The sequence below is a fragment of the Mauremys reevesii genome, linkage group 5 (assembly GCF_016161935.1).
Source record: "Mauremys reevesii isolate NIE-2019 linkage group 5, ASM1616193v1, whole genome shotgun sequence".
Lineage (NCBI taxonomy): Eukaryota > Metazoa > Chordata > Testudines > Geoemydidae > Mauremys > Mauremys reevesii.
The window spans coordinates 68,552,458-68,674,353 of record NC_052627.1 but is presented as its reverse complement, the minus strand read 5'-3'; the positions used below and the strand labels follow the sequence as shown (position 1 = coordinate 68,674,353).

General features: G+C 39.7%; 2 protein-coding genes and 1 long non-coding RNA gene across 4 annotated transcripts; 1 reads left to right on the top strand and 2 right to left on the bottom strand.

Moving 5' to 3' along the window:
* The first annotated feature begins 2,799 nt into the window (after positions 1 to 2,799).
* LOC120405907 lies at positions 2,800 to 13,343 on the top strand. The gene is made up of 5 exons (XR_005598979.1): positions 2,800 to 2,897; positions 4,966 to 5,110; positions 7,722 to 7,843; positions 9,179 to 9,232; positions 12,864 to 13,343. It is a non-coding gene; the product is annotated as an uncharacterized LOC120405907 (long non-coding RNA).
* Positions 9,996 to 42,542, bottom strand: LOC120405906. 2 transcript variants are annotated; one of them, XM_039539836.1, is made up of 9 exons: positions 41,907 to 42,542; positions 40,364 to 40,450; positions 37,996 to 38,226; positions 36,211 to 36,233; positions 32,096 to 32,241; positions 31,777 to 31,877; positions 31,560 to 31,661; positions 27,622 to 29,500; positions 9,996 to 10,339 (listed from the first exon to the last, which is right to left on the bottom strand). In XM_039539836.1, the coding sequence occupies exons 1-9, from the start codon at positions 42,363 to 42,365 to the stop codon at positions 10,011 to 10,013; spliced, it is 3,357 nt and encodes a 1,118-aa protein (XP_039395770.1). In that variant the 5' UTR covers positions 42,366 to 42,542; the 3' UTR covers positions 9,996 to 10,010. The 2 variants fall into 2 exon arrangements, with proteins under 2 accessions (XP_039395770.1, XP_039395771.1); XM_039539837.1 differs by lacking the exon at positions 9,996 to 10,339 and adding an exon at positions 23,233 to 24,321 and having other exon boundaries at positions 41,907 to 42,540.
* A 2,983-nt stretch (positions 42,543 to 45,525) lies between these two features.
* On the bottom strand, positions 45,526 to 91,690 carry ANXA10 (annexin A10). Its single transcript, XM_039541499.1, has 12 exons — positions 91,643 to 91,690; positions 76,678 to 76,762; positions 69,145 to 69,239; positions 63,253 to 63,366; positions 61,611 to 61,701; positions 60,661 to 60,740; positions 54,491 to 54,544; positions 54,314 to 54,407; positions 52,938 to 53,033; positions 51,348 to 51,406; positions 48,074 to 48,196; positions 45,526 to 45,698 (listed from the first exon to the last, which is right to left on the bottom strand). Exons 1-12 carry the CDS (start codon positions 91,658 to 91,660, stop codon positions 45,630 to 45,632), a joined length of 978 nt encoding a protein of 325 aa, XP_039397433.1. The 5' UTR covers positions 91,661 to 91,690; the 3' UTR covers positions 45,526 to 45,629.
* Positions 91,691 to 121,896: the final 30,206 nt, after the last annotated feature.

The following is a 121,896-nucleotide window of genomic DNA, read 5'->3' as shown; positions in this document are numbered from 1 at the left end:
AAGGAATCCTCATGGTAATCTGTGCAAGCAGTTTACTGCAACTGAAGAGTGTGAAAGTGATTTAATCAAGAAAGTTTTAGTTCCTAACAGCCAGAAATTTTCTGTTGTGAATGGATCCACTGACTTTCCTTTTGAAAGATCCAGTGTGGGCAGCTTTGAAAAGGTCTCAGATGAAGTAGAAGCTATTAAGAAAGTTGAGCAGCCATATAACCAGGTGGCTGTGTGTGGCCAGCGTGTTGGGAAGACAATGGTGTTGGAACAGGAATGTCTCCATGCTGAATCTGTGAGTGAGCAGTCTGTGCTTCAGGGTCTGAGGATAGATTGGGTTACTGGTGTTCCAGAGCAGAACAGTGTTATGGCTGAACTCTTAAAGATACAGGGGAGAACAAGACAGCTCTCACCCTCAGACCCTTTGAATTTGTGTGGTATCTCTGTAAGACAAAGTCCAGCATTGGAATCCATAGCAGCTAAGGAGTTAAAAGCTAGTGTTTGTGTTAATGCAAATTACTTGGCTGGCAGGGAGAAGAAAGACTTGCTAATAGCTGTTAGCAAACAGAGCCCACCCCATTAGCCAGTGAATTCTGTTAAGCAAGAGAAATCAGGGTTTAATCCTGCAGGACAAGGAGGAAAGAAAAAACTGAACTTTGCAAAGGGAAGCCACAAGTTAACCCTAAAATGCCCAAACCCCAATGGTATTGAGCCAAAGGTGTGGTGTGACAAACATGATTGTAGATGGACACTTGCAATAAATTTGTTGTTATTGCTAATGGTAATGTTTGTTACTAATGTGTTGCTATTACCAAGAAATGTAAAAATGTGCAATGTGCCTAATCTTGTGGAAAATCCCTTAAACATGCTGAGAGTAATGCATGAAGACATACTTTATGTTAAAAGGCCATGTTATACTAATGTTTCACTGTTAATGCCTGTAGACAATCTTGGAACTTTTCATAGAAGAAAAGACACTCCAGACCTAAAGTGCTGTATAAAAAGGGAAACTAAGGCACACTACCAAATTAATTTTATGGCTAAATGCCAAGATTCCTGTACTATAAACATTAATATCTATCTTAACTTGATGTTAATTGGGCTCCAAACATTTGCCAAAATTTGTATGGATAAAGTAGCTCTGTTCTTTAGCTCTTGGCAAGATCACATGAAACATACAGGAACCCTGCTGCAAAAGCAGATCCAATCCGTTGTTGTTCAGACCAGGTTTTACCTTAAGTTTGTAAAGAGATTCAATCATGTTATTGAACATGACTTTGATAAACCATTTCTGTTATACGCTGGTACGGCCTCTAGCCCAACACTAGCTGTAGTGAGACAGACCCAAGGAAAGGGGGCTCTTGGGATGCAGTCAGCGATGTTTGTGACATCCCTTCCTGCATCAATTTTGCGTTGGGGGTGTGACGTTATTGATATAAAGGGGGACCATATAGAACATGGGTTGCAACCAAGGTCCTGTAGTGGCACCAAATCTTAGGTAAAGGGGGTCATATAAGGTGTCTAAGACCAGGTTATGGGTTGCTGGTTATGATTATGCTGTCTGTGTGCATGTATCATTTTTAGTTGAAGTTATGTATATTGGCTCTATACTGTCTGTATTTCAAGTTGGTAATGTGCTTCTGGGTGATATCCCAGACAAGTTGGTGTTAGCTCTGCTTAGTCTGCTTGATGGCCCATTAAGGACCATCAGCTACACAATTGATCCATGGAGAGGAGGCAAACACGCCTTGTGACTCAGCGAAGTATGCAGGGACTGGCCCATGTGACTCCAGACTCCATTTTGCTGTAATTTTCCACAGTAAGGACAAAGAGGTTCTTATACCTGGAAAAGCCTATATAAGGCTGATGCATCGTCTCCATCTTGTCTTCAACCCTGCTTCTTACCTCTGGAGGGACTTTGCTACAAGCTGAAGCTCTGCACAAAGGACTGAGGTCCCATCCCAGCAGAGGATGTTCTCCAGAGACTTGATTTGAACCTGCAGTTTATTCCATCACTGCTGCAAGCCTGAACTAAGAACTTTGCCATTACTGTATGTAATTGATTCCACTTAACCAATTCTAGCTCTCATCTCTACCTTTTTCCCTTTGTAAATAAACCTTTAGATTTTAGATTCTAAAGGATTGGCAACAGCGTGATTTGTGGGTAAGATCTGATGTGTATATTGACCTGGATCTGGGGCTTGATTCTTTGGGATCGAGAGAACCTTTTACTTTTATTGGGGTGTTGGTTTTCATAACCATTCCTCCCCAGGACGAGTGCACTGGTGGTGATACTGGGAGACTGGAGTGTCTAAGGAAATTGCTTGTGTGACTTGTGGTTAGCCAGTAGGGTGAAACCAAAGTCCCTTTTGTCTGGCTGGTTTGGTTTGCCTTAGAGGTGGAAAAACCCCAGCCTAGGGCTGTGATTGCCCTGTTTGAGCAATTGGTCCTGAATTGGTACTCTCAGTTGGATCCCGCCAGAACCGCATCATCACAACATGCTAAACTTTTTAAGTATTTGAGTAATTCCATTGATGTCAATAGTACTAATCATATGTTTAATGTTAAGCATATGCTTAAGTGATTTGATTAATAGAGATAGGGACATATTTCTAATTTATAGAATTAACTGACAGATTACAAGACCTACTTGTGACTATTACTCTAACAGTATGACATAAGTACCTTGTTTAAAAACTGTATCTCTTTAACAATCAGCATTAACTAATCTTACTACAGTTTTTGTTAAGGTTTAACATTCATTCAGTAGAAAGAAGAGTCATGGATGCATTTTATAATTTGATGAAAAAACAAAGGCGTGAATGAGATCCAAATACTGAGAAAAAAATAAAAAGTTTAATAGACAAATTAAGAAAAATGAATAAAACTCTACGGAAATGTCTGGCTGTGTAAGTATTACTATATATTTATTATTTTATTCTGTTAGTGATCAGAGGCCTGAATCAGGATCAGGGCCTAATTGAGTTTGATGCTGTAAAAACACATAGCATGAGACAATTTGTGCTTCAGCGAGTTTATAATTTTAATACTGGGAATAACAAGTGGATGTAACAGACAAACAGATGAAATGGGCAAGGGAGGCATGATGGTTTCCACCATTTCCTTTGGCAGGCTACCTATATGGCCTAAAAAACCTTGTTATTTACATCCTTCAAATACTAATGCTATCCTGCTCCTTTATTATCATTTAGCCTAACTATACATAATCAACAGAGCAGAGTGATTTTTGTGATGTCCAAACAACTCCTGTCTGAGTCCCCCAAATCAAAATTGAACTTTTCAAATTCAGACATGGCAGATGTAACATTATGTAATTAAATATATAGTCATGACATCAGACTCAAGAAAAGTACATGCCAGATTTGAGATCCTCAGCCCTGCTTTGGCCCCTTTGCACCATGTAAAAAGGACAGACAGCATAAAGGGGCCATTAAAAGCTCCTTTATGAGGATTCTTCTAGAGCAGGCACTGTAGAAGACAGCCATAAGGCTGCTTTCCAAGTACCTGTTTGCAAACTCTAGCACAGAAGGTGCAGGAGGCAGTGCTACAACAAACAGCAATGTGGAGATTCCAAGTAGTGCTGCAGTCCATAGGGTAGTCTTAGGAGGCTTCCTTAACTTAGCCAGGCCCCCAGGGCTGTCAAAGTTATGCTGGAGGCCTCTTCAGCCCCCCAGGGCAGCCTAGGATTGGGAGGTGCTGTGAGTTTTGTGATGTTTAGAGTGCAGCACAGAATTTCACTTCAAACTATGGGCCAGGCATTTTGGCAGAAAAAATGCTTTTCTTTTCATAGCTGCTTTCCAATATAGCCAGCCTTCTCCTACAACCTGAGCTTAAAGGATGGACCCCTGGAGCATGGGCTCATGTGGACTGAGGTGGTGATTGTTCCATGAAGAGTATGTTACTTCAAAGTGAATGAATCTTAAGTGTAATTTAATTAATAATTGGAGATATACCAATCTCCTAGAACTGGAAGGGACCTTGAAAGGTCATCAAGTCCAGCCCCCCCTGCCTTCTCTAAGCATGACCAAGTACTGATTTTTGCCCCAAATCCATAAGTGACTCCCTCAAGGATTGAACTCACAACTCTGGGTTTAGCAGGCCAATGCACAAACCACTGAGCTATCCCTACCCCCCCAATTCCCTTCCTGCATTGAATGTGTCTACAGTTGAGAGCAGCTCATTCATTTCTGCTCCATTGTCTATCTGGAACTTGCTTATTTTTGTCAACCACTAAGACCCAGATTTTTAAAGGTATTTAGGCACCTAAAGATACATATAAGTGCCTAATGGGATTTTCAAAAGTGTCTAGGTGCCATCTCTGTAACCTTCTGGAGTGTACATTGGGGGTGGGGTCTGATGTCATGATGAAATTTAATTTATTTAAATGGGAGTTAGGCACCTAGGTGCTCTTGAAAATCATAGTAGATTCCTATCTTTAGGCACCTGAATACCTTTACATATCTGGCTCAATGTCACTCTTCCTTTTTCAAATTCATGACTTTAAATCTTCCAGTTCATGTTAGCATATAACTAATATAAAACCCCTTTCACCTTTCTCTTCCCACACTACTGTAGCATTCTTTCATTCTTTCTCTTACTTTACAATAGAGTACTTATCCTTAATTTGCAAGAATATTGTATTTTTTGCACTTTTACATTTCTGCTTTCTTTTCAGTTTCCTCCATTTTTGTATATCATTATCCTTTTTGCCTGTATAAGTCACTTTATATTCTGCCTTATCCTTTAAAATGTTTCTGTTGCTTTGTATGAAGGTGATGATATAAAATTCAATTGATATATATTTAATGATTTGTGAATTTACATTAGTTTTGAGATCTTAATTTATGAGTCACTTGAAAAGGAAATGCATATTTAAAAGTTGAAAAGTCAAAAGAGTACTTTGTAATCAATTTTAATTACAAAAAATACTTTTTAAAAATTGTATGTTTTATACAGTAACCTAAAAAAGAAGTCTTCCATTAAACTTGAGAGAGTGATCTTTAATTTGAATGAAAAACAACATTTAAAGAAAAGACTTGAAAAGCTTACTAAAGTCCCGCCAGACAATACTTATGCTAATTCTAAAGCTGTGGATAAAGAAGTGAGTCATTCATTATTGATAAACATAACTTTTGCTTTTGTTTTTAAACATTTAAATATAGGATTAGTATGCGTGATATCGCTGTACTTTGTAATTCTGTGCTTAATCTGTCATGAAACTTGTCTAAATTGAAAGCCTGGTTCTGCAAGATACAGAGCACCTCTAAAGAGATGCTGAGTGCCTTCACCTCCCTTTGATTTTTATTTTTAAGATGGATCCAGATTCATTCACCCTCCCACTGAGTTTACTGAGATCCAGGCAGGAGAGTTACTCCAGCATTAGAGCTTCTTGTAATTCCTGCAGACTCTATGGCCTGAGGGGAGAGGATGATTTACCCATCCATTGGGAATTATGGAGTGTAGAAGGCAAGGAATTCATTCCCGTGACCTCTCCTCATTGCACAGCTCTATCAGTTGCTGATCTGGGACTTGTATTTTTTTTGATTAATTGATTAACTCACTTTGGAGCTAGCGTGACTTTCCCAGTCTTGTATGCATCACAAAATAGCCATATGGTGTCATTTCAGGAAAGTGTATCTATGTAGGAAAGCGTTTAGCACATACTCAACTTTATGTAACAATGACTGCCATGTTAAATTTAATATTGATTAAGTTCCACTGATACATGACAAGGCACATGCTTAAGTGCTTTCTTGAATAGGAATGAATTTAAGCATGGGTTCAAGTGCCTTATAGCAATAATTCTGTATTTGGCTTTTTGATAAGATAGATTCTGTCTTCAAACTATCAGACTAGAGAATAAGACATTCTGATGAATAAATATTTGTTTTACACAATGGAGTTCATCAGGATAAAACCACAAATATTGTATATGCTAAATTTCAGTAAATTAGCCAATCATTCATATTTAAATGCTTTCCAGAATCAGAGTATTAATGCATATTTCCTGTGTGTGTGTGTTTATTTAAATTTCTTCAAATCATGTACATCAGCCTGTAGGTATGTATACATTATTTTTGGAAGAAATACATCCATTACCGTTACATTGGATCAAAGTACAAAAAAGTCCCAGTTTACAACAAAGAAATAAATGTTTTCCTCTCAATACACTTGTACCCTCGTAAACCCGCTCCCTGAGAAAATACAGAGGCCTTGCAGCATGCCATGAAGTCAACAAAGGCAGACTCTGTCAAACGACACAATAGGGAGAGTGGTTAGGAAAGGCATATTCCAGAATTGTAGATTGTAAGGATGTTTTCTCTATAACTATATTAGGTTAATTCAAGAGAAGGCTGTCTGGGAAAAACAGGCAAAAAGGAAGAGAATGGCTCAAGATAGCCACCTCTCAGAAAACAGTTCTGGAATTGTCCCTTAACAACTCTTAACTACTAGTTTTTATTTTACCTCCTCTCCAGCCAAACTATAAAACTGGTTTGGAATAGGACAGGAAAAGGAACAGACAGGACCAGGACAAAGGAACTCTGGCAAGGGCATAGGCCTGGAAGTGACATCCTGGGTCACTGCAAGCAACCCTGTCGTAAAATCCCATTCATACATTTATCAAGCTCCGTTTTAAAACTGTTTAGGTTGTTGCCCCCACAACTCCAGTTGGGAGGCTCTTCCAGAACCTCGCTCCTCTGAAGTTAGAAAGTCTCTTCTAATTTCCAGCCTAAATTTATTCATGGCTAATTTATACTCATTTGTTTTTGTGCCAATATTATCCTTAGCTTAAATAGCTCTTCTTCCTCCCTGGTGTTTGCCCCCACCACATTCTGAATGTATTGATAGACAGCAATTATATCAAGAAACGAAGATCCTTTTTAAATTGTGCCAGAGGTGCAGCTATTCCTGTAACCATGACACTTTCTTAAAGCCTTCAGTACCACTTCAGTCTTATACAGGTTCAGACTTAGCCAGCTAGCTTTTATCCAAACCCCAGCCTTTGATAGATACTGGTAAGCTAATCAATATTGCACTTGAAACAGTGAAAGCTGTTTTTGAAAATATAAGCCTTTAACTTTACCTTCAAGATAAGGAAATATTAACTGGTGTGCATGTTTCTTTCTTTCCTCATTCTTCACTAATGGGTAATGCCTGTCACTTGTGGGATTCAGAACTGGTCTGGTGTTGATGCTGGAAACTCCAGGACTAAACCCCACTCTTCAATTCAGGACACCAGATTTTCTGCCTCTGGTGGCAGAACAAGTTGGTGGTTGTTTCTTCTGAGCATTTTGTTCTATAACTATAATTTTGATTTTGTTTTTGTGCAGTGGCAGCCTCATTTCAATTTCTATCACCTCTTTTGTGGTGAGGCATTACTACAGTATTGAAGCTCTAACCCTCTGCCTTCTCCAGTACAGCACCTTTAATGTAGCTTTTTGTATGTAACAGTAAATGAGTTGGCCAGTTTCCCTTGTTGTTTGTGTGGGTCTTTCACACAGCAACATGAAGAGAAAAACAATTTTTAAAATCAGGAAAAGTGACTGTAAAAATTACTACAATTAGTACAGAAGCTCATGGACAGGTATAGAACATGAAACTACATTGAATTAATTTTTAAAATGACTAGACTTCAAGTTAGAAGTGTGTGTTTAAAGGTTAAAGAGAGTGTTCTTATTTTGCATATTTATTGTACTTTCTGTCTGAAATAGGCTCGACTGTTTTTTCTGATGATGTGATGGAACAACTAATGCTAGTGCTAGCAAACTTATTTGGAAGGAGATATCTACCAGCCTGTGCTACGAAATTTAGAAGAACATCTCACCAGTGAAATGTAAAGAAAAAACATTTATTATTTCATTTAATTAATAATTTATTATTTGCATTGTGGTAATGCTTACAAGCCCCAATTAGGGATCATGGTCCATTATTCTAAAGACTGTACATACATATAGTGAAAAGACAATTCCTTTTTGAAATATCTAATTACTAAGGACTATAAAGCCATAGTAATTAACCAAGAAAGGGCCAGTAGATCCTGGCTTATGTGAATAATATCAAACTATCTAAGTATTTCAGAGATGACACAGCTGCCTACACAGTTCTTGTCATGCTGGTAATTTATCTTTTAAGTGTGTTGATTAAATCGTTCTTTACTAAAAATTCCAAACACTGTTCATGTATCTCTTTCCCCACATTCTAATTTTGACCTCCAGTCTAAAGTGCTATCATCTGTGAAATTTACAAATTGACTAGCAGCGCATTGGCTATAGAGGTTTTAACCTTTTCTTTGATACACCTAGATCCAAACTTAGGGTCAAACCTTTTAGAAGTGTGATAATGTGATAAGATGGGCAATAATGTTGATTATGCACAGGGGGAGGGCAGAAAAGGGGAGCCTATATAGAATGTAGTTACTGGTACTCTTCCACACAAACAATTCGGGACTCCAAGTGATTTTGGATTAAACCAGATGGGGATGGGATAAAAGGACAGAACTGGTGAGCAGCGAGTGTATGTGGAGCTACTCCTCTAGCCAATTTTTTAATATCCAAGCAGGAAAAGAACATTTTTAATTTTCAGTTTATAGCTTCTAACCTCATAGATGGTATTGGACAGTTGTGACCAGTGGCAGCAAAGCAGCAGAAACATTCATGTTGCTAGGGTGCCTGTGGAAGGTCAGGCACTGAGATGTGCAGCGCTGGCAAAAACCTGTGGGTTCTTGAGCTATGTGCAATCACCGCCCCATACCCCCACGCCATTTGCACCAGCATGAATCCCTCATATCAAATTGAATTATATGTTGAGCTCTCTGTGAGTAGAAGCGCAGGAAATTCCATACATTGTTGCGTGAAAGCCATGTTCAGCTTTAAGTTCTGTCCATTGTAGACCAACTCTAGGTGTCTAAAGTTGGGCATTTTGAAGATTTGGGCCAAGGTATTTGGCACTATAGTCTTTCCAGTGTGTGCTTGTAATCTTCACAAATGTTGTGTGTATGCATCAAGGTAGGACTAATGCTCCTCAGATACACAGAAATAGTTTACCTAAATAAGGTAATAAGCTATATGTTATTTTAGGTGTTTCTATAAGACCCCAGAAGAGTTTGCTGCTCCTGTTCATTAATACAACTGCAAAATAAAGAAGAATTTTGGTTGTTTTCTTCTAACAGTAGCCAAGCTGGCTGACATGGAACAAGAATACCAACTTCCTTTATCAAGGATAGGTAGGCACTGGAAACACATATGCATATTAATGTGGATACAAACTATATTGTGAATGTCTGATAGTTTTGATAATGGGGACTTAGGTGAGTGTAATGTTATGCAACTAAAGGCTGGTGAATTAAGCCAAGCTAATACAGAGATATAAATTGCATTGCTTCTTTCATTCTATAGTAGGGACTATAGCTGTGGATTATATTGAGATATTGGAGGTGTTATGGGGTGCAGGGATGTGGCACATAGGTTAGCTGCTATCCTTTCAGGATTCAGGGAGTAAGAATTAAATGAAAGGTACTCCTTTATGAAAGGAAAAAAAGTGCCAGAACCCCTAATTTGCCTTGACTTGTGTTGAAAAGAGCTAAACAGGCAATTATCTGTCAGCTTAAAAATCCAGTCAGAACTTCTGAGGTATGTTATGATACAATAATGGTTTTCAGGGTGTACTACAAACATTAATCCTCACATCGTCCTAATGAAATAGATAGGTAACCCATTATAGATGAGCATTGTATCAGGAGTAAAACAATTGAATTCCTCATAAGCCAATAAGCAATCTTTGGCAATCAGAAAGCAATATGAAAAGACATTGTAAGATTACAAAGCACTAGATTTCCACCTAGTCAAATTGCTTGACTGGCATATTATATTATCATATGGCTTCCTGGAAAGAAAGATGTTAAGTGGACTAATTAAATGTTGCCTTGTTTGACAAGGATGGATATTTTACCTTATAACCCCCCCCCTAAAAATTTAGTATTTTAGGGTGTTGCCTGACCCTTTTTAAAGATTCAGAATATTTGTATTAATTGTCAATTGATCAGAAGGTTTTGGTCCAAGAATCAGGCTACACAGAACTAAAACCAATGAGTTCCATATCTTGCAGGAACCCTCAGGGTGTATGGCAAGGACCCTCCATGCCAAAGAGAAAGATAGGAGTAATACTGTATTGGGGATTTTTGTGGTATCATTCTTTGCATAATCTCTTAGTTTTGCATACTTACAGTGTTCCTTGATGAGCGGTGGTAAGAGACAAAGTACCAGCCCTGTCTCTCGCATGCCAAATGAGTCAGATGGTCCAGGTTCATCAATGCCCCAGATTGATGGTAGAGCTAAAGAGTCAAATGATCGAAAAAGCTAACAATGATGGAGAAGCCAAGCTAACTGTACTTGGTGGTTTGTCCTCTTATAGGGCCTGAGCACCATCATGAATATTCATGATAGTGCTCAACCTTCCATGCCCAAATCTAACTTTCTCACCCACATAATACTGAGGTGTACTTATTCTATAAATTAACATATTAATACATATGAATGTCATTTAGCTCATTATCAAATCCGTTGCTTCTTGCTTAAGCTGGTTTACAGTTATTACTTCCAATTCTTATAGTGTTCCTGTGGTTGCCGTTTACCATTAAGTTCCAACTCCGACCATTACATAAGCTATCTAAGAGTAACTGTCAAACCATTTATCTCTACCAAATGTCACAGGCCTACTATACTTATGCTAACTTGCTTAAGCTAATGTCTTACAGGATATAGGCCTGTAGGTTCCTTGCATTAAAGCTGAATATAATAAAGGCTAAGATAGCCCTACTGGGTACAAGTCGAGATTTTTTTTTTAGATGAGGCAGCACATGAATTGTAGATTTAACTGTATTCATTCCATATGTCTAATCCCTTTTCACATTAGTGTAATGGTTCTCAGCTTCTTTTGATCTGTTACAAACAAAATGGTCAACAAAATCATCCTACAGCCCATCATATCCCATGATATGGGTACAAAGGTGTGACTGGGTGCCTCCATGGGCCACACTGCGGATGCTATACTCAGGGCAGACTGCAAAGAATAGGGTAGACAACCCCCAAAACTGGTGATTTATTCTATAGTTAGATTCACCAAGCCAATAAGAAAACGGCTTCTGTAATACCACACTGGTTACCAAGAAGCCAAATACAGTTACCTTTAAGCATTCCAGCCCTTGATGCCCCCTCCCCCATCCCATCTAGACAGCAGTTTAATTTAGTGAGAGGTAATAGAAAATCTGATTCACCATATGTGAGGTTCATCAATCCCAAAGGACTGGACACTGATCCCCAGGTTAATATGAGTCTCAGATCTTACCCAATAATCACTCAGATGCCAGTAATTAAAACTAAAGGTTTTAATAATAAAAGGAAAAAGAAGGAAAAGTGTTGCAGTGGTTAAGAGATCAGTATATGTACAGAGATGTGAAAAGTCCTCATGTTCGTTTCATAGCAGAGATGCTGAGGCTGGTGATTTGTAAAAGTCTATCTGGAATCAATTAAAAAAGTTATAGTGCAATAGGCAGTCCAGGTGTAGAGTTTGTTTAGATTTTTTATGAGCATTCCAGGGTAAATCCAGAATAAACCTGGAGACCTTAGTGTTGTGGCTTAGACCTTCCCTGTTAAAGTTTAAGCAGACCTGAGATAAAAAGGATCAGTCCCGAAGCTTACTTTATAGTCCTCTACAAGCTGATAAGCGTCTTGACAGCAATTGTCACAGCAGGACCTTCCCCAAATGAAGAATAGCTGTGCATGTTGTTGCTTTGAAGCTAATCTTCTATTTCCTGTGCATACACAGGCAGACTAGTTGCATTCATTAACATAGGGCAATTAGCCATTCAAACTATCAAGACAGTTCATTATAGCATAGATAATTAAGCTGAAAATAATGTAAATAATAATTTTAGTTCTACAGTATCTTATATCTTTAATTTTAAGGGTGACTGAATCATCCACCTCCATAATAGGGCCATTAAGACATGAAAGGGAATTAGCATCTACAAGCTGATCTTATTACATTTGTTAAACTTCTAACAAGCTATAGATAAACACAGACAAATACACTTAGCATCTACCCTTGATTTCTATTACTACAAATAAATGGGTTCATGATTGCTGGTCTGGGACATATCTTTGAAATCCATAGACAAGTATTTTGTCTTGGTTACATTTCAATGACTCTTGTTTAATTGTTATGGGTCATATCCAAGTTGACCAGTCTGTTAGTGTCACAAAAATTTTGATCATGGGGTAGGTTTTTTTCTGCCATTTTGTGGATTGCAAACCAAAAAAGGTGGGGGTGAGGCTTCTGGGAGAGTGTGTTGATGCTTTTGAGGATGGGGAGAAGAGAATGATGTTTCTGAGTTGGGAGAGTCATCTAGGTGAGGGGGGCTGGTGGTCTTGATGTGAGAGGCTGTAAGAGGAGGGAGCTGGTATTGCTGGGCAGGGCTCAAATTGGGGAGAAAAAAATAGTAGGTACTCTTCCAGGTTCCACCTACAAACCACTCTTCCGATCTGAGATGTTCAAATGAGATGTCACTCACAATACACTGTGCTAATGTTCAAAATGTGATCACATGCACTGATAGGCTCCTAGTGGCACCTGAGCTTTGCCTCCTTCTCAGTAGGATTCCAACAAAGCTCTGAGCAGGGCAAGTTTAAGGCAAATACATAATGCCCACATCCCTTGGGCATAGCTGTCAGCCATGTGTTGACATCAGAACCTCAGCTTTCATTTAAAGAAAGGGTCTAGGCCTAATGATAGGAAAGATAAGGCTGAAAATGTGACCCAAATGTCATTGATCCAGTGATGACTACCTTATTCTGCAGACAACTCCCACAGAGGGATGACAAGCAGTCACTAGAGCTGGCGGAAAGCTGACTGGCCTCACCACCATCATCAGGTCCATGCTCCTCTAGATGGATAGCAGGATCTCAACAGACTTCCAGTGTGATCGGGTCACAGACTTAAGTAAGAGGCAAAGCAGGGAGAAGATGGCAGCAGCAGCAGGAACCACCGTTCAACTCTAGATGGGCTACTCCTTCCTTTCCATCTAGGCTCCTACTGATTCCTAACAACCATGGAATGTTGCAGCTCTCAGGCAGTTGGGTGTGACCCACTGAGCTTTCCAAAGTCATGCTCAGTTATGAAGTGTGGCATTAGTGTTAATAATTAAGGAACTGCTTTGCACTGTTGGAGAAATCCCAATACTGATTAATTGGAAAATATTTATTTAGTTGTGGCACAAGTAATTGTAAATTAATAATAATTGGAGATATACCAATCTCCTGGAACGGACCCTGAAAGGTCATCAAGTCCAGCCCCCTGCCTTCACTAGCAGGACCAAGTACTGATTTTTGCCCCAGATCCCTAAGTGGCCCCCTCAAGGATTGAACTCACAACCCTGGGTTTAGCAGGCCAATGCTCTAACCACTGAGCTATCCCTGTCACAAACCAGGAAAATGAAGCTTGGACTGGTTTGTGTGTGCAACAAAACACAAAGAGAAAATTGTGGCTTTATAAAACAGCCTCTTTCATAATACACTGGGCATTTACATTAGGGATTATTTTTGATGTGCAAGGAATGCAGGATCACACCCATGGATCAGTGCCTCAGTACCACCCTCTGCAGGTTCCATTCCTCCAGTCCCCCCGTCTTTGTTGTTCCTGACCCTCTCCTCCCTTTTTGCTGTTGCTGTCCTCTCCTTGACACTTGTAGTTGATACCTTCACCAGGCTTCTCTTTAATCATCTCAGGAACAGCTGTTCCTTTGTTACTTGGGATCCACTTTTCACTATAGGAACTGCAATCATATCTCTTTAAAGATATTTCAGTGACCCTGTAGTACAACCATTTTCTCAATATTTCAGTGTGTTTAATGTCCACTATTATTTTGACCCTAGTTTAAAGGTTTTTTTTTAAGGTAGCAGGAAAAAATATTTAAGTTGAGGTGGCTAATTTTAGTTTTAAAAATATCAACTATATGATAAGTCTTAATCAGTTTTAGCAAGACACAGGATACCTTAGGTTTAATTTTTGAAGCATTAGGGAGATTTATACTTTGCACACAATTCCACACTAATTGAGATGTTTATGAAAAAAATTAACTGCTTTTAAAATGCACTGATTATTAAAGGGCACTTGAGCTTGTGAAGGTATTACATTCACATTTTAAAATTTGTTCTTATTAGATTTTACACATACAGAATGTGATAATTCTGAACTGACATCTCATTTGATGAATAGCACCAAAAGCATAGCTTCTGTGTCACCTTTCACATGCCTGTCTGGAACCGTTGACCAGGATTTATTTGATGCTGAGAATGTTAATGAAGTAATTTTTATTTATTTTTTTTTGTAGAGAGGGTCTCAAAAATCAGAAGGGGATGGATCACTTGATGATTACCTGTTCTGTTCATTCCCTCTGAAGCACCTGAGATTGGCCACTGTTGGAAGACAGGATACTTGGCTAGATGGACCTTTAGTCTGATGCAGTAGGGCCGTTCTTATGTTCTGCATCTGAATTTCATTCTGGGGGAGTGGGAATTCTTAACTCTTCTATGGTCCCTTTGCACCAATTATGAAGTAGACATAAAGATGCTTAGTGAAGACCTCCACTAAAGAGGGAACTACAGAATAAGTTGGCGGTGGAAAAAGGCATTAGCTGGGGGTGTTCTTACATAAGCTATGAGGCTTATAGGCTATAGCAGTCATGGCATAAGTTAAGTCTACTGTCACAGCAACCCTACTCAATCCCAACATATAGGAAGTGCAAGCTGTCTCCCTTTAGTGTGCAGTCCAGTGCAAGGACCATCCCCAGGCTACATCAGGACCCCTATTTCTATAATAGACTAAAGTAAATCCCCACCTCCTAATGCTCCTAAAATTGGGAGCATGAAATACAAGCCCAACACCAAACTGTTCCATGTTTCAAGGTGTTTGAGTTTGGAATTCATATTCAGCCCATTTCAGACAGAGCTGAACACATTCTCTGTATGAGTCAAAAACCACCCCAAATTCAGAAACATCTCATGGATAAGGTAGTGCTGAATGTTGAGAGAGCAGTCTAGGGCAGACCAGAGTCACGCTGCCATGTATGCTACTGCAACAGCATGGGGCCTTTGTGGCCATCTATAGAGCTCAGAAGATATATCAGTTACAGGCCAAAACCCCAGCTACTTCAACATAGAAAATGAAAATTGAAACTCTGCAAGTGCAAAGGGTCTGCTACATCAACCCACAGACAACATGATCCTAAATTTTCAGAGTGGCACAGATTATAGTCATGCAACTCCTTTTAGCAATAGGTCTAAAATCCTAGATTGCATACAGTAATTAGTGACACACCAAAAGTATAAAAATACAAACATTTGAAAAACAATTGATGTACTGTATTTCTCAGGCTGTCTTGCATACAATTGGTGTTAATGTCAGAAATGCTCCTTTGTGTTGGTTGGAGAAATACTATAATCAAGGAAGAAGAATGCCACTGAATGCTTATTTCCTTGACTTTTTTAAACATGGCTCCTTGATTGCACTGACAACAGATAACTGGTACGTACTTCTTGTTTAATTTGAATACTTTGCTGCAAAGTCATAATGGCTGAATATCTTTTGAACATGGGATAAGTTAACTGCCTGCAATTGCACAGCCACAAAATATAGGACAGGATCCCTTGTCATGATTACCCAGTAGCATAGAATTTTTCCTTATTAAAATATTACATTTCTGGTATTTATAGTTACAAACTTCCAAATGAGAAGAGTGACTTGCTGCGGCTGCAGACAATGTCAGAAGTGTGAACAGCCCTCTTCATTTAAGTAGTGTTTTAGCTGTAAAACCTAAAAATGGCAATTTAAATGTCAACTGCTGATGACAACTTCAATTCCAATCATTGTGGCTACTGTACTTTGCCTACAAATGCACATCACCTCCCAGTGTGACCCAAGCACCAAATGCTCCTACTATCTTCATATCCTCTTAGACTGCTAAGATTTCCAGCTTCCCTTGACAACTGAGGCCTGATATACACTACAGAGTTATGTTGATGTAAGGCAGCTTACGTCAACTTAACAATGTTCGTTTCTATACTAGAGTGTTCCTCCCATCGATGTAAGTTGTCTGCTACGTCAATGTGTAGACACTGCATTGCTTACATCAACTTAACTGGTCTCCAGAAGCTGTCACACAATGCACATTGTGATCTCACTGGTCACTGTTTTCAACTCCGCTGCCCATAGCCAAATTTCTTTCAGGCCCTCGCTGTTTTCTTCCTCAGCTGCTGCTACACTCTTCTTTCTGGCCTACCAAACACACACTCAGCCCACATCAGTGCATTCAACACACATTTGCTAAACTCATCTACCTTACCTGTGAGTTTGATCAGATTACTCGCCTCTGAATATTTTTGAATCTCTCCACTGGCTCTGTCTGCTCTTTTATCACATTTAAGTTTCTTGTCATTGCCTTCAAAGTTTGGTTTACCTCTCTCAACTTATCCTCATTGGTCAAGCTTTGCAAAGTCTCCTGCCTGATCCATTCTCTGCCTTGTTCCCAGCTTCTCGTTCAGTCACTTCCATACTCTGTCATGCAGCCTCATAGATATAGTACAGCTATTCTAAGCTCATCTCCTTTCTCCATCTTTAAGGTCTACACAGAGTTAATGTGTTGTTAAGCCAAGGTGCGACGCTACAGCATGCTACCAGTAGTAACCTGTGTAGGCCCTGCTACGGCACACTGTACCAGGACCAACATGGGACTTGACTGCACAGCAAGCTAGCATGTTGTAGATTCACCCCCTGACTTGCCCCACACACTAACTTACCATGTCAACTAGTCTGCTCTGATAGGCTTATTTCTCCCCTGCTGCCTATAGTGAATCTAGTTAACTCGTACAAAAATTACCAGTTTTCCCCCTAAACTGTGTATACTTATCTGTCTTTTGATTGCTAGCTCCTTACAGATCATCCATCTTCAAATGTTTGACAATGCTTAGTACATTGTTTATGGTAGTGTTCACAATGTTTTCTATACAAAATTCTAAAACAATGAAAACGGAAATATGGGGCATTACAACTAGTTGAGTTTATATCAACAGAAATGAAGAAAGGTGTACTGAAACATCACAAATGTTAATTTACCTGCAGCTGCTACAAAATTTCCAGCCCCCTGCATGGAGTATTGCACTAATAACCTGAAGTCCTTTCTGCACAATTCAGTTTATTTGCCTATAGACAAATCAGCGAGTCTTTGATCTCTTTCTGTTCCCAATGCAGACAACATATTGGTCTGAATTCCACTTATTACAGTTTAGATTGCTTTGCTTTTGCATGCTGTTCCAATAGCTGTTTTCTATCCAATAAAGTTAGTTATTTAATGCATTTGTTACTTTCCCCAGACATATTTTTACTCTTTTCTAATGTGATTGTTTTGAATATTTTAATAGGCTAAGCATGATTATGTAAATATGTATAATCTTACTCAGTACAGCAACTTTGTTTTGCCTGAATTATGAGCTCTCAATTTTGAAATTAATTTTCTATTAATCAAAGTTAGACTTTGTTGATCTTTGTGGCCTGGAACAAGAGGTGTCTGTTTACTCTGGACTTTGCCTACCAGCTGGGAGCAATGAGAGGATTTGTAGCGTAGTGTAACAAGTTTCTTTTTAATAACCCTTTAAAATAATTTGAGATTTTTTTTTTCCTTTACTAGGTTAAATGAAGGAGATGCTTACAATCTACTCAAAGATTTTTCACTTATTAAAGCAATTGGTTATGGTATACATATGTACTGACAAAACAGAATTTTAATGTATATCTTTTTATATCTCTCAAGCAATTTTAACAAGGTAATTTTTTTTTTAAACTGAACATCCTTAGGTGAACTTTGTAACGATCCAAATGACAATGTTGTAGTTGCATTTCAACAACCGAGTGAAAGCTACAGTGCAAAACTGTAGTCTGAGCATCACATACTCTGTAAAGTTTGAAGAAATGACAGTAACATATAGTCTTCTGGACAGAAGACCTGGACAAAAAATAGTTTTAGCAGCTAATTTAACTTGAGTGTTTATGCTCTACTCGCTTTTCATTCTCAAACACACTTAGAATAAAAATTACAATAAATATATTAGGTTTTAGTCAGTAAAGAATTGGCCCATTTTCTTTTAATTATAAATATAAATTATTCATTTTATAGCTCATACTATACTTTGGATGTTTAATTTAAAACAGATGTGTTAAGCTTAAGATTTAACTTAGTGTTTTTGTAATAAAGGATGTAACTAGACAATTGTATCATTTTTCAAATTAAAATTTATGTTTTAACCAGAGTTTTCTGAAGCGTCTATTAAAAATAGAGTCAATTCCCTTTACACTTGAAAGTTTCTAGGGACAGCTACTTGTAGCTCACTCTCGGTCATTAACAGATGTCTACAAGGGACACAAGTCATTCTACATAACATGCTTTATTTAAACTCCTGTGTGAGAACATCCTCACAGCAGTTTAAGTGGCATGGCCTTTAATTTATGCATACTGACTTCATACTTATCTGATTTGCTTGCCTTATCTGACCTATGACCTTGTAGACACAACCCTAGGACAACGCTGGAGCATCCCTATTCTCCAAAAAGATCCTGCATGACAGCTGCAAGGTATCTTAAAAGTAGGCAGCACTAAAGCTAGTAGCAAATTGTTCACACAGGCTTGTGCTGTGTATCAGCAGGTAGACTTTGGCCATATCTACACACACACATATGCAAATAGTTGCAGCCACTTAAATGGTACATAGCCCTTTATGTAAATATTTAATTTCAGAATATCCAAGTATGTACGGGGAGACTTTAGCAAACCAGTAAAGTGCCTGAAACCACTATGGCTTATTGTTAAAGACGGCCTAGTCAGCAAGCTGTTAAAAGCAAGTCTCAGCTTGACCAAGGCAGGAGGGGAGGGGGGTTTGGGTGCCACCGAAAGCGCAGCTTGACCCCACGTCCTTTCTGATAAGAACTGTGTTGAAGTTGCTGATACATGTGTTTTAAAAGAGTAGGATATGCCCCAGGAATGCCTATTGAGGTCTCAAGGCTGCAAGTTCTGGAAAAACCCACACCTGGTTAATCAATAATCAGAAGGAACTTCTTGCTTTAAACTGTTTACTTAACAAGGTTTCTTTAAGGGACATGTCATTCTATTACTGATGTATAAATAAGGGGACTCATTTGGGGGACTCTTCAGGACTGGCCTCTCCCTCTGGATACATCTTGTGTTCCCCAGCAGCAGAGGGGCTGCTGCTGTATCACTCGAAAGCCACACTCAGCTTTGGTAATTATCAAGGGTTGGGGGTGTTTTACTAAACTTGTTGCAGACGTGTGTAAGTGCTTGAGACTAGTAAAGTTTAGCTTTAAGTGAAAGCACTCTTGTGTTGTCCTGTCTGTGCCAGCCATCTATCAGACGGCCGTGTCTCCCCTGATTTATTTCCTGACACCTCCTTGCACAGAGTAAAGTTACCAAGAGCTTTGGGTTGAAAGAACCCCAGGTAACAAGTACAGATTTATACCAGTTAACTAAACTGTAACCTGTCCTTTAAATTGGCTTCTGTACCCAATGACTGGAAGATAGCTAATGTAATACCAATATTTAAAAAGAGCTCTAGAGGTGATCCTGGCAATTACAGACCAGTAAGTCTAACATCAGTACCCAGCAAATTAGTTGAAACAATTGTAAAGAATACAATTGTCAGACACATAGAAGAACATAAATTGTTGGGCAAAAGTCAACATGGTTTCTATAAAGGGAAACCATGTCTTACTAATCTATTAGAGTTCTTTGAAGGGGTCAACAAACATGTGGACAAGGGGGATCCAGTGGACATAGAGTACTTAGATTTCTTACATAAATTAAGTTGTCATGGGATAAGAGGGAAGATCCTTTCATGGCTTGCGAACTGGTTAAAAGGGAACAAAGGGTATGAACAAATGGTAAATGATTTGGAGAAAGGGGTAAAAAGTGAGGTGGCAAAGTTTGCAGATGATAACTATCTCAAGCAGTTTAGTAAGACCAAACCAGACTGTGAAAAACTTCAAAAAGAGCTCACAAAACTAAGTGATTGGGCAACAAAATGGCAAATGAAATTTAATGTGGATAAATGTAAAGTAATGCACATTGGGAAAAATAACCCCAACTATACACAGAATATGATGGGGGCTACTTTAGCTACAATGAGTCAGGAAAAAGATCTCGGAGTCATCATGGATAGTTCTCTGAAGATGTCCACGCAGTGGCAGTCAAAAAAGCAAACAGGATGTTAGGAATCATTAAAAAGCAGATAGAGAATAAGACTGAGAATATCTTATTGTCCTTATATAAATCCATGGTACGCCCACATCTTGAATACTGCGTACAGACGTGGTCTCACTCATCTCAAAAAAGATATGCTAGCACTAGAAAAGGTTCAGAGAAGAGCAACTAAAATGATTAGGGGTTTGGAACAGATCCCATACGAGGAGAGATTAAAGAGGCTAGGACTTTTCAGCTTGGAAAAGAGGAGACTAAGGGGGGATATGATAGAAGTATATAAAATCATGAGTGATGTGGAAAAAGTGAATGTGGAAAAGTTATTTACTTGTTCTCATAATATAAGAACTAGGGGCCACCAAATGAAATTAACAGGTAGCAGGTTTAAAACAAATAAAAGGAAGTTCTTCAGACAGCGCAGTCAACTTGTGGAACTCCTTGCCTGAGGAGGTTGAGAAGGCTATGATTATAACAGGGTTTAAAAGAGAACTGGATAAATTCATGGAGGTTAAGTCCATTAATGGCTATTAGCCAGGATGGGTAAGGAATGGTGTCCCTAGCCTCTGTTTGTCAGAAGGTGGTGATGGACGGCAGGAGAGAGATCACTTGATCATTACCTGTTAGATTCACTCCCTCTAGGGTACCTGGCATTGGCCACCTTCGGTACACAGGATACTGGGCTGGATGGACCTTTGGTCTGACCCAGTATGGCCACTCATGTTTGTCTAAAGACAAGGCTAGATGGTGGGAGGGTCCCTCACAAGAATACATGGTTTTTTTTAAAGCTATTAGGATGATTTTGAGAAGTCCCATATTGTCTTAATCCAATGATTTTTTTAATACTTAAAGTTGGGGCCTATCAACCTTGGCAGTGGATCCTAAATAAGTTCTTGTCTGATTATGAATTATTAAAGCAAAGTGGAACCAAGCTTGTAACAAATTTCAGGGAAGGACAGTGAAACAAAGCTTTAGCTATCACTCTAGTAGTCTTGTGCTCTTTAAAATTACTAAAGAGAAACAGAGAATGGTTTGTAGCCTAGAGTCTGAGGAGGTGGAGATATTATTAAAGCTTTAGGCTGAGATTTTTAAAGGCATCTAGGAATGTGGATGCCTAGTGCTCATTAATAATTAATAGTGCTTTAGTGTGGGATTTTCAAAAGGGCTCAGTAACGGCCTGTTACTGCAACCACTGGAATAAATGATACAACCCCCATTGGCTGCAAGGGTAGCAGTTAGTTCAATCTTGACTGATTTGAAAAATCCACACTAGAGATGTGAACTGAAAAAAAGGAAGAAGACAGATACAGGCTAGCGCATGACCAATTACTGCTAATGTGCACAGTCTAGTAAGAGACAACTGGTGTTTGACTATGAAAATGGATGCTTGGCACTGGCTAACTTGTGCAAAGTTCAATTTATCTAGCTCATCCATACCAGATAAAGTACTTAATACCCCATTTAAGTCTGACAGAGTGGATGAAATCATACTTTCCCTAACTTAAAAATAAGCGCTAAGGGCTGGTCTACACTTGAAATGTTACAACAGCACAACGGCTGTAGTTCTTCAGTGTAGATACTACCTATGCCAGTGGCAGGGGTTCTCCTATCAACACAGGTAATCCACCTCTCTGCGAGTAACCAGGGTTAAGGTGAGTATAGCTATGTCTTTCAGGGGTGTGGATTTTTCTCAGCCCCAAGAGAAGTAGCTACGCCAAAATATGTTTTCAACATACACCAGCCCTAACAGAAGTCCAAATGCTACTGCTTCAATCCTGTAAGAATGACTTTTCTGAAGAGAATAGTATTTTACTAGTGAATTAGAATACACAGAGTGGATGGCCAACTGATCCTTTTATCATAGCATTCCATATGAACATTCAAATAGGTGGCTATCATATGAGCATGCTCTTCTGGTTTAGAGGAGAAATCACCAATGTAGCTCTTGACTAAAGACCAATGAAAAAGTTTCTCCAACACCACTACACAAATCTATTAGATCTGCAGAAAAGTTGTTAGTATTACATAATAAAAGGAGAAAGCATGGAAGAGGAATGCAGTATGTTGTCACCAATAAAATCATTCTATAGAATGAATGTTCAAGAGCTTCTGTGAAATTTCTCCTCTAGCATATTTAGGTTTTTGCTATGTTCTCAAAAAAGGATTACTTTTGTTTCAATAGTAGCATCCAGGCAGTGAGGGTTATTCATTTGAGAGAATGAAACGACGATTAAGACCTCGTGGAATAGTCTGAAGTCAGAGGCTCTGCTTGCGTAGAGTCCAATCCTGCAATTCATTCTCAGTGTGAGCCTATACCTCTGAAGTCAAAAAGAGCTGTCATTGACTTCAGATCAATGGCACCCAATTAGCTCCTAAGTCACAGAACAATTCAGAGTCGTTCTTTCTAGCACAGTATGGATGCTTCTCCCTATAATTAAGCTTCATTGTCTACCTGTATCTCACACTCAGAATACTTAAAAGGAAAAAGACCTATTGTCATGGCTGGAATGCTGTTCCAAGCACATTTAGGACTGCTTCAACTATACCTAACCATATACTTTCAGGAGCCATTCACATGGATCACGCTCCCTGCTGGGTCTCCGAGGCAGTTTGTTATAAGATGCTTTGCAACTCAGGGATCATTTCAGTTTAGAAGTGCACCTGCTGTCTACTAAATGTCTACTTTAACTTCCACTAGCATTACTGCAATGGCAAAAAAAAATAAATTCAAATTTCTAGAACTATCTTCACATACAAAAAAATCTTTGGTTTCATTAATGGGGACCCACACATATTGGCCTATATATAAACTAAATGAGCAATAGCATGTTACCGTTAAAGTTAGAAACTCAAATCAAACCACCTGAGTGTAATTAAATTACAAGACAAAACAGACTGGAACAATTTACTACTAATGGTTTTAAATATTTTAATATATTAGGTGGTGATATACTAAGCAACTGACACCGGTGCTAACAGATAAGCAAATAAATCCACAATGCTATAAAGATCAGATAGAAAATGATTTCCAGTGTTCTTTCCTATACACTGTGTACAAATTAAGCATAACACTAATAATTAAAGAACAATTCTGAATCCCAACCTCTAACAGCATCAACTGCTGGCATTAGAATTCTAATTATTGATGAAGGCAATGAGAACAGCATTATATTAGTATCAGGATGATGGATGAGCCAAGAACTCTGCCAAAGAAAAACCATGTCAGGTGGCACTGAAGACATTATTACAAAAGTCACTGCTTTGTTGGACCTAATTCAGCATAAAACTTGGATAAAAACAGTGGTGGTACAGAAGATATTACATATACCTATCGGGAAGAGTTTTGGTACCATTTTATACAGCAGAGAATATCAAAAGTTATGTTTCTTAATTAGTGACAACTACCATAACTAAAATTTTGCCTTTAACAATGCATTCAAATACTTGCTTCCTCTATAGAGGTCAGTAAAGATCAATAACTGAACCTGGGGAAACTGATCAAAAGATTAAATCACAAGAAGAAATGTCATCACTTCGGCCATTAACTATGTATTCTGATAAGACAGATTTGTTTAGATATCCTGTTTACTGTCTAAAATTTTGTAAGTATAAACATTTCATGCAAAGACACCACCTTCTTGTCACCTAGGAACTATTACAGAAAATAACTTGCTACACTTGATTATATTCAATATATCACTCAAGGTCAGAAAGGAAAGCCTTTCAAATCTAGATGTTTGTCTTTACTAAAAGGCATACATTATTTTAGCCCTATTTTAGCAGTTTGGTGGTTTTAGAATGTACCTTTTCAGAGAGCAAAAGCCACATTTCACTAATCTAAATATCTGGAGATGCATATACATACAGCATAGATTCAACAGAGCATGATAAATATGTTACTGTAAACTGAACAAGAGATTTTTCTAAGACCAATGTTTCTAGAAAATTCAATTACATTTCTGACCAACTGTTCTGTATGGATGTAGACTTAATTTCCTGTCCTGTGAAGAGAGACATACAATACATATTTAATTTTTTGAATGTATGTATTAACTCTTCAATATATTTTATCGCAGAAACATTCTGATCTACCTAGTAAATATTTAGGTCTATAAATCATATAGGTTGCAGTTATATGACGTTTTAGTGACATGGCCATTTCTATGATTTGAGGAGCCCTGAACCAAATAGGGGCCTCAGCCAGCACCCTCCATATATACATGACCCAGTCCATCCATGCTCTCAGTCCTTTAGCTCCATGATCAGCTCTTATCCTGTGGCAACTACAGACTATAGCTTTCCATAAACAAGGCCAGCAGATGAGTGTAATACTGGTCACCCCATCTCAAAAAAGGATATTGCAGAATTAGAGGGGATTCAGAGAAGGATGACAAGAATAATCCAGGGTTATGAGGTTTTTTTCCCATAGAGACAGAAAAGACTGGGATTTTATTTTAGAAAGATTAATAGAGGGCATGTGATAAATATATAAAATAATACATGGTATAGAAAAGATAGATCAGGAAATTCTATACTCTCCAGCTCAAAACACAAGGAGAGATTAAACGAAACTGAAAGGTGGCTAATTAAAACTTGATAAAAGGAAGTAATTTTTTATAACAACTTTGCCACAAGAAACGGCTGAGACCAAGAATTTGACAAGATTCAAAAAAGGAACTGGCCGTGTATAGGGATATCAAGAATATCCAGAATTATGATTTTGGAAGGGCTGTTAAGCCTCATACTATTTTACCATAGTTACAAGAGAGTAGTAATATTCTTTTGGAGGTGGCAGTATATCTCACAATAATTATCAAATGTAACTGTGGACTGATTTCTGGCCTTCTGTAATTCTCTAGTATGTATTATATTTCACAATCTGAAAATTCACCTGATTAATCCTTCCTCATTAGGCGATTTAATGCAGCATAGCCATTGTTACCATTTTTGCTGTCATAGTAACCTTTAAATTTATGTAGGTTTTTCTGTTTTCAGAATTTATTTTCCCCCATCACTTGATTTGCTCTATATATGGAAATCTCTGCCCATCATGCAAAGATTCACTATCACCAGCTCTCTCAAAATGACTGTTATTATTGATTTAGGATTGTATTTAATAAATTGTAAGCAATGCTCTCCAACATACACTAAAAGTAAGAACTGGTTTTGAATATTAATTCAGAGGTTTTATTTTTAAAAGCATGGAAGAAATCTAAATGTTCTATTACTGGAATAAAATGGCTTAGAACTGTATGTTTAATTTATGCTAAATAATATGGCATGGATAACAGTCAAGATGCAGCGAAAGATCATTCCATATCTTTATTGCCAATACAAGAAGGTTTTTATTAAGTTGCTCTGATCCTGTGTAGCAGCCTACTGCACACAGGACAGAGACAAACAGAAAAACAGCTAGGGAGGAGTTTAAAACATTTTAAAAATCACATCTCCAAATTAACCTACCAATGTGTGGTGACAGTATCACAATGCTTTAGCTTGCTTAAAACAGTAGTTCATTTCAGAATTAAAGGCTTTAGGCAAGTAATAGTTGATAGTTTAGAGCTAAAAAGATCCAAAATGGCAGCCACAATGATTTCCTATTAGAAACCTCAAAATGGAAGCAGATTTGACTGAGAGGCGATAAGGATTAGATAGTTCAATGGGGAATGATTCAGCATATTCCAAGAGAACTAAAGGGTGTGGCTAGGAGGAAAAGCTATGCTAATAGCAAAGAAGTCTCAGGAGGAGGATCAACCAGCTTGAATGACAGATGAAGCTGACTGGTTGCTTTCTCAAGTTCAGAAATTGGCATAGATCTTCCCTGCCTAATTATACTAGTTCAGCCAATTACAGAAGGCCAGAAACTGAATACAAGGCTGACAGTCAGCAGGCCGGTGTGTGTGAGAGAGAAGCGAGACGAATAAGAACAGACAAGACTGAAGAACAGTGAAGGCAGAAAAAGAAGGTTCTAGAGAGCAAGCAACTGCCTGAAGCAGGAGTCCAAGGCACCAACTGGAGGAGCAGCAGCAACAGCGCCAACAGGCTTTTTCAGACAGAGCAGAAGGAGCAAAGACAATACAGAGGGATTTTATAGCGAAGGAGTGTAAATCTGATTTTTATACTTTATCTTAAGGAATAACTAGGTGTGCCTGTAAATAAAGCTGGATGCCTGCATTTGTGAGAGCCACCACACCCATCCTGCAACCCTTTGGCCAATGCTGGTAGGATGTTAGTGTTAACTAGTAACTATTTCATTAATATGTAATACTGTGATGTTCTCTTATGTCTATATATAGAAGCTTTGTATGCTATATTGTATCAAATTTAGGATTATACTGTAATGTTACATGTAGGCTTCATACATATGAATTGGAGATCTCCATGTGTTTTAATGTGTAACATTGTAATGCTTCCCTGTACATATACGGTCTGTTTACTAACTGGTTGGGCTTTATGAAGGTGTAAAATTCAAGGTACAAAGAGACCCCCTTGTACATTATAACTGCTACATGGTCTACGTATCTATGTGTTCTGTGTTGTCTGTATCTTATTTTATTTTCCCACTTTTATAGGATTTCTAATTAAGATTTACTATGGTAAATCTACTATTTACTATGGTTTACTATGTCTTAATAGATTAGCATATTCTTTCTTGCTTTACTGAATGTATTAACTGCTTATTTTCCTTTAAATAAATGACACTGTTTTCAAACAATTGCTGCTTGTATGTCAATCCTTTGAGCAGAAGGCTGTATCCGTGTCCTCCCATGGGTTAGCAGAATTAGTCTGCTTTGGAGAGTCCTCTGTGGGCCAGAGACAAACCCACTAGTAAACCCTGGCATTTCCTCTAGGGCAAGCCACCTCTTTATTACCCATTTAGACAGAAAAAAATAAAAATTGGTTTATGGTTATAGGCAGGCCAGAATGAGAGTGATTTAGGTCCACATTTTGGGGTAACCGGTGGAGAGGCAAGAAACTACAGTTCCAGCTTCAACCTTCATAAGGATATAGAATTTAGGGTTAAAAATGATTTCTAACAATGGAAGACGTTTTGGAGGTTGACATTCAGTTTTATCAGTTTGTACCATAAAAATAGTATCCCTACTTTCTTTTGAATTCTAGTTGATTGTGATAAATGGGGTCTATCTGTAATAGGAACAACTAAGATTCATGGCAAACACAAAGAGCTCTAGAAAAAAAAACAACCCAGGATATCACCTCTTTTTAAACTGGATATATATTTCAGTAGAAACATTTACCTAGTTCTAACATATCTAAACAGATATCTGAGTATTATTTACCTTGAAGGGAATTCTCTTCTGTTTCATTCTCTATGGTGCATGTACCTGTTTTTTCACTAGCTGTTTTGTCTTCTGCAACCGAAAAATATTCTGATGCACTACTACAGTCACTAGACATTGATGCCTGACTTAGCTCTTCTATATCAGAATCTGAATGATTTAGTGTTTCATATTCTTTACCTACTGCATGTGCCGAGCCTCCTAAAAATGTATCACCACATGTCACTGGAGTTAGACAAGTTGCGTTCTGTAACTGCAGAGTGTCAAGTTCATCTTCCTTCCTAGAAATCTCTTCTAAATCTTGGTGAGACTTATAGGTTTCAGCAATATTTAAACTATCTTCAACTTTCACATCTATTTGAGGTTTAGTTGATGCAACACTAGGATGAGTGGAAGATACATTACTTTCTTTACTAGGAAGGCCTGTTGAAAATAGAGAGCGGACTACAGCTGGACCACACAAAGAATTCTGTTGAACAAGAGTGTCTTCAGTTTCAGTCTTCATAGATAGGTCAAAAGAAAAAAAGGAATTGCTACACTTCGGACTTGTAAGTTCAGATATGGCCACTGTACATATTGGAGGTGTAGATTTTTCTACAACTGGATGTGCATTGTCAATTGATTCTATTTTCATTTTTTCACTTTCATTTTTATTATTATTAGATAAAAACAGCATCGAGGAGGAAGATAGTGAGTTGGAAGTACTCTTGACAGTGCCTTCAAATGAGATTACAGGTGAAGATTTACATTCCAGAATACAATTATTGGATGAGAAGGAAAATATGTTATTACAGGGGAAAGGCTGGGTCTTGGAAACATCTTTCTTTCCAGTGTCACTACTAGATGTAGTACAGGCTATAGTAGCAGTGGAATCTGGGGTACTGGTACTCTGCTCCTGAGGGACTACTGTAGGAGATTTTAGCCAGTTATATTCTACGTCTTTGCTTACAGAAACGTTCTCTTTTCTAGTCTGAAATATTGTACTTTGTTCAGCTGGCTTCTCAGATAGGCTGGAAAATGGTGAAATCTTCAATGAATTGCTGAGTTTGGATACTGTAAAACAATCTCTTTCCGAATTGCTAAAGGTAAATGAAAAAACTGGCTTTCCACTTTCTGATGACTCTAGTTTAGGACTTGCAGAGGCAGCAGCAACTTTAGCCTCAGTTAAAGCTGAAGAGTTAAACTTCGTACAATTTCCATGTTGACTGCCTATTTCATCTTGAGTATCACACCTTCCCACATAAAAAGTGGGGAAAACCGAATTATTCTTCTCTTTTTTGAAGAAAAATGTAGCTGCAGCCTTATTTAAATTGGGTAAGGTTGAGTTATTACCCAAATTGGGGATAAAATGTGGAGCAGAAAGGCTCTGTGTGGGAGCACCTAAAAAGGTGGGTTTTGAAACAGGAACAGGTTTTGTTGCTGATTCTGGTAAGCCAGTTGAAGTGCTAGGACTTGCTAGTGTTTTTGCAGAAATGGGAACCGGTGAGGATTGAGCCATTTTTACTTTGTTTTTTATTACCAAGCCATTGAAATTTTCTGATGGGGAGGTTAGTTTGCTTACTTCCGGAGATCTTGTTCCATTAAATAACTTCAAGTCACTGTTCAATTCAGAGAAATTCCAGTTCACAGGTGGAAAGCTGAATCTGTAACTACTGGAACTGGAAAAACTAGTGTTACTAAAACTTCCTTTTTGTAATTTTTGTGTTCTTATTCTCTGTGCATCTTTCACTTTGGGAGGTGAGGCCAGAAGGGGAACTGCTGAAAACATATCCTTCGAAGAATCAGTTATCACAAATGTATGCTTCGTATTTGCAGGTGAAGTCTGCATCTTCAACTGATCTGATGTCCGATGACCCATATAATAATTATAACGTACTTCCTACAGTTGTAGAAAATCACCAAATTATTTAGTACAAGGGAAAGTAGTCAGCCATCAAAGTTGCAAGTTCTTTAAATATTATGTGAAGGGAAATTGTTTATTTGTTGTGCTTATATGTTCTAAGACTACTTTAATTACTTAGAATATTTTGCTGACACTGTTAAAAGGCAACAGAAAAAAATACATACTGTTCAGTTTAGAAGAAATCTATTACTTTTTAAAAGTCATATATTTAAGTGACCTAAATAAAACTAAAATCCAGATACTTCAATGGCATAAGTATCAAAGAATGAGACTACACAGAAGTAACATCTTTATAACTACATAACTAAGAGAATATTCTCTTCTGAGAATAATGAAAACCTAAATCCAATGTAGTACACCTCTACCCCAATATAAAGTGACCCGATATAACACAAAATTTGGATATAAAGCGGTAAAGCAGTGCTCCGGGGGGTGGGGCTGCATGCTCTGGTGGATCAAAACAAGTTCAATATAACACGGTTTCACCTATAACGCGGTAAGATTTTTTGGCTCCTGAGGACAGCGTTATATTGAGGTAGAGGTGTACTTTTTTATCCAGGGCCAACGAATTTTTAGATTCATATTTTTCTTAGTCACATTAAGATAACAGCTTTGACTGCTGTGTATCTATGGTAACAAGGCAAAAGTTGATTCATTTTATGCCTACAATACTCAAATGCCTCTAACTCTCGAGAATATGGAACTGGAGAGGCACTAGTTATGGAAGGCCAAAACAGCTGTCAAATAACTACAGAGGGAAGATCTTTTTAAACCATTTTCTGCTAGAGGAAGAAGATAGATGGGCATGATGCAGTGCAGCTGATAAAGCTTGATGCAGCAACTCAGATATTCCTTCACAGACTGCAGTCAAAACAAACTGGGATTTGGAATACTAGAGGGGACACACAACCCATCATTGCAGAAATTGTGACATATGACCTACTGGGACTAACTATTTAAAATTTTTAGCATGAGTTACCACCTTAAATGCACACAGAAGCATAGGCTCAATATCAACACAGACTAACTTTCTCAGGAAAAGATTTGGCATTCATTCATACTTGGGTTTGATCACAATATCTTTCCCACTGAAACTGGGCCTTACCTTATCTTTAAGGTATTGACTATTTAGTGTGGCCAAAAAAATGTTAACTTCTCAAATAAGTTTAAAAATAATCCACTTGCACTTGTAACACTAAACAATCCACAACAGCTAGCCCTTTTTTATGAAAGCAACTAGGTTGTAGTTGGAGTTCTACATTTAATTTAAGAAAAAGGTTAGTGCGCAGTAGCTTGAACTAAAAGTAAGTCACTGACACATCAAGAGTATCAGTTTAGCATAACTAGGGCTCTACCTAGGGGGCTCCTAGATCTGGCTAGGGAGGGACAGGACTTGTCCATCCTCTGCACAGATGTGTGGGAGGTGGGGAAGAGGAACCAGACCCACCTCCGGGTGCCTCCCCCTGCTGTAGGATGCTCTGGGACTGGGCAGCAGCCCCAGAGGTTCCTCCAGCTGGAGGAGACTTGTGGAGTTGGGTCAGATCTCCCCTTGTTCCTAGGAGCACCCCAGTCCATACCCTGCACTGCTGCTGCGTGTATGTGGGTGGTGGGCGAGAGAAGAGGGGGGGAGCCTCCAGAAACCTCCTGTAGCTGCAGGAAGCTCTGCACTTCTCACAGAAGTGAGGGTAGCAATCCCATGACCCCCCTACAAACAGGTTTGGAAACCCCCCCCCCACACACACACACACAATCCCCCTTTGGGTTGGGACCCCCAATTACAACACCTTGAAATTTCAGATTTAAAACATCCGAAAATGTGAAATTTAACAAATTTTCAAATCCTATGGCCATGAAATGGACCATAATGGACTGTGAATTTGGTAGGGCCCTAAGCATAATGAACAAAAAAAAAAAAAAAGGGAAGCCCATTATAAACCCCAAGAGAAGTAAAAGATTGTGACGATATAAAACAGTAACTTGTTTTCCCAAACACTATTAGCAGCTGAGCAATACTTACACCAAAATGCATTCTTACCTCATGACTCATGTTTTGAAACGTTGACATTTCTGATATTGACATTAAGCGAGTACAGATTTTACGACCGTCAGTCAAAGTTTCCTCATGTCCAACTACAGGCTGAAAAAAGTTACATCAGACATTGTCCATTTTGGATTTTTACAAAGCCAAAAGAACATACTTAGCCATTAAAAAAAGAAAAAAAAAGTATTAAGTCTTGTAAACAAGAACTTACATAATATGTGTTGTGTATGTTTTTCTGATCTTTCCATTGTTTTGCACTATTTTTATATGCATACTTTCCTGTTAAACCTTCATTTCCTCCAGAAGAAAGTTCTGTGAGAAAAGAGGAATAAAATAAGACTGATGAAAGAACACTTGACTCATCAGATGTAAACTTACAAAGTTATGAAACTGGGGCAGCAAAAAAAACAAACCTTTCCATTTTGAAAACTGAGTATTGCTTTAATGTAAAGTTTATTGTGGTACTATAACATATATGTTAAAAATAATGAACTGTGCCCTGTGTTCAAATATATGCACCTTTTTTCTACCTTTAACGACGCATGAATCAACTGAAGTCAGCTGTAAGGCCAAGATTTCATTAATCACAGATTTGATATCCATTTGCTTTTGGGTAGACTCTGGTGATTTTTCATAGCTACATGCTATGTGCATCAGGTCAAGCTGAGTCTTCATTCTGGAAAAAAAAGTGAAAAACATCTTTTAAGCAATTATTTGTGTTTCTCTGGGCTTAAAACAGAAACAAGTTATACCTAGTTAATAAAAAAGTTACATTAAAAAAAAAATCTTAAGAGACTGATCTTCCTCTATTTAGAATTTTCTAATTTCCTTTCTTAGAAAAGGCCACTTGAGGATTTGTTTGCTATTTTGATCATAGAACTTTTTCCAAGAGGCATCTCTGTCCAGCAAACAAGCTGTATTTCATGGGCTAAAAGGGTTAACCCCTTCTAGCTGTATGGAAAGCAAAAGACATTTCAGTAAGGAAGATTTTTTTGCAGAGGTGGGAGGAGGGAAAAGCCATGGGAGGGGTGAGGGTGGAAGAACTGATAGTTATTTAAGCATTTGTTTAGTATGCCCTAAAATTAAAGACCCATAATCCAGCATGATGAAATTTAAACAAGAAGTAGGCATTCACCATCAAGGCACATTATTCTTATGATAATTGTTCTGAACAATTAATTTTGTCAAACCACCAATCAGCAAGGAGGCAAATCATTCCATTGAGAAATTTTAAATATGCAACAGGTGAATTTGAAGAAACTGCAAGTTTTATTGTCCAGAATTCTGCATCTCTCCTGTACATGTTTTTGCAATAATTAACTAATCAAGCAGAAAAGGGTTAATACATGCACTATGAAAATATAAGAGATGTGGCTGAAATACCATTGCGAAAGATATTCTTCAGTAATAAAGAGATAAAGTATATACTGTATATACTTGTTCATTAGCCCGTTCATTTATAAGCTGACCCTCCAAGTTGGTTAGGTAAAAATAGCAAAAACTGTATGACCCTTTCATAAGCTGACCCTATATTTCAGGGGTTGGCAAACTTTGGCTTTGGGTAAGCCTCTAGTGGACCTGAACGTTTTGTTTACCTGGAACGGCAAACCAAGGCCACAGGGAGCTGAGGGGCTCCGTGCCTGTGAACGCTCCAGGTAAACAAAACAACGTATTAGATATTCAATTCAATGATTCCATAAGTTTAAAATCATCAAATTTTGCTGTAGACTGGTTTATAAACTGACCTCCGCTCTTTGATGCATCACTTATTTACCAAAAATATTCAGCTTATGAACGAGTATATACGGTATTGTTAGTCCACTGTGTCTGAACCCAAATTACACCTTTTTCTTAGGGGTCATTCCTAAAGGCCTCAGTTGTGAAACAGAATTTTAAAGTTCTGTTCTCACTTACTGTAATAGCCTTTGGGAGATTATATATATATCCCAATTAAGTATAGACATGAAAGTGCAAAACCATAAAAGCCAAATATGACATTTTGCGTATCCCACAGCAAACACTTAAAATCAGCAAGAGAAGGTACTGTACTCCATTACTTAAACAAAAAATAAAACAAAAAACCTTGCAAGCTTTTTATAGAAAGTTTGCATAAGAAGTTTAATTCCATTAATCATATTAGAGCTGACTGAACAAATTTGTATATGCTCAAACACTGATTCTAATTCATTAAAGTATCCAAAAAATAGTTTTGAAAACACGTGATACTCATGAATTGGAGCATTTCCTTTGCTCAGTGAAAATTACAGTAACTCCGCACTTAACATTGTAGTTACGTTCCTGAAAAATGCGACTTTAAGTGAAACCATGTTAAGCGAATCCAATTTTCCCATAAGAATGAATGGAAATGGGAGGGGTTAGGTTCCAGGGAATTTTTTTTTTTTTTTTGGCCATACAGTACTATAGTTGAGAAGTGCTCCCACCTTCCCCACACAGGCACAGCCCACTGGCACTGGAGACAATGAGGCAGGTAAGGAGGCTGAAGATGCTGTAGGGTAGAAGCATGTTGCGCAGCAGCAGCTTCTCCTACTCTGCAAGCACCAGGGGTGGGGGCTCAACCCTTGGCCCAGCCATGCCACCTTCCTCCAAGTCTCCACCCTTAACCCACCTCTTCTTGCCTCCCCTTCCCCCTTTCACTCTGCACACCACGTCCTCGCTCCTCCCTCCCCTGCCTCCTGCCCGCGGAAATCAGCTGGCTTGCAGCGTTCAGGAGGCAGGAGGGAGAGGGGAGGAGCAAGGACACTGCACACAGGCTCCCCCTCCCTCCTGAACACCACAAGCCAGCTGACTGCTGTGGGCAGGAGGCAGGGGAGATGTGCTGCATCCTCACTCCTCCCCTCCCCTCCTGTCTCAGCCCGCACTGCTTCCCACAGCCCCCATTGGCCTGGGACGGTGAACCGCGGCCATTGGGAGCCGCAATCGGCCGAACCTGCGGACGCGGCAGGTAAACAAACTGGCCTGGCCCGCCAGGGGCTTTCCCTGAACAAGTGATGGACTGGCTTTGAGAACCACTACTTTAATTTACCAGATGCCATGCTGCTGTTGGACTGTAAAAATCTAGTTTTTGTGGGAGTATTAAAGAAGGTTTCAGGAATTATGCCTATAGGTCCTGCTAACATAATTAGATAAAATAGCTTCTTTTAGTATGGAATGTTACTGAGACATTATACATTTGGTGATTTAAATTTTATATTAAATTGAATACAATTAATTTACTATATGTTGAACTGTACATTATTCTTATAAGGTAACTGCACTTAACATCCTCTCACTTAATGTTTCGATCTTACGTCCCTGCTCAATTACAGAACATGTCCATTTAAAGTTATGCACTGCTTCGCTATAATGTTGTTTGGCTGCCTGCTTTGTCCACAGCTGGCAGTCCCCCATCAGCTCACCTATGTCACCCCCCCCCCCCCGCCCACACACACACAGCGCCTCCTGCCTGTGGCAATCAGCTGGTTTGCGGCGTTCAGGAGGCAGGGGGAGCCTGCACGCTGAGTCCTCACTCCTCCTCCTGCCCCTGAATGTCACAAGCCAGCTGATTGCCACGGGGAGGAGGGGGAAGGCGCTGATCTGCGGGGTCTGCCAGCAGGCAGGAGACGCTGTGTGTGTGTGTGTGGGCGGGGGAGAAGAGTAGGTACAGAGAAGGGCTACAAAAATGATTAAGGGTATGGAACAGCTTCAAGAGGAAGTGATATTAAAAAGAGACTATTCAGGTTGGAAAAAAGAGACGACTCGGGGAGGATATGATAGAGGTCCATAAAATCATGGTGTAGAGAAAGTGAACAACAAAGTGTTTTTTACCCCTTCTCATAACACAAGAATCTGGAGTTGCCCAATTAAATTAATAGGTAGCAGGTTTAAAACAAGAAAGGAAGCACTTCTTCATACAACGCAGTCAATCTGCAGAACTGGTTGCCATGGAATGTTGTAAAGGCAAAAAACTATAACTGGATTCAAAACAGAATTAGATAAGTTAATGGAACATAGGGAGGAGCGAGGATGGATAGGTCCATCAATGGCTATTAGCCAAGATGATCAGGGATGCAACCCGATGCAGCAGGTGTCCCTAAGCCTTTGACTGATGGACACTGGGACTGGAAGACAGGGAATGGATCACTTGATGATTGCCTCTGAAGCATCTGACAGCGGCCACTGTCGGAAGACAGAATACCAGGCTAGATGGACCACTGGTCTGACCCAGTATAGCCACTCTCATGTTCTTATTATTTTCTGGGACAAAGCAAAAAGACAGTACTACACAGAAAAACACTTTGCCCCACCCTACACTAATATCTGAAGCGATTATTTTAAGCTCCACTTTTATCTGTTCAATAATAAATCTGTGAAAGTGATATACGAATTCCAACAATTCTAGAAGAATTTTAAAACTAAGTGTTAGAAAGTAATGATGTCAAATACTGATGGAACTTCTACCACTGTTCAAAATTGTTCTGTCTCTCTCTCCATATTAACTAATCCACTGCATGCCCTGGACACTCCTCTCCGAACCCCACAATCATGATATGAATATTAACTAAAAACTTACTTTGTTGTATCTTATTACCTTACTCAACTATACACTAGCAAACCACATGAACTAGAACTCATGAAATATATGTACCTTTTATTCAAGCCACATGCCACCTGTAAATAAAATAAGACTGCATTAGAGTTGAGGATGTTATTTAAAAATAAAAAAAATTACTTTATCAGAATATCTGACAGAAATTAACTGTTCAACTCGTTAAAACACAACTCTTGATTTCACCAAGACATAATCAGAAATTTTAGCACTCACAGAAGTAAAAGAGCAATAATCACACACACGGAGGGTGTATGTCTGGGAAAATTACTTACCCTGTAATATTTTGTTCTGAGGCCAAAGGGGAAATCTTTCCTAAAAGTCAAATCTAAGACACTGTGCATGAGGCAAAAGCCACATGGCTGTCCTTGAGATCAAAATGTACTTGAAAATATTTTGGCAGGATTTTCAAACCATGGACTCGTGCTCCTTAGTGCAAGATTAAGAGTTTGTCTACACTTGAAATGCTATCCCAAGAGGTGGTATTTAGGTCGATGGAAGAATTCTTCTGTCGACCCAGCACTGTTTACACAGGGACCTAAATCAGCCTAACTATGGCACTTAGGACTATGGATTTTTCATACCCCAAGTGTCATAGCTAGATCGATCTAACTTGCTAGTGTAGACCAGCCCTAAGGGACCTTTTCTACATGGTAAGGTAATGCACTCTCTACAAGGGAGTGATTTCTAGAGTGCACTAACTGGTCCATGTAGACCAGGGGTGAACAAACTTTTTGGCCCGAAGGCCACATCTGGGTGGGGAAATTGCATACAGGGCCATGAATGTAGGGCTGGGGCAGGAGGTTGGGGTGTGAGAGGGGGTGCGGTGTGCAGGAAGGGACTATGGGCAAGGAGTTGGGGTGCAGGAGGAGATGCGGGGTTTATGAAGGGGCTCAGGGCAGGGGTTGGAGTTCAGGTGGCGTGTGGCGGGGGTTGGGGTGCAACAGGGGCTGGGCTGAAGGAGGAGTGCGGCATGCAGGCCCCCCACAGCTCCCATTGGCCAGGAATGGGGAACCGCGGCCAATGGGAGCTTTGGGGGAGGTACCCAAAGGCGAGGGCAGTGTGTGGAGCTTCTGGAGTGGCGTGGGGCCAGGGAAGGCAGGGAGCCTGCCTTAGCCCAGCAGCACCACGGGGTGGCAATCCCATGGGCTGGATCCGGCCCGCAGACCGTAGTTTGCCCACCCCTCACGTAGACCCTGCTGGTGCGCAAAAAAAAAAGGCTCCCTAGGACACTTCAACATAAAACAGCTATAAAATAACTATGTTAAAAGCACACCAATGGCATCTATACAAAGCAATTAATGTTCAACATGTTAGTGGGCATTGGAAATCACACTCCATATAGTGCATTACCCCATCATGTAGACAAGTCCAGGCAGAGTTTCCAAAATGGTAAAAAAAATTGGTCAGTAAGGGTGCCTTATGGTGTTTTATAATGCAGCTATTTGCCCCACCCTACTACTTGTGAGTACATGCCTCACAGGATTTTAACCAAGTCTCTAGGAACTTTCCAGTAAGTTCCTGATTAAGTTGGAAATGAAGAAAACAAATCAATCACAAAAATTCAAATGAATTAGAAATCAGTGCCTCAAAACAGGTTGTGCAATACAAGAGAGGGGGAAAAAATTCCTCCACCAAATCAAAATAAGGTTCTCTTCTACACTCTGAAGGGAAGTGAGAATCCGGTCAGAATTACATGTTCAGAGAAGCAGATTACACTAAACAGAATTCACCTTGCATCTCAAGGGATGTCCCAAACACAGGGTTGGGGGTGTCACATGCACATACAATGTTCTGCTATCAAGTAGTAACAAAAATTATCACCTCCAGGAAACGCTCAGGATCACATTCATCAACAAGCTTTTCACAATCCTTCAGGAAACTCTCAATGGTTTTCTTGTGAGTTTCCTTCATTTTCTTCCAAATTTGATATTCTTTTTCTTTCTTACTTCTCTGACTTTCAATATCTTCTAGCAATTCCTTTTTTCTCATTTCCAGAGTTTTGAAAATTTCTTCAAATTCCAACATAATTATCTCTGCTTCTTTGTTCAAGATCTAGAAACAAAGTATTTTGCACAAAGATCTGATAACAGTAAGTCTTTACACTGTGTCATCCCTGCAAGCTGCACGGAAACTTTTTAAAGACACCATAAGAGAGTCTCAATTTAAATGTATACCCCACATTAAAAAAACATAGCAAGAGAACCAAAAAAGTGCCACCGTGGCTAAACAACAAAGTAAAAGAAGCAGTGAGAGGCAAAAAGGCATCCTTTAAAAGCAGTACTGGGCAAATTGGTTGAAAATATAGTTAAGAACAAAATTGTCAGGAACATAGATTAACATGATTTGTTGGGGGAAGAGTCAACATAGTGTTTGTAAAGGGAAATCATGGCTCACCAACATACTAAAATTCTTTGAGGGGGTCAACAAGCATGTGGACAAGGGGGATCCAGTGGCTATAGTATACTTAGATTTTCAGAAAGCCTTTGACAAGGTCCCTCACCAAAGGCTCTTAAGCAAAGTAAGCTGTCATGGAATAAGAGGGAAGGTCCTCTAATGGATTGGTAACTGGTTAAAAGGGTAGGGTAGGTTAAAAGGGTAGGAATAAATGGCCATTTTTCAGAATGGAGAGAGGTAATTAGTGGTGTCCCCCAGGGGTTTGTGCTGGACCCAGTCCTATTCAACATATTCATAAATGATCTGGAAAAAGTGGTAAACAGTGAGGCTGCAAAATTTGCAGATGATACAAAACTATTCAAGATAGTTGAGTTCTAGGCAGTCTGCAAAGAGCTACAAAAGGATCTCTCAAAACTAGGAGACTGGGCAACAAAATGGCAGATGAAATTCAATGTTGATAAATGCAAAGTAATGCACACTGGAAAACATAATCCCAACTATAATTTAGACTCCATCATTTTATATGTAGATGTAACCACTCAAGAAAGATCTTGGGAGTCATCATGGGTAGTTGTCTGAAAACATCTATTCAATATGCAGCGGCAGTCAAAAAAAATGCTAACAATATTATGAAACGTTAAGCAAGGGATAGATAATAAGACACTAAATTATCATAATGCCACTATATCAATTGCCTCCAGTTTGAATACAACGTGCAGTTCTGGTTACCTTTTCCTATTCTAATGCATCTTTTTTGAGATGGGATAAGGAGAAAGGCAACAAAAATAATTAAGGGTATGGAACAGTTCTATACAAAGATAGATTAAAAACCCGGACATTTTTCAACTTGGGAAAGAGATGACTAAGTGGGATACAACGTAAGTCTATAAAATCATGAATGGTTTGGAGAAAGTGAATACCAAACTTATTTACACCTCCAGATAACACAAGAACCAGAGGTCACCAAATGAAATTAATAGGCAGCAGGTTTAAAAACAAACAAAAGGAAGTATTTCTTCACACAGCGCAGAGCCAATCCAAAACTATAACAGGGCTCAAAAAAGAACTAGAGAAGTTCATGGAGGATAGGTCCATCAATGGCTATTAGCCAGAATGGCCTGGGGTGGTGTCCCTAGTTGTTTGCCAGAAGCTGGGAATGGGCGACAGGGGATGGATCACTAGATGATTACCTGTTCTGTTCATTCCCTCTGGGACACCTGGCATTTGCCACAGTCAGAAGACAGGATACTGGGCAAGATGGACCTTTCGTCTCAACCAGTATCACCATTCTTATGTTGATGGTTAGGGATACAACCCATGCTGTGTCCCCCTACCACCTGACTGCCAGAAGCTTGGAGTGGGTGATAGGGGGTGGATAGCTCGAAGATTGCCTGTTCTGTTCATTCCCTCTGAGGCACCCCACATTAGCCACTGTCAGAAGATGGGCTAGCGATGGACCATGGTCTGACCCACTACAGCCTTTCTTATGATGCTGCTCTGGATGAGGAGGCCTTGAGAGGTGTTCACTCCAGGTAGGTAGGTAGATAGGTGTGTGTGTGTGTGAGGCGTACCTTCGCACAGGTGGGAAGGAGAGAAGGGATCAGGTCCTTCCCCCCCTGAGGAGGTGGGAATGGGGTGGCATTACAGCGCAGGCTTATTCTGCACTCACCCTGCAGCAGTGGCTCCCGCCACACAGGGCTGGGCCAGCAGTATAGGTGCTACAGGGTACATTTTTCATTTACAAAAAAACACAGGGCTTCACTACTCTCTACAGATGTCATTATGTCTAACTCACCTCAGTATCTTTTGGATGACTTGATAGTTCCTTCACCAAGTTCTCATTTATTGCTCTCAGTTTCTTCAGGCTGCTAAAGAAGGTTAACTGCAGGACATAAGTTTATAACCACTTGTAGATTTTTTTTTAAATTTAAAATTAAAAAAGTAGATAATCTTTAATCTTCTCTCTACAGATTGCAGAGTTTAACTAGACTATTAAGACATTACTTATATAAAAAGACTTTATGCTTTAGGACAATGAAGAAGCTTGCATTTGGTATTTTCCTCTCTCAAAGTAGCATTCTTTAGGCTTGTCTACACTAGAAAGTTTTGCTGCTTTAACTATACTGATATAGTTTTTTTTTTTTTTTTTTGGTGAAAAACTGATCTTAAACCCTGGACCAGATTGTGTGTTCCTCTTTTCCTGTACTGAGGGGACAAACTGCCTTTGCCCCTCCCCACTTCCAGCCTGCATTCTCACTGTTTTGGTTGCAAAATCAATATAGAACAGCCACAGTATCATGTGCTCTACTATACCCCATACCCATCCTGTGTACCAGGGACATTCTGCAAGTGCATTTAAACTGCAGCATAAAAGGACTGCTTAATAATGTACTATCCAGCTTCTACTTCAGATGGAGCTTGGAAAAGTGGTTGAATGTCCACTGTCTTGGCAAAAATCCATTGCAGATAAAGTATTAAAAGGAGGGACATGCTTTCTTCATACTAAAATATTCCAGGAGCCGTCTATTTCACCTTAATTGCTTTTCCTTAATCCACTATCCAAATCCAAAGGTGTCAGGCCAAAAAGCACATAGCTAATGTGACTGCCTATAATAAGCAGCTGTAGGGACGGCTGGACTAGCACATGTATGTTAATCTTGTTTCCCTAAGACCAAGCAAGACATTAAGGGCCTGTCTACAGTAGACTCTTGCTAAAATGACAGAAAGTGTTTTTTCCCTCCTTCTGCTGCTGTAGCTAATACATTCCCTCAAGGAGCTATAGGTAGGTTGATGGAATAATTTCTGTGTTGATCTACTGCTGTCTATCCTAGAGCTCAGGTTGGTTTAACTATATCATCCGGGGATAAGTTTTTCACAACCCTGAGCAACAGAGCTAGATCAACCACAGTTTTAGGTTTAGACCAGGCCTAAGATTATCAGCTTCAACATCTTGAACCAGTCTACAGTCTATTCAGTTAAATTCATAAAACTATCTACATGGGGAGGGGGGGGTGCACTTGTGATAACTAGGTCAGGGCGCTGCCATGTTACTACATGGCTTGGCCTTAGGTATGCAGGACTAAACAGGAAAAACCAGGTCTTGTTACTGCAGCATCCCGGCCCTGAAAGCTTTCACAAGAATGCTCTGACTTATTACAACACTCGCCCCATTTGGCTCTAACAGGTTCTCAGGAGGCAGACTAGCTTATTGTGTTGCCAACCAGGCCTGAATTGCTGGGTGGTCTGGGCTAGGTCCCAAAGAGGCACTGGCTGGGCAGGCAGGTTCCCATTTCAGCCCGCAATGGGCACAGCCGGCTGGCAGGGGGCGCGGGGCTTACTTTCTCCTCCTGGTACACGGTGTCGAGGAGGTTGACGGCGTGGAAGATGCCCTGGTGCTCCTCAGACACGCACTGGCCGCAGCCCGCCTGGCGGCACATCCGGCAGTACAGCTGCACCAGGCGGGCCGGGTGCTTCTCGCAGGCTGCTCCGAACGCCGGCGGGGGGCTCAGCGCCCCCGCCTTGCCCCCGCCGGCCCGGTACAACTTCACCACCTCCGCCAGCGTGGTGTTGACGGGCAGCGCCGCGCAGCCGCCGCGCGGCAGCGGGCAGAGCTTCCTGCAGAGCGGGCAGCAGAAGCGCGGGGCCTGGCCCGCGCGGGGCGAGGCGGGCGGGCCGGGCTCCCCGGAGGCCAGGCACTCCAGCACGCAGCGTTTGCAGAAGTTGTGGGAGCAGAGCGGCAGCGTGACCGGGTCCTCAAAGAGGCCGAGGCAGACGGCGCAGGTCAGGCTGGCCTCCATCGGGGCCGGGCCGGCAGCCTCCGCAGAGACCCGCTTCCACGGGGGCTAGAGCCGCCACCCTGCGGCCAGCTCCCCCCGCCGGGCACCCCAGCCCCCGGATCTTCAACCGCCGGCCTCGCGCTCCAAGCTGGGCCAGACCGGGAAGGGCGGCTGCGGCACTCCGGGCCGGGGCGGCTGTGATTGGAGGATGTGGGAGATTGACAACGTTAGCTACTACTAGTCAAAACAAAGGCCCAGGGGAAACACCAATCGTATCACAATGAAAGGGCGGGACAAAAGCAGCCTTGCCCAGTAGGAGGTTTGAACTGGGGCGCTGGGCTGTGGCCGCTGCTCTTTCTCACGGGCTGGTAGTGCGCGCGAGACCTCGGGGGTGGTGCAACTAGCTGGGCTTTTGCCTGGACCTACCAGTGTGTGGCCGTGCACAGGTCGGGGCTTGGGGAGGAAATCAGGAGCTTCCTTCCCCTGGAAGAGCCGCAGTCCCTGTGCTTAGGGAGGCGCCTCGCACCCCGAAACGAGTGGCCAGGCAGAGCGGCATGGCTGCGAGCCGCACTGCAAGCAGGGGTGTTCATGTGCCGAAAAGTCACAACCAAAGTCCTATGTCTTGTGATCGCTGCAGGGCAGGGAGTGTACCTGTGTAGATCGCCTAGAGCAATAATTATTTGGTGTAGGTTCCCTATGATCCTCACATCCTAGTGTCTGTAGGGGTCACCTCTCCTGCTCACCAGATTGCCTTTTTTCCCGCAGAGCTACCCATTGTGCTAGGTCAGGGGTGGCCAACCTGATCCTGAGAAGGAGCCAGAATTTACCAATGTACATTGCCAAAGAGCCATGTTAATACATCAGTAGCCCCCATCAGCTCCCCCTACCTCCCCCACTCCCAGCCTTCCACCCACCAGCAGCCCTGCCGATCAGCTGTTTCATGACATAAAGGCGGCTCTGGGATGGGAGAGGGAGGTGTGAGGGCATGGCAGGGGAGGGGGGCCAGGAAGGGGTAGAGTGGGGGCAAGGCCTGTGGCAGAGCCCAAGGGTTGAGCGGTGAGCAACCTCCCACCCTCCAGCACATTGGAAAGTTGGTGCCTGTAGCACCAGCCCCACCAGAGTCGATGCCTATACAAGGAGCCGCATATTAACGTCTGAAGAAACACATGTGGCTCTGGAGTCACATGTTGGCCACCCCTGTGCTAGGTGCTATGCAAAAAAATAAAATAAAACCTGCCCTGGCCCCAAAATGCTTGGAATAATTCATACCTAGAATACAGTATGCCAGCTTACAAAATATTTATTTAAAATCAATGTGAATTTTTTTCTTTAACTCTTCCTTCAAACACACCTGGTTTTGCTTATAGTATTACCTCATAGCAGTGCAAATGCTGGCGTGATGAAGCCCAGAGAGGAATAACAAGGTCATATAAAAAAAATAAGAAATGGAAAGCCAAAAGAGCAATTTACCATTGAAATGTTCAATACATTGGCCCTGATTCAGCAAAGCACTTAAGCACGTGTGCTTAAGGGATTACTCGTGTGCATAAGTGCTTTCCTGAATTGGGGCCAAAGTGATTTAGGCTCAGATTATTCCACCTATATTCTTGCTGTATAGTACCTTGCTGGACAAGAATACTCCTGGGGAAATTCTGTGCCCCTAAATTAAAAATTCTGCACCAAAATTTAAAAATTCTGCACACAATATTTTAAAATGCTGCAAAATTTGCAAATTTTGTCAAAATAGCCCTACATAATCACAGCAGTTTCAATTATTAGGGTAATTTATTTCAAAATACCTGTCAGCAAGTATGTCTGTAACAATACAGACGCACACAAAAAGTTCCCCAGGAGTAGAGAGTTTTAAAAAAACAAACCTACAACAACCCAGTTCCTGCTTCTCTGCCCCCTCCTTCCCGGAGCCCAGATACCTGCACCCCAGACATGCCAAACCCATGGAAAAAATGCAGAAATTAGGCTTGTTTTTGGCTTAATTGGCTTGTGAGTTGCTTGTTGGCTAGTTCTTGGCTTGTTGCTTGTTTGGCTTGTAGTTTGTTGCTTCTTTTTTTTAATCAGCTCCCAGCAAGCAGGGGCAAGGTGGGGAGAGAGTCAGGGGTGCACAGTGGGCTCACCACAGTCCCAGTCTGCACGCCTGGGGTGCGGCCTCTAGTACATAGAGTGCTGGGGTTCTTAGGGGTTGGCTTGTTTTGGCCTTGTTTTGAAATGGGATTAGCTTGATTTTTGACTTATTGTGAAAGTCAGGGTGCTTATTTACCATGTGAAAATTGGAAACTGTGCTTGGGGGGCTGGCAGGCAATGGCTTGAAAGTCCCCAAAGTCCTGGGATGGCCTTGCCAGGCAAGCTGAGGGGCTGATGGCCAAGTTACAGTCAGTCATCTCCCAGTGTTCCCCAAGTTCTCCCAGTTTGACAAAAGGGAAGGGAAGAATAGGGGGACCCAGGCTCTCCCTCTCCAGCAGGTCCTGGCTCAGGGCCCAAAGGGGAAAGGGTGAAATGTGTCTCAGTTCCTTCTTGCATGTACACTAGACCAGCCTCCCCTGTTCTCTCTTTGGTTTGGGGCATGATCTCACACTGCTTTCATCCCAGCAGAGGGTTGCTCAAACAGCCTCAACAATTCAGATAGTCATTTGGGACTTCCCATCTTGCTTTTTAGTGTCCAGTTATTCCCCTTCGTTGCGAAAAGAGGAGAGAAAAGCAGTCAGTACTCTGGTCTCCCAGTCACGTCTTACCCGCACTAATCTTACCCATAGTCCACCCTTCCCCCATGGATCCTCTGTCCCTATTGCTATAAACTGTCTTGTTTGTTTCCTTCCTGCAGACAGCCTCTCTACTGTCTCCCTCCCCCTGATTGTCAATGTCCCCTTTTAAACAGGTCCTCCGTTTGAAGCGTGATTTGCAGCTGTGGAAGAGCAGGGCCTTCTTGTTCCTGTACTGCTGCATCATTCCCTTGATGTGGGGTCTGTAAACCCCATCATAAGGCAAAATAATACACATACATTTTAGTTAAATAGAATTGTATTAATTTTACATTAGATAATGTATTTCACAGTAACAGCATTTCTTCACAAGTTGAAAAATCATATTCCTGACAAAACAAGTTTGTACACTTATCTTGTTTTCAAAAAAATTTAAAGAAAATATCTAGCATTGATTCGTCCACTTTTTTAGAGAGAGCAGGAATAACTAATAGTTATAGGAAATGTGCCTGGCTTGGATTTCTATTAAAAATGGATCCATACAGCTTTCAAAATTCATTATCTTCTTCCTTTAATAATCTTCAGCATCACCAGCACAGATGGCAAGTAAAGCTGTCTCGTAATGTCCTGAAGCAAAATGCTGCAAGGGAAAGAATTTTTTTGTGATGATAATTTTTTCTCTCGCCCGGCCAAGAAATCCATTTTTGTGCATTAGGGACTGGAGGACATTTGAGAAGTTCAAGACTTTCAATGCTTCATAAAGATTCTAGACCAAGATTTTCAAAAGTGATTAGTAATTTTGGATCTCTCATTTTTGCGGGGGGTGGGGGGGAAGCTGAAACACCTACAAGGTCTGATTTTCAGAAGGTGGCTGCTCAGCTCTTTCTGAAAATCAGGTCCTTTTAATGTATCTCAAATTGGACCCTGAAAATTCATTGATCAGTTTTGAAAATCTTGGCCCTAGATATTTTCTGATAAAACATAAAAAAAAATCATAAAAACATTGGAAAAGTTTTTACTGTACTGAATCATTTTACAAGAATTTAATAATACAGTTCATGCTTGTCTGGAGATATGGGACTGACAGTACAAGAAAAATAGATCTTTCTGATGGTTGCTATGTAAAAAAACCCAACGCACTCTGTAGGACAGATTTTGATTTCCCTTACACTAATGTAAAGCCAGAGTATCTTCACTGACTCCCAGGAATTGAAGTCAGTGGAGATACTCTGGATCTACATCACTGTAAATCAAATTAAAATCTGGGTGATCATGTTTACAAGAAAATAACTCAAAATAAAGGACCAGATCCTGCAGACACAGAACCCGCTCTACTTTTATTGAGGTTAATGGCAAAACTTCAGTGGGACTGACATCAGATTCATTTTAAATGTTTATTAGAATTTTTTCCAGTAATATAAGTACCAGTAATGCAGGATTTTGTTTGTTTATAGAGGAAACAGATGCACTAGGAAGTGAAAATCTAACTCCATAACAATAAGTTTTTAAGATTATTAAAGATAGAAACAAGTTCATGCTGATCAAGGACAAACTGATTGCAGGATCAGCTTTAATTAGATTAATAAAAGTGCTAAATGAAAGAGAGGCTTTGGGGGTGGTGAAGCACTGTTTTAGGGTGGATGCGATAAGGCTAACTAATAAACATACATTTAAAATGCTCCCAAGAAGTGCATGGTGCTGGTACTGTGCTTCATGGTGGATGTGCTCACTGCCAAGGACACCTGAATATTTTAAGCCAAGATTAGTTTTGCCACATGATTAACAAAAGAAGCATAGCACAGGCAAGGGAACTGCAAAGGCCATTTTACATCACTTCAGTAACCTTAAATGACCACTTCCACAGCCCAGACTATCCAGAGAAGAGGGTGCTCTGGCCATACCAACTCCCTCTCCAAATTGACTCTGGAGACAACCTCACATTAGGGCAGAGGTGAAAGTAAACCGGTCCGGTGTACTGGCAAGAGCCAGTACACCGTGCCGGACCGCACCGGCTTCCATGGTGGGGATTTAAAGGGCTCTGGGCTCCTCGCCGCAGCGGGGAGTCCAGGTCCCTTTGAATCCCGCCCGCGGCTCCGGTAGCCGGGCTGGGGTCGTGATTTAAAGAGCTCAGAGCTCCCCATTGCTGCAGGCAGCCCAGAGCCATTTAAATCCCGCCTGTGGCTCCGGCGGCTGGGCTGGGGCCAGATTTAAAGGGCTCAGAGCTCCCCGCTACTCTGGGCAGCCCAGAGCCCTTTAAATCCCAGCCCCAGCCCGGCAAGGCTTGGGGTTCCCCACAGCCACGGGAGCTCTGGGCCCTTTAAATCCCATCCGCAGCTCTGGCAGCTGGAGCTGTGGTGGGGATTTAAAGGGCCTGGAGCTCTGCGGCGGCCAGAGCCCCAGGCCCTTTAATTTGCCCCTGAGCACCGAGGGCTCCTAGCCACCTCTGCAGCTGGGAGCCCCAGGTTGATCTAAAGGCCGTGGGGCTCCCAGCCACAGCCGGTGCCCCAGGGCCTTCAGATCTTGAGAGGCCCCGCCCCTTCCGGTAGAAGCCACGCCTCTTCTGGATGAGGCCATGCCCCCTCAGGACTCTGGCAGTACTGGTATGTCCTGTAAGTTACTTTCACCCCTGCATCAGGGGGTTGTGCAGGAAGACCACAGAGCTGCTCCACACATTCTACATCCCAGTAGGGGAACACCTTTATGCAAAGTATTTGCCCAGCAGGCAGTTCTGTTCCGGGGGCGGGACAGAATCCGGCCTATAATATGAAAGTGTGATTAGAATTTAGTGGGAAATATCTCATCTTTATTGTTCATTTACTGAAAGTAGTCAGAGGCACTGAACTGATGTAACATGAGTTCAGGAAGCATATTGCTACTTCTGCCTTTGCATCAAATGATTAGATTACAGTTCAGAATTAACTCAACATTTGCTATTGTTAAAGCTCTCATATGGATTTATGAAACTCTGCTATTGAACTAAGTACTGTATACATGCAAAAGTATAGAGTGACTTACTTTGATATCATGAAACAGAGATTTCCCATATCTCTCTTTGTATCGTCGTCTTATAGTCATCAAATCTATTTCACTTCTGGCAATCAAAATCCTGATAACAGTTTTATTATGGAAACCATACTCCTAAAAGAAGAGAAAGATATGAGGAAACTTGGATGAGTCTGTCTATCTAAATATATTAATATTATGTGCAAATGAGTAAATTGATTAGGCCATCTAGATATATATTCTGGATCTGAGAGAAGTTGGAGGTGTACAGAGGTTTTACTATACTGAGCTTTCTCATGTATGAATAGTGCATTTCATATTACTGTGTAATTGAGATAACAAAATCTGTATGTTAAACGCCACTTGAAATTTTTCTTTAAGTGTTATTAATGTACGGTTGTATTTACTACTACTTTTTTTAAAGCATGTGCTTAAGTGCTTTGCTGAATCAGGGCCTCAGTCAGTCTTTTTTGTTGAGACTGCCAACAAGAATGCCAGGTGGGATGATGGCTTTTGTTATGTGCAATTTGTCAAATTAAGACTAGACTGAGACCACCATATTTTTTCACATAGGTTGCTGAACAACCATCAGATTCTAAACAGGTTTAGAACTGTAATGCTTTGTATCCAACCATGAATCATGTGAGCTGTTCAATTTCTCAGATAGATTCTGCATGGAGGAATGGTGAGAAAGAAGGTAGGTGAGATAATTGTGATGTTGCACTCCATATGTTTTATGGAAATATGTTTATAAGTGTGAATATGATAGGTTTCAGAGTAGCAGCCGTGTTAGTCTGTATCCGCAAAAAAAACAGGAGTACTTGTGGCACCTTAAAGACTAACAAATTTTAAATTTTAAAAATTTGTTAGTCTTTAAGGTGCCACAAGTACTCCTGTTTTTTTTGTGAATATGATGTAACTGAAATATGCTTTATGCAAAAGGTCTTTTGTAAGGTATCATTACAAAGCTTATGATCTACTGAGTGTGTTCATCCTATTTGTATGAATGTATCATTCTTGTATCTGAAGCTAGAGATACAAATTTTTACTCAGAAGTCCTATTGTAACTATGCAAAGTGTGGGCCATTAATGGTGGCTTGGAATCTTGATGGCTCCCATCAACTAGGACAATTGGTTGTAAATGGCTCTGTTTACTTGTAAGCCTTCCTGTATAGGTGAGTGCCAGCCAGTGAATAATGAAGTCTCACAGGACATGTGAACATGTCACATGATACTGGAATCCATCTTAAACCTGGTGCTTTTCCATTTAGAAGGAAGGGTGGGAACCCAGATTGAGACAAAGGATTTCCTCCTTGTGCCAAAGATATAGAAGGGGCGTGGAACAGAAAAAAGGGGGCTGCAGTCATGAAAAATCCCCTAGTTACCACCTGGAGCTAACAGAACTGTAGCAGGGGAAAGGATTGGGCCCAGGCTAAGAAGGAGTTTTGTCTGTGAAAGAAGCTTATTGGAACATCTCTGAGGGTGAGATTTACCTGTATTCAGTTTCTTAATGTATTAGGCTTAGACTTGCATGTTTTTGCTTTATTTTAGTTGGTGACTTACTTTGTCTGTTATTACTTGGAACCACTTAAACACTACTTTTTATTCTTAATAAAATCACTTTTGTTTATTATTGAACCCAGAGTAAATGATTAATACCTGGGGGAGCAAACAGCTGTACATATCTCTCTGTCAGTGTTATACAGGGTGGACAATTTATGAGTTTACCCTGTAAAAGCTTTATACAGAGTTAAATGGATTTATTTGGGGTTTGGATCCCATTGGGAGCTGGGTGTCTGGGTTCTGGAAAGAAGTGACCTGCTGAGTGGTTTTCAGTTAAAGCCTGCAGCTTTGGGGACATGGTTCAGACCTGGGTCTGTGTTGCAGCAGACTAGCATTGTCTGTCTCAACGGGGCAGGGTTTTGGAGTCCCAAGCTGACAGGGAAAACAAGCTCAGAGGTAGTTTCAGCACGTCAGGTGACAGTCCCAAAGGCGGTCTCTGTGACCGAACCCATCTACAATAATATCTTTTATTGGACAAATTTCTGTTGGTGAGAGAGACAAGCTTTCAAGCTTAGACAGTGCTCTTCTCCAGGACAGACACTTCTGGAGGAATGGTGACATCTAGTGGACAGTAACATTAATTCAAACAATTTTGAAGGTTGCAGGGGAAATAGTTATGAAAAATGTTGGTCTATATAAAGGTGGCAAGTTGAATGTATCAATTAGCTATTCATATTACCAGAATAAAGTAGCAAGGGATACTCAGAAAGCTGCATTTACAGGATTTGATTCTTATTTGGTGGGTGCACTAAAATCTTTCTAACAACCCATTATGGATTTTATGCAAATCATAGTTCTAAATATTAGAAGCTTTCTTAACAGACTGATGCTAATCATGCAGTATTCTAAATAGAAATCTGACAAAAGTTTGACACAATCTGATTGACTAATACACTGTGGAATGGAATATTCTTTAAAACACCTACTATCAGCAGAATACCATATCACTAAGCATTTCATTGACATAAATCACTAGACACTAGGAGGAAACTGAGAAATTTACTTATTTTTTACAAAATTTTCTGCAATTTAAAGTATTTTCTCAAAAATCTATTCTGATTATGAAAATAAGAAATAATTATAAAATGCCACATTTCACTCAAAAATGATCCTGGTTTAGCACAACAATTTTATGAAAATGAAATCAATTTTGAATTTGAAAAAATATGAAAATGCTCAGATTCAGAATATTTTCAATTTTGTCATGAATACTTTACATAAATTTACACCAGCAGCACACAATATGAAGAAAAACACATTAATGGTATTTTTTCCCTATGCAGTATTTGTGGATATGAGTGCATATGCATATACCTACATTTGCTCCTAATGTCACAGTATTTGTATTATGCCATTCACAGTGATATTTATTAAAGCTGTACAGTGGGAAGTCAGATAATAAGAATAGATCATGTCGAATAAAATGTGTGCTTTGAGTTTTGCCCACGAGGTGGAGATGCAGTCCATACAAAATGATGGTTTTCATTTTTCAAAAAGTCAATGCAGTTACTGGACAAGTAGTGTTGGAAGAAAACTCATCTGTTGCTCAAGCACTATGGCTTTGAAATTGATAACATTGCCAAAATTTTTAAAACAAGCAAGAAACACTTTAAACGTGGAAGCTATCAAAACCCCAACCCTTTTAAAGCAAATGAGCTAAATCATTCAAAATAGAGACAATAAAGCTGTTCTTTAAAATATGTGAAAGAATAGTGCTACTTACATGGATTGCATTGTAAAGCCTATATGCAAAATAGGAAGGTTTATCTCGAACACAGAGAACTAGGAGAGATATGTTATGGAAAAAAGGAGAAACATTAAAGACTTTCAGAAACCTGCATCAACAGTGTGTTTATGTGATCTTGAGGGTGCTTATTGGGTTGAAATGAAACAAATTGCTGCCAGTTAATAGAAACTTTCTCACATTGCACAGTTCATGGCTGTAGGTCAGGCAGCCTCTTCTGTCTAAAGGCTACGTCTATACTACCCGCCCAGGTCGGCGGGTAGCGTTCGACTTCTCGGAGTTCGATATATCGCGTCTCATCTAGACGTGATATATCGAACTCCGAATGTGCTCCCGTTGACTCCGGAACTCCACCACCGCGAACGGCGGTGGCGGAGTCAATGGGGGAACCGCGGACTTCGATCCCGCGGCGTCTGGACGGGTGAGTAGTTCAAACTAAGGTAGTTCGAGTTCAGCTACGCTATTCGCGTAGCTGAACTTGTGTACCTTAGTTCGACCCCCCCACCCTAGTGTAGACCAGGCCTTAGAAAAAACCTGGGGTGCTCCTCAAGGAGTTTTCCTAACAATACTCATTCAGTGGGAGGTGGCAGAATTTTCAGTCCTATGGAATTGCCTGTTGAAGCTGCAGATTATAAAGTTCTAATCTCAGGCCACCTGCAAGAAGCCTCTCCGTTTCTGTACTGGCTGTGGGCCTCCCCCCCAGCAGGCAGGGCAACTTTACCTGTGGCTCATCTTAAAGATGCTGGTAGTTTAAGTATATGGTTGTATTTTTCAGTCATAATAACTGCTATTTATTTATAGATTTTTTTTATGGTGTTCATCACCATACTATATAAGTGCCTCACAAACTTAATGAATTTAGCCTCATGACATCTTTGTGAGGTGGGGAAGTATTATTACCCTCATGGGTGATGCGTGAACCCCCCAGAGGAGACTCAAACCCCCCACCGCAGCCAAATGGATCTTGTCTTACCCACCCAAGCTGCCCTGAGCCGCCTGAACTGCCCCAAGTCCTGGCTGCCTGGAGGAGCTCTGAGCCCTGCCACTGCCTGGCCCCAGGGCCATGGTGGGCAGCATTAACAGAGGTTTGGGGAAGCTTAGCATCCTGCAGCCTCCATTACGCATTGCCCATGATTACCGTAATTTTACAGATGGGGAAACTGAGGCACAGAAAATGTAGAAGCTTGATCCTACACCACTGAAGACATGCAGTTTTGCCATTTGTTTTAGTGTGAGCAGAGTGCCTAATGGTCTTGCCCATGGTCACATAGGAAGTTTGTAGCAAAAACAGAAGCAGAATCCAGTTCTCCTCAGCCCTAATGCAGTGACCACATTTTAGTTTTTAGCCTCAACCTACGATGCAATTTAAATGCCCTTTCTTCTATATACCCTTAGATTGTTGGCTGATTTTCTTTCAAATGTTCAAAGTTTCTACACCATAAATGAAAACTAACTAGTGGGGAAAATAGCACAAAAAGCTTATATTTGCATCTTTTAATGGACCAGATATACTATACTGTATAATTATTAAGAAGTTATTACCAGTGGAAAATAATCGTTTTATTTTACCTATTGCTATCAGCAGTTCTTGGAAGTATCCATCGTAACATTCATTAATAGCATCTACTATATCTTGCCCAGAGATGTTTTGGAACTCCTGAAAAACTTGAAAGAAATGAATACATGTTTATTTATATTCTGTATTAAAAGTAGAAACTAGCCCCAGCAGTTTTATTGCTGTTTATTTTTGAGATGTCTATTACCTCAAGGTGAAACTTAATCTAAAATAAGAGATTGGGACAGATTCTCAACCCAATACTCAGAGCAAAGCAGCTGGAAAGCTGCCCTAAAAGGGCAGCTGGCAATTTCTTGGCATGGGGTGAGGGGTAGAGAATAGCATAGCCAGGACTATGCTAACACCTGCCCCCACCCCATGAGGTGAATTGGTGTTAGGAGTATGTTCTTGCTTATCCTTGTTGATGTAATAACCTCCAGGGAGCATTACAAGCTGAAGTAAATTAGTCCACCCTTTATGCTATAGAGCTGTCTGGAGAATGACAATTCCATTTTGAGATTTGTTTTCATTCCACACTGGAACAAAACCAAAACGTTTTGTACATTTTCTCAAAACAGTATTGTGTCTAAATGTCCATTTTTTGACTGAAGAGGTCAATTCATCTCACTCTCTTGCTACACATGAGCAACTGGGGGAGTCCGCACTGACATCAGAAGCCTTCCCATTGAAAAAAACAACATTGACATGTTTCTGCAAAATGTATCAGCTTTGATGGAACACCATGTTTTGACAAAACTATGTTTAATTAAAACTGTTCCAACCAGCTCTATTAAGCAGCTGTTACTTGTTTGGTTGGGTTTTTTTTGGGGGGGGGGCAGTATTTGGCCCTGTCTGTCCCCCAAGACTGCGAAAAGTGGAAAGGTGCCTTCAGTGCACTTTTGTCTCCCTCCCACCAGATGAATTGAGTATGAGCTCCAAGGGTGGGGGAACAATTTTTATAGTGGGGGTGCTTACCATGGAAACCACGTATTTGGTGTTTGTTATTACTACTTCAAGGGAGGGGGTGTGGTAGCGCCCCCAGCACCCCTAGTTCCAGCACCACTGGTGAGGTCAGTGCAGCTGAAGACTGAGCCCATCACCTTGTCATCTCTATGATGCATTTTTTTTCACTATCTATTCTACTCTGGGTTCAGCTTTGTAGTCCTTGTACATCCAAAACTTCCATTAACTTCAGTTAGAGTTTTGGGAGCACAAAGAATGTAGGCTCAGGCTCCTGTTTCAGACTGCACTGGAACCTGAATATTGGTTTGTGAATTCAGCTTCTGTGTGCATAGTTAAAATTATGCCTGTTTTCTCTGTAAGCTATATTTTCCCTTTCCATTATACATTCAAATACTGAGTAGTTGGATTCATAAGTGATGATAATTACCCATCCACAACTGCTGGTAACTCTTGTTGCACAGGATCATTTGCATCATATTTTTGTGTTCCCCTGTTTTCTGCTGACATGCTTCCCATAGGACCTAAGGCATTAAAATAAGATTTTCAAATAGCTACATTTTTGTTTTCTGTTATTTTTGAGAAACTGACAGCTGATTGTAGTTACCATTGCATCCTGAGCAGCCATAGCAGGATCTGCATACCCTTCCTCCCGGGTACCCTGTAAAATGTTAGAACATCGTCCTCTATTAGTTCTTCTAAAATGACTGCAAGAGAATGAGATGGTCTTTATATAATACTACTTCTCATTCACTGAGAGATCCATTCCAGGATTTTACACAAGAACGGTGCGTGATAGAGCTGGTCTATACAGCCCTAAAATATTCTACAGGTCACATTGGGAATTGCTATGGCACCTCTCCAAGGGCCATTCCCTTAGGATGGAGGAATTCTAGAATCATGATGGGACTGATGACAGGAAGTGGTAGTAGAGGTGGATACAAGTGGGTTCCCTGTGAGATCACATTTTTAACTAACCCTTTACTTACATAAAAGAAAAGTTAGTGAATAACTAGATGACATTACCTGTTTATAAAGTTATTATAACGTGGTTATGATGTGGAAAATAACGGTACAAAGGGCATCTTTGTGTCCCCAGTTTATTTTCCACTGATATGTTCATATAACTTTGCTGTTTTTTTACAAGGAAAAAAACCACACACTTTTTTCTCACTGTCCAAACTGCAAGATCAGTCGTATCAAATAGTGATCAATCTGCTTTACACTGCATGTTACCATCATCACCTATAATTAAGATTCAAGATTGAGAAGTTGCCTGACAGTTTTGATAATGTATGAGTCAAAATAGAATACAGCTTATTCTCCCGTAGCTCTTTTGGCTTTGCAGTTCTGTAAACCAAGCAGATATGATTTAGTTAATAAATTAGGATCAGATATATTTAGTTGTAACATAAGAAAAGTCGTTTAGAATAACTCCTTTTAATCATAATTACAGTGTAAGGATACAAATAATTCCAGGTTGCAGGAGACAGCACTTAATCATTGCCTTAATTATAAGTTTTTGAAGCAATTTAGTTTGGAGTTGACAATCATTCTGTACAAAAGTGAAAGTAAGGATTAAAATTATGTATTGTCTGCCAACTACTAGAATGACCAGGTTTCAACTCTTGCCTGGAAAATATGTTAATTCACATTTTAATTAAATTGTAAAGAATTTGCACAGAACAAAGAATGAAGTTCTTAGTGACAAGATAAATTGCTTAAAGGAAATTATGCTGGAGTGACTTCCTCTGATTGAATACATGAAACTGGAAAAATATGACAAGTGGACAATAAAAACTGAGCAGCAGTGCTCTACATAAACAAAAAAATCCTACAGTTAATTTTTTTAATGACTATTCTTGGCATTGTTTGATCAGATAATCCTACAAACTGCATCAATATTCTTATTTTTAAATTCCAGAAAATGATGGTATTTTAATTCATATCCATGCCAAAACCTGGCGGGGGTGGGGGTGGGGGAATAAATCAACTCTTCATGTCATATTAAAATTCTGGATAATTATAATTCAATCCAAGTACTTACATTAATTAGGATGTATTAAGCCTTCTAGAAGCTTACCTCTCAGAAGGCTTTTGCCACTACCCATTGATTAGTGCTGGTGCTGGGGGTGGGTGGGTGAGAGATATGTATGCTTTTTCCTTATGGAAAAGTATTATAGGTCTCAGTATTGTAATTATGGCACTCCTGCACAGAGCCCCATTGACCCTATTATAAATGCATGTGTGCTATCAATTGCAGGATGAAGGCCCCAGAATTTAATAGAGAGTAAACCAATACATTTTTATAGAAAACATAAAAAAATAGAAACTCTTTGTCATAAACAAATAGTTAAGGGTTAATGTCTCTTTTACCAGTAAAGGGTTAAGAAGCTCAGTAAACCTGGCTGACACCTGACCAGAGGACCAATGAGAGGACAAGATACTTTCAAATCTTGGTTGGGGGAAGTCTTTGTTTGTGCTCGTTGTTGTTGTTGTTGTTGTTCGCTCTCGGGACAGAGAAGGACGGGACATCAATCCAGGCTCTCCAAATCTTTCTGAATCAGTCTTTCATGTTTCAAACTTGTAAGTAGCCAGGCAAGGTGGATTAGTTTATTTTTGTTTTTCTCAACTTGTAAATGCTTCTTTTTGCTGGAAGGATTTTTACCTCTGTTTGCTGTAACTTTGAACCTAAGGCTAGAGGGGGTTTCCTCTGGGCTATCTGAATCTAAGTACCCTGTAAAGCATTTTCCATCCTGATTTTACAGAGATAATTTTTACCTTTTCCTCCTTTAATTAAAAGCTTTCTCTTTTAAGAACCTGATTGATTTTTCTTTGTTTGAAGATCCAGGGAATTGGGTCTGCACTCACCAGGAGGGGGGAATGGTTAATTTCTCCTTGTGTTAAGATCTAAGGTTTTTGGATCTGTGTTCCCCAGGGAAGGTTTTGGGGGGACAGGGAGTGTGCCAGACACTAACTTCTGGCTGGTGGCAGCGTTACCAGCTCTAAGCTAGGAATTAAGCTTAGAAGGGTCCATGCAGGTCCCCACATCTGTACCCTAAAGTTCAGAGTGGGGGAGGAAACCTTGACACTGTTGATACAGAATGACATCCTTTTTATAAGTTACATAGAAATAGGTAGAAAGAATCAAATTTTCTATTTTAATCTATAGCATTGTCCAGTTTATTCTACAAGACTATCCAAAAGAGAAACTATAAAAAGAATAATATTTTAAATTAAGTGCCATCTGACTTTTCTACAATTGTTTTTATTAACATATATAAGGTAATATTCACACACAGATAACAATTAACAACTTACAAAGAAGCACAGTATGAAGCAGTGCAGCTGGAGTTCTCCAGAGCTCTTTTTAGGCTCCAGAATATGAGATGAGTAGCTGGTGGGATCCTACCTATCTGGTGATCCCCAGTCACCCTCTTTGGGGATATTTGTGGCAATGTGTTTTGATAATGAGGACTGCAGATTATAGGGCAGGATGTTTTGTATTTGTCCTGATTGTAAGACAAAATTGCTGTGGCTTTAATGAGGGTAAGAACTAAGATATTATGCAGTCTTTTTCGTGTGGCAAAGAGTTCATCACCAGTGAGAAAATCTGTTGAACATTAGAAGGAAAATGTCTCTCTTTTGCAGTGCCTACATCTGGAACATACATATTTTCTCTCTCCTTGTCATCCACTCCCCATCTCATTTCGAACCTCATCAGAAATCATCCTTTTCAACCTTGAACTTATGTTTTTTATCTTTTCCATTCCTTCCTGCTAGACCATGTGCTGTTATTTATTGTTTAACTCTGCAAAGCATTTTGAGATAATGGTCCAGTTCATCAGCTGGTATGAATTGGTCACGTTTATCAGGTGTTAAAAATTGGCATAGCTTCATTGAAGTTAATGAAGCGATGCTGATTTACACCCACTGAGAATATCCCCCAAAGTTTGTATGAAAGATTCTGTACAAACAAGGCCCCCATTCTGCAAACACACACATGAGTAGTGCCCTTTATTCTTGTAGGTAAAATTATGAATGAATGTTGGCAGGATAAGGGCCTGAAATTACATGGTTTTGAATTAGGCCCTAATTTAGTAAAATGTGTAAGCACTTTCCTATCTTTAAGCATGTGAGAAGTCACCTTGGCTTCATTGGGACTATTTATGTGCCTAACGTTGGGTAAAATGCTTAAGAATCATGCTGAATCATGGCCTTCATCATTAAGACTTACTATGACTAAAAGTTCTTTGGAGCAGGGGACAGGCCTTCATATTTTTGTACATCACCTAACAATCCTGACTGGGGTCTTTGTGTACTACTCTGATTTAAAAAAAATAAAATAAGAGAAAATGCACAGCTGTACATGCTTGTGCTCCACGCCATTTCCTCACCCTCGTGTCCAACTCTGCCATTGACTTGTGGGAACTCCTACCACCAGTAGAGGGTGAGGAACTCTGGTGGGCCAGACTGTATTCCACATTGGTCTTGTGGCCCTCTGGGGATATTAGTTGGCAGCTTGTTCATGGAGCCATGAGCATGGGCATGTAGTTGGTGCAGTTCACCTTTCTTGCCCCTTGTGAGGCATGAGGGAGACCCTGGTGCACATCTATCTTGAGTGCGCCAGGCTACAGCACCTTTTCTGGCTTATGGTTATGGCTGCACTGTTCTTTGCACTTCCTGATTTATCCACAGCCCAGCTGTTGCCCCACAAAGTCATGAGACCTCCACATCAACCTCCTCCTGGCGCTGGCCAAGGTGGCCATCCACCATATCAAGAGGAGGATGCTGGATGGGGAGGTGCTCTGTGACTGTGGGTCCTATTTCCGCTCCTCCCTCAGATCACATGTCCGAGCAGTGTTTCTCTGGGCTAAATCCATTGGCTTCCTGGACACCTTTGCAGAACAGTGGATGCTGTCTGGTGTTCTCTGCTCAGTGTCTCCTTCTGGTTCCTTGCTTTTGACCCTGTGACCTTCCCTTCGGTTTGCCAACCCTCCAGGATTGGCCTGGAGTCTCCAGGAATTTACATCAATCTCCCGGTGACTTGAAAGCAATCCCAGAGATTTTAATAGGATATTTTAAGAAAATGACATTATGTCATGTTGGAAAAATATCTCCCAGAATAGCTTCAGTCAGAGTTGGCAACCCTATCCTCACTCCCATTGCTGTTATTCATCAATTGTCCCTGATTTCACTTGAGACCTGGGTTCAGTAGTTTCTCCTCTTAGGTTGGTGGAGGAGCCTTTAGATGAGGGCAGGACTTGCGCCTCCCCTCCCCTGGGTCTTCCATAAGTGCTCATCCCCATGCTCTGTCACAGATGGTTTTATGGTTAAAGCAATTGAATGGCACCTGGAAAAATTAGATACTTTCCCTGCCTCTCACATAGTTCCTATGTAGTACTGGGAAAGTCATGTAAACCAAAATTTTCAAAGATGTCCAGGGCTTGATAGTACTCACTAAATAATGCATGCAGCTACATGCTGAATAATCAGGATAAAGAGAAATACTGAATGCTTATTAAATGAGCACTGTCCATCCTGTGCACTGAATGAGGAAGGGGTCATGTGGAAAAAACAGCAATAAGACTATCATAATGCATATGTACAAGGGAGCAAAAATAAAGTTTCTCAGGAAACCTTAATCCTGGTATTTCCTAACTTTTGGCTGGTTGACTTGTCAACCTTAGTGTTCTTTTAATGTAGGAGGTTTTTTTTTCTTCTAATGTAATACAAATATAGAGTCAAAGTTTCGGGTCCAGGAGCAACCACAAAACTGTGCAGTCACCCATTGTGACCGCAGCTCTCCATTTTCCATGTGCAAACAGTCATTTGTGTACTTATTTGTAAAAACAAATGCAAGTACAAAGGTACATGTGGATTTCTGACAGTGCACCTGTTGCTTTTGATCCATATTGTGAAAGTCCCTAATTCAGTTTTCACGCTAAACGTATTTAGATGTGTAAGATGTAATAACTCCTGAAATACAAATAAAACTAATTAGGCCACTAGCATGAAGGCATCTTCCTCCTCTGTGTCTTTTTGATAACAGTAATTACTGTCCCCATTTCTCCTCTGTCCCTTGCCTTATGGCACAATATTTTAGGGTTTGATTTCTGTAAAGAGTTGATCACCAATTTTGAACTGCTGAGAGTCTCCTAATTCAATGAGAATTGACCATATCCCAACAAAAAGCACTCAAGCACTTTACAGGATCAGGAAGTTTGTAAATAATATTGACAATCCTCCTGCATGAGGTACCACCACAGTGTAAACAGCATGTTGTCTGGCAGATTTCTTCAGCACAAAGAACATGGTTTGTTTTTTTTTTAAAACAGAAGGATCTGTTTAATAATTTCTTGCATAGTCAGGTCAGCTATTTCTCCATTTTTCTATGTGACATACAAACTGTAATATGAACAGTACACTCTACTAATGAAGAAAAATAGAACTTGTGAAAGAAAATCTCATTTGGATATGAAGATACTCGCTTTTTTGAGTATAGGGTCAGATGTTGGCATTTTCAGATTCTCGTTCAATAAAATACTCAATTGACCTATGGTTGCATTCTAAAGCCAAAGTGAAAGCAGATGAAAGAATTGAAATTCTAATCTTTCCCCTTTTTGCTGCCACTTTAAAAATGTAGCTTTTCAACCATATTGAGCATGGATTAGTTTTAACTGTAGCCAACTTAAAATCTGAGGGTCCTTCAGCAATATTAGAAAATGGTTCTGCATTTTTTTAAAATGTAAAACATATTTTGAGTTTGTACAGTACCTGAGTGAGGTTCATAAGTGTGTCTCTGAAGTGGCCTGAAGTCTCAGAATAAATGTCTTGTTGAAGATCATTGTTGTATTCTGGGGTGCAAACCACAACAAACTTATGTTAAATGTATAATTTGTAGAACACACAAATATTCTCTGAATAATGTTAGTGAAGATTTGCAAACAGTGATGAGTAACAAGAATAAAAAATATAGTCAGTATATTGACATTTGCAAGTCTTTTAACACTTTTCATTCTGCAGTGAGGAATAAATTGGCCTAATCATGTGGGGATAGATCTTCAAAGGGATTTTCACAAGAGTTTAAGCAGGTTAGGCACCTAATTCACTTAACTTGCTTATGCACTTTTGAAAATCCCATTAGGTGCCTATCTGTATCTTTAGGTGCCTAAACACCTAAGAAGATCTGGTCTGTAGTCCCCACTGCTAGCAAGAATCTCCGTGACTTTAATAGGATTTTTACCTAAACAGTGACCATGGGTTCAAGCCTAAAATGACAATTAGTGTAGAATTAGTGAGATAGTTATAAGATAGAGAACAAACAAACAAACAAGCACCCCACAACAAAAAAACCAAACCCTCTCCTTCTCTTTGAAGATTTAAAGACTTGAATCTTCCTCCAAAAGTTATAGTCCAAAAATATCAGTCTGTGGACTGAGAGACATTTCAAAGATCACAGAATCATGAATGTCTAAAAATACTGAGATATTTTTATGCTAATACTGTACATTAAAAATTTAAACTTGTTTTATACATTTTGCTTCAGCCTTTTATGTACAATTATCCTGAAACAAGGAAAGAGGGGAAAACAATTTGCTTTAAGAATTCATCTTTGGAAGTCTAGCTCTGTTAGTCATGCAACTATATCCAGAACACTTTTAGTCAGAATTGCACCCTTGCAGGCTATGTTACTGTATACTTAAATGAAATAAAATAAACAATACGCATTAAGTAGGCTTCTTTCATTTGGAAAATCTCCCCATTTGATCTTGAGGCTAATATATCAATTAGACAGTTCTCTTCCATCTCTGCTCCCTGCAAGGAAAAAATAGCAAACAAGCAAGGTCATTACTAGTAGAGATAATGGCTTCCAATACAATGTGTAATATTTGTCAAGGACAGTGAAAGAATGCTAGTCTCTGTTGGAGGAGTTCATGGTTTATTTTTATGGGTTATTTTCCTATTAATAAGAGTACTGATTCCAGTCTTTTCAGGGTTACTGATTAGCTTCAGTGTAATTAGTATTAGAACTGAACCTCCAACACTAACACTTAAAGTTAAGCATGTGAAGTGTCCTATTGCTAAAGCAACATGGAGAGTGAGACAATGCCCTACCAAAAGAGAAAATGCACTGGGATGAATTTCATTCCTAGGGAGCAATAAAGCCCTTTTAAATATGTGGGGCTTTGTAAAGAATTAAATGCATGTACTAAGCATGCTGTCCCTAATTGTGCTAGGGGTTTAGACAATCTGAAATATATCTGAACATCAATAACATGCTCTGCTTTCAGTTTCTCTTTTTTGGAACTACTTAGAAGTATGTTTTGGAATGTTTACAACAGTACTTGATTTTTACATGAAGTACTTCTTCATTACTGTCATATCATGTAGGATTGCAAATCATTACATTTCCCCACAAGGTTGTTGACTTCAGTGTGTGAGTTTGAATTCAGGTGAATGGATGCTACATATACTGCTTTTCATAGGTGCATACAGCTCTTGTTAATGACAATGAGAATTCTGCATTTAGAACAGGAGAAGAATATGTCAGCAAGGCCCCAATTCTGCAGAGTTATGTATGTGCATTATTTTAAGCATCCAAGTAATCCCATTGACGCCACAATTAAGGTACAAGAGTGTAAAAAAGCACAGAATTGATTCAAATGCAGAAAAATTCTAGATTTGCCAATCCTGGTCAATGATAAAAATAGTACTTCTGATGCTACTAATGGGCTATAATAATCTCACTGCTAACCATCATTTTAAAAATACACCAGTAGTTCTAAAAGTGCCTTGATATCAACTGTTAAAAAAATGACAACGTTGGTGCTCATTTTATTTGGTGGCAATGACTGCTTAATACAATAAAATAGTTCCTAGCCTTGAAAATGGGAATGAAATTAAAATGTTAAAAGATAGTCATTGATTTATAAAAGAGTAAGGTAAGTATTAGGGTGCAGACAATGCAAACACTTATGCATGTGCTTAGCCTTATGAGAAAGATTCAATGGGACTACTCCTATGAGCATATATAAGAACATGTCTAAGCGTTTGCTGGATCAGGCACTTACATTTCAGTTAACAAACCATACTATAGAAATATGTTATTTTCTTCAGTTATCTGTTTATATTCATCTGTTAAATGATTGCTGTATTTTTAAAGCTAGATTATTTATATTGCTTTTAATATATAAATACATGTAAATTTTATAGTACTGTATATTTCTTCTCTCCCACTAAACTGAGAAATGCCTTTTTAACAGTTTATCATTCAGTTGTATGTCAAAGAATCTATTAAACAGATGTGAATTGCTGTAATCTGTGCCTATAAGTAATAGTCTAAGTATTTTTGAGTTGGACAAGCACCTTCATAGCATGCCAGAGCTCATGGGCATCATAGGATGCAGGTGGATACATCAGGCCAACCATAACGTCTTTGAAGTGATGAGAGAGATTCTCTTTCAGGTCCATAATCAAATCCTTGGAAAAAAGATAATCAGGATTAGTGTGGTACTCATGCTGTGCAGTGGAATATTAATCACCGAAAGCATTAAAAATAAAAACTAGCGATTATTTTTTGTGATATAATAAAAAGATGAACCCTGCAGGCTGGATTGTGGCTACAGTTAAGTAACAAAAACTATTCTCGAAACTGTGCATATCCTTGTTGATAATATGGGTAAGGCTACTGTACATAAAGAAAAAAAAAAGAACACAGCAATGTTGGCTTATGGTTAATTAGAACATAGGTGAAAAAAAACCAAATATTAAGAAATGGAAAAGACTGACACTGGTAAGGAAAGACATTTGGGGCCAAATTTTAAAAGGGTCTTTAATCTGCTTTGAAACATTCTCCGTCAACTTGTGTATGCAAATCTTCATGAACCCAGACCTTTAGGTGTGCTTATGCAAACAGCTTTTGTGTGAAGTCACCACGACTATATTTTATGGGTTGTACTCAACTATATTTGTAAGTAGGTTTGTAATCATATGTAGAGCTGTACAGAAAACAGTTTTCCCAGCCAGTGAAACTTGTCAAGATTTTGAAAATGGACTCATTCCACATCTGGATGAAACTGAGACCTTTTTGAAGTTACCCAATGGGAAAAAAAAATAGGAGAGCCTCGAGGCTGGTGATTATGGTACTTGCCTGGAATGATCTGAATCAGGCAGAGGGGGACTTATACGTGAGTTTTTGTAACCTAGGTACTCTAATCCCCAGACTATTGGCTAGTCTGCTTTCCCACTCTTTCAGTCTCATTTGCTGGAGTGCTTCTGGTGTGCATAAATAATTAACTCTTCATTTGAGCAGGAACTTGAACCTCCATCTCTGGTTAGTGGTCTAGCCACTAAGCTATAGTCAGTCACTCTCTTAAGCAATATTTAATTATTTATACAAAATGTAACAGCTTCAGCAGCAAAACTGAGCTAGAGACACACTGATTTGGAGCAAGTACTCTGTTACACAGGCCAGAGGCATGTTGTAACCACAGGACTATAATCTTTCTTAGTCCTGTTCCTCCCTGACATTCCATCCTGGACCTGAGGAACTTTTCTTGACAAAAATTTGTTGAATCTAACCTCTTCCTACAAAACATTTCTGTTTTGACAAATAAACATTTTACGATCGAAATAAATCTTTCAGCCAAAAATTCCTCTAGTCATATGTCAGGGAGAAGAGATGGAGGCTAGTCGGGAACCTAAAATGGCAAGAAAGCTGTCCCTGATCAGAGGGGCAACATGAGGGAAGGTTTTATCTTTGCTTATCTTTCCAGCACCCTTCATCTGCTATACTTTGTGAATACTAGAGGGTGTATCTCAGTCTCTCTTGTTGAAGCCATTCCACTTTGTACTAAATAATTAAGTATTAATTAGGCCAGAGAGAGTGAGAATAACTCTATAGTCCAGCGATTAGGGTACTCGTGAGGTGGAAAACACCTGTTAAAATTCCTGTCCCTCAGGCAGAGGGGGGAAATGAACTGGAGTCTCCCACATCCCAGCTGAATGTCCTATGTACTGGGCTAAAAGCTTAGAAGGGAGGGTGTTAACTCCTCCTCCATCCAGCTCTTTGGTGTGGAGTGAGCCCTATTCAGAGCACAGCTACCAGATCAGGCTTTGCAGGTGAGATGGGCAAGAGACCATCTATCTTTGCCTGGCTTGAGGCGTGAGAGGCCAGGGTGCTGGCCTGTGGCAGAAGATTAGGCATGTAGTGAGTTTTTACTGTAGAAATTTACGCAGTGAGCTTTGGCTCCAACTGAGTGAGGGTTCTGTGGATTGCAGGGGTGCCTTGATCTTGAAATCAGTGGAAGTTAGGAGCCTAAATACCTTTGAGGACCTGGGCCCAGATTCCTACTGGCCTGAGCTTGGATTTGAATCAGTGATCAGATGGACTCCAGTCCCAAAAATCCAGCCAGTCCCTGTCCCCCTCCCCCATGTATATCTTCTTTCAGTCCAAAGATAGAGACTTCACTTTTGATGGACTGAACCAAAAGCATTAAGGATGTTTCTTCCAATGCAACTTGTCTTAAATACATTTTTGTGTATTGGTGAAGATTTTTCATTACCAAGAGATCCATGGTGATGGTGGAAAAACTATAACTGAAAATGACAACATAGTTAATGCAAAAGCCTCTCTATCTCTCAGAAGGAGAATAATTAAAGATATACTCAGATATCCTGTGGTTAATCAATTTAGTAAACAGAGTAGCAATGAGGAAGGAGACATACAAATTAAAAAATGAATTTATGATGAAGAAACAATATGTAATCTTCCCTGAATGCACATTAGATACATTTGAAAACTACTAAATCACACATAGACTTGAAATTAATTAATTAAGACATTTTACTGTTGACAGCATGCCTGTGGGCATATGGATTAATAATGAATTAATAATACAAATGGAGACTAATTAAAAATTATCCCCTGTAATCAGAACCAGGGTAGAATGAAGAGAAGTAGTGAAAAATAAGAAAAGACAAATCTAAGTTGTCATTATTAAAAATTTCCAATTGTGTCTCTGAGAAATCCTTAAAGGCTAATTGTAAGAAGAAATCGCTTAAGTTTCTGGATATGTCTGAATCAAACAGCCAGTTCAGAAGGTATTTAACTTCAGCATTTGCTTTTATCCATTTCTGCTTTTAATTTGCCCCATTTCCAGTTTGTAATTCATGTTAGTGTCACTATGAACAGGATCCTATTGAAAGCACAATAACTACCATATTAAAAATTGATCTAGACAGAGGTCTAAATATGTGAAGTCGATATACTAGTGTCTATACAGTGGCCCGTTTGATGAATTAAAAAAAAAATTAGAGCTGAACATGTCCCATGAGAGAGAGCTAGAAACCAGAGAAATGGGGTGAGGAAGAGAGAGGGAGGATGTGGAGAAGTAGCAGACCCTTTTGGGAAGGTTAGCAAGATGCACCCAATAACTGACTAATTTCACTTAATTTGTGAATCTTTATACTCTTCTATACCCCACACATTCTGCTGCGGAAATGGAATCCAATTGCTTGTTCCTTTTAACATTAGCAACTTGTTTACACTGTAAAAGGGACTAGAAACTTTCTTTTAAAAATGAAAGCAGAGATTCTCCTTTACATTTCCAGTTTCCCCGTTATCATGAGACCTGCAGCCATCAATGTTACAGGGCCAAGAGGCTACTCCTGGGAGGTGGGAAAAGAAGGATGAATTTAAGGTAAAATTGACCTAGAGGAATCTATTCTTTGTTCTTTTATTTATTGTTTGGTTCAGGATTTTAAAATGAAAATCCAAACTTTTGAATAAAGTAGACATAACCGGAATTATCCTCCATTAATACAGAATATCTCAAACCACGTTATGTGAACTCCATCTCCTAAAAAGGAACTGGCAGTTCTTTCTGCAAATAATATAGGTTTATATCCCAGTTACCCATAGGTTCAGTAATTTAAAATAAAATATCACTAACTTTTTAATTTTATTATAATGATAGCTCCAGTTGCAAGTAATATTCCAGAAAAATATCAGAGGAGCACTTCATTAAAAGAAATGCTGTGTACAGAGTTTCTGCTGTGGACTGTACACACACCTGAGATGAGATTAGCTTGATCAGAGTAGCTCAGTTTCTTAACAAAATACAACTAAAAGTTGTTACAGTGCCTATAACGCTATTTGGTTTTTTAAAAGTCTTGGCTCAATCCCAAATATAACTGGTACAGCAGAAATCATTAAACCTCAATTACCAACTATTTCCTCACACACAGTCTGAGATTACCACAGTTTTCACTCCACTGAGGGAATTTATGGTAACTGTGTAGTTAAGTGTTGGCAAAAGATAACTCTTTGATGGCAATTACTACAGTTATATTAGAGAGGAAGGATGGTATAGTGGTTAGGGATACAGCCTACAACTGGGGAGACCTAGATTCTGCCATAGATTTCCTGTGTGACTTTGTGTAAGTGTCTGTGTCTCTGTTCCCTTTTGGTAAAGGGGGATAACAACACTACCTACTTCACAAGGGTGTTGTGAATATACATAGTACCTGAATACCTCATAGTCTTTAATTTGTCCATACTTCACAAGGGTGTTGTGAAGATGGACAAATTAAAGACTATGAGGTATTCAGGTACTATGTATTGTGGTAGGAGGCATAAAAGTAGTAAAGATATCTAGGTAATAGAATTCACTTATGTACATACTGATCTAGTGATTTCAATTAAATGTAAGTAGAACAACAGAAGTTGGAAGGTGAGATGAGCTATGGCTTAGTGGTAGTTTATTGATTTTGATTTATAACACAAAAACCCTTCTTTACCTTTGTTTAAAGATATCATAATCCAGACAAAATCAGCATCCCCACTTCCTACAAACCAGAAAATAACCAACTAAACATGAAAATAAAGTTCAAACAATTCTCCCCTCTACCCATATATACCAGCCCTCCTTCTGCCCCTCCATCCCTTCATTGTCTCAGAAAACAGGTGGGCTTTGCAACCTATATAAAAATTAACAGACTTGGGCAATTTTGGATCAGGGAGGGAATAAGTTCAAAAGTTAAGTTCTGCTTATGGAGAACACCCTCCCAGCGGCCCCTGTATACCTGAGAAGCTCCACCATAAATATCAAGACACTTCTCAAGGAGAATCTCTTTTCTCAGGGTTGTTGTGAGCTGGTAGATTGAGGGGGATTGGGTGATCCAGAGTTCAGGGAAATTGGATTTAACTCAAGCTATTGGGCTAATTTCTATTATGACTGAGGGGAATCTGGTCAGTTTAATCATAGGATTTTTCATTAGTTGTGTGTTTTTGTATATAATAAGAAAATCTGACTCTTGCATGCCCTTTGCATTTGTAGATTTCTGTGCACTTCACAAAGAAAGTCAGCATCATTATCCCCATTTTACAGATGGGGAAACTGAGGCACAAACTGACAACATGACTTACCCAAAGGTACCTAGCAGGTCAGTTATAGGGCTGGGCATAGAATCCAGGTCTACTGAGTCCCAGGTCACTGCTCTATCCACTAGGCAATATTGCCTCCTTTGACATGTATAAGAGATGCTAATGTTCCTGGTAGGTGCTTTTAATCAATTTAAACATAATATTAAAAAAATAGACTCCGACCAGAAGACAAAAGCTACCCAAGCTCCTGTCCTCTCATATTTGAAAAGCATGTGTGTGTGTATATTTCAGTATAAAATTTGGTGGTGGTGGTGTATTATCACAAAAATTGTGCCACATCACTTCTGGATGTGAGCAGATCTGATCTCATACAAGTTCTGAAGCACCTTACAAACATTATTTACATATCACCATATCTCTGTCAGATAACTTATTTCCACTGTACCAATGGGTACTCAGTGGCAAAGAGAGTTTAAGTAAAATGCCCAAAGTCACACACTGTAATCAGGAGAACAAACTATATTTGAGAAGCTGGGTGAGGGGAAGATAGAGGTATTTCTAAAGAATGTATGTAAGATCAGTAGAGGAACATAGTGAGTAAACTGTGGGAGAAGAAACTTTCCATCTCGTTTCCTTCTTAGTTCTTTATGTCTAAACAGATGTTTAACTTCCACTGTCATTTAAATGATAACTGACAGTCTAAAACCTGCAGAGGTATTGATAGTCATATAAATAAAGTAGTTGTCTGTCAATCAGGTGGTGATACAGCTTCATGCCAGAGATTGGGTCCCAGAAAACGACCTGAAGAAAAGGCCAACAGCAATAAGTACAGGAGGGTTATAAGTGTGGACATATGCAAAACCATATCATACCCTGCCATACATGTCCCTGTAAGCCTCTGCAATCATAAGTCTTTGTGCATTGCAACGCTGTGTTAGAATATCAATCACCATGTCCTTTTCACAACCTGGAAAGGAAACAAGACAAAATGCCTAAATTAAACCTTTACTTATATTTATCATTGTTAAGTGTAAGTAAGACACCGTGTTTTGTTCAAATGCATTAACCACATTTCTTGCAGAAAAAAATCAACAGATTAATATCAGATTGGTATTTACAAACATCAATAATATTTATCATGCTTATATACCTTTCATTTGCTGGTGTACTACTGACAAATAGTCAAGAAATCTGTATTATTATCAGGTGCATTACCATACTCTCAAGGGGAATGGACTTGAAAACATCAGTAAAATTGGATAAAGGCTTTCATCAAATGAGAACTAGGCATTTGGGTAGAATTTATAGCTAGGACTGGAAAGTTGAGTTTGCATGTAACAATGCTGAATAAATTGTCATTTTTGAGTTATTGATCTCCAAATGGAATGGCTATTTACAGAGGGACTATTGGTTGTAAAATTGCTGAATAAGGTGCTCTGTTGGACAGGTTAAAATAAGATGTTGAAGGATTATTTATTAATACTGATTTCTGAATGATACATTAGGACCAAGGGTTACTTTGTGGAAGAAGGTTATCTATGATCATTAGCTTGTAACTGGTGATTAGAGCTACCTGCTAAATTTATGCAATCAATGTATGACTGCTAAAATTCAAAAGAAGATAGACAATCATTCACAATTAATTCATTTATTTTGCTTTTACCTCCCAAAAGAGAACTCCTGATGATTTGATATGACTTGGTTTTCTAATGACATTCCCAGGACAAATTCATTCCTGGTGGAGCTCAATTGATTTTAGTGGAGATAAGCCATATTCATCTGTTGTTTCTTATATTAAAAAAAAAGATCTGCAGGAACTGTTGCTGCTGAAAACATGAAAAAATGTTTTTTCCTGTGTAAAAAGAAACAACACAATACTATGTCCTTGTTTCTTCCTTTTACACAGGGGAAAATATTGTTTTAAACAGCAATTATTAAACCAAACCTTTACTATTAATAATCTTTGTCTGTGGTGTGGGGTCAGACACTGAGTGGGAGCATAAATAGTTTGGAATTACTGAAGGTCATTTGGGAAAGTCTACTTTAAGCACAGCCTATTAAGCACATTTTCATATTGCTGTTACCCTAGATTTCTCTTCTACTTCCATCTCATTTGTTACATTCACTTTTATCTTAAATTAGATTGTAAACTCTTCAAGGCAGGGACCATGTCTTGTCTGTATGTGTGTACAGCAATCTTGATTGGGACACAATCCCGATTGGGCCTTCTGGTTGCTACCACAGTACAAATATTAAATAAAAATAAATGAAAAGCAATCTGATCTGCTGCATCCCTAACATATAGTAGGTACAGTACATGTCACAGTTCAGGGTAACTGCACCTATCTTCCCCCTCCATGGACCAGTAAGGACATCCACTCTCAGTTCCCCTGCTGTCATCTCTCTTGGACAGATACGTGCACATCTCCCTTCTGACTGGAGTATTTCTGGGCTGAACTCTTCCCTGCCTCTACTGTACCATCCCCGAGTAAGCCAGGCTGCCTAAATGGCCAGCATCTTCACTCTATTTGCTTTTCAAAGACTAATAACACTGTAATTGCCAGTAGTTAGAAGTTACCTCCATTTTTTTTTCTAAGCAAGCTCTTTTATTCTTAAGGTGAAAGCATTACAGAGAAAACATTAAAACTGAGAATTTATATGAATACCAATAAGCCTATCAGAGATCACCCCCCTCTAATTAATTCTTCAAACTCTCCAGACAGGGTTTTCCTGTGGTGAGCAGCTTTCACTTAAAACTAGCTCCCCCATGAGTTAGTGATTCCCTCCTTTAACTAATTTGGGCCTTTGAAGAGACCATGAATAGGTAATCCACCAGACAATAGGCTTATCTTTAAGGCACAGTTAAAAAAAAAAAAGCCCCTAAGGTGAATAATTTGCATTGCGCTCTTCCAAAGTATTTCCTAGGAACCCCACTCACCAAAAGTTCAGCCTTGTCTGGTCTATTGTTTTAAGAGTCCTTTGAAGCACATAACACTTCATAGTATTTATATTAGTCCTGTCTCCCCTTTAAAAAGTTACATGCCATCCCACAATAATACATACATATTTGCATTTTTAATACAATGGCCTAAGATACTTTGACTTAAGGTTTGACCTAGATATTGCCATGTCTGTTACACACACATCTGACAAAGATGATAGGACCACATTCTGTGGGTACCATTTGTAACTTGTTGGTCATGCAAAGAGTTTATTAAGCAGTTGTCTGTTCTTCAAGAACAGGTAATTTAAAAAGGTAATTTAAAAGTGCAGTTTAGCTTGTAAAGACCTTTACATAACTTGTATTTTTATTTTAATTATTCTTTCCAGGGTGTTGCTGCTTTTTTATATAAAGATAAGGATAGCTGGCCCATCAATATAAGAGTATTAAAACCTCAGCTTTGTGCAAGTCACTACCACCAGGGGTGGCTCTAGACATTTCGCCGCCCCAAGCACAGCGGCATGCCGCGGGGAGCGTTCTGCCAGTCGCTGGTCCCGCGGCTCCGGTGGACCTCCCTCAGTGGTGCCTGCGGAGGGTCCGCTGGTCCCACGGCTTCGGTGGAGCCGCGGGACCGGTGGACCCTCCGCAGGCACGCCTGCGGGAGGTCCATCAGAGCCACGGGACTAGCGGACCCTCTGTAGGCATGCCGCCGAAGGCAGCCTGCCTGCCGCCCTCCCGGCGACCGGCAGAGCGCCCCCCCGTGGCATGCCGCCCCAAGCACGCGCTTGGCATGCTGGGGCCTGGAGCCTCCCCTGACTACCACCCTCCTTGGAATTCTACTCCTGACACGATTTTGTCCTGGGACTGTCATTAAAAAGCTAGGTCATATCAAATCATCAGGAGTTGTCTTTTAGGAGATAAAGGCAAAATAAGTGAATTAATTGTGAATTATTTTTTACCTTCTTTTGAATTTTAGTAGTCATACTGATTACATATCAATAAAAACATTGTTCAAAGTTACTGAGGAGAAACCAAGAAACATGGGGCAAAAGCTACCTATGCCCCCAATTCTTCCATTTTTCTCTTTCATAATTCCATTGACTGCCCTGGAATTATTCCTGGTACATCCCGGCCCCATAAATTGGATTTTCCACGTGTGGGGAGTCCTCAGCTGGTGAGGAACCATTAGGCATATGAGTAGTCCTAGTGAAATTAATAGGACAAAACGTCTGAAATTAAACACCTAATAGGTGTTTTTCTTAATAGGGCCTTAAGTTGGCTCAGAAGAATTCTGGGACTGGGACCAGTGTAGCACCAGCCTCATGATCAGGGAGTTGCAAATGACTCTTTTCTGCTATGCCTAGCAGATTCTGGGTGCAGCAGAGAATCTGGTCTATACACAGAAGTGTACCACTACTGTATTCATAAGCTTTTCAAATGGGTTTTCTACTCATTTTTCAAGGCTTCTCTTTCATTGCTGTGTCAGACTCATTTCAGTGCTCAGTTTAAAGTTGTGATGCTTGACCAAGCATTGTCAGCATTGAAAACATATCACATTCCATAAATCGATGCAATTAAAATTCTAAGACCAAGTCTACAATGCAAATCAGGAGAAACATTTTTCTCCACAGCAGATAATCTGATTTTTGTTGCAGTGGTTCTGAAATTGGGAACCATTACAATCATAACGTTATTTTCAATTGTGAGTCTCCCAGTGGACTTTGACTTAGGTATGGTCAGTTGACAGGTTCTGTGGGCATCACACTAGAAATGAGTCAGTGGGGGACTGGAAGGAACAGTTGTAGCTTTACAAAGAGCTGATTTAAAAATTACATGATTTTTTCACCAAAAGATTTTACTTAAAAACAAACAAAAAAAATACCTTAAATTTTTCATTTCTTGAAATTCATGAAAAAAATTCATTGAGCCTGTAGCTCAACAAAAACCATGACTAACTTAAATGAAAACTTAAAATATTTCAGGATATCTTTAGTTGAAAATGGAATCTGATGAAAAATGTAATTGAAAACTCAATATCTGTGTATGCTATTTGCAGACTATTTCCAGGAGATTTTACCATTCAATTAGAAACACAAATGCATAAAGGTAGCTAGATGTCAGGTAAGTTTTTATTTCCATCTATTTTTAACACTTTCACTGAATCTGTGAGGGATGAAATATGAGTATCCGCTACAATGTACCTTACTTTTGTTACATATGTTCGGATTGCTGATCATCTTCGGTGCACTTACATGAATTAGTGGTTGTTTCTTCAATAACATTTCAGAGCATTAAAAATGGGCAAATGAGATTAGTTTGCCAGATGTAGTTTCTCATTAGTAACATTAAATCCATATTAGTAATATTATCATTCAGTATTCTCTTTAATCAATTACCAGCTTTATATAACCCTTTTATAAATACTACTTTATGCAACTGATATGATGATTCTCTATATCAGCAAGTCCATTAATGAAATGCTTTTAATTGTCATATTGCATCTGACTTGGAAAAATGGTTGATTAATAACTAGCTTCTCAAATGTCAAAAACCAAAGTGTTTAAGTGTAAGTTGCAGATAACCCACAGAAGTTTTTTAATGGAAACTTTAGTGATGGGTAGCATGGTGCTGGAGGATAGTCTTTAAGGTTCTTTAGCATTATGCTGAATGAATTCTTGATTTTTTGGGACTATGCAGATTTTATTGTATGAGTTTTAACTCAGGTTCTGTTTAGACAAATTTGATATTAGCTGCAAGAACTATGGCCTGTATTATGTTACCAAGTGCTGATCATGGTAATAAAACATTCTACAGTATAACCACAAATTCTGAATAGAATGTCCTCAGTCTATAATACAGTAGATTTACAATGGATAAAACATTAGATTAAGTCTTGTTTAATCAGCTGAGCACCATTTCCTCACCACATGGCAGGCTGTTGGCTCTCATGAATGAGATGGATGCCATTTTATTTCTCATCTGGGGTCTGATCCTGTGCACACTGAAGTCAATAGCAAAGCTCCCATTCCTTTCAATGATGTAGCCTCCGACTCAAAAAGTATGCAGTTTAAAATCCAGTATGTTGTTTTTACTTTTCAGAGAACAGTTACTTCAGGAGGTTTGTTTATAATGGAAAGTGATTTGTCCGTCCTTGAAGGTAGTGCTCAACACAGCAATTGTTTATCTCCATAAGATTTAATCACACTATTAAACAATGATAGAATGCCAGTTTAAATGTATTATACATATTTTTGGAGGTTTTTCTACACTTTCAAATATATTGATTTCAATTACAATAGAATACAAAGTGCACAGTGCTCACTTTATAGTTTTATTTTCATTAAAAATATTTGCACTGTAAAAAAGATAAAGAAATGGCATTTTTCAGTTCACCTCAGACAAGTACTGTAATGCAATCTCTATTGTGAAAATGTAACTTACAAATGTAGATTTTTTTTTTACATAATGGCACTCAAAAACAAACCAATGTAAAACTTTAGAGCCTACAAGTCCACTCAGTCCTACTTCTTGTTCAGCCAATTGCTAAGACAAGCAAGTTTGTATACATTTACGGGCGATAATGCTGCCCACTTCTTATTTACAATGTCACCTGAAAGTGAGAACAGGCATTTGCATGGCACTGTTGTAGTGGGCATTGCAAGGTATTTAAGTGCCAGATATGCTAAACATTTATATACCTCTCATGCTTCAGCCACCATTACAGAAGGCATGCTTACATGTTGATGATGCTCATTAAAAAAATAATACATTAATTAAATTTGTGACTGAACTCCTTGGGGAGAATTGTATGTTTCCTGCTCTGTGATTTTACCTGCATTCTGCATATATATTGTATTACGGCAGTCTTGGATGATGACCTAGCACATGTTGTTCGATTTAAGAACATTTTCACTACAGACCTGACAAAACGCAAAGGTACCAATGTGAGATTTCTAAAGATAGCTACAGCACTTGACCCCACGTTTAAGAACCTGAAGTGCATTCCAAAATATGAGAGGGACAAGGTGTGGAAGATATAGTCAGAAGTCTTAAAAGAGCAACACTCTGATGCAGAAACTACAGAACCCAAGCCACCAAAAAAGAAAATCAACCTTCTGTTGGTGGCATCTGACACAGATGATGAAAATGAACGTGCGTCAGTCTGCACTGCTTAGGATCATTATTGAGCAGAACCCATCATCAGCATAGAAGTATGTCCTCTGAAATGGTGGTTGAAGCATCAAGGTGGCATACTAATGTTTAGAATATCTAGCATGTAAATACCTTGCAATGCCCACTACAACAGTGCCAAGCGAACACCTGTTCTCACTTTCAGGTGATGTTGTAATTAAGAAGTGGGCAGCATTATCTCCCATAAATGTAAACAAACTTCTTTGTCTTAGCGATTGGCTGAACAAGAAGTAGGACGGAGTGGACTTTTAGGCTCTACAGTTTTACATTGTTTTATTTTTGCATGCCGTTATGTAAAAAATAAAATTCTATATTTATAAATTGCACTTTCACAATAAAGAAATTGCATTACAGCAATTTTATGAGATGAACTGAAAAATAAAATTTCTTTCTCTTTACAGTACAAATATTTGTAATAAAAAATATAAAGTAAGCACTGTACACTTTGTATTCTGTGTTGTAGTTGAAATCAATATATTTGAAAACATAGAAAACATCCAAAATATTTAAATAAATGATATATTATTCAACAGTACAATTAAAACTGCAATTAATCCTGATTTTTTTTAACCTCACAATTAATTGTGATTAGTTTTTTAATTGTTTTGCAGCCCTAGTTTTAATACTCATAAAAAGCCTAGCAGGGTGAATTTGAAAGCTTTCCACGCAGACAGCTATCCTGATGAGGAAAATGTCTCATTCAAAGATTAAATATACTGACCCCCCAGCAATATCAACAATACCCAAAGAGGAAAACAAAAACTTGAAGAGAAAAAATGCTTTGGTGAACTGCAATTTTGTCTGGTTTTTGCTTTCAGTCCATAGATTAGCTATTCCTCAAGAGGAATCAATAATGTAATCTTGTCTCATTTTTTTTTCCAGACATGACTGGTATTTTAAAAGCCAGTATCCTTTGAGAATAGCTAATTTTAGATGTCATAATTAAGAGACTTTTCTTTTGTCTCAAGAGTGCAGGTGAAATAAAAGATAACCTTTAGGAAAAGGAAGCTTAGTACAAAACCCCCAAAAGCTTTGATTAAGTTGTTGTAGGCTTGTGTCTACCCTGAACATACTCTAATTCGTTCCACTGCAATTGCAGAGTTTCTTTTAATGTCAGTGATTTATGATTTTTAGTTAAAAATCAATTAAATAAATCATTGATTATCTCTTTCCATGCTTGATGCCTGTTTCTATGATTGTTCTTTTTCTAAAGGTGTTTCCAAGGATGGGCTGAAAGAAGAGATGGCTTGGAATTGTCAGTCAGGATACACACCTATTCCCTGTAGGGCTCCCCCCAGCATCTGGGCATCCATAACTGGGTTGAAATTTGGAGCTGGGAAGATTGTTCCTTGTATCTGCTAAGGGGGAAAAGAGAGAGTGTTATTTGTAACTGATCATTAATTATATGCAAGATGTCATCAGCAGAATTATGAATGAACCACCAGATTTTGGAACCCTTGTTCATATGAATAGTCCTTCCTTTAATGAGTAAAGCACTGAAGCCCTCTGGAACCTATGTCTGTAATGAGTAAAGGTTGCAAGATCAGGCATGAAACCTGTTTTTTTTCGAACCCATTGACACTCAAAACACATACTTTAGTTTCTATGAGGCTACAAAGCAATATTTCACAAATGACCAGTAAATAATATTATGTTAATCCTTGCGTTCCAACCTCATTAAAGGGGTACAGTCAACTTGATGATCACATTTCCATTGAAAATTGGGTACCTATTGTGGCAAATAGTTCCTACAGTTACTATAACACCTGAGATTAGAGAAAGATATTTGTTTACTTTAAGTACACAAGAGGCAGGTGTATAAAGAGAAAAAGGGGACAAAGGATATTCAGATATGTTTGATGTTAGTCTCAGGCCCACCTGAAAAACATGAGGGGAAACATTTTTAGCAATTAAAAAGAAAAAGTTAGAATATTATTTGAAGGATGCTGAATCACAAAGGAATGCTTTAAGTTAGCCACTTTCAAAAAAATTCAAGTTGAGGAAAAATTAAACAAAACAGCACCATTCAAATATAGTTGTGAGGATTATAAAAAAAAATAGGATGGCCTAAGCAGAATTCAAATAAAGATATTCCTTTGTTTAGTACAGAGTTCCAGGGCTTTAAAACTGCCTTTGGCAGTAGGAGAAAGTAAAAACACGACTTGCATTCAGTTACAATGCTCTCTGTCCAGCTTTAAAATGGTAGAACATTTGGAGCAAATTTGACATACATGGTTCACTGTTTCAGAAATAGTTGGCAACTAAACAGCATCTTACATTCAAACTTAGCACAAGAAAGCCATTTTAGTTTAAATTTCTTAAGATCAAGCAGATGTCTTATTGCTTAAATAAGCCACCAAAAGTATGGACACACTGGAAAAAATAATTTCAGAAGTGGAAATTGTAATTAATTCCAGTCTGTTAGATTCAACAGGTCTTTTAAATTTAGCACTCACAATAGATCAGTAACCTATGGCATGCACATGGAATTTGTTTTTAAGATTGGTGGAGAAGATGTTTTCATTAGACTGATGTGGCTTATGGATATCTCAAGATGAATGTGAAAGATCAATGGAAACAATCTAAATCTAATTTGTCTAGGTATTTCCATAGTGTCCAGTACAGAGAAAAATTTGCAGAGATTCTTTGATGTATTGTTATATAGACATAATTTATATTATAGGCAGATGTGATAGAAAATAAATTACAAAATCTAGTGAAACTGCTACTCCTACTTTACGCTGAAGTTATTTTTCTCTGCCTAATTCTCCAGCCTCTAAGGGAAAAGAGGTTATCCTGCAGAGATTCAGTTACAGTGAATATACTGGACCTGGCATATAAAATGGTTGTTTCTATTTACCCTTGAAGAAAGGTTGTTATTCAGAGGTGAAAGTCTGTCACAGATGATGGTATTGATGTTCTTTCACTACACACACCCATCTCTGAATCTCAACTCTTCTGGGGGAAATAGAAACAACCATTTTATATGCCATACAGAGGTCATATGACTAATATCAATGAACTCTCACAGGCCAGGGAGGGATAGCTCAGTGGTTTGAGCATTAGCCTGCTAAACCTAGGGTTATGAGCTCAGTCCTTGAGAGGGCCACTTAGGGAATCTGGGGCAAAATCAGTAGTTAGTCCTGCTAGTGAAGACAGGGGCCTGGGCTCAATGACCCTTCAGGGTCCCTTCTAGTTCTAGGAGGTAGGTATATCTCCATTATTTAAAAAAAAAAATCATCTCAGACGTGAAGTCAATAGTGGAGGAATTAGAAGAATAGCAACAAACATGGAAGGGTTAGAGGGCATGATTTATGAGGAAAGATTAAAATAACTAAGCTAGTGGTGCTCTCACTGGATTTTCATGACTAATTTATGTACCTGTATGGAACTGCATTGACCATCGTAGTGCTCCATATGGGCACAATAGTTCATGTGAATCCAGCTGCCGGACTGGGGCTTAAAAATATTCACTGTTTAGCCAAGCTATACAAAGTGAAACAATTGTCAGCAAAAATGTGAAAGGTGTGATTAAATAGGAAGGAATTGTTTGGCATGATGCAAAATATGATAGCTAGTAGTAATGGAATTAAATTAAGAAAAAGGAAAGATTCCCAACAAACACCTTTTTAGGCCAATCAATAGTCTCCCAAATGGTGGAAACCCATTAGTAGATATTTAAAAGTAGACTGAACACAGTGAGGAATTAGATTGTAGGGAACAATTTCTTAGTGGACAGAAGGCTGGTCTAGATGTCCAGAAGGTCTTATCCATCTCTACTTGCTATGTCTGCCCCAGAGCTCCAAGTGAGCCAACAAAAGCTGTGGCAGACATGAGGACATGGGTCATAGTGATTAGAGAGGGATAAGACCTACTGGACACCTAGACCAGGGGTCGGCAACCTTTCGGATGTGGTGTGCTGAGTCTTCATTTATTCACTCTAATTTAAGGTTTCGCGTGCCAGTAATACATTTTAACATTTTTAGAAGGTCTCTTTCTATAAGTCTATAATATATAACTAAACTATTGTTGTATGTAAAGTAAATAAGGTTTTAAAAATGTTTAAGAAGCTTCATTTAAAATTAAATTAAAATGCAGAGCCCTCCCGGACCGGTGGCCAGGACCTGGGCAGTGTGAGTGCCACTGAAAATCAGCTTGCGTGCCGCCTTCGGCACGCGTGCCATAGGTTGCCTATCACTGACCTAGACCATCCTTCTCTTCATTAAGAAATTGTACCTTACAATCTATTTTCTCACTGTGTCCAGTCTACTTTTAAATGTTTCTACTAATGGGTTTCCACCATTCGGGAGACTATTAATTTTTTACAAAGAACTTTTTTCAAAAGATATAACCTGTCAGTCAGAACTGAGATGTAGTGAGCATCAATAATTTGTGCTCACAAGTACATGTTCTTGAAACTCCCAAAGCAAAATGGGTTTAAGTCCCTTCTGTAGAAAAGAAACAATTACTAGCATATGGCTTAGGGGTGATCATGAGCACAGAGATGGGGAGTGCATAAAGCATATGTACTCTTGTCCAGAAAAGCACCAGACAATATAAATTATGGATCTTTGACAACAGGCCTAATCCTTGCATATGCTAAATTGCCTCAATTGTCCTCTTAAGAGGTACTGCTCAGCTCAGTATACCAGGCCCAATGTTAGTAAGGAAAATCCAAGTCAATAAACAGCCAAACTACATTACCATCAAATCAAAGGAACAATGATTTTAAATGGAAAGAATTACATATGTAACTTCAAGGCAACTCCTTCTAGAAAACATAGTACAAGAAAAACATTTTTAATAAAAATCCTAGAACAAAATTTGAGCAAACAGCTCGTTCCAAAATATTAAATTACCTCACCCAGTACTTAGCTTTGATCTTGGCTTCTATCTCATACAAATGTTTGTGTCAGAGTCCACTTCCTAATTAGCTGGTCATTGTAGCTCTCATTTAACTTTGACTGATTTCTCAGCAGACCCAGAATTCCACCAAGATACAAAAAGTCACTGACCTGAAGTTTGTGTTGCTTCATATAATATTAAGGCCTCCATTAAGGCCCTGAAATACTAACAACTCAGTGGCTGGCTTTTAATTCAGAGCTAGTATTATGAAAATAAATACAAAGAAAAAAAAGAACTGTGCTTCTTTAAGAAAATGCCCTTCTTATTTGTGAGACGTGGATCCCCAGTCCTTATAATTTGAAGCTTTGAATGTCAATTTTCTGCCAGGACCACTTTATTTTCTGAAAGCCATCCTGAAGCACTTTTTGTAAGTTAGATCATTGGGGCTTTGAAAGTCTTTGGGGCTCCCGCATGTACAAAACTTCATTGCATCTGTTTTTTCCCCAAATCTTCATAAAATGCAGATATAGGTCTGAGCCAAATGCTGTATCTGAACTTTGGACAAGTTCAGGCCTGACTCCAGTGTGGTGACTATATAATGATTCCTCATTGTCTTCTGTATGTTACAATTACAAACCTTTTATACAGGACCAAGGGATTTCAAAGAGCTTTATAATATTCACTGAAAGTTAGTCAAAGGAGAGGGAGGACAACCACATTGTGGTGGCCAATGGTAATTTCAAAGAACCTGACCCTCAACTGGTGTAAGTGAATAACTTTGAAGTAAATCCTGTCTTGGAAATCAATGGAGCTATGCTGATTCATACTAGCTGAGGATCTGATCCTCTGTATTCTGTGGCATCTTCATACTGCACCATCTTGTGGAGACATGATGGTGCATGGCGAGAAACTTGGGGGCGGGGGGAGAAAGTATTTGGAAATGAATTCAGATCTCCATGAGTCACTATATGTTAGTGCTAGGTAATGCCTGGCCCTTGTGCAGGTGCATTTGGTGGGGAAAGAAGAAAGATTGCGGAAGGAGCTTTCACTTCTGCTTGTACTATTGGGTTATCCGGGAGAGGGGGCGGGCGGAAGCCCGCCCCATGCTAACGGATCCCCCCAGGAGGGGGAGATCCCACCACCCCACGGGAACGGGGCGGGGACAACTAACAAATAAAAAACAGAGGGAGGAGGTCAGGGGGGGGGGGGGAGGGAGCCTGGAGGGGACACCGAGCAGAGAAGAGACACCAGCCGGACTGCCCTCCTCGCGGCACAATTGCAGCTCTTGTTCTTGGGGAAAGTACAGAGACTGCTCCCAACTAATGCCAGGGGAGCAAGCCACCCAGAAGAGAAGTAGAGGACACACCCTAACCCTTTGTGTACTTTATCTTCCTTACACACTGATGCAGAGGCCAGCCACAATCTGTTGCAGTCATTTGAGAGACAGATTGGGGGTATGGCTGAGTTAAGTTAAAACCATTGTGTTATAAGAATGCAATTGTGTGATTGTAACCCTCAGTTTGCATTGTAATCATCTTTGGAAAACCAGACTAATCTTGACAAGGGCAATCTATTCTAGACATTGTGTGCTCACATTAGGCAGTGGGACACCTTGGAGAGGACTATCAATGAGAGAGCCATCAATGTTGAATAATTATTCCCTACTAGACCAAGGGGGTTTCTACTAACAGGGCCTTTGACTGGACTCTCTACACAGAAACCTTTCTGGGAGAATAGGGATGGAGTTTCCTGGTCTAAATGTCAGGGACTAGGATATGGGTGGTTTTGTAGGGATAGGATTTTATATTTGGATTAAAAGTCATAGTTTATCATGCCAGCCACCTCTTTTTAAATAGCAGAAGGGAATGACCCTCTGGGGCATTGGTAGAAACACATCTGACAGACAGCCAGTGTCTGTACTGGCAGACAGCCAGTCCTGGTACCTAACAATTGACTATAAAAGGATTAACAAAGGTACAATACCTATGGCTCCTATTGTGGCAGACATAACACAGGTTATACAAAAGGTCCATGCCACATCAAACTATTTTTCAGTAATCAACGTAGTCAACTCTTTCTTTGCTATTCCCCTACACTCTGATTCACAGGTTTGTCTTGCCACAACTCCAAAAGCATCAGATTGTGACCAACAAAGCCTGGCTCCCCTCTGCAATCAATGTGGCTGGCCACTAAATTAATCCAAACTGGTAACTATAAACATCAACTGGCAAAACTGTGTGCATGGTGTGTATGCTAATTACTGTATTCTCAATAAATGCAGCATGTTGCCTTCTCCCTTATAAAAATGTCAGGTACTTTATATAAGCATAACAGTTTTACCTAGTGATCAGAGCTGGGAACAGGAACTAGAAGTCAGAATCAAAGTCAAGAACCAGGCAAGGAAGCAGGGCTGAGGTAGATAGGAACAGGACAAACACAAGGTAGGAGTAGGTATAGAATAAGGCTAGAAACAAGGAAGGCATAGAAGAGAATGAAGTTGTAGGCTCAAATAGCGAATAGTTAGTAATCTGTTGCCCTTGCTGAGCTTAAATGCAGATATGTTGATGCCTTGCAGCCAAGTGGGAGGGTTGCCCAATCAGGTAAATCTGCTGCAGCCCAGCTGGGCTCATTAACCAGCCTGAGGGATGTGCTAGTTAGCCCCAAGCTCAGCTGAAGAAGTGTATGTCCGTCTGTTAGTCTATAAGGTGCCACAGGATTCTTTGCTGCTTTTAGAGATCCATACTAACATGGCTACCCCTCTGATACTTATGTCCATAGTTCCTGACACTAAGCACATGATTGGGAAAGCTGCCCCCTGACTAAATATGAGAGTCATTATTTAAGGAGGCTGCTTTACTAAATAAGAAGCTATTCTGTTGCTATTTATAAGCAAACCTTTCTAGGAAGAATGAAAGCAGGGGAGACTCTATCTAGCTTAAGAATACTAGCCAGAACTCAGGATTTATAGGCAGCATGAGATCTGACTGAGAAAGTCTTGTTCAGGGCTCTTTGTTATTTTTCCATAGATCTGTAACTCTTGTTTGCTTTTCTTTAAAGAGGAAATAATTGTGGCTTAAATTCTTTTATTAAGCTTTTGTTCCTTGCTTTACAGCCATTTTGTCCATGAAGAATGTAACAAGGAAAATGGCAGGGAGGAGGCTGGGGAGGGTTGAGCATTGGTTCTGGGGTCTAGATAGTTGGACTGCAGAGTTTCACTAACCAAGGAGAGTGTCAGATTGCAGGGATGCACCTGCAAGACCCAGAGAAAGAAACAGTGATCAGTCACTATCTAGACACACAAGGCTTAGAAGCCCTGGCTGGTACTGAATAGTAGGATCCAATTACAAGAGACTGGTGTCAGCCCAGAGAGGAGGGCCAGTTTGTAATCCTCTAACCAAGACAAATGAAGCAGAATAATCAGCTTTATTTTGAGGCAGGTTTTGAGAGCTGTTTGAACACCAAAATGCAGTTACAAATATTACTGCTTTCCTTTGTGCAGGCTGACTGAGTTCTGCTATGCCTGAAACTAGCATACTCAGTTTTTAGTCCATGGCTGCCTGTGTTTTGTCTGTACATCATATGGCTCTTTTTTGATCTATTTTGTTTAGGAAAAGCAGAAGGGAAAAAAACACCATGCTGCACACCTCATGACTGCTCCTCCATCTGCTTGGGCTTTAGAATGGCCCCGGCAGGAGTGCTTATTCTTTCCCCCTTGTCATTTCCCTACTTTTACTTTAATTTTCAAAATACACTTTGTCTAACACATCCTTAGAAAATCCTGACCATAACAGTGAAATCTCTCAGAAAGAAATATCTCCCAGTCTATAGGTGAAATAAGCCTTTAAACACCCTCCAGTGAATGAACTATCCAACAGCGTTCTGAATAATTCAAGTAACAACTCCCCATCAATCAGAATGAATTATTAGACAAGTCATAACACTGTTGTCTTTGAGCTGTTGGAATTTGATGTACCAATCACATTACAATAACTGTTTCTGAAGATTAGTGTAAAATATTTTTCAGGACCACAGAGCACATCATAAATAACAGAGAATAAGAACCTACAGAGTTACTACAGTTTCCTTTCCAAAATAGGAAACAGGTAGTGACAAATGCCTTGAGACAGGTCATTAGCTGTGGATGATCAGCTAAGAAAAGTAAGAGAAAACACTCTGTTGCTAATTAAAGCCACCCTAAATAGAAGAAAGGTAAAGAATTAACTAATATGGCTACTAGGAGAACTACTAGCCCTAAAGAAACAGTGGTATACGATAATTTACCTTAAGCAATATTGACACCAACTGCAGACTTGACACCATCAAATTAGGCCTGAATAGAGACTGGGAGTGGCTGGGTCACTACAAAAAGTAATTTTCCCTCTGTTGATATTCACACCTTCTTGTCAACTGTTGGGAATGGGCCACATCCACCCTGATTGAATTGGCCCCGTTAGCATTGAGGCCCCCCCAACCCCCAGTAAGGCAGCTCCCATCTTTTCACGTGCTGTATATTTATACCTGCTTACTGTATTTTTCACTCTGTTCATCTGATGAAGTGGGTTATAACCCATGAAAGCTTATACCCAAATATATTTGTTAGTCTCTAAGGTGCCACAAGGACTCCTTGTTTTTGCTGCTACAGAAAAAGAATCTTAAAAAGAGCCAGGAAAGAGAGTAGCAATAGTCAAAACAGTGGATTAAGAAAAAAACTAGGCCAGAGTTGCACAAATAACATTTTGCCCTTACCTTAGAGAAAGAAATGGTTTAAAATAAGCTTGGGAAAGTTTGATAATTAAAGTTGTTGTTCCTTTATTGTAATTCAGTACTCTTATACTTAAACCTTAAAAAGCTAAACCCAAACCTTTGATCTCCAGACTGACTAAATTTCTTTGATCTACAGAAGAATAGGTTTATTTAAACCCAAACTTTCCCTGTAATTACAGTAATATGAGTTCAGTTTTAGATTGCTAAAATTGGCTTTGTGTTGATATTTGTGGCATTCAGAATAGGGAGGTGTCTATTAAAATACTTGAATAATCTTGTAGGCATTAAGGTCTGCCTATTTTAGGGCCCAATCCAGTTTTCATTTAAGTCAATAGGCATATTCCCATTCCCCTCAGTAGAAGTTAGATTAGACCCTTAGTGACTCTTCATGACCCTATAGACTACTTTTAGTCTCACAAATTTGAAGTTTTCCTCAGTGGAAAAGTCAGACTTTAATTATTGACAGCAGGCCAATAGTACAGCCACAGTATTTTATCCCCAGTGTAAAATGCAATATTATCTGACCTCACTAAATTGACTATGCTTTTGCTGCTTTCCACATATAAAAATGATTAGGCAGCAGTATACATGGGAAATAATTGATAGTGGTGCTGAAATATGAAACTGCTAAAATCAGAGAAACGGCAGAACAAGAGACTAAACTACAAAGATCTAAGTGATCTTCATGCTCATGGCAACCTTGTGAGGCTGAATTTCACACTTACAATGCACATATTGCCATTTGCTGTGTGCAGAAATTACATTTCATGGTGATATTAACTCTACTGCAGTAAAAATGGTATTGCAGTTTTCTGCAACAAAGATGATGCCAATGTATTTTTACAAAGTTTTTGTAATTTAAAGTAAATTTTAGGGGTGTTTTCACTTCATTTAATTTCCCTAAATAGACCATTATCCAACCCAGCACCATGAGCAAAACAAAATGTTTTTCAAATGACAGGATTCCTGTCTGAATGTTAAAAAGAACAGAAACACTTGAATCATTTACCTTTTCTGGCATTAGGGCCTGAACCAAAGCCTATGGTTAAAGTCAGTGGATGCCTTTCTGTTGATGTCATTGGGCTTTGGATGAGGCCTTAAGGGAGCAAAAATGTCAGGCAGTGATTTCAGAATTGATCATTTGAAGCTCTGCTGAGGAAGGAAAGGAGAGGTTGGTATAAAGTCTTCTTCAGACAGAGGAAGTGACAGAGATCTCTCCAGTAATAAATTCAACGTAGAGAAACAAATAAGCAAGCCAAACTCCTGTTGACTTCAGTGGTAGGACTAAGTTGGTAGGACTAAGTTGAAAGGGAAATATAGTATGCACTAGGAGTCCAGTTCTGCAAGGTGCTCGGCAAATTCTGTGAGATGGGTAGCTGAAGTGCTAGAAACCTTGCAGAACCAGGCCCAAACTTGACATTTGTGCTGCTCTGCCCTGAGTTGCTAATGCCCTATATATGCATTTTGATTATTAGAGATGTTGCACTGAAGTAATTCACTTTCTATGTTGTCCAGAGTTATGATACTATGAATATTGTGCTGAGTAATTCATTTATGCCTTTTCATTTTGGTAGATTAACAAAGGTATAAAATCCAGGCAGACTGAGTTTAGACTCAGTCATGATAAATTGTGATTCTTGCATAGGTATCAGACAGTTCTTATATATGGACATTAAATGGGCTTTTAACTATAGTTTACACATGAGAGCTATAGAAGGACGATTTATCTTCACTGATTATAAATCAATCACATTAAGTAGGTTCCTCCCGTAAATAGCTTTTATTGATACTATTCTGGGGAGGAACCCAAGATAAATAAGCAGTTTTAGATTTCTCCAATATCTAAATGTACTTTCAATTTCCCAAGGGGACTCTAGTATATAAAGAAACTGAATTCAGGACTGTGAACCTTTTTATTATCATCTGGAACCTGACCTATATCCATTCAAATAAAAACACATCAAAATTTGGCCTTTAGGAAATAGCGTTCTATAGAGAGCATTCAGAAAACGTGGGCCTGAACCTCAGCTGGTATCAATGGAGCTACCATGATTTACATCAACTGATGATCTGCCCTCTTGCCTCAGCTTCTTTGCCAGCTCCTGAATCCTCTTCCACACATCCCTATATGCTGGCAATATCTTCTTTACTAAATATACTTCAAGCTCCAGCCATTGTCTTCATGAAACGTCTAAAATCTCACATTCAAGATGTAGTGGACACTTCCTGATTTATGTATGCTCTGTCTTACTACTGTACAGCACTGAGTACATTTATACTACTATACACATGACTATGGGTCATATTTTCAAATCCTCTGCCCTCAAAAATACCCATGCATGCATAAACTCCACATTTATATGCATAACCAGAACATGGCATGTGCAATTACTCAAATGTGGCTTTTGTACCTGCAGCTGCATCTAAGTGCATTTTTGTGGGTATAACTTTAGATGCCAATTTTGGAAATGTGGTTACACCAACAGACTAAAAATACTAGATAAGGTTCAGTGAAGGAAAAATGCAAAACACACCTGCAAGGGCTTAACAAAGAGTACATTGTATGCTAATTTTAAATATATTGTTTTCACTTTGACATATTGGTCACAACATTTTGGTCTACCTATGTATTGGTTTTGCTGTAACACTGTTTGAAAAGGTAGCATTCATCATGGTTTTTCAAGTGAGAGAGAAGATGTATCAGGGAACCAAGTTAGCAGAGAGTCAGTTACTCCTGAGTCAAGGAGGAACATGAGGGTCATCTTGTGGAGTGTTTTAGGGTTGGGTAAGGGAATAATTTACCATTGAACTTGTGTAACTAGTCAGTAGATGGCTAGCTGCAGATCTGACCCTTGCTCTATATAATTCCACTTCAAGGTGATTCTACGTGGGAGTTCTCCCTCTGTTTTCTTATCACCCACCTGAGTGGCTGGACCCACTCCAGAAACATCCCTCCATCTTCTAAGACTGGAACACGTGCAAAGTGTCCACAAGCAAAGGAACTTTCTGCTGTTTGAGCATCTTCCATCTTACCTACCCTTCTGTCCTTCCCTCCCTGCTGCTTCTCACTGTCCCTCATGCTGATGTTGTATTTGTTTATTTTATCTGAGAGACCCAATGATTTTAAAACTCTCTTATAGTCTCTTGCTGCCTCCAAATACCCTCCTGTGCAAAAATACATGGCCAGTTGTCATAGGTGTGGCCTGACTGATCACTTTATATGTGGATGTGCTCGCTTGCACGTAAATGCCTGTAACTATTTGAATAAAAGATCCTTCCCAAACAGTTGTGAAAACATAAAACTCGTTTGCTTGGATGAAGTGGGAGGGGAATGAAGAAATAAGAGATGGCGACTGAAAGGTGAAGCAGAATTCATAAAAAGTAGGCAAAACTTGTTTGCATTGGTCTCCCAGGTCTAAGTAAGAGTAAGAAAGTTACAACATTTTCTTCCATCAACCAAAGCTTTGAGCAGTATAACACAAGCCTCAGTAAAGGCTCAGGCTGTAGCTATCTGCTTTCACAGTTTTTATCAAATTATGGCGTGTAAAGTTCAGACAATGCAGTCTTATGATGGAAAAAGTAATCTGAAGTATGAACAACCTTCTAATAATATTTGTTCAGTAAGTCATACCGCTGATAACAAGCAATCTAAGTCAGATTTCCTTGGACTGAATGTTTTCAGCTGTGAATACCTTCTAAAAGAAAATTAATGCTTTAAAGCTAGCTATGTGCTTGCAGTCCCTTATGAACTAGCTATGCTTCCTCAAAGAGATCCTCTGGGGTACAGCTTCTGAGGGGAGGGATAGCTCAGTGGTTTGAGCATTGGCCTACTAAACCCAGGTTTATGAGCCCTAATCTTTGAGGGGGCCATTTAGGGATCTGGGGCAAAATCAGTACCTGGTCCTGCTAGTGAAGGCATGGGAGAGGACTCAATGACGTTTTAAGGTCCTTTCCAGTTCTATGAGAGAGGTAATCTTCATATATTATATTATTATTAGATAAAAATTGCTAAGAGTAGTTTTGATTTATGTGAATCTATTAAATATATTTCACATCATTTGAAAATTATATGATGCAATAATGGAATGGAAACTTTTCAACATAGCTAATTCAGTCATCCTCAAAATCCTCCTGTCTTTTCCTGATATATGTATTTTATAAAGGACAGTGGCTGCCTTCCTATCTAATTTCTGGTAGTTTTTCTGTTTGTGTACTCTTGGGAGCCATTTCCAGTATGCAATCACAATAATGAAGTCAGATAATGTTTCTTTGTCTGGCAGGATTGCCGTTGTGAGCACTTTCTGGTTTGCATTCTTAAGCCTTGATGTATTCCAATCAAGATAATCTTCCACCCAGCCATATACAAAAAATGATGATTATTTTAAAACATTAACTAATAATTCTAAAAGTAATGCTAAGTATGATTTTGCTTTTTCTTGTGTTTCTAAATTAATATTGTATTGGGATATCTCTAGGAAATAGTTAGGGCTAGATTGTGCCTTTAGCCCTTGGTAAAAGATTGTGTGAAACTGCACCATGCCAGAACTAGCCCCCGGAGGCACTGTGACTCAGATACACCTCAGAGTCACAATACCTCCTCTTCTTTTTGTTCTGAGGGGTAGGGAAGTAATGTTCTACTGACATATACCAATCAAGGATCCACTTATTCCCCTTCTCTTCCCACCCCAGCTCCGGGAGAGCGTAAATGGGCACACTTCAATGCAGACATGCCGATTTATACCACGAGAGAATTTGACAGTATTTTGTTTAGGGAAAGTATACCGTCAGATTTTGACACACTCTTTTACACTGAGTAGTACCTCACTCTTGAGCATTCCCTGTATTCCCCTGCTTGACATAATAAGGGTAAGTTACAGTTAAACACAGTGAACAAACAGACAAAATATAGAGGAATTTTAGACTATCTATTTGATAATACTCAACTGTGTTTACAAGTTATAATATCAAATAGATGCAATATCATTTAATCTTAGTACTGTAATATTATATTTAGCAATCTTTAGTGATCTAAAAAGTGAAACTATTCCCTTATGTGATAATGTAATATACTAATATTAATGCCAGGCAATACTATCAGTACATGATACTAATTACTCAGATACTTGTTTAATCAGAAGAAAAGAAACTGAAATTGGTGACTTCTGCAGATTAAATTAATCCTCTAGTTGTGTCAGACTGCCAAATTCTTCCTCCTTACTCTAGTAAAATGAAATACATTAATAACTCAGCAAGAAGAAAGAACGAACCTTTAGCTCTTTAGTGGGGCTGTAGGTCTAGTAATGAACTCGAGATCCCAAATCGCAGATCAAAGACAAACACATTATGGAAACCTATTCAATAATTATTTGTCTAGAGAAATAAATAAGTGCAATATAGTTTTCTAGAAAGAAATGCTTTGTCAGTGAGACTGGAATAATTTGCCTTCAGATACATAATTAAAGAAAAAACTGCGAATGCTTTCTGAATTGATTTGTAAAACAATTGGGGATGCACACACAGAGCATTTTGGAAAAATACATTATTACACTAGCATTAATTATTAAAAGGTTCTGAAATTCCTTAAACGGCACAATTACCCAGGTGCCGTGTATATAATGCAGTTTCATGTTTTGCTCTCAAAAAGTATTGAGTGCATGCAGCTTGGTTCAATTTATTAATCTGGCACATTTAATCAACACCACTTCCCATGTTTAGTCACTTAATGGAGAGTCAATTTTTCATTTTTGAATATTTTTCATTTTCAAAATATAAACAAATTGAATATGACTTAATACATCCCCAACAAAAGTAAATGCTTATAAATGACAAAAAACATATGTACATTACACTATAACACAGAATATACATTCATCTTCTAAAGAAAAAGATCTGAAATTTAAATATATAGATATGTATGAAACATAACAAATGGTAATATTTATTAATTCCATCTGATGATTCAAAAGTTTTGTTTATTTTTAATGAACTGTGTGACACTGTATGAATACAATAGCTATTAAAAGCCTATACAGTGTAAAATCTTATATTCCATCTTAAATTGTTCTTAGACCAAATCATGCTGAATTTCTATGTATTCATGTTGACGCATTCAAAGGAAAGAGACATACTCCAGAAAAGCAAAACTTTTTTTAAACCAATATACCAGTCTGCTCTCTCTGATTCTGCAAATAAAACTTCTTGACAAGTTTTTTGACTATCAAATTAGTCCTAACTAAGTTTCTTTCAGCTTGTATTTATTTTGTAAGTCTGCTTTTTTTTAAATGGGTTAATCAAAATGCTATAGTTCAATATAAATCATTATTGTTTAGTGATGGTACAAAATTAGACCTTGATCTCGACCTCAGAAGTAAATGGTAAAAGACACATTTTGTCTTAGATTTAAAATTTTAATTTAGCCACTGCATGTGAACTGTACAAAAAACTTTCTCCATGTTGTCCACATTTTAGATACCACATATAAACCTTGGGCAAGATCTGTAGCTGGCATAAATTGGCAGTAGATTGACTACAATGGAGGTGCACTTATCTGGGCTCCTAACGTTCTGTTAAGGTTGACAACTCAAACTGAAAACTTTGAAAGATTTAGCAGAGCTGATCATTATACTTACATAATCTCCACAATACATTTTGGCGTAAACCTTCAAGTTCAGTAGAGCTGAAAGTAGGATTCAGAATAAAGACTTAAAATTGCTGTAACTAACTCTTATTGCGTTGAAGAGGACTGACCGGAATCATCCAATCAAACTAATACTATTCTACCAATCTCATTCGACTCCCAGGTAACAATGAAGTAGAAGCAGCTCTTGGCACTGCATGTCCCCAGATTTTACAGATTCACTGTGTATACTAAACCATTATTCATATATGACTAAGCAGGATTATTATGTAAAACAAATAGAACCATTAGCATAATACCTTATTGCTCTAATGTGTTGATTTAAGGAACAGAATTTAGCCAATCATGGAATGAAGTATTAATCTGCAGAATATACTTGTGTTAATGATTAACTTCCAGCATTAAACTGGATATAGTTCATTTTTTCCTATGGCTGAGTCACTTAGCTCAGTATATATTATACTGACTATTTGCAACTGGCTCTCCTGACTCTACATGGTGTCTGTGCAGTCACTGGGCCAGATCCTCATATGGTTTAAATTGGCATAGCCAATGGTCCTTTGCTGATTTATACAAGTGATCAGTTTGTGAGATGCTGCAACTCTGTAACATGGAGAAAAAATTGAAGAAGTTGCACAACCCTGGAGATTGTCACCAATATTGTCACCAGTGATAAATGATCTGGAAAAAGGGGCAAACAGTGAGGTGGCAAAATATGCAGAAGATACAAAATTACTGAAGATAGTTAAGTCCAAAACACACTGAAAAGAGTTACAAAGAGATCTCAAAACTGGGTGACTGGGCAACAAAATGGCAGATGAAATTCAGTGTTGATAAATGCAAAGTAATACACATTAGAAAACCATAATCTCAACTATACATAGAAATGATGGGCTCTAAATTAGCTGTTACCACTCAAGAAAGAGATCTTGGAGTCACTGTGGATAGTTATCTGAAAATATCTGCAAAATGTGTAGTGGCAGTCAAAAAAGCTAACAATGTTAGGAACTGTTAGGAAAAGTATAGATAATAAGACAGAAATATAATGCCATAATATAAATCCATTGTATGCCCACATCTTGAATACAGCGCACAGTTCTTTTTGCCCCATCTAAGAAAAAAATGTATTAGAATTGGAAAAGGTACTTAGAAGGGCAACAAAATTAATGATATTGAACAGCTTCCATGTGAGAAGAGATTAAAAAAGACTGGGATTTTCAGCTTGGAAAAGAGAGAACTAAGGGGGGATATGAGAGAGGTCTATAAAATCATGAATTATCTTGGATATCCAAGATGGTCAGGGATATAACCCCATTATGTGGGTGTCCCTAAGCCTCTGACTGCCAAAAGCTGGGAGTGGATGACAATAATTGCCCTGTTCTATTCATTCCTCTGAAGCACTTGGAGTTGGCCACTGTTGGAAGACAATTTACTGGGCTAAATGGACCATTGTCTGACTGAGTATGTACTTACATGCTTAAAAATGACATTTTTCAGCAGCCACCATCTTTATTTATTCTGTTTGCGAATAAATATTATTATAATAGTTATTTGCAGCATCAGGAAATATGACATTTCCTGAAACAGTTTCTCTCTCATGTCTACTTAAGAGTTTAAAATACAGGTGAGAAAACAGAGTGTACATCCCATGGTATTACTAGAAAAGATTCTATGGATTACCACTATCCTAGCGAAATACCTGCCAAGAGACTTAAAGAGTTGCATATTACTTTGAGCTGAGTAATTAACCAACAGTCTTAGTTGTGCTGTTTTTTAAAATATATTAATCATACTATTTATAATCCACTTTTGGAAGAGCTGGTTTGCTAATTTATTTAGGAGGCGTGTTATGACCTAGTGGATAGAGCACTGGATTGGGATTCAGAAGACCCAATGCTATTCCTTGCTCTTCTACTGACCTGAGTGAGCTTGGGCAAGTCCCTTCACCTTTCTGTACCTTAATATCGCTGTATGTAAAATGAGGAAAATGATACTGACCTCCATTTGTAAAGAACTTTGGGATCTACTGAGCTGGTGTCATTATTGTTACCTATAAACTGACTTGGGAACTATTCTTTTATTTTCAATTCTTGAGGAGGGTCCAGGTGTTCAAGTCCCCAGTATATCACTAGGGAAATTCTCTGGCTTGGAAAGGTTCATCCAATGATGTGTAGGATGTGAGTGGCTGTGAATGTCGGTCCTAACAAGAACCCTCCTAAATATCTATATATTTCTGCATGCCTGTGACATATGCAAGACGTAATGTGTTTGGGACGGCATGTTATCTTTCAGTACATAAGTAAATAAGAAAAGACATACTGGGTCAGACCAAAGGTCCATCTAGCCCAGTATCCTGTCTTCCAACAGTGGCCAATGCCAGGTTCCCCAAAGGGAATGAACAGAACATGTAATCAACAAGTGATCCATCCCTGGTCACCCATTCCGAGCTTCTGGCAAACAGAGGCTAGGGACACCATCCCTGTCCATCCTGGCTAATAGCCATTGATGGACCTATCCTGCATGAACTTATCTAGTTCTTTTTTGAACCCTGTTATTGTCTTGGCCTATAGTATAGTAGGGCAGGATAGATTCTTAAGAACAGCCATACTGGTCCATCTAGCCAGTACTTGTCCATCTTCCGACAGTGGCCAATGCCAGGTCCTTCAGAGGGAATGCACAGAATGGTCAGTCATTGAATGATCCATCCCCTGTTGTCCACTCCCTGCTTCTGGTAGTCAGATGTTTAAGAGCAGCCAGAGCATGGGGTTGCATCCTTGACCATCTTGCCGAATAGCCACTGATGGACCTATCCTCCATGAACTTATCTAGTTCCTTTTTTAACCAAGTTATAGTTCTGGCCTTCACAACATCCCCTGGCCAACGAATTCCACAGATGGACCGTGCATTGTGTGAAGAAATATTTCCTTTTGTTTGTTTTAAACCTGATGACTTAATTCAAGAATATTTCCTTTGTACTTATTATAATAAATACAACTGATCACGTATAGCACTTTACATCCGCTGTACCTCAAGTGCTTTATAAAAATGACTTAGGCATTCTAATCCCCATTTTACAGATAAGAAAACTGAACCACAGAGAAGTTCAGTGACTTGCCCAGTGTCACACAACAAGGCAGTGGCAGAACCCAGAACAGAAGCTAGGTTTCCTTGCAGTCCACATTTTGAAACAAAATATTAGCTTCTCTTTGCAGGCTCTCACTTTCTTTTATTTCTTATTTTGCTGTTAAGAGTAATTAAAATGCAGTGTGATGAATGATTAATCTTCAGTACAATACAAAATGGATTATGTTTACAATATTTTAATCCACCACTGTCAAAACCTGAGGTGGTCAAGGACCATAGGGCTTAAACAAGTAAACAATAACTCTAGGGTCTGTGGAATGCATGGCACATAATGTGGAGGCCAGACCAATATGAAAAGGGCATCAGTAAATTAATGGACTATATCTGCCCAGGGTTTATACTGACTTCTCCTGGCAGGGACCCTGGAAGACTCACTAAGTGATAGAAAGTACACCACAAGAGGAGGTTGTATTTGTCCTTTCCTTGTGGAAACCCATTGTCTGCCTTCTGTCTTCCTCATTCTGTGAGGCGAGGCAAGGCCAGGCTGGCACAAGGAGTTGTGACTTGTACCTCTATGTGATGTTCAGTGAATCTGGCCCAATGTTTGTTTCTTTGTTTCTTTGAAGAACTGAGTGCAATCAAACCATGTTCATTTGTTATACCAATAAAAACTAGCAGGATCTTATTAAGAGGGATAAGGCAAAGATGCCACATTTATTGTAAATACCATAATAAAACAAAAGATAACAGTAAACAACGTTGTTTTACTACTTATTTTTATTACTACTTATTCCTTATACACACACACACACACATTGAATATATATATATATATATATTCATTCACACAATTATTTTTTTAGGTTCTGTATAGATGTTATAGTTACCAGCCTAGACGATGTTTATGCCAAGTTACTGGCCAGGTATCTTGGTCATGAGGATGGAGCCAAGTCTGTGTCAGATGCATCTGATGCTCCTGGAGGCTGGCAGCAGAACCATAGACTCAAAGTCCTCAGTCTTTAGAGTCCAGTTTTATAGGAATTTATTCCTATGTCAGTCCATGAGAGTTGCTTCATTCTGCTGTTGCTAAATCAATCAGCAGGTGGCTGGCTCCATTCTGTCAGATGTTTGTTTTTCATGCCTTTGAGGTGTGGTGGGGTGGATTCTAGTTTGCCCTCCGTGGGTTATCTGGTTGATCCCACTTGACACCTTCTTCGGCCAACACTGAATTCTTCAGGCTGGTAACTCCCTAACCATTTATTTATTATTTAAACTAGGCACTCATTTACATACATTTTTTATCTTAATTACATTTATTTTACTGTTTCTTTACCTTTTGGGGTGTTACAAATGTATGTGAGACTCCCTGTCTTTTAACAATTAAAGATAAAGTGAGATGAAAACTTACCGAGGGTGGGGGTCTCTATTTATACACTATAACAGCTACTGTTTTGGCTTACTTAGAGTTAATTAATGTTTAACAAGTTTTATACAAAGTATTTCTTTGAGCAGGCTTTACACAGACACAGCTGGTGGCTTGCAGGTTAGAATCACAAATTTACTTCTAACATAAACCTTTAGTTATAAGGCATCAATTAACAATAAGTTATTTTTCATATAAACCATGTTTAATATAAACCTTCTTTAATATCCCTACACATTTACATTCTCCAGCTCTGTCCACTTTAACATAAGTCACTACACTTTCACAAACCCCAAATAGAGATGGATTTAGAGCAGAGGTGTTTCAGTGGTGGGAACTAGTCCCAGGAGTTTTGGGAGACCAGTGTAGTTATTGTTTAAGCATCTTTTCTTTCCAAATTACATGATAGGGAGAGAAATTCGGACATAGCAGCCTCATGCATTCCTTATGCAAGAGAAGCGAAGCCCTACTGCTAGTGCTGGGGTTTGGCCAAGTAACAGTTCTTCAGAACAGAAGGAGGTATAGGGACAGGTCCACTCTCCTCAGCTGGAGGGGAGTTTGCATATTCTGGTCAATTGTTTTCTTTAATTATTATAGAATTCAATGTAGCCGTGGCATCATTTTAACTGCAGTGCTCAAAATAGTCCAATTATCCCTTTTGCCCAAACATGAGGTGAGTGCAAGCAAAATACAGTTACATGAAGGAACATAAATATTTTAAATACAATTAACTAACAACCAAAATGTTATCTTGGTTTTCCCCTTATTTTTCTGTTCATCTAGCCCAGAAACATTCTGTCTGTCTCCAGATCATTTTCTTATTTTCTGTCTTCTTTCGTTTTCTCACTCTCACTCCTCTTTTTCTCTTCATAAAAAGCAACATACTTTCCCCCTCATTCTTTCTCTGCCATATCTTCATGCATTTCTCTTCCTGTTCTCTATATCCAGCTTGTACCCCGAATTCTCCTTTGTCTGTCCTGAGGCCTTTTGTTCTGCCCCATGTTCCATGCCCTCTCTCTCTCTCTCTCTCTCTCTCTGTTTCTTTTACACCTGCAGTCCCCACCCCTGCACCAGGGGATCTGATGTCTCTTTCCATTTTCTCCCATTTGGGAGATCAGGTGACTGTTTTGGCTTCTGTGGTGCCTCCTCTCTTTCTTCCACTCTGGAGTTCCCCCTTTCTTTTCCTTCCAAAGCTTCATACATGTTGCAGCTCATTGAGGAATCTAGGTTTTCTTCCCCCAACCTCCCATGTTGCCTCCTCTCTCCTGTTAGACTGCTGCTGCCTTTTGCCTTTTCTGTGACAGTGAAGGAGGCTAGATACCCTCTTCCTCTGCCCTCTTTGGCTAGTTGCTTGAAGATGGAGCTACTCAGCTATGCAGAAGGCTCTTCCACTTAGGCTCCTCCTCTGTGCTGCTTTCTGCTGTGGTTGATCATTGAGGTGTTATGGGTTAGGAATTCAGATTGACCTTCTCTTTGTTGTCGCTATTGGTCAGACTTATAAAAGAATGATTTTATTAAAATGAGAAGTAAAAATGAGTTTGTATCAAATAATCCTATGCCTGAATCTAATTTTCAGGGAAATGAATATCAGTCATGTACATTAATTAAAAACAAAGTGCACATTGTAGGTGTAATAAGCTTCAGGTATTGCTTTAGGGATTCCTTTAGGGAGAATTGAAATGTGATGGCTGAGAAAAACACGTGTACTGCTAACTTTTCCCGCTCTACAGCAAATACTAATGACAAACAGTAATGTGTTGCAGGCATGGGACTTTTTCTCTTTGTATCTCTAAACATACACTTGTAGTTTGTGGGGGAATCAAATATGATACACAGTCTACACTGGTGAAACTGTACTAGTACAACTATCACAGGAGTAGGGAGAGTGTGAGAATGTGACATGGGAAGATAAAAGATGGTCAGAGAAGAGCTTAACTCTACTTCCACCACCTGTGACATTTGAAGAACTTAATGATGTATATTGTATGCATTCAGAATGCATTACACTCACCATATGAGCATGTACACATGTGTACAAGATTAATAAGTACTGTGCTTTTCATTCATAGATCTCTATCGGCTTTACAAGAGAGGGTGAGTAATATCCTCCTTTCATAGCTTGGGAAAGTGATGTACACATAGATAAATAACTGTGAATCAGTAGAGAATCTACTAATCAAATCCAGGTTTCATAACTCCCAGGTCTGTGTTTTATCTACAGCAAAACACTGTGTACAAAGTGCAAGAGGAAGGGGTGTGGCCAGAGCATGCTATGCTCTGTTGATCTCTGGCTAGCAGATTGCCCCTTGGTGGGGAGGGCATACCCAGAATCTAGCCCCGTTTGTGTGTAAATGGAGTGGTGGGCCTGGCACCTTACAGTCAAAATGAAAATATAGGTACCTGGTTTGAAGAGCTTTCCAACTAAGTTAAAGGCAGAACAGCACAAAGGAACAAACAAAGCGTGCTGAGTAATGGTATAGGATGGCTAAGGGTTATTGCATTAAAACAAATCAGAGAGTATTATGTCTGTTATGTGTCTGTTATGTGCACTTCTTGTTCAGTACCATTTTAAGAACCTTTTAAAATATGCTAATATAATATATGAACAGTTTGAGGATTAAAGTAACTTAAAAGAGTGGTAGAATAAAGGTCGGTGTTGGAAGGTTAACCAAAGGAAATGAGTCTGGTGGAGGGATTTGAAGGAGGACAATGAAGCTGCATGGCACACTCGATCATGAAGGATATTCTGGGCATAGGGAGCTGCATATGAAATCTGTATGTACAGAAACATAACGATGGCATGAAAACATTGTTACATTATTCTATAGCTGTGTTAATAAAGGAGCTTTGCTGAGGTCCATAAACTGCTGCATATCCTTTAAAATAATATACTGCACTTTGAACTTCTCTCCTGATAAACTTGGACTAAACTAGAGACCAAAACAGGCAATTATTCCTTAACCAGCAGAATCTTGTGAAGCTTAATTTGGTCAGCGCCTGTAGTTTAGTTTGGCTTGAACTCTGCTGGTTAGTCCAAACATTCAGTACAGCAAAGCTACCTGCCAGCAAAGAGAGATTGTCCTTAACTGATCTATGCAGCTAGTTACACTACAAGATACTAAGTTTATAAAGAGAAACAAAGACCTATGTCTTTGCAAAAACCAACTCAAAATTATCATTAACTCTTGTCTTGTTGTTCATTATACAATATTCCCTGCTGCTAATAGACCCAGTGTAATAACCCTAGATATTTTAAGTATCTAGTATAATCTTTTTTATTGAGTCTACACATTTGTTATTTTCAGAGTCAAGTACATATCCTCTAAAATGATTACAATGAGCCCCCTGATGCTAATGTATTAACTGCCTCCGAGCACAGACAGTTGGACCAATGTTTAGATTTATCATTTTTGCTGTGTGTCAAATCAGGTCTCCCTCAGCCATTTCTTTCAAAGATTCTGAAATTCTGTAACATGTTGGGCATCAGTTTTTAGTCATGAAGAGAAAAAAATTCTTTAGCAAGTGTTAATAAATTATGCAGTGAAACTTTTCCACATCACCCTACCTGTGTGCTTCTGCCTTGCATCCTTCTGAATGGCCATCTCTAAAGGTGTGTGAACAACCTTATGCAGGTTCAATCCTAAGCCTCTCTCCAGTCTAGCAATAGCTATCAATGACTCTGGGCACCATTGAATTGGGCCAGATTTGAGCTAACAACCAAGCGGTTTTTAGAAATGACCTGGATGTCTCAGAGCCTAATGCTATGTATTGTGATGCTTTTACTCTTCAGTAGTAATTGGCTAATAGCTAATGTAGGAGAGTCTCTTTTTGCAACAAGTATAAAGCAAATTTGCCAAAATTTCCGATTGTCAGTGCCTAAAGGTAGGCTCCTAAATCTGTATTTCAGCATCTAAATAAAAATGACCTTATTTTCAAAGGCACTGGCTTCAGTGGAAGTTGGGAGTGCTTAGCATTTTTGAAAATTGTTATTCCTCTAGATAGCTAGTGCACCTTGCAGATGTAGAATTATTTCCATTATTTCATCTGAGCAGCTATTCATTTACTATTTCAAAGGTTAGACTAAAAACCATATGTTTTCTGCATCCAGTCCTAATCAATATGAAGTTTTATTTCTTGTGCTAAACACAAGTTGATATCTGTGGCCATTTGGAAATCGAACAGGTTAGAATGTGTTACATCAAATAAAGAAACAGAGTCTAAGTTTTGATAAGACTATGTGGAATATACCATGCTGATGCCATTTCTACCAAGTAATTGGTCAAATTTTCAGTACACTCTGGCTGCTTTGTGCTGTGCTGGCACTGCACAGCAGTCATAAACCCAGCATAGCCAGCAAATTAAGCTGGATTTATAGTTGTATTGCATTGCTGAAAAGCTGCAAAGCAGCTAGAGCATACTCCTGAATCTGGCCGAGACTTGATTGTGCAAATCTTCTGAATGAAACTAACATTTGACATTTGGGTTACTGAATGAAGATGGAGTTGCAAAACACAATGAAAGTCAAGCCACTTGCTTTGAAAACTCAGATTTTGGGCCCGTTATTCACATTGGTGAGCTGAGCATTTGCTCACATGAGTTGTAGTGTTGACATCAGTGGCACTCCTTATACAAATCCTTATACTGTCCTCACCAATAGGTGAAAGCTAGATGCACAGAAATGGATATCTGAGAGGTGAAATCCAACCCACTTGGTTGGCTGCAACGAAGTGGATATCTGAGAGATGAAATCCAGCCCACCTGGGTGGCTGCAGCGACGTGGATATCTGAGAGGTGAAATCCAGCCCACCTGGGTAGCTGAAGCTTCTCCTCCACAGTTAGGTGGGTTGTTAGGGCCATATGAATACAGACCCCTTAGCCCTTTCCAAACCTTCCCCCACAATGTCAGCTTATATATGCCTGTCTGCAGCAGCCACTGCCCCATGACACAGGTCCTACTTGACACATAAATGGTGTGCAGAGACTTTTGCAGGCCTTCCACATTGGGATGAATTTAGGGTGACCAGATGTCCCAATTTTATAGGGACAGTCCTGATTTTTGTTTTTTTTTTTCTTATATAGGCTCCTATTACCACCACCACCACCCCGTCCCAATTTTTTCACATTTGCTGTCTGGTCATCCTAAGTGAATTTCCCCCTGAAGTAAGTAAGGGTTACACAATCAGGCCCTTAATGATCTAGAGTCTATGATCCAGCTACAGGTTAGGTTTCAGAAGGTTTAATGGTTTTTTTTAAATAGCCATTTTCATCTTTGACAAATCTTTTGCCGTTATTCCAGGTATGTATCATAAGACTAGCCATGTAAAACAGAAAGAGTTAATGATCTAACAAGGAACTTAAAAGCTTAGTGACCTGTAAAATAAAAGGGGATCTAGGTGGTTTCTCATGGGACAAACCCAGTTGCTCTGCAAGGGTAAGAAAACTGTTCTCCCATATCAAAAGCACATGTCTCAGATTTAAGAGCAGAACTAAAATTAGCAGTAAAGAGATTTCACATCACATTCTTGGAAAAAGACAATGTGAGTGAGATAATATCTTTTATTTGACCAACTTCTGTTGGTGAGAGAGACAAGTTTTCAAGCTACACAGAGCTCTTCCTCAGGTCTGGGAAAGGTACTGAGAGTGTCACAGCTAAATACAAGATTGAGTAGATAGCTTAGCATAAGTAGTTAGCCCATATTCTAAGGGACTGTAACGGGTCGGACTCACCCCCGCGGCGCCTCCTGCTGGTGACTCTGGGAATTAGCTCTGTTCCAGCCTGGAGCGCCCTCTGCAGGCCAGTGATCCACCTGTTTACTATTGGCCCCGTGTCCCTCCCAGGACCCCAGTGCCTCTTTGACTGGGTCTCCCCCTCCCAGGGGAACCCCCACCCTACTATCCCCACTTTGCCTCAGTAGTGGCTACTGCCAGTCATTGTCTAGCCCCACACTCTGGGGCAGACTGCAGTATCCGCCTACTCATCACAGGCAAAGGGGTTTGGACCTGCTGCCTTGGCCTACTCCTGGGCTGCCCTCTGCAACCCCCAGTACCCGTTAGCCCTTCACTAGGCTGCAGCCTGGGACTTTCTAGGCTGGAGCTCCCCAGCCTTTTCCCAGCCCTGCTTCACTCAGGTATCTGGTCTAGCTCCCCGCAGCCAGGCCCTTCTTCCTCTTCAGGCAGAGGAAGACTGTCTGTGCTTCTGGCTTCCCTGGCCTTTTATAGGGGCCAGCTGTTGCTTAGTTTGGGGCGTGGCCTCACCTGCAGCCACTTCCCCAATCAGCCCAGCCTAGAGAGCAGCAGCTCAAGCCCTGCCAGGCCACTTTTAAACCCCTCACAGCAGGAGCAGGGTCCACCCTGCTACAGGGACCTTTCAAGGTGAAGTGATCTGTTAATATCCCTGTAGTTATAGAACAAAAAGGTTGAGGGGTTAATAGGTTACAGATTATTGTAATACATCATCAATCCAGTGTTTCTACCCAGAATCACTATGCTCTGCAATGAACTCACAAAGGAAAATGATAAAAGACAAAAACATCACATCACCTGTGAGTGAACACTCTTTACAAAGCTGTCACTCTATATCTGACCTCTCAGAGGAAACCTACACAACACTTTCAAAAGACGAGTTTGGGAGCTTAAATTCATAACTCTGCAAGACACTGAAAATCATGGTCTTAATAAAGACACTGGATTTATGGCTTAGTATAACAATATGTAACCCCCTAATCCCCTTTTTGTCCTATTACTACAGAAATGTTATCAGGCCACTCAGGGGCGGCTTGAGGCACCAGCGCAGCAAGTGCGTGCCTGGGGCGGCAAGCTGCGGGGAGTGGGCTGCCGGTCGCTGTGAGCACGACAAAGGCGCGGGACCGAGAGGTCACCTGCAGAAGCGCTGCCAAATCCGCGTGACCGGCGGACCTCCCGCAGAAATGTCGCCAAAGGCTCCCTGACTGCCATGCTTGGGGCGGGAAAAAACATAGAGCCGCCCCTGAGGCCACTTCACCTTGAATGGTCCCTTAGAATATGTGCTGACTACTTATGCTAAGCTATCTACTCAATCTTGTATTTAGCTGTGACACTCAGAGTACCTTTCCCAGACCTGAAGAGAGCTCTGTGTAGCTCAAAAGCATGTCTTTCTCACCAACAGCAGTAGGTCCAATAGAAGATATTACTTCACCCATCTTGTCTCTCTAATATCCTGGGACCGACACAGCTTCAACAACACTGCCACACCATTTCTTCAAAAAGTCATTTATGACTGTCAAAGGCAATGTAAAGATAACTACATCTTGTAGTCAAAGCTTGGAATGGCTTATTGCATTCAATATTTAGAAACGCCATGATCTGTTATTCTTACTATTTTTTAAAATAATTTTTTTTTGAGAATTAGGGCAACAGCGGTGGTAGCTGGCGGTTCATGTGCATTGAATTGCAGCTCTGAAGGATAATACAAGAGACCCCAGTAGCTCAACAGCTTGCAAAACAAGCCATTGCTCCCTCAAATATTTTCTGTGTCTGCACCTATTAGTTTGCAAGCCTCATTTAGTTTTCTGCTGGGTTTGAGAAAGTGTGTTTGTGTGTGTGATGAGCATTGTGTATTTTAATCATTTTCCGACTGCTGAATTTTTATGAATTGAGTATGACTTCACTTTTGTAGGGAGTTTTTGTTTTTAAATGATAAATTCTTCCCTTTTGCCATCTTAAAATTATGAATGAAAATTTCTGCATTTTCTGTAGCTTTACTGGTGTTGTGACCTGCTTCATCCTCCTCTGGGTTGTATCTATCATTCTGGCACAGTCTGACCTCTATGCTGGAGTCAGTGGATGATCGAATTAGCCTTGATGATGTTATTCTGATAAACATCCTAGTGGAATGCTCCTATTCAGTGCTTCACTTTATTATTTAACTTTTGGTTGTATGGAGCTTTAATCTTCAAATATGCATATGAGATATTTACTATGCATTTCACTCAGAGTGCTTTGGATGTTCTCCTTGGAAGGAAACATATACAACAGAGATTTGACTTTCATTGGTTCTGATCAAAAGTACTTTGACAGCTGGGGGAAATGATACACCCTCATAATATGATGAAAAAGAAGAATTCCCATCATAATTAAATTCCCATCATAACTATCCTCAGAGGAATCCTACTGATGTAGTACCAGTAAATTTTCCAATATGCAGTTCTTTTATTGAACTATGTGTCAAATTTATGTAATCTCTGTGGCCTGAAGCTCTAGAGCAGGGATTCTCCCACCAAATTTTTTGGTGGGCCTCAGAGTGTGGCCACCAAGTTTTGCTGGTGGCCACTCTTACACTGTTTCTTAAAATACTTAATGAACTTGAGGAAAAACAAATAAATATGCACATATACAGGTCCAAATCATTTTAATTTATTTATATGTAAGGTTTTGCAGACTCAGTAATACAAATAATTCTATTCTTTACAGGACCTAAACAGAATAGAAACACAAATAATGTGCTTTGCATGTTTTGCATTTTTAGTTGATTTTTTTCAGATTTGCTAGCTAGTAAGTGGGCTACTATGAAAACTGATAGTTGGTATATTTGTTAATATCACTTCTCACAGCAGACTTACTCAGCCCCAGCAAGCTGGACGACAAATTAAGCCCTGGATGGGGAGGTGGATGGGGAGGTGGGGGGAAAGGGAAAGTTGGGGAGGGGGGCTGGAGCCTGGGGTCCTGCTGCATAGCTGGGGGCTGGAGGAGGCAGTGGGGTCAGGGGCAACATGGGAGGGTGAGCCCAGGGCCAGAGCCAGATCCCAAAGCCTGGCAGCTGGGGGATGGAGCCCACCACTGCACAGCTAGAGCCTACTGCCTACCACCCCAGGGCTGAAGCCCAAGCCCCACCACCTCTGAAAAGATGGAGAACTCATACTGGTCGCCTGCTCCTACAGTGTCTGGGACTCCAGAATGGGGTAGGGACCAGGCCCTGGGGGAGGGGCCACTGCTTTCCCTCACCCCCATCATCACCCAGGAGGCTGTGGCCGCAAGAAAAGCCCCTGGTGGCCGCATTTGAGAAACACTGGTCTATGGGGTAAGGAGTTCTCCTGCTTCCATCTGTTGATGAATGGGAAATAATGGTCATAGAGCTGCATCATCTGCATAAGCTATTTACCCAGAACTCCAGGTGGACAGACATACCAATGGGGAAGGAGCTTAGTAATACTTTGGGACCTACCATAACTGTGTTCAAACTAGAATTGGTGGCTGGGTGGTGAAATTGAACTGAGATAGGGAAGGGGGGTCTTAGTTTGTGGCAAAGACTGTGCTCAAGGGTTCTATACGCTACTAGTTTCTCTCTGGTCAGGGAATTGTGCTGTTGCAGAGGACTCTATGACAGGAGATGATGCAGAGGCAACTCTTTTATGGGGCAAATTGCAGAGAATGCTCTTTATTGAAAACACAGAGGACAATAGCAGAGCTGGAAAAATTCTAGTGAAGGTCCTCCTACCCAATCAGTAAATAAAGCTGAAATCACTATAACTGGCTTAAGTGGCAGAGCCTCAGGATAGGACTAGGCAGCATTTCCCAAGGAACTGGAGACAGGTTTGTCTGAGTACATCTCAGAATTCTGTGACTATGCTACCAGCTACCCACAGATGCCAAATCCTGACTGAGGTTTAGTGGATGAGGAAGGGTGAAATGATGCGGTAAAGAGATGTTTACTTATTGAACATTCATGCAGGTGAGTTAAGGGAGTACTGCCAAAGTTGGGGAGGAGGGAGTGTTTTACTTATTGTTCATATAGATATATTGTTGCTGTGTTTTCCCAAGCTGCGGATGTATTCCCTTTCCCTGCTTCATACACAGACTCAGTGCTTGTGAATGGGGAAGTATTGCCTATTAAGATACCTTGGGAAGGTATTTTGTGATCCCAAAAATTCTGAGTGGAGGCAGGTGGTATTAGTTTTTAAGAGTGATCCCTAACTATTGGAAAGTGGCCCTTGTTGCTACTCCAATTACTGGCAGAAGTGTTACAGTTGTTTCTAAAATTCCTAGAAGTATTTTCCTGCTTCATGGAAAGAACTTTGGAATCAATGTGTATTGCCCACATATGATATTTGTAATACCAATGGTAATGAAGGACTCAGCAATTATTTAATCAAAGGTTTGTAACTAAATGAGAAAAAAATCCTTGAATTTGCAGCCAAGAAAATCTTTTCATGACAAACCTATTAAAACCGCATTAAAATGTTTCAAGAGAACCTTCAGTAATACTGGAATGGGCAAATTTGAATTGTTGTGGATGATGCTTTTAATTTTTCACACTTTAAATGTAAAATTACTATGGATACAATAAAATACTTTACCATGACTAACCTAACGCTGCAAGGAAAATCACATTAGTACAAAGAACATCCCTCTAACTAGCTTGGAGGGAATTTTTCACTGCAAAAATACTTTCCTATTATTTGCTTAAAAAAGGGAAAAGGAGGCAGTCAAGCATAATTAATGGTGTTAAAATGTAACTTTAATGGCAATGTGTAAATGCCAGTGGGATGGATATCTGACCTTAGTTGTCTTCTACAGACATTTAACTTTTTCTGCTGTGCCCCCATCTGGGAAACAGATTGTGCATGCCAAACAAGCAAAACACATGCCTCTTGAAGCTCAGTTGTTGCCATGACAACAGATAATTGGTATTAAGAATTATTTCATTTGTAAACTGAACTGATATTTTTTTTCCATGGAATATGCTTTGTTTACAGAAGTTACAATTTAAAATGTTTAATCATGGCTAGCACAGCAAGATATGTAATACAGATAGTTGCAAATGTCACTGTAATTGTTTTTATTACTTTAAGTACAATGCACATTTGTCAAACAAATGCATAGCACTTAAATTTCCTCAAAGATTGAGAACATGATAAAAACATTCTGCTTTGTCTAACTTATCGTTTCTTTATTATTATTATTATTTATTTATTTATTTATTTTGCATGTGATTGCTAGTCTAATCTTGCATCAGCTGTTTATTTCCGAACTGTATATTTCCAAAGATTACAAGAAAACTGAACAAATGATTAGGGGAGTGGAATGGGAAGAAATTCAAATGAACAAATTAAAGGCCAAATCATCTTATAAAACTGTTATTTATGGTTTATGTGCCTAAAGTTGTACAAGATGTAGTTCATTTTTACCATTGGATAGTGATTTGTCTTGATAGGACTCAATCCTGCAGTCTTCACTCAAAAACACTTACTACTGTATTTGGTCTGTTTTGACTATCAAACTTATAAGGAATTTTGCCTGAGTAAGTACTACTGGAGCTCTCAGAACATGAATTTGGCCCTGAACAGTGTGAATCCACCTTTCCTGGCAATATGCTATACCAGGATGATGATGATTTGTGCTCATGGCCTCTTTCATCTGCAGATCTCAAAGCTTTTAAGAAGCACAAGTGAATTTATCCTTGCAACACCAGTCTAGAGGAGGTATTTTCTTCTTCATCTTCCAAATGAAGGGAGTAGAAATTCAGTGGTTTGTACAAGGTCACACAGGAGATCCGTGCCAGAGCTGGGATTAGAATTCGGACTCTAGATTACCCATCTTGTGCTTTTGTAGGAAAACCATCCATTTTCCTGGGTGAATTTCTAACAAAAGATAAAAACAAAGGTACCAATCTCCAGGTCTGCTTGTAGTATTCTTTCTTGGTTGACAATAAGGAAAGGTGACTGTATGAAAGAATGACCATTAGCATCCTCTTTTTCCCTATTTTCTGCTTTCATATAGTTTGTTCTGAGTTTGCCTCTAATTTCTAATGTAAGTGGCTTTTGGAATATAATAAACAAATTCAATTGGACATGTTGTTAAACTGGTACATTTTCAAGTGGTAAAGCTTCTTTACAGCACTGCATCCAGTAAACAGGACAAGGATTCCTGCAGTAGGAACAGCAACACTGTTGCTTCCCTGCCCACTGTTCCACTCTGTGGTCATAAGAGTCTGCAACATGGATAGAGCCTGCATGCTGCTTCAATGGCAGGGCAGACGGGGGGAGGGAAGGAGGAGAAGAGAATCCTCCATGCAGGCAGCCATCACAGGTATCAGTTGAAAAAAAGTCAATGAAGAGGAGTAGATGAGCCATATTTACTAGCTACTCTTAAATTCTTTTAGGTGTGAACTTCAGTTCTCATCGCCTAATATAATTTAAAGGGCTAGTGATGCAATTCACTCCTGTGCAGAAGGCCAGCAAACAGCCTATGTGCAACTTAAATCCTGAAAACAGGGCTTAAGTGAGACTTAAAGGGTAGGGTAGCCCGGTGTCCAGTTTTCGACTGGAATGCCCAATTGAAAAGGGACCCTGGCAGCTCCAGTCAGCATGGCCGACCGGGCCGTTAAAGGTACGGTCGTCGTGTCGGTGCTGCGGGGATAAGGCAGGCTAGTCCCTAACTGTCCTGGCTCCACACTGCACCCCGGAAGCGGCCAGCAGGTCCAGCTCCTAGGCAGAAGGGCCACAGGGCTCCATGTGCAACCCCCACCCTGAGCACCAGCTCCGTACTCCCATTGGCCGGGAACCATGGCCAATGGGAGCTGTGGGGGTGGTACCTGTGGGTGAAAGCAGCGCGGAGCCTCTTGGCCCCTTCCTCTGCCTAGGAGATGGACCTGCTGGCCACTTCTGGGGTGCAGCACGGAGCCAGGACAGGCAGGGAGCCTGCCTTAGCCTTGCTGTACCGCTAACCGGGAGCCGCCCAAGGTAAGCATGCTCCAACAATGAGCCCTGGCCCCAGCCCTAAGCCCTCCCAAACCTGAATCCCCTTCCTGTACTCCAAACCCCTCATCCCCAGCCCCACCCCAGAACCTGCACCCCTAGCTGGAGCCCTCACCCCCTCCTGCACCCCAACCCCATGTCCCCTCCCACACCCTGAACTTCTCATCCCCAGCTTCATCCAAGAGCCTGCACCCCCAGCTGGAGCCCTCACCCGCTCCTACACCCCAACCCCTTGCCTCAACCCACACCCCCCTCCTGCATTCCAAATCCCTTGGCCTTACCACCCAGTCTGGAGCCCCCTCCTGCACCCCAAATCCCTCATCCACAGCCCCACCCCAGAGCCTGCACCCGCAGCCAGAGCCCTCACCCCCTCTCACACACTAGCCCCCTGTCCTAGCTCAGTGAAAGTGAGTGATGGTGGGGGAGAGAGAGCCACCAAGGGAGGGGGAATGTAGTGAGTGGGGCGGGGCCTCGGGGAAGGGGGTATGGCTAGGGTGTTCAGTTTTGTGAGATTAGAAAGTTGGCAACCCTATTGAAGGGGTGCATTAGTCTGCAGAAGAGAAGAATGAGGGGGGATTTGATAGCTGCTTTCAACTACCTGAAAGGGGGTTCCAAAGAGGATGGATCTTTACTGTTCTCAGTGATAGCAGATGACAGAACAAGGAGTAATGGTCTCAAGTTGCAGTGGGGGAGGTTTAGGTTGGATATTAGGAAAAACTTTTTCACTAGGAGGGTGGTTAAGCACTGGAATGGGTTACATAGGGAGATGGTGGAATCTCCTTCTTTAGAGGTTTTTAAGGTCAGGCTTGACGAAGCCCCGGCTGGGATGATTTAGTTGGGGACTGGTCCTGCTTTGAGCCGGGGGTTGGGCTAGATGACCTCCTGAGGTCCCTTCCAACCCTGATATTCTATGATTCTATGGGTGAATTTCACCCTAGGTGAATATCCATACATAACATACAAAGTGGCTTTGTTTCCTATTCAATAAATAGATTGTGCTATATGTGAGCCATATAAATCATGTAATATAAGAAACTCCAAGTTGACAAATAAGGAAGGTGGAAACACCTTCTAGAATTATGGTACGTTACTATTTTGTCCTATTTTTCTCCCTGAGTTTACATATACCATGGAAGCCTTTTAGCATCTGATTCTGAGCATTAAAATGCCTAAGTACCTCTGTGGATCTAGACCTTTGTACTTTTTTGTTATGTTTTTCCCTTCTTCTGCTGTGTTTTGTTCTCAGAACATAAAAGCATGATGCCAGGAGGTTTTTTTTTTTTTTTTCAGGGCTGCTGCTTTTGGTGGCTAGATGAACATCTTGAGGAATCGTGTCTTTTTCCTTTTCCGTCCTTCTGTGCAGAGCTGGGGGATGATTAATATAGACTGTACTCATCCTCCCCTGGAAGTATTACAATGTCTAACTCAGATTTAGACACAGACTCATGTAGAGTATTTGTTTGAACATGCAATGCATGTTGGCATGTGACTTGCCATGTGACTCTGCTGGTTACAGAATTATCCGTGTTTTTGGTTAGAAGTTCCAGGAATAAAATAAGTCCTTAGATGTACTGTGCTATTTTTCTGTTCTAATTGCATCCTGATTTCTGTTTCCTGCATAGCTACTGAAACTGACTACAGTCTAGATACTGAAAGACAAAATTTTTATTAAGCCCTTTGATAGAAAAGATGAAATATTTGTGAAGCTATAATCTGCCTATAAGAGAAATTACCCAAAGATAATTTGACCATCTTTTTTTTTTTTACAAAGAACAAATTTCAAGGCATATAGGAGGGAAAGATCAGCAGTTTTGTGCACTATCCTTAGATAATTGTTAAGAAAAAGATTACTTCTTGTCATCTAAGTGGTTTGATTTAATCCTGATAACATTTATTCTCTAATTTTTTCTACTAACTGCTTGTCTGTGAGGCATAAAAGACTCAAACATAAAACCACCCTCAACAACTACAAAGACCGTTATTAGAGGACAACTTTGAGAAATACTTAAATAATTTCTGCTTGACTATTACAGAGACAGTAATTAAGGGTTTTTGTTTTGTTGTGTTTTGTCAGAAAGTTCTTTACAATTCAAATAAAAATGCAGGAAAGTTGTAGCTTCAGCAAATAACTAATTGCACAATTTAAATCTTTTATTATCTTTATTCAATGCATCTGATCCTCTCTTAGCCCTAACTTCAGGGGGAAAAGGTTTTTATATATAGTTACCTTTATAATGTTAATACAGCAATTCCCACTGTAGACACAGTGGGGGTGTTAGTAGCAGAACATACTGAATAGATACAGTAGGCATAATTACATTGATATCAGCAACTCAAGAAAAATATTTTTTTTCTCCTTTAGGCTTTGCTGAAACCACTTGTACTGATTGGTAGCATTTCTCTGTGGCATTTGAGCTAATTAGTATCTGCCTTTTAATGATAACATTGAGTAGATACAGTTCATAATTAAAGTGTTAAAATAAAGGAAATAGACAATGAAATATGGATGGACAGATTCCAGAACAATGATTATTTATGACTGGCTGCTCAAGACACCTTCTAGCCATGAAATTAGTTGTAACATAAGCAATTAAGCTTCACAGTCCTTTATTAAATTTAAATGCAGTCATAATTCTCTGCTCAATTCCCTTCATTCTCTATTGCTCATTCTGCTTGCAGAATTTAAAATATTAACCTTTTGTCTGAATTGTTATTCATTTAAGACCCTGATATTTTCTTGAGCTGGTGCTAGCCATTCATTATGCAGCTGTGGTTGCTAGTCTAACATTTGAGTCTTTTTTTTTTTTTTTTACCCTATGGCTTGAATGTTATTATCTCTTCTCTGTTTCTAATCAGTGATCAAATATGATGCAAGGAAGATAAGAGACTACATGCTGTGCTCCTGAAGAGCTAAATAAACTGTGGTGTATTAGCTTATTAAGCTTACAAATTGACCCGGACCACCATAGCACTCATTACAAGCATTTCAGCAAAAATAGCATGCATAATAGCTTTCTAATAAAATGTTTGTGTCTTTTTTGGCATAAATAATTTAATCATACAGATAATGATGAAATTCTCTGTTCAATATGTAAGATTATACTTGAAGACTTGAGCACAGAATAAATATCCTTCTGTCACTGAAAAATACAGGACATATACTTCAACTACTGTCATTGGATTTCAGTTCAAATCCATGATAGCTGCGAGATTCTCACAATGATATCCTGTTCTATTTTCTGTATGATAAATATTGATTTCCTCTCAGAGGTTATCATATGTGACTTATATTGCATGATGGCATTTGGACTAGCTATCAGGCAGAGGTGGTTAAAGGGCAGGGGAGTCACCCTGTGACATAATGGCATGTCTTTATTGATGGAAACATTTGGAACAAGAATTCAGCATCTCAAAGAAAACATATATTTCCATCTTCTTCAGTTATGTGACTGAAATAGTTCAATAATCAGATGTTTACAAATGACATTTTTGCTTCTTTAAAGATATACCATGAGTAATTCCTGGCCACCACTTTTAATTTTATCTCAAACTCTTAAATATAATTTGTATTAATAGTGATATATATTCACCATCCTGTTATAACTAGTTGATCACAAAAAGAAAATATTTACAGTTAAGATTTAATCCTTGGCCATATTTTAAGAAGCTTATAGAGCTCTTAACACACAGCCCATAGTACAGGAAAATGCAGAGATGCACCACTTCTGCATTGTGCTTCACACAGGCACTAGGGGTGAAATCCTGGATCTACTAAAGTCAATGGAAGTTTTGCTGTTGACTACAGTGGTGGGGAAGAGGTAGGGGGAGTGGCTTACATAGGCTGCACTATCCTTTGACAGAGTATAGCCCTGATCAGCTGTCGAAAGGGCAGATATATATTGAAATAACCAGGTGCCTTAGCCATACAGGAACACTGGATCTTTTGCTATGTGTACACAGCCTGTGGAAGCAAGCCTCCTATTCCAGGATGACAGACTAGGCTTAGTGACTGTAGACAGTGCTTTGAAGTTGCAGCTCAGGCTCTGAAGCCTAGAGAGGGGTGTGACCTTCAGATCCTGAGCTCCAGCCTGAGCTGCAACTTCAAAGCACTGTCTACACTGATATTTTTAGAGTTCTAGGGTGAGCCCCACTGGCCCTAGTATGTCAACTTGGACTGGGAGGCTCATTTCTGTGAGCCGAGTAGACATACCCATGTGGACCAGTCCTGGCATGTAAGGGGAGACAAAAAGGGGGTTAAAATAGGGGAGGGAACACCAGTAAGAGGGGGCCTGAGCCTAAGGGGAGTGAAAATGGAAGGGAGAGGTAGCTGTTATTAGGAAGGGAGGAGACTAAGGCCTGGTCTACACTATGATTTTAGGTCAAATTTAGCAGCGTTACCTCGATTTGACCCTGGACCCATCCACACGACAAAGCCCTTTTTTTCAACTTAAAGGGCTCTTTAAATTGATTTCTTTACTCCACCTCCGATGAGGGGATTAGCACTGAAATAGGCCTTGCTGGGTCGAATTTGGGGTAGTGTGGACACAATTTGATGGTATTGGCCTCCGGGAGCTATCCCAGAGCGCTCCATTGTGACCACTCTGGACAGCGCTCTCAACTCAGATGCACTGGCCAGGTAGACTGGAAAAGGCCGGCGAACTTTTGAATTTCATTTCCTGTTTGGCCAGCGTGGTGAGCTGATCAGCACAGGTGACCATGCAGAGCTCATCAGCATGATGTGCACATTGCCTGGCCCGTACTTTGTGAGAAGTCTATGTCCACGTCTATGTCCTCATCATTCTTGTCACCACGCTGCCATCACCTCCTCACCTGGTTTTGCTTTTGCAGCTTCTGGTTCTGTGCTGAAAAAAGGCGCAAAACAATTGTCTGCCGTTGCTCTGACGGAGGCAGGGGCAACTGACAACATGGATTACAGAGAATTAAAATCAACAAAAGGGGTGGCTTTACATCAAGGAGAAACACAAACAACTGTCACACAGAATGGTCCCCTCAAGGATTGAACTCAAAACCCTGGGTTTAGCAGGCCATTGATTTCACAAAACAAATTGGGTCAATTTCTTGTTTTGATCCACTCCATCTCTTTTTTACATCTTAGGCTGGCAGCAGACGATGCAGTACGACTGCTAGCCATCGTCATCTCCTGGGTGCTTGGCAGAAGATGCTGCATTATGACTGCTAGCCATCATCATCTCCTAGATGCTCGCCAGAAGACGGTGCAGTACGAGAGCTAGCCATCATCATCTCCTGGATGCTTGGCAGAAGATGGGAATGACCTGGCTGAGTCACTCCCATGTCTGCCCAGGCGCTCTGACCGACCTCACCGAGGTCAGTTAAAAGAGCACCCAGTAGTACAACGACAATGGCTACCAATCGTAATGCACCGTCTGCGGCCAAAAGGCAATGAGCTGCTGCTGTGTAGCAATGCAGTCCCATGTCTGCCAGCACCCAGGAGACATACGGTGATGATGAGCTGAGCAGGCTCCATGCTTGCCGTGGTATGGCGTCTGCTCAGGTAACCCAGGAAAAAAGGCGCGAAATGATTGTCTGCCATTGCTTTCATGGAGAGAGTGAGGGAGGGAGAGGGGGGCCTGATGAAGTACCCAGAACCACTTGCAACACTGTTTTTGTCCCATCAGGCATTGGGATCTCAACCCAGAATTCCAATGGGCAGTGGAGACTGCAGGAACTGTGGGATAGCTACCCACAGTGCAACGCTCCTGAAGTTAACGCTCGCCTCGGTACTGTGGACGCCGACTTAATGCACTTAGAGCATTTTGTGTGGGGACATGCACAATCAACTGTATTAAACAACTTCTATAAATTCGACCTAATTTCGTAGTGTAGACATACCCTAAAAGAGCCATGAAGGAAAGAGAAGCAGGAGGGAAAGAATCAAGGGAAAGCACTGAACAATGAAGGGGAGAATGAAGGAAGAAAGGAAAGAAGGAAGAGGTCAGATGAAGGAAAAGATTTAGAGAGGGGAAAGAGCTGGGAAAGAAAAGTTAATCAGTGATAAAACTGACTCTGAAAGAGTAAGGGAAGAGAGAAAGATGGGGAAAAAAGTAAAGTGAAAAACAAGAAATAGCCAAAAGATAACAGTTTAATGCCAAAATGTTAAAGTATACACAGCCTTGATTTCATAAAACAGGGAGCATGATTCTTTAGGATATGGGAATTTTGGGAGAGCTTGCTGTGAATTGGAGGTGGCTATGAGACCTTCATGTTTCTACATGATGGGGAAAGGATAACCTATCAAAGTTTATGACTAAATTTTTATTATACTAATACTTGGATTTTGAAATTATTCTAGTACCAGATAAACACCAAATAGAGTGGAATGTGTGGCTGGAGCCTGATTCCAGTCCCCCTTCAAATCACATCAGTCTTCTCCAAAGAAAAAGGAGAACCCTCCTCCTGATCAGTGGTTTCACATTAAGGCCCTGATTCTGCAAACACACACACATACATATATAAAGAAACTTTATGCACATGAGTAGACCACATGAATACCGCAGAACTACTCATGTGCATAAAGTTACTGACAAATGTAAGGGTTTGCAGAATCAGGGCCTTATTTTGTAAAAGTTCACAAAAAGAAAAACCTAGGAAGTCCTCAATGCTGAAGATGTGCAGAGATTTTAAAATGGCTAATAAAAACCAAACTGACACAAAGTACAGTTTGAAAAAATTAACGTTCTGGATGCCTTTCCTGGGTCTGCATCCCAAGTTCCTAGTGAGTTCAAGTGTGGTTTCCTTAGCAGTCTGCATTACTCCCTCAGACTTCACCTAATTCTTCCTTCCTGCAGAGGAAGATTGTCTTTTCTTTATCAGGCTTCTGATTATAAATACAATGCAATTGTTTTAAGTGATTCAGCTGATGGTAGGATTCAGTTGCTCCTTTTACGTTCCTTGGGCTGGGTAGGGAATTTTTCTAGGTCCAAGTTTTCCTTATCAATCTCCTTGGAGCCCCTGTCTATTTCAATAACATTTTTTCTTAGCACTATTAGGACAGAGAGTGTTAAAATCAAAATGGTCCACAAAATGGTCCCCTCTCATAGTTCATGATGAATTTTAAATGGCAGCCGAAGGTGCCTACTGATATAGTAACTACAGCATATTCCTGTACATAAAATAGTAGGTAGTGGGGTGCTGCAATCACTTCAGAGGGGCAAAGGATTTTTTTAAATTCATCTGCTTGTTTTAAAATCACATAAAGTACAAAAAAACTGCATCTAGTGTTTCCAAATGTGCGGGGAAGGACCGCAGCACCCTTATTTATGATTTGATCTCCTTAGAGCTTCCCAAGCTGCCTGTCTTTTTACTTAGCTGACTGTTGATTTGACTCTGATGCTGCACCTCTTTTCCATTTTGTGTGTGTGTGTGCGTGCATGCACATGCAAGGGGTAAACATGTATGCATTATCTGTGTGATATTTGAAAACTCTCTGGGCTTTACCTAATATCTACTTATCTATCCACACACAATGCATGTTAATATAAAAAATGCTATTGTCATGGAAATTGAAATAAACTTTATGTTGACAGAATAGATGAAAAGACTCCAGTCGGAAATATGAGTGGAGTGCCATACTATGAGTACAGAGAAGCTGTTCTAAGGGCACATATTAAAAGTGGTATCTCACACACCTCTTTCTTCCTGAGAGTGTATGAAAATGGTTTCCTTCAATTCTGCCCTAGGAGTCATTCTATTTTTCCTAGCCCTTGCTTCTTGATTTTTTTTCAGAAGGCTAAAGTAATTTGCATTTACAAGAGAGGGGGAGGCTTGAAATATATTCTTTGTTACAAGAAAATGTTTGCAGCAACTAAATAGAGCCATGCTGACATGGAAAAGCTGGCTGTACTCAAACACCGTGTGAACTATTTGTTGCCTTTGACATGTTTGCTTTATGGATGCTAAGTTGTTGTATAGATAGCTTGTGGGAAAATGGTGCTTGGTAGGAGAAAAGGGTTTAGTTTATACCTGAGGAAACTGTGACTTTATAAAATGCAGTATACCAGATCTATAATGTAATTGTCAGCTCAAAGAGTAACCAGATAGCAGACAGAATCATGTATCGCAGGAGTCCTTAACCTTTTTTTGAATCATGCCCTTGCTTTAGCATCTATTACTGGGAGTTCCTTCCCCCTTACAATAGTGAGGAGGATACTCACCCTGCCCTGGTGCAAATTTGGCCTGGCTTGCTGCACCCTCTCTGTAAAGTTTGATGTGCACCTCCCACCCTGGTTAAGAACCTATGATGTATGGAAAGAGTCCTCAGGGTCCATTCACCCGAATTAATGAAAGATTGTCCTATACACTGTTGGGCAAATTCTGCAGGGTGTTTTGCACAGGCACATACCAGAAAAACCACAAGCAGCAGGAGGAGTCTATAGTAGAAAATTTCTGCACCAATCCTAGTTCACCACCAAACTCATGGAACATCTACTCCACAGGCCCACAACAGGAGATGTGGAGGGTAGTGTTAGGTAGGTCCTGCTCCATGTGATTTTGCTTCTAAAAACACTTTTACAGCAATAATCTTTATCCATTCACTCTTTAGCAGGTAATTCCTCCTCTGATCAGAAGTAATCTGAAGGATGGCAATTATCCAGATATAACAATATCCCTTGCTTTTGCAGCATCTTATACCTGTTTTCTGGATATTTACATGCTGGGCCAGGCATTTGTCTTAATATATTCCATTCAATTTATGCTTTATAGTCTATTTCTTGCCTCTCCCCATAATAAAACTGAGTATAAAGTATCTGAGAGAGTCTTATTCTGAAAATATGATTATTTTTATATATAAATATAAAAATAGAATCCTCTTTAAAATGACACACACAACTAGTATTATAATTCTTTTTCAATATCCGAGACAAAAATCAGTTAAGTTACAAATCTATATCAGTTACATTGATTGTTGTAGTTACTAAAGAAAACCAAATCTTCTGAAGCCATGGAAATTCAAAGTCAGGAAATTGATATTTAAGGTGCCACAAATGTGATGATGTATCTTCCTTTGATGCTGATTCTCCTTTAACTTACAACAGTATTACTCAGTGGCATTACTTCTGATTTACACAGTGTCAATAAGTGGAGATTCAGATATAGAGTTTTTCTCTGGACTGGCATGGAGGGTTAGGAGGCAAATGTGTACCTGCTGAACAGCTGGCTTGCAATATTCAACTATTCATTATGAATAACACACAAGTGAACTATGTGGCCTTCAAAATACATTCAAAGACACTAGTTCTCATTGTTAACAAATAGATAAAACAAATGTGGGTCCTGACTGTTCACACCATTATCCCAGTTTTACCCCAGTGTAATGGTGTTTAAATCAACAGAGCTATATCAGTGTGAAACAGGAATAAAATAATGGTGAATCAATTCCATAAATTCTCTAGACCCAAGTTGTCTGAAGTTATGACATTCCAGAAAAAGTTAAATAATTCTCAAAAAGTGAAAAATCTCTTAGTTTGAAAACTCAGGTTTCAAAAATGCCTTATTTGCTTAGCTTTACATTTAAAAAAACCCCTCCTTTTGGTAGAGACTACAAATGCAAAATTTCAGGTAAAAAGGTATTCCTTTAAGAAAGGTTGGAGACTGGAGGGAGAGGGTGTCTTTTAAAATTGCACTTGTGTTTTGAAAACTACTATTACAGTTTCATGCATTATTTCAGGTGAATTAAATAGAAACAGCCACCAAATTTCTGAACTGCTAACCACTGTGTAGGTGACAATTACGTATCATACACCTCTTGTTAGGACAATGCACTGGTCCAAAAATAGTGAAGCAATTCATGTGTATAATTATATTTACATAACTTAATAATTATGGATGGACTCTTATTTCTGATTAATACAATATTATTACTATGTTTTATTGGCAAGTGGAAATTATATGGACATAATTTATATGATAACACTAAAAGTAAATCAGATAATTATGTGTATAAAATTTACTGCAAGCTCTTAAAAGGATTCAATTAATAGCCTGTAGGGAGTGTAAGAAGTTAGATAGTCATTTTATTATTTACATCATGAGAAGGTCAGTAACCTGCCATGAACATCACAGTACTTTGTCTGAGATATCAAGACATGAATGTACTTAATTGAAGAAAAATTGATTACAACCATTTAAGAGTATTCAGAGGATGGCAAAGGTAACTTTTTACCTTCAGACCTGGGTTTAAATATATTCTAAGATTTGTCCTGTATATTATACCAAAACAATACTCAAAATGGGTCAGTGGTTGTAGGTCAACGACTTACATTGCTCATATTTTCTGCATGAGTTTGCGTAAGATTTCTTGTAATGCCAAGCTATCAAAGTGCAAGATATGGACCTGATCTTGCAAGAGATTGAGCACCTCTCAAATCCATTGACTTCAGTGGGAATGGACTGCATTCAGTACCTCACAGGAACCACTGAGGTTGCTGTTGGCTTGTTTTATGAGGAAATTACTATACAACTGGAAAACAAACAACCTTTTCTTCTGAAGAACCTCTTTCTTGTAATGACTTGTTTAAATCCATTGGACCTTCCTCCACTAAAAAGATTTAGAAAAACAATTTAATGGGTTCTTTACAGCAGAGTTGTAACTGCTGTGACTAAATTATTATAGATATAGTGAATCAACTACTGTGAGCTTTGTTTTCCCAAGATGTTGAGTTTTTTTAAATGTTTGTTACGGTGCTATGATGTAGCTTTCATTATGGAGCAAAATGAAGGTTGAATGCTATTGTTTCACTCATTTGACTGCTCCTGTAAATGAGACTATACTTTCCATTCTAGATTCTCACTGACACTTTGAATACTATGGGTCTATTCTGTTGTACCAGTTTCACACCCATATAAATTCATTTAATTCAATGGGAGCTACTGGGTGCTTAGCATTGTTGGGGGGAAAAAGCCATTTCTTTAGGTGCCTAAAATGATGAAGGAGAGATAATGACTTCATAGTCATGGTTATACAGAGCTTTTTGTTTACAAGTAATTTTTCTAAGTGCTCTTAAATGCATAGACATAGGTAGATTGTCATTAAAATGCTGTGTACCTCAGGAGCAGTTGTAGAGTTTCTGGTGTGTGAGGGAAAATATGGTAGGCTTACAACTTTGGCCAGGCTTTTAGGCCTAAACTTTGGATAAGCTTGTTTCTAGGCTGTGTTGAACTTTGGTTCAGCTTGTCTCTGTGTATAAGGGGCAGAGAGGAGGGGGACAGAGTGATGAAAGAGTGATGGAAAGTTGCTTCTGTGTGTCAAGGGGTAAAAGGAGTCACAGTGGAAAGTTCCCAAAACGGAACAATGGCTTTGTGTGTATAAAGGGCATGAGAGGGCAGAGTGATAAAGTCCCCAAGTAGCATAATTTGCAATGGCCAGGCTTATGAAATATATGACCACAATAGTTGTGTTAGAGAGGTCGCTGACTGCAAAAGAACAGACAGTGAGTAACGGGGGAGCTAGTGGGCAAGACACTTGTTTTTGCTTTTGTCCTATATTAATTTTGCAATGTATTCCAAATAAGGTAATTAATATGGAAGTATGTGTAATTTGTCTGTGGTTTTAATCTTTATAAGCTAGCTAAAATTTAAGGAGGACAGACCAGCTTGCCACCTTGTATGGGGCCATGCTGACTCTCCTTGCATATATGCTCGTATAAAATAAAGGAGCCTCAGGCTGTCTGATCCAAAATCAACCATGTGGTCAATTTTCCAGAATAATTGGAAATAGACTTAGTAGCCCAGTGGTTCTCAAACTTTTGTACTGGTGACCCCTTTCCCATAGCAAGCCTCTGAGTGCGTTCCCCCCCTTATAAATTAAAAACACTTTTTAATATATTTAACACCATTATAAATGCTGGAGACAAAGCGGGGTTTGGGGTGGAGGCTGACAGCTCGCAACCCCCCATGTAATAACCTCACGACCCCAAGGGGTCCCAACCCCCAGTTTGAGAACCCCTGTAGTAGCCTAATTTTAGGCACCGTTTTTGGAATATATTGGCTGATAGCAGTAGTCACTACCCACTCATAAACAGAGTTAAAACATTTTCATTTTTGCCAACTCTCATTATTTTATTGCGAGTCTTGCAATATTTGGTGTTTTATTTCCATCGTCAGCAGCAGGAATCAGGTTATTGCCAATATGAGTGTTTGTTTTTAAAACAAGTAAATTTCCTGTCCTCTTAACTGTGCAGAAAAGCTTGAAAACATGTATCCTAAACATTCCAACACCAGAAGGCAAATTAAAAGAACCCCCAAATTAATATATCTCCACATTTTGTGATATCCTCAACCCTCCTGCTAATCTGCTGCCTACACTGGAGGTGCCTAAACTCACTTTGTATCTACATTTCTGCTGATAAAATCCCCAAGGCACTTAAATTCCTGCCTCTGGGCATGCACACAGTGCCTCAGTCAAGGCACCCGGGAGACTGACTCATGCCTAAGCCCCAACAGGGTGCTCAAAGGAGGTAAAACTAGACGTTCCCCCTGCCTACTTAGCCTGGGGGGCCAATCCAGTAGGCGTTCTCAGAGGACATCTAACTCCACACAAAATGAATGGGACAAGGATCAGGCGGCCTACTTTTAGCCCACTGGTTAGGGAATTCACTGGGGATGACCCCAGTTAAATTTCCCCTCTGCCAGATGCAGCAAAGGGATTTCAATATGGGTCTCTCACATAAACAGTGAAAGTCATTCTCTTTCTGGCCCAATGCATGTTAAATCATTTATACACAGTGGAACAGCATCAGCAAGAGAGACCATCATTAGAATATCCTGTAGCGTACAATTCGTAGGAGGCAGTGCAGGCGGACTCAGTTTAATGTTGAACTTCCCCAAAACAAAACATTTTGATTCTGTTTCACAAACCAAAATACTTTTGATTTGGATCAAATGGAATATTTTGTTTTGATTTTCCTGATGGAAACTTTTGGTTTTCAGCTGAAAGTTTTCATTGTAATGCTTTTGATGACAAGCTGAAAT

Bases quoted from the DNA above. Each gene is read 5' to 3' on its own strand.
- LOC120405906 (XM_039539836.1), bottom strand. From the start codon at position 42,365: ATGGAGGCCAGCCTGACCTGCGCCGTCTGCCTCGGCCTCTTTGAGGAC. The intron at 36,234-37,995 runs GTGATAATTTTT...TTTTATTTACAG, and splicing joins ATCCTGAGCGTTTCCTGGAG to GTGGCATGTGGCTTGAATAA. The intron at 31,878-32,095 runs GTAGAAAAAAGG...CTTTTCTCACAG, and splicing joins TGATTCATGCGTCGTTAAAG to AACTTTCTTCTGGAGGAAAT.
- ANXA10 (XM_039541499.1), bottom strand. The intron at 69,240-76,677 runs GTGTGTATCCTG...TTTCCTTTCCAG, and splicing joins GGGAGCCCTACAGGGAATAG to GTTGTGAAAAGGACATGGTG. The intron at 61,702-63,252 runs GTGCTTGTCCAA...TTTTCCTTGCAG, and splicing joins AGCTCTGGCATGCTATGAAG to GGAGCAGAGATGGAAGAGAA.